The 107,844-nt window shown below is 36.5% G+C and overlaps 3 protein-coding genes and 2 long non-coding RNA genes across 6 annotated transcripts in view; 2 read left to right on the forward strand and 3 right to left on the reverse strand.

The window, feature by feature from the left end:
• Positions 1-517: 517 nt before the first annotated feature.
• On the forward strand, positions 518-25,512 carry LOC130010536 (uncharacterized). The gene is made up of 8 exons (XM_056100887.1): positions 518-571; positions 20,602-20,808; positions 21,125-21,289; positions 21,457-21,543; positions 23,135-23,341; positions 23,625-23,789; positions 25,002-25,106; positions 25,382-25,512. The coding sequence occupies exons 1-8, from the start codon at positions 544-546 to the stop codon at positions 25,510-25,512; spliced, it is 1,095 nt and encodes a 364-aa protein (XP_055956862.1). The 5' UTR covers positions 518-543.
• An 8,950-nt stretch (positions 25,513-34,462) lies between these two features.
• LOC130012959 (von Willebrand factor D and EGF domain-containing protein-like) lies at positions 34,463-72,979 on the forward strand. Of its 2 annotated transcripts, XM_056101217.1 has the most exons (16): positions 34,463-34,555; positions 36,018-36,147; positions 43,134-43,254; positions 43,531-43,617; positions 45,145-45,486; positions 46,510-46,595; positions 53,485-53,548; positions 55,049-55,231; positions 56,200-56,417; positions 59,404-59,674; positions 60,937-61,086; positions 61,639-61,822; positions 63,664-63,854; positions 65,905-66,153; positions 66,970-67,069; positions 69,785-72,979. In XM_056101217.1, exons 1-16 carry the CDS (start codon positions 34,468-34,470, stop codon positions 69,910-69,912), a joined length of 2,592 nt encoding a protein of 863 aa, XP_055957192.1. In that variant the 5' UTR covers positions 34,463-34,467; the 3' UTR covers positions 69,913-72,979. The 2 variants fall into 2 exon arrangements, with proteins under 2 accessions (XP_055957192.1, XP_055957193.1); XM_056101218.1 differs by lacking the exons at positions 59,404-59,674; positions 60,937-61,086; positions 61,639-61,822; ... (2 more) ...; positions 66,970-67,069; positions 69,785-72,979 and adding an exon at positions 59,274-59,310.
• A 5,773-nt stretch (positions 72,980-78,752) lies between these two features.
• On the reverse strand, positions 78,753-88,813 carry LOC130010480 (von Willebrand factor D and EGF domain-containing protein-like). The gene is made up of 8 exons (XM_056101220.1): positions 88,549-88,813; positions 87,742-87,891; positions 85,902-86,085; positions 84,769-84,959; positions 82,438-82,686; positions 81,395-81,494; positions 79,856-79,961; positions 78,753-79,331 (listed from the first exon to the last, which is right to left on the reverse strand). The coding sequence occupies exons 1-8, from the start codon at positions 88,798-88,800 to the stop codon at positions 79,175-79,177; spliced, it is 1,389 nt and encodes a 462-aa protein (XP_055957195.1). The 5' UTR covers positions 88,801-88,813; the 3' UTR covers positions 78,753-79,174.
• A 10,008-nt stretch (positions 88,814-98,821) lies between these two features.
• Positions 98,822-101,041, reverse strand: LOC126822616 (uncharacterized). The gene is made up of 3 exons (XR_007680905.2): positions 100,758-101,041; positions 99,532-99,617; positions 98,822-98,888 (listed from the first exon to the last, which is right to left on the reverse strand). It is a non-coding gene; the product is annotated as an uncharacterized LOC126822616 (long non-coding RNA).
• A 6,739-nt stretch (positions 101,042-107,780) lies between these two features.
• The window catches only part of LOC126822614 (uncharacterized), a 3,390-nt gene continuing 3,326 nt past the window's right edge, over positions 107,781-107,844 (reverse strand). The window contains exon 5 of the long non-coding RNA XR_007680903.2: positions 107,781-107,844. This exon is cut by the window's right edge and continues 26 nt beyond it. This is a non-coding gene — a long non-coding RNA (uncharacterized LOC126822614).

A 107,844-nucleotide genomic window follows, 5' to 3' on the forward strand; every position in this document is an offset into this window, starting at 1 on the left:
ATTTAGGTATAGTGCAAGTATATGTTTATTGACATAGTATAAAAATAATGACATCGCATCAGATAACATTATAGGGCTACGATAAGCTAACATTATATGAGATGTAATATCGCATGATTTCAGCTGTATAGCGAATACAGTGTACATTTTCTTTCCACACCAGCAAATCTCAAGCTTATTTTATAGCGGCATATGACAAAAAAAACACCCAATACGTTCGTCTTCTCTAGTCCTATTTTAAAGAAAAGTAAGACGTTTAACCCCATTTCATTTACGGTCCATTTTTAGATATAGAAGCAAGCTGTCAAATAGCATTTATTACTGTGATTAAAAGGTTCTAAATTATTTTCCACACTTCCGTACCAGTGTTATTATTTTAATATTTTAACAAATCATGGCAATTTATCAGAAAGCAGACAAGCATAACGCATTAGTAAACAGGGTTTAAGATTGGCTGCGTTGTGTGCATAGCTATAAATACCTGTAACAAAGAGAATTATGTTACATATATTAAAAATGGCGACTGCCGAATGGTTTATCATTATGACGGTTGCTGTAATAACCGTATCGGGTAAGTTTAAATATGTTTATATAGAAGATGGTGCGCTAAGGGTTTCACAAAAATAAATGTATTACCTTTGTTTGAATTGTATCCCATTTATCAGGCAGAAGTTGTCCTTCCTGGTATAATTATTATACGAGATCACATTCGAAAAATAACAAGATCGGGCTAATATTTTGACATTGTTGCAATAATTAAATAGCTCTTGGGGGTAAATACGTATGTCTATAAACTGGTCGCAGTCCAAAACAATCTATGTGGATCAAATATGTAACTCATCCCTGTACCGATTTAGTTTTTTATAAGGAGACAAAGGGCGAATCTCAACAGGTAATACCGTCATGTAATAGACTTCCCCTCTCGCTGATAATCGTGTCCAACATAGTAGACTCGAATGGGAGTGTAGGGGGTAAGGAGGTAGGTGGCATTTGGTCCTATTTTGTTCAGTTTTCATGGTTATGTGTCGAATCATGTTACGATAACATGTCAGAAAACACTGACTACCATTGTTTCATATTGATTTTGAATTAATAATTCAGAGAAACTAATCCAGATGATTGATCTTGTCTTGAATATATTTAAATATATAGGTCAATTTGTGCTCACATTTTACATGGTCTATTTTTTAATGCACTTGTTCCACCGTTTCTCCAGCATATTGAGCCCCACCAGGAAACCATTGTCAGGTGAACCTAAAAACTCTCCCACATCAGTGATCAACCCATCATTCACCGAACTCCGCGGCCACTAGATCTGCTGGTGAGGCGGGATTTAAAGCCACAGGCCTGTTGTGTAAGGCACCCTGCCACTTGGGTAGTGTGAACTATTGAAATTGACCTCGGGGATTTTTTTGATTTGATAACGCAACCTAGCTGTGCAATTCATCTGTGTGATTATGACCGCGGAGTCCCAGCAAACGGAAGTTTGGCCTTGCAACTGGAGGACGGCCTGTCGGGCGTTGGCAGCATCAGGTGGTAATACTGCATATTTTGACATTTTGTCTCGAGTGATGAACCCAAGATTATTCGTTCCACTGATGTGTTAAAGATACGTGCAGTAGCTAACTAACAATTACTCACATGTCGACATTATTGTGTAGAGTACAGCATTATCCTTATCTTGGATGGTCACTTCACAATACCTACTTTTAGGAAATTTCATCTGAGGACAACCCCCTGGCAACGTTAATTCTTTGCCCCCCCCCCCACAAGTTTTAAATTTGTTGCAAAACATTATCTCTACCGTCAATTCGGCGTATATCTGCGGAAACTCGACGGGGTCACTGCGTAGTCACTAGGGAGACTATGTTCCATACCTATATATTAATTCCTACCGATGACTGATACAAATGAAGAATAATAAGCGGACATGAAAGTAGAATCTCTAGCGTATATCCAAAAACAATACATTCCGTTGAATCAAGAAGAATTCGATTCCTACCGATGACTGATACAAATGAAGAATAATAAGCGGACATGAAAGTAGAATCTCTAGCGTATATCCAAAAACAATACATTCCGTTGAATCAAGAAGAATTCGAATTGTGGGAGACTGGGAAACCCAACGCGCCATATAGTGACAGCACAGCGAATAGTTTAAAAATATTTTATTGCAAATAATTTACAAAGGGATTAAGACAATTTATAAAAATTATGAACCTTCTCCCAGGGAATAGAGTAATATAATATTATATAATATATGATGGCAGAACAAACATTTAACATACAATAAATACAGCTATATACAATATGTACATATATTTATAACTATTTATCATCTATTTATTGTTTTGATATATAATAGAGTAAATTAGATCATTATCATTTTACTAAATTAAGCATCTGATATAAACTATATATAATCATAAATACCTGTTTATCTAAAGTGATAAATATGAGTGTGTGATTGAGCGGATGTACATTAATCAATAAAGAATTAAAACCAAGTTTATAATTAAAACGTTTTGTGCTGGAACTATAATGTTGAACGGCAAGAAATATTTTCCTGTTTAAAATGTTGGGTAAAACAGGGCTCCCATTTAGTAAGATATTTAATAATTCGTCAGAGGGAAGACTGAAAACGGTCATTATTAAGGCACTAGATGAATGACGGAGTCGGTTATGAATAATTATTAGTTTACGTATGCCAGTGTTTCTATAATGCGGTGTAGAAATAGACTTTTTGAAATTGAGATATGAATTTGCATTCTTTTTATCATTTAATAGTCTATTATATTCAGGAATAGTTTTAGGAAAAAGGGATTGTTTTTTAAGACTCAGTCTACAAAAAGGAATCGGTATGTCATCTTGCTTTCTTAGATTATATGGTATATTATTGATAGGAGGAACTAAATCCAATAAGTATGAGGGACAATGGCCATTTATTATTTTCCAGAGTAAACAAAGTCTGCGGATTTTTCTGCGATCTGATAGTTTGGGCCACCTAGTTTCGAAATATAAAGCTGACCTCGGTGTGTAAATTGTGCATCCTGTGACAATTCTTGCTGCCTTAAGTTGAAGTAATTCTAATTTATAAATATTGAAATTTGCACAGGAATCACAAACTTCAGATGCATATTCTAAAATAGGTCTAATAAAGCATTTATAAAACTTATTTAAGGAGGATTGTGATAAAATATATTTTACGTGTCTTAAATGAAATAATTTTAAAGAGGCTTGTTTTAGCAGGTTATCGATTTGAAAATTCGACTTTGCATCACTTTGAAAAAGTACCCCTAAATGATTATGATAATATGAATTAACTAGAAAGGTTTTATGAAATTTAATGGATAGCAGATGCTTTTGTTTGTAAATATAAGTAAGGATGTTTTTTCAGGATTAAAATTAATCAACCATTTCTTTGACCATGTATACAAGATATCTAGATCTGAATTTAATTTTTTTTCAATGTTCTTGATAGATATATCAGTTGAAATTAGAGATGTGTCGTCTGCAAATAATCTAGACGTGCTTATTAGACCTTTATATATGTCATTTATATAGATAAGAAAAAGTAGCGGACCAAGTACAGAACCTTGTGGGACCCCGATATTGGGAAATCTAACACACGATTGACAGTTTGCAAGTATGACTTGTTTTCTATTTGTTATGCAATTGGAAACTAGCTCCATAATTAGACATTTAATGAAGTAAACCGTTATGTGAGACTTTGTCAAAGGCTTTCGAAATATCACAAAATATTATTGCTGTAATTTGTTTGTTATCTATACATCTCAATAAGTTGGTGTGATGTGGAAAAGCCGGGTAGAAATCCTGATTGAAATTTATATATTAAATTATTATTTAATAGAAAGTCTAAAATATGTTGATAGATAATTCGTTCGAATAGTTTTGAAACACTGTTAAGCAGAGAAATGATTTTTTAAATTCTGTTCCTTTACCTTTTTTTTGCATAGGAAACGCACGCTTACTTACTATCAAATTAAATATCTTACTAAGAGTGAGACATATACTTTGGCAAGTTGATTTTAAAAATAGATTATTAATATTACCAGGTCCATTTGCTTTCGAAGTATTCAATTTTTTAATAAGTGATTTTATTATGTTAGTGGTTTTATTGATTGGCGGACATGTATTATTACATCGAGGCGGAAATTCTGGAAGTTGTACCATATCATTAATAGTAGAAATATAACTAAAATATGTATTAAATATATATCTGCTGTATCTTTAGAATCTGTCATATTAACATTTGATGGGGACTGAAGAGATTGTATATAACGTCGGTGAGATTGTTTGATAAAACTTTTGAGGGTATTCCATCTTCATCGTTTATAGGTGCTACATCATACTGACATTTATGCACCGCCCATGCGTCAAGTGTCTAATAAAAAAAAAAGTTATTCGTATCTTTTTGATCTGATAAGGTTTGAAAAATTTGACATGTTTTTGGAGTTTGATGATTTCTCTAGTATACTGGGGTTTAAATTATTCCAATCTCTAATCGTGTTTGGTATAAAGCTGTGCTTATAGGCATCTGTACGCGCCTAAGGTATGTAGAGTTGTTGGCTATGTTTGTTTCGATTTTTTCTGTTGTTTGATTTGATGTCAGATGTAGGTATGCTTGCCTGGCCATTTAACCCTTTGTGTAGTAAGATGAGCCTATTTTCTCTTCTTCGGTCTTTCAATTGCTTCCAGTTAAGGTCTACCAATATCTGGGTCATCGATCCATCTTCATAATTGTAATTGTTGGTAACAAATCTTGCAGCCCGTTTTGTACTATTTCTAGCTCATTTACTAGGTATGTGCAGTTTGGGTCCCATACCGTTCCGGCATATTCCAAGATGGGTCTTACAAAACTTAGATAAGCAGTTTCTTTTACTTCCCTATTGCAAAAGTATAAATTGCGCCCAAGCATTCATAGAATTTTATTTGCCTTTGATGATATTTCCATAATGTGTTTCTCCCATCTGAGGTCGGATGATATAGTTACTCCCAGGTATTTGATATGCTTAAGGAATACTAACTTTGAATCTTCCAAAATCAATATGATGTTTCCTTTTACGTGTACGTTTCATCATGTTACATTTTACCGGTTGGAATCTCATCCAATAGTCTCGCTGAGAGTTTGTCTTTAATTTTTTTATATTTTCATTAATTGAGTTTTAATATTCTTTTTTTGAATAGTGTTTCATGTTATTAACTTTATTTCTATGTTTTTTGTGGGCAGATAGATGGTCTGTTCGTTTAGATTTTAATGCTTTTTTCTGTCATGGACGCTATTATCTAGATGTGTTTCTGTGAGACATATTATATCGAAATCAGATAGAAAACTTTCTAAAAAATCTAATTTGTGCCGCACGCTTCTAATATTAAGTTGACAAATAGACAAATTATCATGATTGTGAAGATTAAATGGACCTGAATTAGGGTGAATACCTTGAGTCAAGAGAAGGTGGTATAATGATATTAAAGCACTAAGCGTAATAAAATATTCTAGAAACTTTAGAATATGAATTTTATAATAATATTTATCGATTTTTGAGTTGTCATGTAGCAAATACCTATATTTTGTTTAACATAATGTAGGATATTTAAATTAAACACAGTGTTTGAGTTTAAAATATAAAGTTAGCTAATATTTAATAGAAGACAACTATAAAAATATATCAAAACACTCATAGGAAAATAATACATGTAGATGATATGTAAAATAACTACAATTACTTCAAAATAGTAACATTTATAGATATATACATAAGTATGAACATAAGATAAATACATTTATATAGCGTGAACATTGGTGTAACGGTTAGGTTATAGCAAAGTTTAAATGTAAACTTTCTAGAATGAATATATAATCTAGATGATAACAAATAATTTAATCGATAACCTTCACAATTAACGCACGTGTCTTATATGGTTTTCATATTGTGTGGCGCGGTCTTCCTGAATTTACTAGTTGAACCATAGCCGGAAATAAGTTAGAAAACTCATCGTTATGAATTTTCAATAAGATACATCCTAACATTTAAAACATTACCAATACTAAAGCTGTGGGTTAAAACACAATTATGTTAAAAAGGATATTAATTTATTCGATAACCTATATTAACAAAGATAATCGTTGACTATGGACAAGAATTCTTCCTCTGCCAGCATATTTTAGGATGTATTAGTGGAAGTAAAGTTACTTTTGCTTGCGTAGTAAATTTATTTGTACATTTAATATGTTATATAAATGTACTAAGCAGTCAGTCTCAACATGCGCCTTTGTGTAATTTGATAGTTCGTTAAGAAAATAAGTAATGGTTCACATTTAAATAAAACCACAACAACTATAACAAATATGAAACAAATATTTACTTTTTGAATAAGTATGCGAACATTACTTTTCAAAGGGCGACTGTCCGGTCGGTAATTTGACTTTTCAATCCAGTAGTATAACTAAATAATTGGTTAAATGCCAATATTGAATTTGAAGGGACAATCGTTGACGGTGGCGACCCAAGCTGTTTAAAAAGATGACTTCAAAAGGGATCGAACAACATACGTGTCCTGTCCACATGATTGTCTATTGAATTTCGTGTTGATTATTGTGTGCGGTGCGGTCCTCCTGCACTTCCGTTATCGGATCTTAGCAATGTATAAGTTTGAATTACAAACATGTAGATAATAACAACATTATGGTAAACATGAAACAAGATTGACTTTTAATGTCACTTAATCACATGGTTGTAGGTAATTTGACTTTTCAATCCAGTAGTATAACTAATTAATTGGTTAAATGCCAATATTGGATTTTAAAGGGGCAATCTTTGACGGTGGAGACCCAAGCTTTTAAAAAGATGACCTCAAAAGGGATCAAACAACATACGTGTCCTGTCCACATGTTTGTCCTCTGAATTTCGTGTTGATTTTTGTGTGCGGTGCGGTCCTCCTGCACTTCCTTTATTGTATCTTAACAAGATATAAGTTTGAATTAAAACAAAGATGTAGATAATAACAACATTATGGTAAAATGAATCAAGATTGACTTTAAAGGCACTTTATACCTCATGGTGGCGACCTGGACTTTTTTAGGAAAATAACTCTAAAAGAGAATATAAGACAACATATTATCACAGAATGAAATACGATTCTTTATAAATCAATTTTAGCATATAGGTTTGAATTATTACTTTTTAGGTAAGTTGTAGTAGTGGTTGCAGCAATGGGACTGAAGTAACTGGTTAGATAAGTCGACTGTTGACCTGCTTGACGCACTCTCAAAAACAGAGTTTGATTTGTTCTTTGGCTCGATTTGGGACTGTGATGCAGTCGAGTCATGATAACAAGATTCGCCCATGCCTTTGTTTGAGTGAGATCCGCATTACCCTCAAACTGAAGTGATTTGGGTACAGGGTGTGATATATTCTTTAAACCGACATTGTTATCATCGGGGCTTTTTCAATATTCGTGTGATGATAAACTTTGATTATCTTTTTCATTGACCAATTTTACGTAAATAACACCTTCTATAGACCTGGGCCCTGTTTCACAAAAACTTAAATCTCCTTAGAATCTTCTTAAACTAAAATTCCATCCGTTCACAAAACGATTTTAAGCATTTTAGATAAAATCCACTTAAATAAAATAAAACCAAGTACGAACAATCCAAACCATTAGACAAAATTCGAAGTCCTAAAAAAACGGTATAGGCAAAATAGTGTAATCAGCATATGGACTGTTCACCGTGTACAAAATACACGACAAACAGTGGTAACAGGTGTCCGGAAGAGTAAGCTTACCCTGCCTGGCGCCACACCCGCCATAGCTGCATCCAAACTATTAGGCGAAATCTCGGTAAAATAGCGTGATTGGCCAATGGACTATCTGTATGCAAAATGCACGTGATAAAAAGTGTTAACGATGTAGTAGACAGACGTTAGCCAGTTTTGGACACTCGTTTATTAAAAGTACAATTTTAACTATTTATCTGAGTTTTCGTCGTTAGTGTTGGAATAAGCTACAACCCCCAGAAAACAGCACTTCGGCACTACTAATAAATGGAAAGTTAACAATCGGAAAGTCAAAGTCGTCACGTTTATCGTACAATTTAACACTAAGTTTATAGCAATTGTCAAAATCGAGACGCAGATCCAAGTAGGAAGCGTATTGTCACTGTCCAGTAGTGTTTTTAATTTCGAGCTCATCAGGATATATTAATTCTACATAATCACTAAATTTTGGATTATTCAGTGATAAAACATCATCGATATATTGATAAGTGAAATTAAAATGTCTGACTAATCGTTTATTTGATTTTACGAGTGCCTGTATGTAATCGGCTTCGTAGGAATAGAGAAACAAATCCTCTCCAAATTCAACAAAGATATTATCAATTAAAAAATCCAACATCTGAATTATCTTGTTGGCGGTGAATTTATTTTTGGAATCACTATTGTTCTTAACAAAATATGTAGAATTGTAATTTACAACTAAATATTGATATCTAACATTTCCCGATTTAGATGAAAAGACACTGTGAATAATATCTTTTATCCGAGCTTTTAATTTACTATGGGGAATTTTAGTGTACAAAGTAGAAAAGTCAAACGTTTGTATAGATGAGATTGAAGCAAGTGATCTAGATTGTAAACCATCAAGTAATTCTTTGGAATTTTTTAATATCCACATTTGATTAAAACCACTACGAGAGTATATTTTGTCACAGTATTTTTGAATACCCTCTTTCAAGTTAAAATCGTATCTTAACTTAAAATAGTGGCGTGTCACAAAACTATTTTAGGGACAATTTTAACTAAAATCAATTTTAACTTAGGACAGCCGTCACCCTCTCCTAACTTAAAATCACGACATTAACAAACATTGATGAGAGCTACGTTGTGAGATCTATTGCGACATATATAATTGGAATAATGATAATATTGCCAATGGCCCGGGTTATATAATTTAAACATACTATCATTCAGAAAAATAATTTGCATTCAATTTGTTTTCATTGCATGGACAATTAGCTGCAGACCACCCGTTTATTTTATTGTAAGGCAATATAAGCAATTAGATGACGCCCCAAATTAAAACCACATGAACAAAAAACCCCAGTAAACAAAACTCTTTGTTACTATTTTATATATTACCATATGATTCAAGTATAAATTATACTATTTTCAAATTATTAATAGACAACAAAAAAAACTACTAGATTAACGTCAACTAGACACAAACTAGGTCATTTCGGGACTAGCACATGGTTCAATTTTATTTGAATAATTCGCTTGCGCGTAGGGGTCTTCAGTAGTGGGAGGAAACGGGAGGACCTAGAGAAGACGCACGAGGAAACCCCATCATTCCTATAATACTAGATACGCCATATGCAAAGTATTTATTGTTTTGGGGTTATGATGATTTATATAGGAGCCAAGGTTATTTTATATTGGTAAAAATCATTTTAATTTAGGAAGATCGATAGGCATTATCCAATAAGGAGTGTAGCACTTTGGCATTTTCAAATTATTATTGAAAGGGTCCATGGGACTGACACTTCAAATCTAGGCACCGGAACATTGGTTATTTTGTGTATTAGTTTAAAAGTTATGAAATACTTTTAAAATTCGACAATACTTTAGTCTAGATTAATCGTTTGAGTCAGAAATATCACATGTTTGTGACAATTTCTCAATAGTTTCTGTTATCCAAAATACCATTAAACTACGAAATTCAAGCTATTTAGTTTATCGAGTAAATCAAAAAGCAAGGTCACGAAAGCGACACGCATGTTCAAGGCCAACCAACTGATACATTTCAAAACGAATAACACGCAATAAACTTATTTATTTCATCTCTCTACGACTGTCTGGCCATGTGTAGACATTGTTACAACGTATGAAACGTTCCTGATTGGTATTGTAACGGTTAGTTCAACCTTGCAACAGTTTTCAGTTCCGAAGCGTGTATGCTTACACCCTAAGTGCCCTCGCCGGAATTGTGCACTGCGCGAGCGCAAGCAATTTTAACTAAAATCTATTAAAATTGCATATTAAATTACAATCGATCTTCGTGAAACGCATAAAATTTAAAATTTCAGTTTGATTTTAGTTAAAAATCTATTTTAGTGATTTTAGTTTAAGTTTTTTTAAAACAGGGCCCAGGTTTGAGATACGAGGGGTGAGTTTAAAGCGAAAATTTCAAATTTTCTAAGAAAGTCAAAACATAACTATTTCTATGTCTTTTGCTTATCAAATCACTATTATACGATCATGGGCATTATTTCCCACCCTTAAAAATCTATGACACAGGAAATAACACAATTACCTCCCCTGTTGTGCTATTGACAACATGGACAGCCATTTTCCCACGTTGGAATTTGAAGTAGGACTGTTTATGGATACCATCTATTTAAGGCTTTATTTTAATACATTTTAAAAATATAACGTGAAAATTTGCAATTGCAACTTTAAGTTTTTGTGCAACAGCTGAGAGTTTATACGCGTAAGTCCTCCCGGATAGTAATGTTGGATCCCTTCAGGTTTCGTCTATGTTTTATAACGTTAAGTTTGTCCTTTCGAGACATGAATTAAACAATTATTCCTCGGCGTTTTCCGACTTTAAATGGACCAAGACGATGCGCAATATCAATGTGTTCGGAGGGCATTCGAGCACCAATTTTATCAAAAACATCTAATGATTTATTTAATGATTCAGTAAAACTTTCATGCTGATTGTCAGGTAATCCATATATCCGTACACTTAATCTTCTGGTCCATTGTTCTAGATCATTTACCCTTTGTAGTGATAATGCACACTGAAAAAACTCTTGTGTTGGATCTCAACACAAGGACCTTGTGTTAAAAATATTTACACAAGGTTTGTGTTGTTTTGCATTGTTTTAACACAAGTTTGTGTTGTTTTCAATATCTTAACACAAACTTGTTTAGATTTACAAAATCTTGTGTATTTTTTGTTTTTCATATAATTAATGACGTCAAATTTTAAGATAACATTTATTATGTTAATTTGTTATCTGTAATAATGTTATTTTTTTTTAAAACAATCAATATTGTTATTAAGAAAATCTGAATGGAATCTGGTAACTGGCTTATAGCCTATGTAAAACACCTTTTTTTCTGAATTTGAATGTTCAGGAATTCATTCCAAATTTAACTTGATTCCTAGAATATTTGTATTTGTCTAAAACCTTATATTGATTATCACACACGTTAAGTAGATATCGCAATGTTGGGGGTCCGCAATGTTAATTAGATTATTCTGTTATATCATTTGTTTATTTTCAAATCTTGTCCCAGACAAAACACAGACACAGTTGGGTTATTACAATGTCTGCACTTATTAGAGGTTGATTATATTGGCCCAATAAACTTGATACATCAAAGACAATTCTCGGAATATGTGACAACTAAAACAATAGTCTGATATTTTGGTTTTAGAAAATGTCGGAATGGACGTGGAAAAAACTGAGTTAATCTTTTTATTTAATTCTATTGGTTTATTAATCGAACTTGCAAATTTATTGCTTACCTGTAAAAGAACCAATCAAAATAAATTACTCTATAAAAGAAAGTTAGAAATATTTATGACAGGATTTGGCGATTTCACCGTGGAATCGAGCTGATAAGTCAACCGTGTTTTTAAGCGTTGTGATGTATTAATTAAATACATATAGTCCAGCGGCATTGTTAGAACCAACCCCCACAGAGATATTTTTTTCAACAAAGTATGCAGAGAAAACAAGAATATGAGGTTTGTTATATTTTTTTTATCCAATGTTGCCAATTTGTATTGCAAATTTAGAATTAATATTTTTCGGTTCGGTTAAAACCCCTTAACAACTATACACTATTTTTTTATTTGTCGAAGGACGTATATGTTTTGGCGGGCAAACTGGAGATCAAACAATAAATTTCGAGTTATTTGAGATAGGCTAATTCAATATTCTATCATATCCTTCTGTTCATAATTGATTTTCTATGTCCTGAATTGCAATGATTGTTTTGCGCCCTGTTGTTCTCGGGACACCATTTCGAAAATTTTTCAGATTGCAGTATATTTTAGCAATATAATGCAGCGATAGTGCAGTCTAATTGCTTTAAAAGGAAAACTGAATTCAGACAAAGACCAACAATAAAACCAAGGTGATTATTATTCATGTATTTTCTTTATGAAGAGTTCGTTAGCTATTTATAAATGCCCAGTCGTCTATTGTCAAAGTACGAGAAATACTAATTTAAACTTCAAATCAGTTATACTCATGATATAATTTATTCAAATCATACCACCGAAAATTGTATTTATCCAATTGAATAATAAAAACATGACTTTTATTATCTTATTCCTCACGTCAAGAACATGGATAATTGGTAATGGCCCTGTATCACTGCATACGAGATAGTTATATCCAATAATAGAGTGAGAAATCGGGTTTAAAGTTCACCTGAGACAAACTATGCCATATTGGTCGAATCAAGCATCTTCAATAGAAGGCTTGATCTCGCCTTAACTTCACCTGACACAAACTATGCCATACATGTATTAAATTGATCGAATCAAGCATCTTCAATAGAAGGCGTGATCTCGCCTTAACTACGTACATCTTATCAAGCCCTTCACGTAATACGCCGCATATTTTAGCACTAATTTTGGTTGGGTATAAGCCCAGCTTGTGATCCTATCAGATACCTTCGTTAAAAACACCGTTATGATTATCATGTCTCGGGCTTCTAGCTAAAATGTCTACATGTGACAATCGATTTTCAAAGTTCAAGGTTTGATCAATGTCAAGGTTGCTGGAAATCGTGGTTGATAGGCTGCCCCTCCATAAATAAATATCTCGACAATTACACCACAATACTTATATATATATACTAAGCTTTAAATTAGTTTCGCACAATTAGAGTCACTAAATAAACGGTTATGTTGTACTTAATAAGATACGTGCCCTTGTTTTGAAATTAGTCCCACTTAACCAGTCTACCGACCATTCTCCGTCTGATTGACAGGCCGGGATAATCAAGACTACTTTTTTACGAAACATGACAGAAAGCTAGAACAAGAAATTGAATTTACAAATAACGCCCGGTGGGCGACACAGAAATTGTTTTAAGAACTCTGTTAAAGTAAAATGAAACTACTGCTAGTATCATTTTCCTGCCCAACCCGCGTTATTCAGAGATATTATTTGTACTAAACCAAAAGATGCCACTCCTTATGGTCTAGTTAATGATAAAACAATTTAAAAAATAAAACGAGCGTAATTTATAAAGCTGCAGTAATAACCAAAAAGCTAAATATTACTGCTATTCAGAATCGTCAACAATAGATTTTTTTTACGTCTGTTATAGTTATTACAAGTGTTGATAATTTCACGCGCTGTAGCTATTTATAGACACAAAGAGAGTCCGAGACTCGTCTGAAATCAATTAGAGTTACGCCACTGAAGCGTGCACATTCAACGTGTCGAGTACAACTTTTAGTAGGGAAAAGTTTCGGCCACGGGGCACCCTACCTTTGACAAAGGCTGTAAACTTGTCCATTTCTTTTTCTATGGAGGCCGCCATATTTGTTTACAATGTGTTATGTGCCACGACTTCTGATTGTTTACTTCTGTAAACACAACGAGCGCAAAAATTTGGGAATAGTTGAGTATTAAAACAACGGCTAGATGTTGTAAAACTCGCGGTCGTTGCTTCAGGAACATGCGAATCAAGTAGGTCTATGCTAATTTTAATATGTCCTACTCCTAGAATCAAGTCCGACGGTTCCGTTTCCGCCCTCTTTCCGATGATTCTCCTTCTATTATTACCATCTTTGTGTGTTGTGTTATATTAATTCTGCATAAACCTGGATTTGTTGTTGGTGTTTGTTGGATAGGTAATTTCGGGACTAACATTTAAGGTTCAATTTCATTTGAATGAAAATCCACGAGACTTGATAGGCGACCCTTTTCTAAGTCAAATATGTATTTGCATATAAAAAAGGTACAGATTTAAATGTCATTATGGTATTTTAGAATCTCATCATTGGCATAATATATCCCGGTTGAGCTGATGTGACATAAAACTCAATTCCATTTTAGTTTAGTATAGTAAAACTCTGCACGTGCATGCACATGTATGTGCACGATGATGGTGGGTTTGCTTCCGATCTTGGCCGAGAAACTTCACTGGAATTTTGCACATGGTATCTCCCTGTCAGTGGTGCAGGACGACATATATCCAGTTGTTTGAATTCAACAAAAAACTAAGGTTCCATGTACACATTGCTGTGCACGTAAAAGACCCCCTGGCAGTTGGGATTCGATATAAGAGTAGGCCTTAGCGCCACGGTACCGGGCAAAAGTTCCCTTAAAGCACACTATTTGACATATACCCATCTTCATTAGCCAATTCGTAGCAGAGATGCAGGACGTTAAACCCACATTTCATTTTATTTTTTCATCTCATCTTTGACAAAGCAAACCAACACATCACACATAGGCCTATAGTGTAATTAAATTAACACTTTCATTTTTTAACAGTCTAGTCAATTTAAGTCACCTAATACATGGTATGTTTTTTTTTCAGTTAACCACATCGGAAAGATCCAGACAGTTGGAAATAGATATTCTTGTAGAAACTTTTTCTCGCAGACCTTGATAATCAGACAAAGTGTAAGTACCATACAGGAACTGGCTCTATACACTTGGTAATCTAGTTGCCCCCCGCCTTTCGAAGAAAGCAGGGGACTATTAAAATGGGTTTGTCTGTCCGTCTGTCTAATTGAGCTAGAATGTTCAAACTCGGTGAAGGTGTTTTTTAGGTCAATACCTTGATGAGGTTCAAAGATGAGCATTTTCTGCTGAGGGTGAGCAGAGATAAGCAATTTGATTGGTTGATGCTTTGGGACATGATAACTTTAGTTCTAATTTAAGTGAGATTGATGAAACTCAGAATATAGATTCATTATACCATTACCTTGACCAAATTTCATGGTGAGAATTTTCTCCTTAAGCTAAGGAGGGATAAGCAATTTGATTGGCCAAGACTGTGGAACATAACAACTCTGCTTTTAATTGAGGTAGAATGTTTAAACTTGATGCAGATGTTCATTAGGTGAATGTCTTGTCCGAGTTCAATGATTAATATTAGTTCTAATTAAGTGAGAGTGATGAAACTTGGTGTATAGTTTCATTACATCAATACCTTGACTAAGTTCGATAATGAACACTTTCTGCTTAGGGTAAGCAGAGTGATAAGCAATTTGATTGGCTGGGATTTTGGAACAGAATTACTCTCCTTCTAATTGAGGTAAAATGTTCAAACTTAGTGTAGGTGTTGATTAGGTCAATGCCTTGACGGAGGTCGAAGATGGGCATTTTCTGCTTATGTCAAGCAGAGATAAGTAATTTGATTGGTTGATGCTTTGGGACATGATAACTTTAGTTCTAATTTAAGTGAGATTGATGAAACTCAGAATATAGATTCATTATACCATTACCTTGACCAAATTTCATGGTGAGAATTTTCTCCTTAAGCTAAGGAGGGATAAGCAATTTGATTGGCCAAGACTGTGGAACATAACAACTCTGCTTTTAATTGAGGTAGAATGTTTAAACTTGATGCAGATGTTCATTAGGTGAATGTCTTGTCCGAGTTCAATGATTAATATTTCGAGCTAAAGCTAAGCAGGGCTAATCAATTTCATTCGTCTATGCTTTGGGACAAGATAATCGTGATTCTACCTGAATTTTAAGTGATGAAACTGATTGTATAGATTGATTGCTCGATACTTTTGAAAAAAAAAATGTGTCATGTATTTATTTTGGGTTCTCGACGGGGGACATAGCCTCCCTTATGGCTTGTTTTTCTTCTTATGGCGATGCCTAGTATTCTGCTATTTCAAGTGTAGGGAATCTAGATTTGGAGACACAATACATGTTTGGTCTGGGTAATAGCTGCCCTCTATTATTTGACTTTAATCCCAAATTTCAAGACATTTGTTCTAACTTCTGACGCATTTGAGCATAATAATGCACCTGGGTCTGTAACTGGACAAAACATTGAATGTTTTATGCAAAGCTGTAACAAAATAGAGACTCAGTCTCAATGTGGCAAAATAAATTGTTTATTTATACATTGTGACGTTTGGAATGCTGACAGAAAAAGTTAATTCCAATACTAATAAAATTGTGTTATATATTGACAACCCCTGCATAAGTTATAAAATGATGGAATTCATTCCTTATTTTTCAGAATCTTGAAAGGGTATATGATGTATGATAACAACGAGAGAACCCAACCACACCTTTTGAATATTACACCATCAATTTAATTCTGGAAAAGAATGCATTTGACCCATTTTTTTTTTCATTTTTTTGTGTTTAATGTTAAATATATCCGAACACAATTATATTTTAATTCTCTCCAGGAATTTGTGTATAATATAGAAGGTAGAATTTGGTCGGAAATCTAATAGACATTTCTAAAAACAAAATGTAGATCAAATATTACAGAATTACAAAAAAACCTTTACATTGCTTATGAGATCAAATAGGTTTTAATATCTTAGTTTTCTGTGGTATTAATTCTGCCCTACAACCTACTCTTATATCAAATATCAAATATTTCAACTGTCAAGGGTTCTTTTAATGGAACCCAGTGGGGGAGGCGAATGGTTAACACGCGCACATTGGATCAGAACGTCTGTCATTGAGTCAAATAATTTAATTGTCACAGGTTCTTTAAAGTGAACGCAGTGGGGGTGGTTTTGATCCGGGCTTGTACCCAATTGACCCAGCTTGTGTCGAGTGAACGCTTAACCTCATTTCTCGCTCCCTCTTTAAAATGCATGGCAATGTGTATATGAGACCTAGGTTTATTGTCCTATCCGAACGACTATATATTGTCCCTATTCCATGTCCTACACTACTTACATGGGGGAACTATACTGGGAAATCCAGTTGAAATTTCTCGGCCAAAGCCTTATACTCACTGTGCCCCCCCCCCCCCCCGCTTATGACTTGTAATTGTATATAAATATTTTGTACATATTATTTAATATTTGCCATTTCCTCTGATATTTTTATATTTTAATCCTGTAATCTTGATGCTTTGCTTCTTTTACGTACAAAATATTCATTTTTTTTTGTATTTCTTTTTAATGAGGAAAGGGTTCTACATCATTTTATTACTCCTGCAAAATAGTGCATTTTTCTTTTGTTAGTTTTCTGTGTAAGCTACTTATTTCTAGATGCCCCACAAATCACTTGTAACATGACTTTGTAGTACATTTCAATTTTTAAAAATTCAATTTAGTGCATAAATTATCTTATTAGAGCTTGGTTTGGATGTTATTAAATTTAGATATATTTGAATTATATATTTTCGGGTGTGGGGTAGGGATACTGTGTACATGTCTTTATATTTTCAGTACTTGTTTTAGGGTAAAGAAAAATTTAAATACCTATTTTATATTTTGTGATGGGGGGGGGGGGATTTTGTCATTATATAACACAATTTTATTAATATTATTTCTATTTTTCTGTTAACATTCCAAATATCTATTTAGTTTTGATTTGGTGGTATTAATTTATTTTTTCCTGTAATTTTATGAATAAATAATAATTTAACAAAAATAATTATTGATACCTCATTTATCAAACTTTACAGGTTAAACATAGCAAAAGGAGGGGTGCTGAATGGGAAAGGTTGCTATACTTGATAAAAATTGGGGGGAAATACAATACAAGTTTTTGTTGATGGTTATACACAAGTTTCAGAAATTTCAACACAAGTTTCAGAAATTTCAACACATGTTTCGTAAATTTCAACACAAGTTATAGAAATTTCAACACAAGTATTGTGTAGATTTTCACACAAGTTTCAACAATTTTAACAAAAGTTTTGTGTTGTTTCGAATTGTGGGAGACTGGGAAACCCAACGTGCCATATAGTGACAGCACAGCGAATCATAACTCGGATTCAAATTTTTCAAAAATATGGATTTGGTACAATGATAGGCCTCTCTTCAATGACAAACTTTTTGAGAGCACGACTTTTTAGCATGAACATGTTCCAAGGTTACTTAAAATAGCTCTGACCCCATCCCTTGAAGATTCAGCCCAACGCTGTTGGACTGTATTATATGACGCGGCATTGTAGTCACCTCCCGTGTATTTCGCGTCATTTTAAAATCGCTTTGTTGTCAGAAATGTCAAATGCGGATACATGTACTTTACCATGATACTGCGTTCGGTTTTCTCAAATTTAAGAGTAAATGAGAGGATCATGCTTTTTGACAGCTATATATAGGAATTATATCACATTGATTTCATGTTTTGCATGTCAAACACACGCCAAGATACGTTTCTAGCAACATAAGCAGATTAGCTGAGTTTGGGACACCACTCGTATTACACAGATATTGAGACGGTCATTAGGGTTTTGGGATTCACGACTTCTAGATGAATTGTATATGAACTGGATAAAGAGCTAACAGCTCGCGCTATACTAGTAAAAAAAATAGACGATGAAAAGGGAATATATTAGAAATTTCAGTCAAATTGCTTTATTCTGAACGAAGTCATGAATGGGTGTAGTTTTGATAAGAATATAGCGTAGTCTCGATTTTCGTTGCTAACATTGTCACGAAAATAAACAAAATTTCGATTATCCATTGAACTTATTAAATAGCGTCAGTGTCCGATAAAAATCACCACCATCCGAGTATCTAGATAGTTAATTGTTACTTAGCAAATGAATAAATGTCTCATTAACATTTTAGTCGAAACGAAAGACCCGCAATAGGCAGATTTAGCTCTTCCGAGATGTTTTGCATTTATGAGAAAAAAATAACAACAGTATAACACAGTTTCCTTCAACTTTAGGTAATTTACACCCAAATACACCGTATAGATGAGTAATTTTATATAAAATATTTTGGTTCCATACAACGGGAACTGTCAATTGGCCCAAAATACTAATCAGAATTTCTTTAATATAGGATTATTCTTGATCTGATGTTGTGGGACAATCCACGACTACTTCGATGAAATGTTATTTTCTTTGTAAATTTAGGTCTGATTTGCCATACTTTAGATATCGAATCGAAAATAAGGCATTACCAATTGTCATTGCGCTAACTGAATTTTACAGAGATATTACATTGTTTAAAACTATGAGATATTACAGTTCTATTTTTACATATATAATTACAGACATATTAAGTATATTTATATTTAATAACAAGTATATTTATATTTAATAACAAGTATATTTATATTTAATAACAAGTATTTCTGTATAAAAGTCTTACTAACAGACTTAGTACACGGATCTAATAAAAGATGAGTAATATAAAAATAAATCTATCAGTAGGGAAAAGGTGTGGAGGAGGTTCTAAAGATCTGTTAATTCTTAAACAAAAATTGCCATATATTTCTATATAGTTCCGGAGATATTTCTATCTCCAGTTTAGAATGTTCTGTTAAGAAGCTTTCATGTTTATTTATATTTAGTGTTCCTTTTCATAAGCTAGCCCGATGTATATAGACCTTTTTAAAAATAACTACATGATTAATGAAGACACTTATATTTATCTTTGTATCTAAAAACAGTATTAAAACGATTCCGTATTATTAGTGAGAATGAACATGAATATATCAAAAAGAGGTGTCCCACAGTTTCTATATTAGAATCGCCGGAGGTACATAGTGTATTATTTACTTTTTTAGTTTTGAATAATTTATCATTTGCGAATATAATCCTATGGAAATATGTGTATATAAAGCATCTCAGTTTTTTTACTAAGACAAAGTATTTATTATTTTTTAATGTATTTTCTACGTTTAGATCGCTTAACTCAATATCTACAAAGTGTTCCCACTTCTCAGTGATTTTTGGTCTGCTAAACTTCGCATTTATCCGACTGTCATTATTTTGAATTAAAGTTTTAACTAGTCTTTATAAATACTATTTATATCTTCAAAGGGAGTTTTGTTACAATTAAACTTTTCATGTACTCTGAGCTTTCAACTTCACAGAAGTCCTTAACATACCTGAAGATACATTTATTATTCCATTTAAGATAATTTTGTGCATCTTCATAATATGTATTATCTATCTTCTATATTTTGTCAACGTTATTCACATCAGTATCGAATATCTTGCTTGGTATCTTTTGACTGCAACATAATTCCAAATGCAGGTTTGCTGCTTGTGTCGGGTGTGTTTCATTAAATAGTTAAATCCTAATTTCAAAGAAGGAATGTGGTCGCTGTTTCAGAAATGGAATGGGTTTTAACTAACCGGGATAATGAGCGAGACAAAATGGGTATAACGACCACAAATTGGGTCATTTTGGGACTAACACAGTGCACCTATTTCAGTAATTTGCTAGGAGTCTTTCCTACTTGAAAGAAAACGGAGAACACTAAAGGTTTGGAGGGCGACCTACCTCTTGTTAGGTGCAAGCATGGGATCGAAACTACCCATCATGAAACCGTCAACCAAAATAAACCACCATTGGATACGCCGGCAGTTTATCATGCGAAACAGAATTAATTACCCCGTTTCGTATTTTCAGGTGAACCAGATCCATGTTTAACATCATCTATATGGACTGATGGAGATGGTAGAAGTATTAATTGTCATGTAAATTATGATAAATGTGACAGATATATGGAACCAGGATGGCATCGTGTTCAATCAGAATCTGGTCAAAATCTCACCATGCCCACTTTTCCTGTACCAGTATATAGTTGTGGTACCAAGTATCCTATATGGTTAAAAGGTAAGATTATTATAAATGTACAAAGGGCGATAATTACAGATTTTTAAAATCATCATGCCAAAATCATGTATTGTAGATAATACCGTTTTCTTTACACTGAAATGCTGTACTAACGAAAGAATTAGATTGACATACAGTGCATTTCTGTACTATTGAAAGATTTCAATTGGACATAGAACCGAGAAAACAATTATTGGTTATATTTATTCAATTTTGATTTAGAATACCGAGTTTGTATTGTAATATTTGTCACTGTGCAAAGCAAACCATCCATGTCTGCCAGATTGTTTTGTATTATATATCTATATATTTATAGGAGATCATCCAAGTTTATCAGATGATATTGTTGACCGTGTTGCTTGTGTAACATCTTTATCCTCGACCTGTCACGTCTCCTACCAAATAAGGATCAAGAATTGTCAAGATTTTATGGCTTATTACCTGGTAAAAGCTAAAGGATGCAACGAACGATATTGTTTTGGTACGGTGATGGTTATTATATATTTTCTGCGATTTGTTTAGGAAACAGTGCTGTATATGGTTAATAGATTAATTAAATCACTAGGGACAGCTACTTCACTAGTTTCAATTCAACCTACGTGGTAGCAATCCATAACAAGTGTCTAAAATGTGTAATTATTTTACAAGGTAATGCTGAAAGCTGTCCACAGCCAACAACCCAGGTACCAACTTCACTTTCTACAGAAGTCCAAGTTACAGACACGGGAGTTACAGGTAAATGGAGTTCATTGTATTATTTGCTTCTTTAGTTATCCAAATGCCAACATTCTTCTAGAATTTATGGGTGAAAGGGGTGCAACATAACACTGAAGAGTTGGTCCCCTCCTAGAAGCAGTCGGATACATCGATTAATCGTGATGGGTCTCTTAATTCAGAATATAACGGAACTAGGTTGATCGTTAAGAAATGGGCAACAGATCCTAACAGATGTTTGTCTAGAATGAAATGCTGCCCATGCGCCACATTTTAACGTAATTGGGAGTCACGATGTCTCAGTGAGTACATAGCTTACTAACACGGAAGTCCGAGGTTCGATCCCTTTTTTATCAAGAATTTCCCATCGGTATTGCTCAGCGTGGCGGGACCTAGTTATGATTCATGTGCAACAATTTCCTCGATTGGTAATTCAACCTGTTTATAAAATTATATAATTTCGATTTCAAATTCTCACCAAGTGGTGAATGTCTTGATTAGGATTGAAACTATGAAACCTGAATTATGCTTTTACTGAATTATGCCATTGTTGGAATTGTTTTATCAATACAGGAATCACTAAAAATTAAATGAACTATTGTGGGAAAATGTATCGACCATCTTTGTAACGTTACAAAATGTTTGAGATGTAGCGAAAATGTCACCAACCAACCACGTTAAACCGGGAGTTGGGTGGCCGAATCGTTAACGCGTGCATGTTTGACAATAAAGTCTGTCATTGAGTCAAGCGGCGTGGTTTCGATTCCCTCTTGTGCGTGACACGGACTTGGATCGCCTTCTAATCTCGTCGGTTTTTTCCGGGTCCTCTGGTTTCCCCCACTTCTAAAGACGGTACGGGCTAGCGAATGTTAACTATATGTTAATACCGAAATGACCTAGTATGTGTCGAATGGACGTTAAATGTAGGGGGGGGGGGCAAAACCCATTTACAAACATATGTCAAATAGGGATTCAATGTGGAAATGTCATCCCTGGTACCAAATGTGGTTCTAATCAGCCATTAAGTAGCTATAAATCTGGTTCATGATAGGTGTACCGGAACCATAGTCGGTCTATCTGCGATGCTTCAATCTACGATTTCTTGCCAATGGGTCCCTTTTCATTTATAACCTTATCTCAAAGCCCGTGATGGTCCAGAGGAATCGTGATGGTAGAGTATCGCCTGTGCCCAGAGAAAAATTAGATGTGTTTTTATCGCCTAATCTACACGATTCTTAGACTTCACCGCAGGTTTTAAGAAGTGAAAATCTTTTAGTGTTTATTCATCGTGCACACTTTTAATATTCCCGATCATAATGATATTGGGAATAGGTAATTGGATCAATGTTGACATGTCTGTGAAAGGTCCAACCCCGTCATTGTTGCGTTTAATATTTTATATCTCGAAAGATTCGATAGCATAAGAATATTTTAAATAGTCAATTTCCTTATACATCTCCACACAGAGACAAAGGTATCGCAACACCCCTGTCTGCCAGGAGTTGGTTAGATATGCTAGCTAGTGTACGTTCTGGGATGAATGAGCTGAACTGTAGGATTTCCTACTTACCTGTCTCAGCCATTGCTGTGTTGACCTGTTTCGTATTTCCAGGTGAACCAGACCCGTGTTTAACATCATCAGTATGGAATGACGGAGATGGTAGAAGTATTAATTGTCATGTGAATTATGATAAATGTGACAGATATATGGAACCAGGATGGTATCGTGTTCAATCAGAATCTGGTGAAAATCTCACCATGCCCACTTCTCCTGTACCAGTATATAGTTGTGGTACCAAGTATCCTATATGGTTAAATGGTAAGATTATTATAAATATATAAAGGGCGATCGTGATATAGATTTCTAAAATCATCTTGCCAAAATTATTTATTGGAGATAAACCGTTTTCTTTACAGTGAATTACTGTGCTATAGAAAGAATTCACTTCAAATGGACATATAACCAAGAAAACAAATTATTGGTTATATTTATTCAATTTTGATTTAGAATACCGAGTTTCTATTGTAATATTTGTTAATGTGCAAAGCAAACCATCCATGTCTGTCAGATTCTAGTGTATTTTACATCTATATATTTATAGGAGATCATCCAAGTTTATCAGATGATATTGTTGACCGTGTTGCATGTGTAACTTATTACAACTCGACCTGTCATGCCTCCTACCAAATAAGGATCAAGAATTGTCAAGATTTTATGGCTTATTACCTGGTAAAAGCTAAAGGATGCAACGAACGATATTGTTTTGGTACGGTGATGATTATTATATATTCTCTGAGATTTGTTTAGAAAACAGTGCTGTATATGGTTAATAGATTAATTAAACCAATAGAGACATGTAATTCACCATCTAATTAAAAGGCGATGGGGATTATAATATCACAGATAATTAGACTCGGTTACGAAGCCACAGAATATTCGCCGTCGTATGCTTTAGATTCATATTTCAAACGTATTTAAACTTTTACCATTCTCAAATACTTATTCGTTCGGTTGTAATATGTTAGTTATTGCTGAAATTCCTTCAATACTATAGAAAGAACAATACAATATGTGTTTGAAATAGGAAATAGAGTTATTTGTGGGTGGGACGATTTACTCAATATTACCCCAATACTAATGTATTACTTTAATTAATTCGCGGAAAATATACTTCAAATGCCGTTACAGAGTTCTCACTACTACAGTTGGCTTTCTCTGTTACATAAAACAATTAAATAATAACACAATACTACCAAATACTAATAAAATACTACCAAATATTGTCAAATAACAAAATAATATCGTCAATCAATATCATTTCTGCAACCAATTATCGACAATTTGCAGAAAATTATTAACGCCATGTCATGCCGTTGTATTCATTCAGATCAATAAGTTTATAAAATTACATAAATGAAAGTCCAAAGATTTTAATTTGAATAAACAATAGCGAATGAATTTGTGAAGGATTTTTTTAAATTAAGGGAATGAGATGATTAAATCAACCACAGCAGTTTCATATTTGCGAATAACGAACACCGAGCCAGTTTATTGAATACCGAACAATAAACTAGCTCGTTATTCACGAATACCGAACAACGAGCTACAAGCTAACTTCACGTCGCTAATAACGTTACAGACCCAGATATGACATGAGTAAATATGGTTATCTATGTACGATATATAAAATATAAGGAAATTGTTAGAGCTGGAGTGGACTGCAAATGCGCCTGTGAGTATGGTTGGCTCATGGATGCTTAAAGAAGTTAATGTTTTCAAGTAGTTTGGGGTCCACTTTACGTTGTTGTTGATCGTTGTTGATGGATGGGTAAGCCGGTTTTGTACTTCGGATATATTGTAGAAAGCACCATCGCATTCAGTTTTTCAAATATTTTTCAAGAAACCAAGATCGGAGGCATCCGTCCCTGTCTTAAGGGCATGCTTTGACATTTACATCACCAGTGCATTTCTTTTGTAGGAGACACCTATGAATGTAAGACAACGCCAAAATCAACAACATGGCCTATAACAACAAATACTGGTCCATTCGATGAATCAGCTACCTTTCGGGGTTCATACAAAGGTAAATATTTGCCGTCTAGCATTGACACTGTATCATCGATAGATGATTTGGATAGGATACAAGATAGTTTAACACCCACACTTGACACAGACTATCATTTCGAGACCAATAGGGTGTAATCTAATTTTAATATGTCGCTTGCGCTTTGGGGTCTTTAGATGTGAGGAAAAACCGATGGACCAAACTTCTTATCACGAACGATCAGGAGGATATCGAAACCATACCGCTTGACGGACCTTATGATCGTTAACCCAACAATATGTTTACTATTTCAGTTAGACCAGACCCTGTGCTGTATATTGCAATGGCTGTTGTGGTGATATTCCTAATCGGTTTTGCTGTGGCCATTTTGCTATACATCAAAAAGTGCAGGTACGTACTATGTATTTTTTATTCATATTCATGAAATCTTCGCTCTGGTCACAGTGTGTCGAGGGATCAAAGAATATTTATAAATATTAAACTTGTTTGTAAAACGGAGGTATTCGTCAGCGAAGCCGATAAACATTCAAGATTGTAATATATATATATATCACTAAACTAATGCTAAACACAGGCCCAGATATTGTTACGTGTAAGTAGCTGGGATTTCTAAGACGCTTAGACTTAGAGAAAAAAACATTTCCCCTCTATTTGAGACCCATCTGTAGAACAGTAATCTTTTTAGTCTATAGCCCAATACATTATGGCCGGGTAACAATAAATGTTTGTAATTCATTGGTTTTCTCGAAAAAAAACCAGTGCTACATGTACCCTCTCCGCCCCTGGAAAAAGGTAGAAAAACAATAAATACAAGAATATTTTTTTCTATTGCATATTATATTACAGCCAATGTTACAATTAAAAATTACAAATTAAAAAAGAAACTCTGTTTATATTTTTTCTACTTACAGGTCAAAAAATAAGGTGCATGTTCAAAAACAACTGTATAAAATATAATTCCTTTAAATGGCCTCTCTATTTACTTGAATATGTGATATCGAAGTTTTGCTGTTATATATAGACGTTGCTGCTATATATAGTGTGCTTTTGATGTTTATGCTTTTATGCTTAAAATATATTTATGAAATTATTGGAAGCTTTGATCTAGCTGTGGTTTCGAAAAACCTATATATTGCCATAGACTAGACCTTACTGATAGTTTTTATCCCACGTTTGGCGTGCAAAAGTTACATTTCCACCTCGCCTTCGAAACGAAATTGCATATTCAACTAACCTTAACCCTAACCCTGCACGTAACAGAAGAAGTTACCTCGCATTACACTCATACTAATACCTATAAAAGTAAATTTACCATATGACCACGGTATTTTGTACTCGGTTGTGTAGAATTTTATTTACAGGTTCAGCCTTTACAGTAAAGGATAGTTTATGTTTTTTATTTTCGAGAAATATTTGTGTAACGTTTGGAGTTGGCCCTTTTACAAAATCATAAAAAAATGGGATACATGTTCGCTTTTGTCCTCCACCTTTCGAAGAAAGCAGGGGACTATTAAAATGGGTCTGTCTTTCTGTAGGTCCGTCACACTTTTTGGGACACAATAACTCTCTTTCTAATTGAGCTAGAATGTTCAAACTTGGTGTAGGTGTTTATTAGGTCAGTGCCTTGACGGAGTTCTAAATACTAAATCAAAATGGGGTTTAACGTCCACTCGACACAAACTATGTCATTTCGGGACTAACATATGGTTTAATTTTATTTCAATAACTCGCTTGCGCGTAGGGGTCTTTTGCATTGGGAGGAAACCGGAGGACCCGAAGAAAACCCAAGAGGTTGGACAGGCGACCTTACACCTGGTCACGTACAACAGGGGATTCGAAACCACGCCAGTTGACTAAATGACAGGCCTTATGATGGAGCACGCACGTGCTAACCATTCGGCTATCCAACCCCCCCATTGGTCTGTGGTATTTTTCGCCACAAAAATTCCAAATGTTTTTCAAATCCTATCATCTTAAATTTGGAGTGCCCCAAGGAACAGTACTGGGACCGATACATTTCAATCTATATACATCTCCATTATCCCACTTGGATAATAGCGCCTAACAGACAGCGGTGTGTAATGGTGCTCACAAGATTTTGACCTTTTCTGTGTGTTTCATGTATAGGTTTGTGACAAATATTTGCGTGTAAATGCAACAAATTGTAAGGAATCATTTAGTTAAATAATTTTGAGAAAATTTTTGGGGAATTTTAAAAGTTATTGTTGAAATATTGTTTCAAATGAAAATAGTATTTTGATCAACTGGTGTAATGGAATTGCTGTTAAATCGTATTGTTCTCTTGCACTCATCAAAACACACATTGTTGTAAACAGAGAGGTGTGAAGGGAAACAAACAAAAGATCTTGGTCAAATCACTTTATATCTCTAAAGGTTAAGGATACATTATGTAAGATGTAGATAAAGAGCTAGCCATTCTTGCTATAATAGTTCAAAAATAGATAATGTAAAATGAATAATTTGAAAATTTCATTCAAATTACTCTATTGTGTGCGAAGATATTAGCCTGTGAAGGTTTGACAAGACGTGTGCAATAATTTCAACCACCGTACTTGTTGTGCGAAGCAAAGTCTAGCTCATCCATTTTTAGCTAGACTGTTCTAATCTATTTAATATTGAGAAATCCGATACCATAAAGGGTTGATTATGGCCTGGATAAGTTAATTAATGTCTAATCAATAATTTAGAAAACATTTCTGGCCCAAAGAAAGACCTACAATAGGCAGATTTAGCTCTTACATAATGTATGTTTAATCCATATGATTAAATACTAAATATTTACATAGTGAGCTTTCACAACTTAAATCAGTTCATTCATCATTTGATTTTGACAGTGTAAAGCGATTACATAATATATTTAAAAAGTTTATATCTGTCATAATTGGCAACAGACCTTATTACCCGTATGACATTCCTGCAATTCCTGTCAACTCTAATAATCGTATATCTGTTAAACCTAACCAAGCTAAGAAATCAAACAATCTTAAATTTGTCGGGACCAATGCCCGATCTGTCAGAAATAAGACACAACTCTTGTCTGAGTTTTTTTGTTTTATAGAACACCGTATTGACATTCTTGTCATCACAGAAACTTGGTTAACAGAAATTTAATCTACTATTATAAACGAACTGTGTGTAGATGGGTATATATTCATTAATAAACCGCGAATATCCTCTAGAGGTGGTGGTATATGCTTGTTGTACAATAGTACAATTAAGCTGAATGTGGAATATAATAATTTAACCAAAATACAGTCTTTTGAATATTGTTTGACACATTCTACGGATTTAACAGTTTTTATGTATTTTTAAAACAGGCTCCGAAGCGTTTTGGTTTTGTTATGCAAGATCATTTTCGACGTTCCAAAGTAAAAGTTCGGTGCTAAGACCACCTAAAGATAAATTTTAAATGTTCCTATTATTAATTAGAACAGGTTTCGCTTTAGTTTTTGTATTTTACGCTGACATTTGTTACTTTAAATCTTCTTCGTGCTAAAACGGAAAATGTGACTTTTTGACCTCTGGGGTCACAAAGAACAAAAGTGAATTTAGCAAGTTTACATTTTTATTGAATGTGTGATTACTTTCGATCATTTTCAGCTTATTTTCACGGTACAGGAATGACCGCGCATTCACTTTCTGTGCAAATGAACCCATTTGACTTTTGACCCCGAATATCTCGAAAACGCCCAAACGGCGGACTGATTACCACACGGCATCGTATTCTACGCAAAATTTTACTCTAGAAAAGTTGGGTCTGGTTTTGTGCCCATTTGATGGACCCCCCCCCCCCCCCCTCCGCGCTGGGCCTCCAGACTACATGGATAAACTGATACTTATCGTGTGATAGTTAGTGCCTGAGAGGTGGTGCTACTTATCGTTCTCTGCTATAGCTTTAATTACCATCAAATATTTGACAATTTATATTGTACCCAGATAGTTTTGCCTGCTGTCGTTTGATTGGTGACACATATCGTGTCCAGCTGTGTCTGGTGTTACTGTTAGTATATTGTCCCATGTTAGTTTCTACACTTTTTGGTTTTCAATCCGCAACTCAGGGTTTGCATACCCTTCTGTGCTATAAACACCAGTTAATCATCTTACTAATCACACTACATTCTGTATATTAACTTATTTGTACTATATCCAATATAAAATTTCAACTTATTACTTTTTTTATATTTTCTACCAGTATATAATCTATTATTACAATTTTCATCAATGTATTTATATTTTCGGTAAATAATTTCGTACGGGAGATGAATTTATATAAGCCCTGGCTTGTTTATAAATCCCATAATTATATATTGTATCTTTATAATATGTAAATATTTAATGAATAAAATGGTGTTAGAAAAAATATTCAGGTGTAGTGTAGGTATAATTGACATAATATAACAACAATAACATCGCATCAATTACCATTTTAGGGTCACGATAAGTTAACATTATATCGCCTGATTTCAGATGTGATGTTACTTAGTGAATACTTTCCACTCCAGTAAATCTCAAGGTTATTATATGGTATGAAGAAGCTTTTTTTTTTACAGCTGGTCGTCTCGTATCCTATTTTAAAGAAACCCAATACGCTCGTTTTCTCTAGTCCTATTTTAAAGAAACGTAAGGCGTTAAACCCCATTTCATTTACGGCCCATTTTTATACGCCCACATTTTTTGCCCGCATTTATACACCCACCTTGTTTGCCCGTCCAGGATTTATTTGTGAAAACTCTACAGGTTACAATTTTTATCCTATTTTGACGAAACTTGAAACATAGGTTTATCTCCAATTGATCTCGGTTCATGTCGCTATTGGCATGTATCGAACCGTAACTTCATGGATTATGGCCCCTGATTGAACGTAAAATCACATATTTAGCTTGTGGACGCTCTAGAGCTCACAATTTTTATCTGATTTTAAAAACCTGTGTTCCCACTATCTGACGTGGTGTCTCAGATTCCTGTGTGAAGGGATTCCGCACGTGCTGTCGCTCAACATGCCGGTCATGTCGAGACTTCCCAAGCGCCTATTTCCTCTGGGCTGTCGTGGCATGCTGCTGACGTTGTAGTATGAATGATTCAACCAGGTATGAGGGTGCAATTTATAGGGCTGGTCCCGGTGAACACCACTTGCAACATGAGTTACATGAAAATCATGGGGAACTCATTACCATCACAGAAGTGAGGTTGCGTTTTTGAGAACATTTCCTGGGTTCAATTCTGTGTTTGGGAAGGGGCCATATTGCTCAGGTAAAGTTGGAGATATGGTCACAAATATACAATAACAAGCCAACAGTGCGGGTGACGTCCCCCGCCCATATCCCCAAATAAATAGATGACACATATTAATTAATCGCACATCTATTTTGTCAAAAGTATCGAGCAATCAAACTGATTATCAACTATACACTAAGTTTCGTCACTCTTTATCAGATAGAATCAAAGTTATCTTGTCCCAAAGAATCGACCAAGGAAATTGCTTATCTCTGCTTAGCTTTATCTCGATATGTTAATCATTGAACTCAGTCAAGACGAACATCTACATCAAGTTTAAACATTCTACCTCAATTAGAAGCAGAGTTGTTATGTTCCAAAGTCTTGACCAATCAAAATGTTTATTGCTCCTTAGCCTAAGTAGACAATTCTCATCATCGAACTTAGTCAAGGTATTGATGCAATGAAACTATACACTAAGTTTCATCACCCTCACTTAATAAGAACTAAGAATTCGTGTCCCAAAGCATCAACCAATCAAATTTCTTTTTTCTACTTACGATAAGCAGAAAATGCTCATCTTCGCACTCTACCAAGGCATTGACCTAATAAACATCTACACCAAGTTTGAACATTTTAGCTCAATTAGAAAGAGAGTTATTGTGTTCCAAAGTCTCGGCCAATCAAATTGCTTATCGCTCTGCTTACCTTGAGCAAAAAATGCTCATTCTCGAACTTAGTTAAGGTATTGGTGTAATGAAACTATACACCAAGTTTCATCACTCTCACTTAATTAGAACTAAAGTTATCGTGTCCCAAAGCATCAACCAATCAAATTGCTTATCTATGCTTACCCTAAGCAGAAAATGCTCATCTTCGAACACCATCAAGGCATTGACCTAATAAACACCTACACCAAGCTTGAACATTCTAGGTCAATTTTGCTGCTAAGAATAGTTGGACAACGACCAGTGTTTAGTTGTTATAGTTGGACAAATGAAATGAAATGAAATGGGGTTTAATGTTCTGCACCTAACTAGGCTAATGAAGACGGGCATACGCCATACAGTGTGCTATGAAGGAAATAATGCCCGGACAGCGGCACTACGGCCTACTCTTATATCCAATGGATCTTTTACGTGCACGCCAATCTGTACACGGGACCTCGGTTTTTCTTCCCATCCGAACGACTGAACAGCTGTCCTTGTCAGGCCCTCCGTCCTGTATCACTGACAAGGGGGGACCACGCCGGAAAATCTGGATGAAGTTTCTCGGCCAATGCAAGGATCGAACACCCGACCTCGAGGCTAGCGAGCCAGCGTCTTACCCACTTAGCCACCGTGGCTCCCTATAGTTGGACAAGTAGCAGTGTCTAGTTGTTATAGCTGCAGTTATCTGGCAATATCTAATTATTCCCGGCTTAATCCAAGTAAGGAACAAACTAAGATTGGGTATATTATTTAGCATCTGATTACGAAAATCAAATCAATATCAACGATGGATAATTGGTTTAAAAGAGATCCATATTCACATTTTAATGTTATATATATTTTAATTGTAAAGAGCGCCCAGGAACACACTGCGCTAAACAATTATTATTTACCCCTTGAATTCGGAATTATCGACACGACACCCAGCACAATTTGTTTTTACAAAAACTGGTTAGACATTAATAACTCAAGGTGTGTGCAAGCTAGTAGAGCAATTGAAAAGGTGGGTAAAAAAATTCGTAGGGAGCTGCTCAACACAAACTATTTTCTACAAGTCCAATTTGTGATCATTGTTTAAATGAAAATATACTGTCATTAATCTAGACCATTAATCTAGAAACGGTAAAGAGAAGGGAGCTCAACATCATTTTAACTATTCCTGAACATTTCATAAAAATCAATCAAGAGTTGGAACTCTGTAGAGTAATGTACGTTTATCAGCTACTTTTGCTAAACCAATCGGGACCACCTTAATAATATCAAGAGGGGACCACGTGGCTAAGTGGGTAAGGCACTGGCTCGCTAGCCTGGAGGTCGGGTGTTCGATCCCTGCATTGGCCGAGAAAGTTCATCCAGATTTTCCGGCTTGGTTCCCCCATGTCAGTGATGCAGGATGGAGGGCCTGACAAGGACAGCTGTCTAGTCCTTCGGATGATACGAAAAACCGAGGTCCCGTGTATACATTGGAATGCACGTAAAAGATCCCTTGGCAGTTGGAATTCGATATAAGAGTAGGCGATAGTGCCGCTGCCCGGGCAAAATTTCCCTCATAGCACACTGTATGGCGTATGCCCGTCTTCATTAGCCCAGGTTAGGAGCAGAACAGTAGGACGTTAAACCCCATTTCATTTCATTTCATTTCTGTAAAATGAACACAAGAAAGTGTGAACGAATGGATAGACAGTGGCGAAGTAAGGCAACGTGTTATGTTACAGTACCTACCCCTCCCTCAAAATATATAGACAGGAATTTCTGGGCCATTCCTTATTTAAAAAAGACCTGTGATTGTAGAATATTAGGTTTCTTCACATTGTAGCTTTGAAAATAAAGTAGTATATAGTATGGGACAATTTGATCAGCCAAGACTTTGGTAGAATGTTTAAACTCGATGTAGATGTTAAACTCGGTGTAGCTGTTGATTAAGTGATTGTCGGGACTGAGCTCAATGAATAAAAATTTCCGACAAAGCTAAAGCAATTTCATTGGTCGATGTTTTGGGACAAGGTAACTTTGATTTTAACTGATGCAGTTTAGTGTAGAATTTCATTAACAGGTACTTTAAAAGCTTGACTGAGTTCGATCGTGAAAATTTTCTGCTTAGACTACGTATAAATAATCAGTTTATTTGTTCCACACTTTTCGAAAAGGTTATATTTACAATTAATTAATATGTGTCATTTATTTATTTTGTGATTGGAACTACTTATCATTAAACTAAGTCAAGCTATTGATATAATGAATCTATACTCCCGGTTGCATCGTTCTCACCCAATTATAACCACCAAAGTTCTCATGTTCCAAAGTCTCAACCAATCAAATTGCTTATCCCTGCTTCGCCTTTGTGGAAGATGCTCATGATCGAACACTGTCAAGGCATTCACCTAGTAGACACCTACACGGAGATTGAACATTCTACCGCAGTAAGGAGAGTTATTGTGTTCCAGAGTCTCGATCAATCAGACTGAATTATAGTCTCTACTTATCCTAAGCGGAAAATGCTGATCATGGCGCCTAGTCACGATAATGATATAATGAAACTATACCCGAAGTTTCACCACCCTTACGCAATCAAAGTTATCGAGCTCCAAAGTCTCGAACATTCACATGGTCAGAAAAGCAGAAAATGCTCATAATCGAACTTAATCTCAGTATTGATTCAATGAAACTATACACCACGTTTTATCACTCTCACTTAATTAAAACCAAAGTTATCATGTCCCAAAGCATCAATCAAATTGCTTAGCTTAGGCCGACAATGCCCATCTTCGAACTTTATCACGGCATTCACCTAATAAATACCTACACCAATATTCTAGCTCAATTAGATGGAAAGTTATTGTGTGACAGACAGACGGACGGACATGCTCATTTGAATAATCCCATGCTTTATTCGAAAGGTCGGGGGCAAATCAAATCATTATAGATTATGAACCTTTGATTAAGGAAGATCTCAATTTAGCCTTGTGGGAATTCTGTTAGTATGCCTTTACCTTATGTCAGGGAAAGCCCCCAGTGACGTATGTAAATCATCACTGGTGTTATATATATTAGATTGTTGGGTGCTATTACAGCTTAAAGGGGTGTCGCTAACCAACTCCACTTTTCTGCTTCGTATTGTCAAAATAACTTGCCGCAAATGGCAGTTTTTGGGCGTTTGTCCAAATTGATTTTTAAAGGTATTTCGTTCATAGAAGCACTTTATATTAATGTTTTGGAATTATGTATTAACTTTCACAATGCAGGGGAGGCGAAATATACCTTTAATGCCCTTAAACTGTCTATCGTCGATCTTCACTGAATCACGTGACATTAGCTCTTTATTGTTATCGTGAATCGCATATTGAATTGCATATGCGGGGCGTAAACTGAACTGTTTCCATGAATAGTAACAGTCCATGCTCGTATTTCATTTAGTCAACACGACAGACAGCGACATGGATACGTCTTGTAAGATATTTATATATTTTATAGGTTTAACAACATTATGGACAACGACAAACTGTTCTACTACAAAGGATGCAGGTAAGGTAGTACATTGTATCTACGGAAAATGGGAAACGTTTCTTGGGTGACGAACTCACAACAATGATAGACCAGTTATTAACGCACAGAAATCAGTTCCTAGATTTCTGAATTATCCAATATCTGCATCAGAAAACCAATTTGCCTGTAAGACTGAACAACATCAGAGGACCATTGCAAGTATTTTGTAATTATCCATTTCATTTATGAAAAGGAAAATCAATACCGTTACTGTTAATTTAGTTAAGTTCGGGGACGTGGTGGCACAGTGAGTAAGGCGCTTGCTAGCTAAACAGGGGGTCTCGGGTTCGCCGATAACGTTGCTCGGGATTTTCCGGTGCGGTTTCCCCCATGTCAGTGGGCAGACACTGGAGGAACCGTTGTATTTCGGAGAATATACAAAAATGATAAATCGTTGTATTTTAGAGTATATACAAATGATAAATCAGACTAACTAGAAAGCGGTGGTAAGTTTTCTGAGTAAACAATAGTAAAAACATATGAAATATGGTAAACAGTTCTAAATTAGATCGTTACTTGATCGAGTTCTGTATCTGTCATCCGTCGGTCCATCGAGAGTTTCTTGTGAACATTCTACAGATTAGTCTAGCCCATTTTGTTTTTGTTTGATTGTTGAACTTGTTGATGTTCGATACAATTATTTAATGATGCGGTTTTTTTATTTGGGGGGGGGGGGGGTTGTCCCCCGCTTTTCGAAGAAAGCAGGGGACTATTAAAATGGGTTCGCCCGTCTGTCTGTCTGTCCGTCCGTCTGTCCGTCACACTTTTTGGGACACAATAACTCTCTTTCTAATTGACCTAGAATGTTCAAACTTGGTGCAGGTGTTTATTAGGTCAATGCATTTTCTGCTTAGGGTAAGCAGAGATAAGCAATTTGATTGGTTGATGCTTTGGGACACGATAACTTTAGTTCTAATTAAGTGAGAGTGATGAAACTTGGTGTATAGTTTCATTACATATGTACCTTGACTGAGTTCGATAATGAACATTTTCTGCTCAGGGTAAGCAGAGCGATAAGCAATTTGATTGATTGAGACCTTGGAACACAATAACTCTCCTTCTAATTGAGGTAGAATGTTCAAACTTGGCGTAGGTGTCTATTAGGTGAATGTTTAAACTTGATGTAGATGTTCATTAGGTGAATGTTTAAACTTGATGTAGATGTTCATTAGGTGAATGTCTTGACTGAGTTCAATGATTAACATTTTGAGCTGACACTAAGCAGAGCTAATCGATTTCATTTGTCGATGGTTTGGGACAAGATTATCTTGATTTTATCTGATAGAGAGTGATGAAACTTAGTGTATGGTTTAATTGCTTGATAATTTTGAAAAAAATAAATGTGCGATTGATTAATATGTGTCATCTTTTTATTTTTGTATTTCGGCGGGGGACATCAGCCTCACTGTTGGCTTGTTTTTTTTTGTTTTTCTTTTTTAAGATATTCCGGATTTTATAACCGTACCCACTGTCACTTATGATCAAGTCACGTTGGCATATGTCACACAATTCCGATTCTTCTGCAACTTCATTGAATCAACAGACGAAGTATTATTTTATGAAGCACACTGGTACGTACCTATTGATACAATCATGTATAATACTAATGTGTATCCTACCATACATACGGTTTACAGTTCTCAAATATCTGTGCTTATAAAACTAAAAAATGTATTAGCCTGTTTCATCTGTAATAAACACGACGTTAATGGGCAAAGTTCTGTCGCACAACAGGCGCCTGTAACGTGGAAAATCTTTAAAAAATAACATTAAGCTATAACTATCTGTTACGTCCATGTTCACAAGCGAGATTATCAAATAACTGGTCTGATTCCGATTTGTAACTCCGCGGTAAATAACTCGTCTGAAACCGATTCTCTTTCAGTAGATAATACCAAGGTGAGAACGGACTGGATTAAAATATTTGGGATCAAAGTTCACTATTCTAGATTCCATCAACCAGTGACAATACTCACTAATTTTCGGTAGGTAGACAATCGAGTCTACGATGACGTTTAAAAAGTTACGTGGATAATTTTAAACTTTTGGCTAAATGTTGGCGATTTTATTTCTTATTTAGTTGATTTTAACCAATGACGTATATATTGTACCGGTTCTCAGTTCAGAGTCAATTAGTGTAGTTTCGTCATTTTATATGCCCACATTTTCATGTGGACGTATATTGTTTTCGTCCATATTCGCCCGTCCGTCCGTCCACAATTTTGTCCAACCTCGTGGGTTTTCTCCGGGTCCTCCGGTTTCCTCCCACTGCTAAAGACCCCTACGCGCAAGCGAATTATGTAAATAAAAAATTAAACCATATGTTAGTCCCGAAATTACCTAGTTTGTGTCGAGTGGACGTTAAACCCCATTTCTCTCTCTCTTCCCGTCCACAATTTGTTTGTGGACACTCCACAGGTCACAATTTTTATTCGATTTTGACGAATCAGCTTGAACTATAGGTTTATATCCCAAAAATCTCGGTTCCTTTCAAAATTGGCAAGTATCGGACAGTAACATCATGGATAATGGCCCCTGTTAGTACGAAAAATCATGTTTCGGGCATATGGACACTCTAAGAGGTCACAATTTTTATCCAATTTTGATGAAACTTAAAAAATGTATTTTTATAATCCCGAGATCTTGGTTCCTTTCGATATTCGCACATATCAGACCGTAACTTCCTGGATTATGGCCTCTGATTGTGTGAAAAATCGCGTTTTTAGCTTGTGGTCACTCTAGAAGTCATAATTTGTATTCGATCAAAACAACCGTTCGAATATATCACAGTTACTCCATAATGATGGTAGAATTCAAATTTTGTGAAAATCGGACCGAAACTACCTGACAAAATGGACGCTGCATGAACGCAAATAGTGTCCCATTTTGATGAAACTTAAAAATATATGTTTATATCCCAAAGATCTCGATTCCTTGGGATATTCGTGCATGTCAGACCATAACTTCTTGGATTGTGACTCCTGACTGCTCGAAATGAAATGAAATGAAATGAAATGGAGTTTAAAGTCCTACTGTTCTGCTCCGAACTGGGCTAATGACGACGGGCATACGTCATACAGAGTCCTATGAATTTTTACTCTGACATCGAATATGGAATTCCAACTGTCCGATTTCGATGAAACTTAAAATATATGTTTATATCCCAAAGATCTTAGTTCTTTTCGATATTCGCGCATATCAGACCATAACCTCCTGGATTATGGCCCCTGATTGTACGGAAAACAAAATTCAGCTTGTTCTCTATCCATCTCTTGCAAAATGTGGGCGTACCGTGCATGGCAACCGCTGGTTCTCTCTTTTAAACGCATTCTCGCGGCATGAGTTTATATGGTAAACCACCAATTTCTCCATTTTTCGAAAGCTAGTGCATTTATAAAAAATCAGCCGAAAATGGAACTGATAAATGTAACTGATATATTTGGAATTGTTTAGTTTCATTTCTCTCTGTCTGTCTCTTGTGAAAAAAATTAAAGGCTGTGCATGCGTACAAACGTTAAATTCAATCGTTATTTGTACGTACGGTAAAAAAAACGAAGAGCAAAATGATCAATTGTAATGTAAGCAAGAACCATAGCTCGTGTCACCAAGAGTTAACTCCCTTGATAATGGGCGCCGATGATATTGTGTCAGCAATTTAAAAGAACATGTTCAAATGGTTATATCCTCAAAAATCAAACTTCCATTGTTGATGTGCGAAGCTTTTATGGCAAGCCTTATCATATAATGTGAAAAAAGCCCCAAATATTATCTGTCTGTTGGATTTTCTTTGAGCCCTGAACCACTCTACATAAAAGCTTCAAACACTTTACAGGTCATATGTCTAGTTGTTGGTTGAAGGTTGAGTTATTGTGAGTTGTGTATGTATTGGGGGGGGGGGGCAATGCCATGAAAATAATGTAGCGCGTGAATCACATCTTTGGTTTAATTTTTGATACGGATTACAGCCTTTGCCTACCTTCTCCAGCTTTTGAAATGACAATATATTTGGTGTAAGGAGTGTTCGTTTGTCAGCCATACTACAAGGACAATATTCACCCATGTTGTTTAAAGGCAATTTGTAGCCGTGATAATTCTTATCCACCTCTACAATTGATACACTATTCGAGACTTTGAGCATGTAAAACTAGGTTCAACTGCAAAATTGTCAACACATATCATCACAGTTTGCATGGAAATAAGTAATTATGTTACAAATAGTTAAGAGTGGAACACTTAAATCATAATCTTATCATACCGAACAGTTTTTCTGTATTTTCGAGCGACATGAAACCACGTGATTCTGGTTCAGTGGCCATTTTAAAATGAACAAAAATACCGCATAGCAGTTGGGTTTAATCAAATCATAAAATTATACGGCAAGGTTTCACCTTTTATTTCAATGGGAATTGGTTTATTATCTGTTAAACTATGCACAGTCCTGTTTAGGGTCAGTGTAATTGGAAATTAAGGAAGTTTTAGGCCAGTAACGATTTTTGTACTCAAATGACTACAAACCTTGCTCAAAGGCAGGCCTTAGGACCGTCCACTACTGTGACTTGAGCATCAGTATTGGAACCATATCTACCATGTGTAGCACTATCGTCGTTGCGACATTGTTTTTAAATTTATAGACAAGGAATAGAGAAATAAGATGGGTTAAACAACATTTTTATCTTTACAAATTATTCTCTATTGTCAGTATATTAGCTATAGTATGAGTTTATTTAAAACGCAAATTAATTGTTTATGTCATAGCAGGGTGAGAATAACAGGAAAGAGGGTCTGAGTTCAAGGATAGATTGTGTCGAAAAACATGTGACGGAAAATTACGATTGCATCATTTGGCTTGTTAAACCAACCTCTATACTTATTTACATGATATTTGACCAATTAGATATACTATTCAAAAAAAGTAGGGGATATTTGATTTTGGGGGCATAATACTAAAATATGCAAATGACTACGAAAAAAGTCACTATAGAACCTAACAGAAGAAACATTTCCAGTTACATGTGACACCCAAACGCACCAATAGCTACCGCATGGAATGCAGGTGATGCTTGGGATCATCATGGGGGTCCAACCCAAGATTTGCACGACTCTGACTTTGAATGTTACAGTCATTGTGGCATTGAATTCCAGGGTGGAAACATCAGTTTAATTGTTTTAGTGACCAGAAAACAAATTTTGATATGCGTCGGCTTACCCAAAATGAAAGGTTACGTGCCCTTGGCATGCTACAGATCGGCACAACACAGACGGTTGTGGCGCGGACGATGAATGTTTCTCAGTCTGTCATAAGCAGGCTATGGTCCAGATACCGTGATACACAATCTGAACAGGACAGACCACGCTCAGGTCGACCAAGGGCGACAACTCAAGCTCAGGATCGATTTATCCGTACCTTGGCCTTGAGAAATCGTGTCATCACAGCAAATCAGATCAAACAGACACTGGTGTGAGAGTGAGTGGCCAGACGATTCGGAATCGACTGCATAGGGGTCACCTTCGCGCCCGACGTCCTCGCGTGATCCCTTGTTTGAGAGATCATCACATTCAGGCAAGACCTCGTTGGTGTAGGGATCGTCAACACTGGGATAATCGACGCTGGAGCAATGTGATGTTTTCATATGAGTCAAGGTTCACTGTTGATTTTTTGGACAGACGTAGGAGGGTGTGGCGTCGTCGAAACGAGCGCTACCAAGACGTTAACGGCATCAGACATGATCGATTTGGGGGTGGTTCTGTTATGGTGTGGGGAGGCATCACTGTTGCTGGAAGAACGGCTTTACATGTTGTTGCAGGGCGTGTTACAGGCCAGTACTACCGGGACAACATCTTGGCAGTCCATGTTGTGCCGTTCGCACGACATCATGGCCGCCGTTTCATCTTCCAGGATGACAACGCAAGATGTCACAGGGCCTGGATCGTTACAGGTTACCTCCAACAACAGAACATCACCACATTACCTTGGCCAGCACTGAGTCCCGACCTCTCTCCCATCGAGCATGTCTGGGACATGCTTGGACAGAGGTTACGTCAACGTCAACAACGTCCTGCCAATGTCCAAGAACCTGCTGCTGCGTTGCAACAGGAATGGGACAATCTGGACCAAAATGACCTTAGACGTCTCATTAGGAGTATGACACGTCGGATCAATGCTTGTTTGGCAAACAGAGGAGGATTTACCCGTTACTGACTTGGTTGTGATGCTGTGGTAACTTTGCTGTTTGACCCCGGGTATCATTTTACCCTTATAATGGTCAGTCTGTGCCTTACTTAGTCTAACGATCATTTGGAATAAATCGATGAATGTGAACTTCATTTCATTTTGTCATTTGTTTCTTCGTCAGTTTCATTAGGTGACTTTAATAACACTTAAAAATCAAATATCCCCTACTTTTTTTGAATAGTATATTTGAACGTCCAAAACCCACAGCTACAAAACTATCATACTTGTAAGAATTCGTCAGACTACCATTAGATTCCAGAGAGGTTCCATCTGAGTTCCTAGACAGCCGCGGTTTTAGCTAGTATTGTTATCTATTGTGCTTCTAGCCATATGTATTCGGCTATGCTATATAAAATGTAGAAGCGAACTGCTGCATTGTTATTCCTGGTAAGACAAACGTCTTAAGAAAACCAGTAAGAAGTAAATACACAACGTGAAGCAGAAGTAAAGACAGCTAGAGACAAATTCTAGACGAAAAATATTTGAATTTGCAAAATAAAAACATGGCAAGTCAGACGACATACAATCGTAGAGACAGGCTAGTCATAGACACATAGAATGACTCAAACTAAATAAAGAAAAATACAGCTATGAACTTATCAGTAGATACCAGTGAATACTCAATTGTTATCATGAAGTTTTTCGCATTTTCTTAGAGTGCCGATCAACATTCCGCGGCACACACATGAAGATCTCGCGGTACACATGTGTGCCGGGGCACACTGTTTGAGAATCACTGGACAAGCAGAATATTGCAGAAAAACAAATTGTGTGAGAAACGGGAATATCCAGTAGCGAAAACTTGATTCAGGGGGTCGGATTCCATAAAAAACCGTCCAGAAAATAAGTTATCTCAACAAATTGGTCACCAAGCTTCGGTCGCCGGGCTAATCAGGCCATTGATTCAGCATTAATATTTAATGGTTGTGCCCCAACTATGGATAGGGAGATGGGTGACTAGGTTGATCCTCGGGGTAAGTTGACCCACCCCCTCTCCAGCCTGTATGAGTAAAGATGCACGAATGAATGTGTCATCTATTAAATAGTCTAAACAATGACAGTTATTTGTGTAAGGAACAAGTCAATTTCATCACGATCCGAAAAAATAGCTACATACAAAAAAATATAAAATTTTAACCCAAAAGTTGATTTCTTGAAATCGGGTTTCTTGTTTTCTATTTCATTAATCGTGTAGATTTCCTTGAGAGACAAATTGGCATTTGATAACCACTATATATGGTTGTAAATCTAGCATGCTGGTTTGGTTTTGATGTGTAAAGATGCTGAGGCCTACATAATTTTAAAGTTCACCTCGGGGAAAGTTGTGCAATGTCTTACCCCGCTGATTTATCTGATGTTATTATGTGGTATCTTATTTTCAGTATTGATATATTTAAATCATATATTAGGCCTATGACGATGCGTTCATTTTCAATATTAGCTACAATTCAGTGCTGTTGGATCTATAGGGTAGTCATTATCCATGTTTTGTGGGTGCATGTGAATCTTATCATATATACATCATTGTAATGTCACATGACAAATTAAAACATCAGCACTATTTACATTGACTCGACCCAATTTAACCCACCCTCGGGGTAAGTTGTGCCATTTGACCAACCCCCCCCCCCCCCAACCCCCACGATTTTATTCCGGCATAGTAATTTGGCTGGATAATGGTTGTTAATTTTGAACAACTTCTTAGTAGTGAAACCAATTTTGACAGCAAATTATGGATATTTTGGACTCCAGAACTGTTTTTGAAGCAAGTGGCACAACTTACTCTCCTCCTATATTAAAATTATAACTGGAATGCGTTTCTTCAATTCTATAACATAATTTTGAAAGTTTGATAGGATTGGTTAAATACATTCCAATGTGTTGGTGTACAACCGCAAGGTCTGTGATAATTTTTCGGGGAACATGGTTTCTGATAGAAGAGGCCCTAGTAAAGATATTTGAAGTTTGTTACTTCGGAATACTAGAGTCCGAAATCTAAGATGGCGGCCAAAAATGGTCTGAAATAGAGTTTAACAAACATTATTGATGAAATAAATGGTGTGTGTAATCATCATTTTATACTTTTAGCGCCAATTTGTCACCATTTTGTATTTTGGCCTCCATTTTGGATCCACTGTTTGTGAGATTAATCGGAAACTGTCCAAATAATACCACTAAAAGCTATAAAATGATATATTACACCATTTCGCTGGTTTGGCGATGGTTTCTGATAGAAGGGAAGAAGCCTTGTTCCCAGAATGATCTTTTAACAAACTGGTAATCGTTCCAGCTAATTTTAACCGCAATTCCTGTGTTTTTATGCAGGTACGTGAACAACCGGTTTATATACAGTTCAACTTTAGTTGCTTATAATGACCCGGCCAATGAACGAGTATTAACAGAAGCTAAACTACGGGAACAGGGTGTGATGACGGTTGGCTTTGATGTAAGTTTGTATTATAATATATTTACAGCTACGAAATATGTAAAATACAACATAATTATAATTACAGTAATTCGCCAAAAAATCATTCTTTAAATTTGCTCTTAAATAAAACCATTATCTGGTCATATTAAATTCACAGATAACCCATCAACGGTAAAATCAATTTTATTTGATTTGCCATTGTTGACTCTTATAGTGTTTCTTTAAAGCACCGATTCCCATAAGATTTTTTGTTTCTTGTACCTTTGTATTACAATATATTATTTTTCCCCCAAGATTTATTGTGAAATTAGAGCAGGTAGACGCGTCAACGGAGCAGCAGGATTTCCATCTACCAGTAAACCAATATTTATTGGTATAGAGGTAAGTTCGAGTTGTGGTATATTACAGTAGGGAAAACATGTCCTGAATGTTATTGTTTGTTAAATACGGTCAGTTGTACAATATTTTATACCCGATGAAATATTAACTCAAGTGACGATTTCATTGAAATGCACGCGAAGGATAGCGTCTATATTTTAATAAATGAAATGAAATGGGGTTTAACGTCCTACTGTTCTGCTCCGACTGGGCTAATGAAGACATTTGCATATGAAAGTTGATGCTGTGCGAAAGTTGCTATGTAGAAAGCGTGAAGGACAAATGCGATGTGGCAGAGCGCAAATGTAAAATGTAATGAGAGAAATGTAAAATGTAGACACGTCAAAAAAAGCATTTTCCCACAAAACATTTGTCATTTAACATTTGACGTTTTACATTTAACTCTTGCCTTAGAGGTATTTTGAATTGATCATTATCGGTATTAGGACTTTGTACATTGTACCTTTTGCATATAATCAATGGAAACGACATTGTCGCAGAGCATTTAATATTGGCAGCGATACCCTTCCCTAATCCATAGGAATTTGATCCGAAGGTGATATCCTAATGGCGGTTTGTAAACGGTACCTTGCCTCGACCCATTCGCTATGCAAATGACGCATTGTTACTTTAATGAAATTAAATTGATACACCTTAAAGCTGAACTCCAATTACAAAACTACAAAAATAATTAAATGTTAACGCCCTAAACAATCGCCATACTTGTTTTCAAATTGTTGAAGAAACTGAGGCAGGCCACGTCCACATTCAGTATGTGCCTTGTCAACCACAGTGTCCACATCCGGCTAGCAATATTTCAACTACTTATTACCTCCTGACTGATTGACGTTTGACTAGTTGAAATATTGCTAGCCGGATGTGGACACTGTGGTTGACAAGGCATATACTGGGCGTGGCCTGCCTCTGTTTTTAAACTCCGTATAATCGCCATATTTGTTCTACAAAAACAGGTATGGCGAGTGTGTAGGGCGTTAACTTGTTTTTGTTTAATTATTTCTATAGTTTTGTAATCGGATTACACCGACTTGTGGCCTTGAGTAACCATGATTACATGAAAATTAAGTAGGTAAAGTTTTCATTCTACAAATATGGTCCCCTTCCTTAGTCTGTTGGGGGGATGGATGGCCGAATGGATAGCGCGTGCGCGATGCATCATAAGGTCTGTCTTTGAGTTAACTGGCGTGGTTTCGATTCCCCGGTTGTACGTTAAGGAGTAGAATCGCCTGTCCAACCTCATGGGTTTACTCCAGTTTCCTCCCACTGATAAAAAAAAAAACCTACGCGCGAACGAATTATTGAAATTAAATTGAACCGTAAGTAAGTCACGAAATGACCTAGTTTGTGTAGAGTGGACGTTAAACCCCATCTCTCTCTCTCTTTCTCTTTCTCTCTCTCTCTCTCTCTCTCTCTCTCTCTCTGGCTTCGGGTGGATATTCTGCAGCTTCCGAGGCTTATTTATATATTTCTGAACCACTAATATGACAAACTTGTACAAAATATACTTTACAGGTTTTGACGCCCACGGTTACCGTTAAAGAGGGTCAATCTGGCGAGATCCAGATTAGAGCTACAGCAAAGATTGGGTGTCCCGATGCACCATGTCGATATTATGTCACGGCCAATTTACCAACAGTCTCTAATACTTGCTCTCCAACAGTTCGTGCAGATACGGCTTGTGGGGTGGAAATTGATCCTAACAATTGGGCGCAGATTTACAAGATTAAAGTTACTGGTACAATCACTGAAGGTGAATATCGAGAACAGACCAATGTTATGAAAATCACACTTCGAACGGAAGACCATTACTTTGAACACCCAATATGGGGAAATTATATTTTACCCCCGGTTACGGTAAGTCCGTGCATGTTACATTTCAAGTGGGATATGGGATTTAACGTCCTACTTTTCGGCACCCACTGGGCTAATAAGGATGGGCACACACCGTGAAATGTGTTATGAGGGACATTTTGCCCTTTCCGGTCCTTCGTCCTACACCAATGACAAGGGGTGAACCACGCTGGAAAATCCCGATGACCTTTCTCTGCCAAAACAGAGATCAAGACGGGACCTCCAGGTTTTCTGAGCCAACGTCTTATTCATTACATCACCGCGGCTCCTGTAGATCTAGATAAGTCAGTCAAACAGAAACATGTTTATTTGAAGAGTCGTGATATTTAGAAATTTCTAGTTAACTTCTTGCATCTGAACACTTTTATTCCGTAAAAGTAAATTTTCCGTTCTTCAAGTATGCCCCTAACATGGAAACATATTTTAGACATATTTAAAAAGTGTTAATTTCATCTCTTTGTTAATGGGGTCTTTTAAAATTGGTATGGGTTGCTAATTTATCGCGGAGTTATCACCACTGACATCAATCCGTTATCTCAGTAAGAGTTTTAGATTTGTTATTATAACTTGCTGTAGATCTACTGACCAGATCATTAAATTATTGGGGGTTGGGGGGGGGGGGTGGATGGCCGAATGGTTAGCACGTGCGCGCTGTATCACTAGGACTGTCATTGAGTCAACTGGTGTGGTTTCAATTCCCCGGTTGTACGTAACAAGGAGTAGGGTTGCCTGTCCAACCTCGTGGGTTTTCTTCGGGTCCCCCGGTTTCCTCCCACTGCTGAAGGCCCCTACGCGCAAGCTAATTATTGAAATAAAATTAAACCATATGTTAGTCCCGTAATGACCTACTTTGTGTCGAGTGGACGTTAAGCCCATCTCTCTCTCTAACCCTCTCTCATTAAATTATTGAAAAAAGTAATTGGATGTATCTAAGATGTATTTAACACCATGTCAACAATGTACTTTTCGGCATCCATCTGCTGTTTCATACCAACTAGGGATTAATTTTTGTTGCCTTTTTTTTAGGTGAATGTAATAAAAGATACTAAGGCTATAGAATCACGACATTGCACTGTATTTAACGGAGGATATGTTATGACTTTCGGTCGCAGGTAACGTTTTATAATAATGATTAGGTACCTAGATGTATTGTCGTCACCTCACTTTACCATTTCTTGTCCGCCGATCTGTTCACATCCCCGTCTTTCGGTGTTAATGAGCGCATAATAAGTTGATGAAAACGCGCACGCAGCAATTAATCATTAAAACTTAAACATACACTAACTATGCAAGAGCTAAATCAATCTGCCTATTGCAGGTCTTTCTTTAGGCCTGAAATGTTATATAAACTCTTAATTAGACATTTATTAACAAAACAAGACCATAATCGACTCTCGACAGCATCGGATACTTGAGATTTTAACTAGATTAAAACGGTTCGCCATTTAAAAATTTAATTTAAAAATGGGAAAGCTAGGCTAAATCCTGATTATACCAGTGCCCTGGTTACCACTGTGCACACATCTTGTCAAAACTACAAACTTCAAATGAAGTAATTTGAATGAAATTTTCAATATGTTCTTTTTTCACCATCTATTTCTGCAAGAATGACCAACTCTTTATTAAACTCTTAACTAATGTATCTGTAATACCAGTGGCACATTCAAGATGACGAGTTGACGATGGTTATCCTATTATGAGTTTTATTCACTTCGATCGCCTTAATAACAGAAAAACAATGTAACCGTAAAAATCAAAGTCACTATTTTGTACAGTTTGTTTAACAGATAATACAAAATATCATTTCAACATTACAAAATCAAATAATACTTATACTAGGTTCCCAGTATCGTGGTTTTAATCGTGGGGTAATCACGGTGATCCTATCAAGTCTTATCATCTGATCATATGTTGAGGCCAGTCGTAGCATTCGTATTGATCGGATCGAATCGTATCCGAACGCATCTGCACGTAACAGACTGTGGACTTAATAGGGACAATCTAAATTATTAATTTAAAAATACTTGTGGCCCCGAAATATACATCAATACCAGTGTGAATATACAACGATTCTTGGGACACTCACGGGTAACTGCCTTAAATTAGTAAGATATTGTCATATTTGATAGTATATACAGGGAATTCTTTATTTGCTCGGTGGGATTTATTTAACGATGTGTTCATAGTCCGCGTTTGTATACGCCCGTATTTAATGTGTCTGTCGCCCGTGTTTGTCGGTCAGACATTTCTTGTGAACCTTATACACTCTTCCAGCTCTTGTGTGATTTGTTAAAACTTAAAGATACATTATGGGAGATTAGATAAAGAGCTGACAGTTCTCGCTAATAGTTAAAAATTAGATAATGTAAAGGTAATTTGTTGAAAATTTCAGTCAAATTGGTCCACTATGAACCGAGATATCAGCCTTGTAAATTTCCGCCTAGCCTCGTTCATCATTACTAAAGTTAGTACGTTAAAAAGCATAGTCTTGATTATCCATTGTTTTGATTTAAATATCAATGAGCGTTTGCAGCATATAAAATTCTAATCCAATCACAGACAGCTTTATGGATGACATTCACTAGGTTTATTAACTGCAAGGTTTCAATGAGGTCACTCTCACCGTTATCAAGCAATGATACAATCAACATGTTACAGAAGGTTATATACAAACAGATAACAATGAACTAATTAACAAAATAAGGCCGAAGCCATTCAAAGTCTTACCTAAGTAAACTATTATAATCAATGAGAAACCCTTAAAGGGGGGGATGTAATGTACAAATCCATGCTAAAACAACAACTGATCATAATTAAACCCTTAATTTCCATATTGCAAATAAAGATTACAAAATTTTAAAAATAAAGATTAAATTATTTAAAAACAACCTATGAATGAGAAACCATGTTATTGTTGATACCTTTAATCACCCTCTCCATTAGACAACAAGATGTTACCAATCACAAATATTATAACAAAATATATCTAGTGGTCTAACTTATGCAGAGTTAAAACCATAATAAAGGGAAATAAACATATATGACTCTATTAAATGATTATCCAAAAGTTAAAACATTAAAACACAAATAAAACACAAACTGCAACAGTACCGGTAAGGATGTTCCATATGAATGACAGCTCATGGGTGGCGTTTGGCACTTGAACACGTAACCAACACAAACCAATAATATAAAACCAAAAAAATTTCTTTCCTCGAGAGTTGTTATGTTCACAAGGAATAGTGAAGAGACATAAAGTTTACACATTCCACTCTTATGATCACAGTAAGTCTCTCACATTACACTTTTACACGGAGCACGATTTAGTTAACGTTTCCTGAGATTAATGAGTCATATGCGTGTGGTAGATATACTCCAGTGCCCCGGTTGAGTTCAGGCTGGTTTTATCTGATGTGAATGGCTTCAAGAATTTTTCTGTTTTTTTTCTGGTGTTGGTTTACTGCTAGCGTTCGCGTCAAGTCCCAATTCACCATATGTCGTCTGTTATCACTAAGATGTTCGGCCACTGCTGATTGGTTATATGCTGCCAAGGATTGGTGTTCTTTGATTCTTTTATCCAACGGGCGTTTCGTCTCACCTATGCATTTTTTGTTGCATGAGCAGGTTATTTCGTAAATGTAACCCTTGGGTGGTGGTTGGTTCGTCTGTTCTTTTTTACCATTTGCTGACAGTATGTTCTGGATTGTTTTGCCACTAGAGAAGCAGACCTCTATTCCTGCCTGTTGAAGTAGTCTTCTAATCTGGTATGATCTAGCCCCGAGTTCACAAAGCATTCTCAGACTTAAGTTAAGAATTTACTCAAAATTGTTCGCCTTATTTTAACTAAAATATAACCCTTTATAAAACTATTGTTGTTTTAATGTATCAAATACATCAATAAGAAACTATGTGCAAAGTTTTGTGTTTCTGGATCAACGATATTTCTCATAAACAGTGATTCAAAGTTGAGTAAATTCTTAACTTAAGTCTGAGAATGCTTTGTGAACTTGAAGCCTGGAGTCAATAAAGGGGATGGATACCCTTATACCAGTCGTAGCTGGTTTGGCCGGTTTTGGATTTTTAGCATTGTCGTTTGGTTTACAAAATGTGCAGGGTAATTATTAAGTTCGATGAAGATTTTCCGTAAATGAGTTAATTCTATGGATAATGAATCTGCTTGACAGATAGTGGTGGCGCGCTTGGTGAGAGTTGAAACAATAGCCTTCTTAATGTTTAATGGGTGATTTAAGTTGAAATGTATATATTGGTCTGTGTGAGTGGGTTTTCGGTATACTGACGTTTTAAGGCTGTCTTCATCTTTAGTGATTAATACGTCCAAGAATTGAATTTTACCTTCTTCTTCAGCTTCCATAGTGAAGTTGATTCTGGTCTGGTCGTTGAGATGTTGGAGGAGTTTGTTGGGGTCATCATCTTTGTTGAGCACGATAAAAGTGTCATCCACTTTCCGATACCAGACGATAGGTTTGATGACAGATGTCTTTACGGATTCTTGTTCAAGTGACGTCATAAATAGTTCAGAGGCCAACGGTGAGAGGGGGCTGCCCATGGGTAAACCATGAATCTGCTCATAGAAGTCGTCCCCCCATCTAAAATAGGTAGAAGAAATGCATACTTTTATCAGTTCTATGATACCATCGGTGCTGAGAGTTGTATTTAGTGGCGTATCAAGGTTGTTTATCCTATCTCTAAAAAGTTGTAATGTGTGATCGCGGGGTACATTTGTGAAGAGGTCCACTACATCATAGGAGATGATCGTGCAGCCAAAATTAACCTGTTTTATTTTCTCGCAGAATTCGCCTGAGTCTTTTATAAATGAATCTGCTGTTTTTCATAGAGGTGACAGAAGCTTGGATAGGTATTGGGAGGTATTGTAAAAAAACGGAGTCCCTGGAGCAAAGAAGAAGTCGGGCTCTGACTGGGTCTTTGTGGATCTTGATGGCCGCTCTCGCATAAGGTGGCACTGGGTGTGAAGGTTTGAGTTTGTAATATAAACTATTATCCAGTTGGTTGTCGTCTTTCAGTTTGGTCAATACCTTGCGTAGGTTAGCTTCATGCCTTGTGGTTGGGTCCTTCCGAATCCTACGGTAGGTGGTATTGTCATTTAGTAAGTTCTATACGGTCGACATATAGTCAGACTGGTCCATTATGACTGTAGCTTTACCCTTATCCGCTGGGACAATGGATATTGTCTTATCTGACTTCAATTGTTGAAGGGCTTGCTGTTCTGTTGCTATCATATTTCCTGTTGGTTTGTGTGGTGATTTCTTAAGCAAATTTGTAATTTGGTGTCGAAGGTAGTCTGTTTTCCAACACGGTGCCAGTTGACGAATTCCCTTTTCAATGTTGGTGATGTAATTATCATAGTTCTTGGGTTTGGTGGTTGGTATGAACTCGAGTCCTTCAGACAAAAGGGTGATTTGAGCGTCAGTTAGGATCTTGGAACTTAGGTTGACCACAGTTTTGGTAAGGTAATCATTCTTTGCCTCTTTGGTTGGGTGATTCTTCCCAGATTTGGTTTGTAAAAGGTTGTGGAATTTCTGGATTTGTCGCCGTTTCACTTTCTGGTCAATACTGTTGTTGTTCTTTACCTGCATGTCATTGAGGGTGGTGTAATGATTTGCAGTTAGTTGAGATTTCAGTTGTTCGTGAAGGTCTTTATTCACTCTAGTGATTCTTTGCTTCACATTCCTATAATGTTGTATCCTTTCACGGACAAGACACTTACTAGCTGTTTTTAAGATTTTAACCGCAGCTAGAGAGCACACTGGGGCATTAAGTGTTAGTCCTTTGCATATCAGGTCACTGTCCCTGCAGCGTAATGAAAACGTTAGATTATTGCAAACCCTTGTATACTTCTCTGCTGATTTAACAAGTTGATTGATCTGTTTAACTGCCACATCTCCATAAAAGAATCAAAGAACACCAATCCTTGGCATCATATAACCAATTAGCTTAGTGATAACAGACGACATCGGGTGAATTGGGACTTGACGTGAACGCTAGCAGTAAACCAACACCAGAAAAAAAACCCAGAAAAATTCTTGAAGCTATTCACATCAGAAGAAACCAGCCTGAACTTAACCGGGACACTGGAGTATATCTACCACACGCATATGACTCATTAATCTCAGGAAACGTTAACTAAATCGTGCTCCGTGTAAAAGTGTAATGTGAGAGACTTACTGTGATCATAAGAGTGGAATGTGTAAACTTTATGTCTCTTCACTATTCCTTGTGAACATAACAACTCTCGAGGAAAGAAATTTTTTTGGTTTTATAATATTGGTTTGTGTTGGTTACGTGTTCAAGTGCCAAACGCCACCCATGAGCTGTCATTCATATGGAACATCCTTACCGGTACTGTTGCAGTTTGTGTTTTATTTGCGTTTTAATGTTTCAACTTTTGGATAATCATTTAACAGAGTCATATATGTTTATTTCCCTTTATTATGGTTTTAACTCTGCATAAGTTAGACCACTAGATATATTTTGTTATAATATTTGTTGTCTAATGGAGAGGGTAATTAAAGGTATCAACAATAACATGGTTTCTTATCATAGGTTGTTTTTAAATAATTTAATCTTTATTTTTAAAATTTTGTAATCTTTATTTGCAATATGGAAATTAAGGGTTTAATTATGATCAGTTGTTGTTTTAGCATGGATTTGTACATTACACCCCCCCCCCTCTTTAAGGGTTTCTCATTGATTATAATAGTTTACTTAGGTATGACTTTGAATGGCTTCGGCCTTATTTTGTTAATTAGTTCATTGTTATCTGTTTGTATATATCCTGTAACATGTTGATTGTATCATTGCTTGATAACGGTGAGAGTGACCTCATTGAAACCTTGCAGTTAATAAACCTAGTGAATGTCATCCATAAAGCTGTCTGTTATTATATATCACTTTCACTAAATGCCTTTCAAAGATACGATTCTAATCCAGTCGATATCGAAGGCTAGCCTTGACATCGAGAGTTGATTATGGTCTGGATAAGTTATTTAATGTCTAATTAATAATTAAGATAAGATTTCAGGACTAAAGAAAGACCTGCGATAGGCAGATTTAGCTCTTACATAATGCATGTTTAATGGGATTATTTTTCTTCATTCTCAAAGGGAAATTTTGTGAATGTGATAAGAAAACAATTCTTTATATAAAATATTTTAAACTCGGCGAGATGGTTCTTTGGGATATGATAGGGAACACTAATTAATTTTACCTATTTACATTGCAAGACATTTTAAAGCTTCTGAACGCGATACAGAACAAGTTAATATATGGAATCCCCATAGATTCGGATTTATTTAAATCTTATATTTTGGACAACTCAGTCGGATTTTTAGACAGGCCCGCGTCTATTTTGAGATATTTTTTAAAATTACCGAACTCGCCCAACTACTCATATCATGAACTCTAATGTAACGTAGAGTGATTCATCAAAGTCATGTAATCGCTCTACAGGCCAGAGTTAGCTATATACTAATATTTGTGACTGTCGTCTGTCCGTCTGCCTGACCAGTGTTGGCGGCTACACTAGTGCTGTCCTAGGGCTGAAATTTGGTGTATACGGGTTTCTCGGACTGGGAAGTAACATAGGCCTAATGGCGATGGACTACCGCTTGCGGTTTTTGAGTTATACTACTTTCAGCCTGGGCAGCGCCGGGTCATCCGCTAACACAGATTACTGACTCGTAATGAACGTATCGAAATTAAAGGTCGCACATCAATTATTAGAAAGTTATTGCCGTTTTTTTATCAAAACCGGTAATCGCTCTATAGGCTTTCATTTTCGTACATCCATGTGTATGTGCCATATGTCAGTCTGGTGCACATGGTGGAAACATGGTAATATGCACATTGAGATATCTCATGTATCGAAGTTTAAGGGGTGGGTAGTACATCAGTAGAAAACGCAGGTGATATCCCGCCATGATCTCTTAATATCGTTCCATATTTTATCTTTATACATTTCAGACGTGTGGAACTCCAAATTTCTGGAACATTTACCATGTATCAGAGTAATGACTATAATATAGAGGTAAAAATATATTTATTGTTAAATCCTCATGACGGGTTAAAGTGTGACACTACAGGTAGGATTACGTCATGACTATCATTTGTCACGGCACTAAATAAAACATACATGTGACACTACGGGGAAAAGATGTGGCTATCTAATCAGGAACTTCCAGAAAACGGCCCATGACACTAGAGTGACACTTATTTAGTCAGGACTTTCACGCTGTATATAAAATGAATTAACTCCGGAATACTGTGTTTTTATAGCTATATAAATCAAATACAGGTAACTACAACATCCATGATGGTGCATTAGGAGTTATTGTAATATCTACAGTTTGGGATTAACAAGCCTAGAACACAGACTGACACGTGGCAAGTGCCACACCTTTCTTGATATTTCTACATCATGTTCTCGCTCAGCCTGTACGACAGCTAAGGAGGCTGTGGAGACGTCCTTCTGGGAATACTAAATGATCTCTGAAGGGAAATGTATCCACGCTCGTTCTTATATAGAAAGTATAGATATGCCAGCTATTAGGGCGGGACAATTACCATTTTGGGTAAGTGTTGTGTATAGGCATCGTTTTAGGTCAACATTATTCTAATTAATTGGACTAATCTGTGCACGAGATGACTAGACGATGGTACCCTACTTTCAGTAATTGATGGTCGCAGAAAATGTCTGTGAGTTAGTGTATGAGAGTTGAATCTTGCAAAATACTTAGCCCATTTCTCGTTGACACCCATTTGTTTAACCACTTCAACACATTAAACAGCGCACCCCTTACAGAACCAAAACAATCCCAGTGGTATTACACAAGCCATACGTTTTTATAGAATATTAGTTTATTTTGAAAACGTTGCGGTCTGATGAGTATACTGTAAATGTGTGAACTTGACCCCAAACAGTTCCTTGTATCTTTAGCTTTCTCACATTATTAATAAATTAATGATACCGATTTGGTTCGGCCCTTGGAACATTCATTAAGCTGACCAAATGTAATTGCGTGACGAGGCAACTGGCGGCAATAGGTGCAAACAGTGGGAAAGACTACCAGCAATTGTTGGCGTGCTTTTCAAACACAAAATTTGTTGAAAGACCGATGGTCGTTGGCGGAAAGCTATGGAAGGGTATCGCTACCAATATTAAATGTTCTGCTAAAATGTCTTTCCTATTGATTATATGTAAGAAGTACAATGTACAAAGTTCTTATACCCGTAATGATACTGTCAAAATACCTCTAAGGCCAAAGTTAAATGTAATGTGTGTAAGACACTGGTTTGTTAACATTTTCGGATGGTACGAAAATCCGCGGTCTCGCGTACACGTTGGCATGCACGTAAAAGAACCTTTGACAGTTGGAATTCGAAATAAGAGTAGGCCGTATCGCCGCTGTTCGGGCATATTTCCCTCATAGCACACTATGTGTCGTATGCCCGTCTTCTTTAGCTCAGTCGGTACAGACAAGTGGGGTGTTAATCATTTCAGGTCTTCTGTATTATTTTGCTTTTTCAGGTTCAAGTAAAACGCGAGGAGTGTTCTACAAATGCCTACTGTGTTTGTGGTGTAGTCGTTCGAGTTGGACAGACAGTTTTTATGATAAATCATTGCTCGATTGATTATTGGTTTATTGATTATATCCTGTGTAATGATGGTGGTGATATTCTCGACGTCAAACTATCAAATGGTATTTACAAGGTAATAATATATATTATTTATATGCAGGGGCGGATCTAAGAGTTTTGAAAGGGGGGCGCCTCAAAATGAGGGCACTGACCGCGGTTTTTTTTGTTTTTATCTGTCATTTCCTTGCATCTGTAGCCATTCCAAGAGCTATTTGGTTGATATTTTCGTCTAAGTAAACTTTCGGAAATCGTTGAAAAAGAACCTTAAAATCGAGCAAAAAAGCCAGTTGAACATGCGACTCGAAAATTGTTATTGTTAAAATGGAATACTTCACTCCTTAAATACGGAATATATAAAGTTGGTACTTAAGATTTAATGAATCAAATCGAAGAAACGCTCATAAGATTTACGAACAACATTCGTCTCGGAAATTTCGAGGCATAACTGTCGATTATTTTTTTGTAATCGAGTTTTATATCCCGATGTACATAAAGAAGTACGAGGGCATTGAATCGCTCCTCGGACATCGGGGTGCAGAATTCGACCTTTTCACAGTAGCACTTTTGGCGCGTGTAGTCAACATGATGCTTAGAACTCGCGTTACGTTTGGGCTGCAACGGGTTCGGAACGGACATATTTGGGTCTGAAAAAGGCACTTTCAGCAGTAAAAAAAGGACACTGTCGAAATTTAGGGGGGGGGGGGATGGTGATTACAAGATGATAGTATATATTATTTATAAAATGATAGTGGTGATATTTTCGACGTTAAAATACTAAATGGTATTTACAAGTCAATAGTATATATCATTTATATGGTTTTGAAGTGTCCCACTGTGTAGTGTCCTTGCAAAAATCGATATTCGAATCCAAGGCTGAAATTACAGACATTTTTCCGCTTTGATCGACGAGACGTCGTATACCAATCCGGACAACGCTTTCAAGTAACCAACGGTTGATTGGCATCGTTTTATTTTATACCTCGAGCCACCCTGTTTCTATATTTTCTTCATAAATGATGACCGAATTTGATGGATTTTCAGATTATGTTACCAACAGGAGCACATCTTGAACTAAATGTTCTGGGTACAAATACTGATCCATACCTAAATATATATATGTATCCGTCCGTGATAGATGTCGGTGTGAGTAGAGGGCTGTGTGGTAATTTATCTGGGTTGGATTACTACCAACAAAATGAATTAGTTTTAAGGAATGGAAGTACAACCACTGACAACGAATCTTTCTTGAATTCCTGGAAGTAAGTAAAATATTATCATCCAATTGCGTTGTTTTTACCCATAAGCCTTCCATGTTTTCTTCTATATAACCGGGAAACGTGTGTAGTATGTGACTCGATGATGGTAACCAATAGACAACATTAATACCATGTAATAAATAATAAATAAAGATATGTTTAATTCAGACAACTTGGGTATGCTCAGTGCTTGGTCCCGTAATTATACCACATGTAAATGCGAGAAGGCACGTTTTGACAAAATTGTAACGGAAATATAGGCTTCAAAATAGTTCACAAGAAACGCTACATTTCATCCGTTCGCAAAAAGATATCGATACCCACAATTATAAATGATAATAACATAATAATCTATATCGGACGGGAACATTTACATTTTTGATGCGATTCGCAATATTGAGCATTATTTGCATAACTATACCCAAAATTCAATATTATATCATGTGATGTCAGTAAATAAAAATAAAATTTCACAAACTATGGGTAATATAAAACAATAATATTAACAACAAAAGAATATTACATGCACATAGACCAGGAGCCCAGATGGTCGAACCTAAACGAACGAGGTACCAATATCTGACCATATCGGTATATACATCCTAACCTGGGATGTACAGAAATAGGCGTCTGTCGGGGTCCAGTCCCTTGGTGTGGCCCTGGTGTCCCCCACAAAGACCCCCAAAATGAGTTAAACTCATACATTCGAGGTACCGTTCGAAACCAATTTTAAATGAAAGAACACATCTTACTGAGTACGAAATTGTCCATAAAAGATGATTTGGCTGAAACTGACAACCTAAATATGGACCCCAGAGGGTTTGAACAAAGGTTGTATTCATACATTCAAGGTACCAGTTGAAACTAATTTTAAAGGAAAGAGTATATTCCGCTGACTACGAAATTGTCCATAACAGACGATTTGGCCCCTGGAATGGCCCAAAACGGACACCCTGAAGCCGATATGGTTGGGGGGGGGGCAAAATGGGTAATACTCATATATTCGAAGTACCGTTCAAAGCCAATTTTAAACGAAAGAGTACATTTCACCGAGTACGAAACTTTTCCCACCTTGATTCGCCTTGAATATGGATGTAGGTGCAATGTGCGAGGGCTGACAGAAAAGTTCTAAGCCTTTCTTTGAAAGACCTGTACAAAGTCGATGGTTTCCATATTGCAAGGCCTGGATGCCGGTCAGAAAGAAATTTTCTTAAGCCACCCTTAAAAATGTCGTTCACAGCGAAAATGGCGTCATCTTTACTAGGAAAATGATGACTGGCTAGTTCCATTTTCATTTTTGGAAACGGGTCGCATCCATGGTTACAAATCTGGCCAAAAAATTATCAGAATCTGCTTCCAAAACAACACAGATTGTCATGGGGCCTCAGGAATCTGACCATTTTCCGATCCACGGTCAAGAGCTATCGCACCCATCTTGCAGAAAATTTTGGCATTCCTAATTCATTGTCGATAATGTGCTCAACCCTCTCATGAGAGGTGCTCACAACACTGGCAATTTATCGAGAGGTCAATCGTCGATCAACCATCACCCTGTCATGCACCCGGGTAATATCTTGAATGGTTGCTGTTGATGGCCTTCGAGGACGCGGGTCATCGTCAAGGCTCTTTCTGCCACGCTTACATTCCGCAGCCCACTTATTTACTGTGGCAAAAGAAGGGGCATCAACCCCAAATTGGAGACCATGTCGGCCTGTATACTGTACCTGTGTCAGGATTAGTTCTTTCAGTTGCAGGTACTTGATGATTGCCCTATAGCCAGCTTTATCCTCTTTGGTATTCATCTCTGAATATATATATATATATTGTTGATAAAACGGCATAACACTAGATACGAAATAAGAAAGACAAAAAATCCAGCACACGAGATTTTTCTTTAAATTTTCGGATGACACAGCATCCTTCGTCAGAATCACGTAACAAATTATAGTGAAGAGTAGAATTCAACAGGTTTAAATACAGACGAGAGGGTGTGAGGGAGCCGTCGGCGCACTGAATCGGTACTGATGGATCTTCCCTGTGTTCCTACTGTCTGACGTGCTGTCTCAGATGCCTATGTGAAGGGATTCTGCACGTTCTGGCGCACAACATAGCGGTCTTGTCGCCTTGTGGTAACCCTTGGTCTACCAGTTCGGGGGCGACCATCCGTGGTCTGTCTGCACGTTCTGTCGCACAACATAGCGGTCTTGTCGCCTTGTGGTAACCCTTGGCCTACCAGTTCGGGGGGACCATCCGTGGTGTTGGTGGCCCAAAAGCATTGCTGAAGCCTGTAGATGGTCTGAACATTGACCTGGAAGTGATTGGCAACGGATTGGGCAGTGTGGCCAGCGTCGAGTCTTCCGAGTGCCTGGTTCCTGTTGTTAGTCTTGTATTGTGAATGATTCAAGCGGGTATGGGGTGCATTTTATAGGGCTGGTCCCAGGGAACAGCACGTGCAGCATGAGTAACATGAAAATCACGGAGAACACATTACCATCTCAGAAGTCAGGTGCGTTTTTGAGAACATTTCCTGGGTTCAATTCTGTGTTTGGGAATGAGCCTTATGGCTCCGTTAAAGTTGGAGATGTGGTAACAAATATACAATAAAAACATTTGGCATGTTTTATGCAATGCGTCTATTCAGAGCAACATACCAACCCGAAGTTTCTTTTGCTGCTTAGTGTCTGGGATTTCTCCTTCAAAGCCGTAGATGTATTACTATTTATTTTTATTTTTATTCATTTAACTAATTGTCTAGGATTGCTCCTTTAACGTTGTACAGGTATTACTAGTTTTTATTATTTTTATTCATTTAACTAATTGTCTCATTTTAAAGTGCTACTTGCTGTTCTTTCTATACAGGAGTCACGGTGGCTAGGTGAGTAAGACGCTGGCTCGCTAGTCTGGGGGTCGCGGGTTCGCTCCCGGTGTTGGCTGACAAAGTTCATCGGGATTTTCTGGCATGGTTATTTATGAGGCAGTTTATTTCTAGGACTCCTCCTGGTGAAGATATGTTTGATCCAGACAACTTGGGTATGCTCAGTGCTTGGTCTCGTAGTTATACCACATGTAAATGCAAACCGGTACTTTATTGGGCCCTCACAAATGAAATCGATTGTTCACCTTACAACGAACCAGTTATTTGTAATGAGGATGTAGAATTCAGAACAGTTCACAAGAAACGCTGCATTTCACCAGCCCGTAAGAAGAGATCGATACCCACAATAAGAAACCGGCCCGAGAATTATAGACGAATTAAAAGGGTAATGTATACATACATTATTTTGTTAGAAGATAAGCAATAACTCACTTAAAAACGACACCTTGAAATTTCCGTGTGGCTAACGTGATGTCATTTGTTTTTACAGATTGATAACATTTCTATTAAACATGCATTATGCAAGAGCAAAATCTGCTTATTATAAGTCTTTCTTTAGGCCTGAAATGTTATCTAAATTATCAATTAGACATTAATTAACTTATCCAGACCATAATAAACTCTCAATGTCAAGGCTAGCCTTGGATGTTGGCTGGATTAGTTCCTATATGCCGCTAACGGCCAGTGATAATTAAATCAATAAAAGTGGATAATCGAGACTATGCTGTTTATATTAATGATTTTAGTAATGATGACCGAGACTATGCAAAAATTTCAACCGCTTCTTTCTCGGCTCATAGTGGATAAATTTGACTAAAATTTTCAGCAAATTACCTTTACACTATAACAGAACACAATTTTTATGGGAAACAATCACTAGTTTTATTCTAATAGCACGACGTTTCGACAAGTATCCTCTTATCGTTATCAAGCACAATGACATTTAGTAAACTTGGATTTAATATATAAGAGTTCATGTTGAAGCCAAATTATTACACACTCTTATATATTTGTCTTCAAGTTTACTAATCTGACGAACACACTTGTGTACCCCAATCACTAAATGCCACTTAAAGATTACCTTTACACTATCTAGTTTTTAACTATTATAGCGAGAACTGCCATCTCTTTATCTTACCTCCCGTAATGTATCTTTAATGTAAGAACAAATTCAACTTTTAGTAGCATGGATGTCGTGTACTAGTGCCATCAGGCAGGATGTTTACTCGCTCTAAAACACCTTATGACATAACGTCAACGTCAACCCTGCAAAAATTGACCCTGGCATTGCAAGAGGAGTGGGTCAGAGTGCCCCAAATCGTGATTGGACGGTTGATTAAGAGCATGCCACGACGAATTGCTGAATATCTGAGGATTGGTGGAGCAATTACTCACTATTAAGACAAAACGGTGTATCTCTTTGCGAGTGAAATAGGGCCATCAGATAAGCCGCCCATATCAACTGTTTATGTTCATGTGTAGGCAATTGGCAGTTTTGTATTGTTTCTCAATATCCCCTACTTTTTTGAAGATTATATATTCATTACATCGGATAAAACCACAGTATTACAGTTATTAGGTGGATTTATCACTGTACAAGACATTGAGGTGTCATCGATGTCTTATAACGATTTCGTATCATTACAGAATGTAAATTGGAAGAATGGATGGACCCATGAGTCTGCTACGGATTATTGTGACAATCTCTTTAAGTCTTCAAATATGATTAATCTGTGTAAAGAGGTACCTGGCGTCGATGTTTCATTTCCCATGGCAAATTGTGTTCTTGATATTCAGGTGAATAAAAGTCACGTGATCGGATCTATAGTCTGCTCTACTATTAAATACATAGTATAATGTACTTTGGCTGTGCAGCTTAATAATATTTTTTTTTTTTTTAAAAAAAACAAAACAATTTAACCCCATGTAAGGTAATTTAAGATTGGTTTTTCGTTCAAATTAGCTATACTCCATAGTGTATACACATTTGGAGGTGTTATTACTTTAATTAGACTATGACTTAACACAGCATTACAAATAAGTAACTGTGTGTTGAAAGGTATTAATCTATTTAGTTTTAATTATCCATTTATGTGTATACCTGAACTTAAATAGGAATATGCCTGAAACTTAGTAGTACGGTAACACTTTATTTCTATTAGCATAGATAAAAAGTTCGGTAACTTAATAACTTAATACCACATTACCAAAACAAAGTATTTCAGTTAGAATGGTCGAAACAAGCTAACATGATTTCACGGTCTGTCGTTTATTCCATTCAATGTTTTTTCTTCTATTCTATCTTTTCAAATTTCGTATTCATATTCTTGTTTTTATTTTGAATTTAAGCTAAGTGGAACAACAGATTTTTCATTGGCTGCCATCAACTCTATAAGAAGTCAGTGTTTACGTGAGGCTAGTATGAATGTTACTCTTCGGCAGGAAACTAGTCCAGATAAACCTTCAGTGTTAAAACTAGTTAAAGCTGTAGCTTGTCCTGCAGAGTGTTCAGATAGAGGTGTCTGTGTTAATGGTAAGAACGTGTAATGGTAAGCTTCTGTAGCTAGGTATGATTTGAACTTTGAGGAATTGAATGCCTGACTCTATCAGTAATTATATCAAATGTGATAGGAAACCCCAACCCATCCCTATCTTTTCATTAAAGGCTACGGAATTTAATCGTTATTTAAAGAATTATTTTGTAAAATTATGACTGGAGTGAGAAGATGACAAGTCAGATTATTTACAAAATATCTACACAAACCATTGATTTGTTTCTAGAGGAATCGTGGCAGAATTGCTGTTACTTTATTTTTTTTATACTCATAACTATACTAAACAGCAAAAAAAACGTCAGTACGATTTCAAAATCAGAGAGGCACTTTAATCAATCATTCTAGAAAACGACTTACTAAATGGATCAAAGGAATATTTTGTGAATAGTATGTTGACACATTAGTGATTAATTCATAACAATTCCAAGACATTACGAGAAGGTTTAGAGTCTGTACATAGTCTGTACAGTGTATACATCTGGTGTGTCCACCGCGAGTGTCAATAACAGCAGCGCAGCGTCTGTACATGGACTGAACCAGCCGATTGACGAACGCCATTGGCACATGGAACTGAGAAAAGACTCCTCTGAATTTTATCCCAAGATGTTCAATCCGGTTGAAGTCCGGACTAACGGCTTGTCAGTGCATAACGTTGACGCCGTTCTGCTGTAGAAAGTCCCGAGTAACTTTGGCGGTGTGGGCACGGGCGTTGTCATGCTGGAAAACGTTGTTTCGATGACGTGCGGAATGTGGTATGACGTGGGGTCTGAGAGTTTGATCGATGTACCGCACTGCTGTTATGTCGTCTCCTCTTCCTGGACCAAGAGTTTGGAACACCACAGGACCCACTCTCTGGTTCAGGCCGATTCGATCCAATTATGCGTGGACAGAATAACGCTGGCCACGTCGACGGCATATTCTGGTCCTGCCATCTGAAGTTGATAGACAATACCGACTCGCATCTTTGAACAGAGCAGTTCTCAATTGCCTGTGTCGCCAGTTCTGGTGTTGTTGGTCAAACTGTAGACGTTCACGTCGATGCCGAGGGGTGGTGAGACGTCGGCGCACTGTATCGGTACTGATGGGTCTTCCCACTGTGTGACGTACTGTCTCAGATTCCTGTATGAAAGGATTCTGCACGTGCTATCGCATAACATGGCGGTCTTGTCGCCTTGGGGTAACCCTTGGTCTACCAGTTCGGGGGCAATCATCCGTGGTGTTGGTGGCCTGAAAGCGTTGCTGGAGCCTGTAGATTGTCTGAACATTGACCTGGAAGTAATTGGCAACGGATTGGGCAGTGCGCCTGGTTCCTCTGGACTGTCGTTAGTCGTGTCATGCTGACGTTTTAGTGTGAATGATTCAACCAGGTATGGGGGTGCATTTTATAGGGCTGGTCCCGGTGAACAGCACTTGCAGTACGAGTTACATAAAAATCATGGAGAACACATTACCATCTCAGAAGTCAGGTTGTGTTTTTGAGAACATTTCCTGGGTTCAATTCTGTGTTTGGGAAGGAGCCGTATTGCTCAGGTAAAGTGTGAGCTGTGGTCACAAATATACAATAAAACATTTGGCAAGTTTTAATGCAATGCGTCTATTAAGAATAACATACTAACCTGACGTTTCTTTTTCTGCTTCGTATACTTTTGCATGACTAAAATGAACCCAAGTTCAAACTGATTGATTTGAATAATTTCTGAACATATATATTTTTGATTTGATATGATCTTATATTCTATATTTAACTCTTATTCTGGCACATTATCTCTTACACATGGTTTTATCATTATTCTGCATGAACAATTTATGTAATCAACAGGTACCTGTGATTGTAATGATGGTTTTTCGGGACCAGATTGTTCTGTTGATCTAAATCAACCACCTCTGGTCGATAGTCTGGAAGCCAACGGGTATTGTGATCACAAAGATGGTGGTTGTGAAGAGATTGCAGTATTTGGTGGACCTTTTGTAGAATCTGACAAATTCAAATGCCGACTGCTGCTGCTCGAGGTTCGGAAATCTATGGCATTTATACAAGAATGTATCTAATTCGAAAGTGAATTGTCTTAATCCATTTCCATCTGTCCACAATTCATGAACAAGATCTACAGGTCACATCTTTGAGATTGTGCTTGGCTAGTTATAGGGAAGTTCGTAGTTGGAGATTTAATGCCCCTATTACTGAAACTTTGGAAACACTTACGTGTTTTGCTGGATATGTCCAGATAGCCATAAACCATCGATCGCCCACTTCAGTCAGTTATATAGAGGAATAACTCGTGTTTTCCTTTTGCGTTCGTCACTTCCGATCGCTGAAACCTTGTTTACGCATTTATCGTAGCAATGATCTCTGTGTTAAAATTATATTTGGAATGTGTTCAACCAGTTCTATCACATATGTGATAATGACTGACACTAATGTTGTCCTTTAATCGATATTTTATTTAATAACGTCACAGAATTAATATGCTGAATATAGGATATGATAACACACTTTATAAGCTTAAGTAAACCCGCCTCTTTGTGATGAATCAATAACAGTGCAGCTTCTAACTGCATAAAAACAAGGAAATCGTTCAATAGTCCAAGGTCGACAATCAGGCAACGATATATCAGTTTTTGCGATAAAGTCACAGAAAATTGACCTACTTTATTGATACTTAACAAGTGTAAACCGGACACAAATGTCGACTCTAGATCCACAAACATTTACAATTCTCATTTTGCGTAACTCCATAACGGAAAGTACGATGCGCCGCACCAAAATGTGAAAGAAGTTTCATCTAATCGGCACAATAATTGTGGGCTCTAGAGGGTCCATTATCGTTGACAATAGGAATAAGAACAGTAATTGTGGCCCCAGGAGGGCTGCCCATCGTACACATTTCAAAATTATACGTAAAAGTTACGGGGTCATAACTCAATCAGTTGCGGCCCGATTCGCACCTATCCGTTTGTCCACAAACGAATGTAAACGGACGTCTGGACGTCCGGAAATGCGTGACAAATAACACGTCAACGGTAAAATCGGTCCAGTTGGTAAAATTCTGCGACTTAAAAGCCGAAAATGGCACGTGGCTACCGAGATTTTCTTACAAATTACCCACATGCAGATTTTAGTGCTTGTATTCAAATTGAAATATCTTTACTTTCAGCCGCCCGAACTGTAAGAGTTTTGCAACTGGCAATCATAATATGAGCACATTAAATTTAGATATAGATGGTATCTACATTTTAGATTATAATTTAGGATTTCTTAAAAGGACACTCCCCAAATTTCATCAATGGAATATAGAAATTTATGGGTTTTTTTTTAACGAATATATCTTTATTTATTATGTTAACATCTGGTTTAATTTTTGGTCCTCTTTGCCTTTGCTCAGTAATATTATTTTTAGATCGAGCACAAAGGACAAGTAACTAACAGTGGGTATGCGTTACAATTGAAAAGAAATGAAATGGGGTTTAACGTCCCACTGTTCTGCTTTGACTGGGCTAATGACGACGGGGTATGCGTTATAAAAGCTGTAAAAGAATAAGTATGATTAATAAAATAAAACCAAGTACGAACAATCCAAACCATTAGACAAAATTCGAAGTCCTAAAAAAACGGTATAGGCAAAATAGTGTAATAAGGCAAAATAGTGTAATCAGCATATGGACTGTTCACCGTGTACAAAATACACGACAAACAGTGGTACATGAGTTTTAAATCATGGTGTTTTATGAATGTCAGGAACCATAAGCATAATACTAATGTATTAAAATTTTCTTAAACTTAAAGTATTAAGTTCTAGTCAAATCAAAACTAAACACACCGCCTTTTGTAGCAACGATGGGTCAAGTAACAGCTCTAAAAAAGCCGTCACATGACCATTTATTATCCATAATTACAACTTAAACTAGTAACCTCACCATGAATGTAAACACAATCATTGCTAACACTATCGAGTTGTAAACGACCGGTTCTGACCACCCCTGCTGACATTTAGTGTATTCACCAGCAACTAAATGGTTGGTTACTAGACGCAGATATTTATAACTGTTTTGTATTTAATAGTCAAACGCAGAAGTAGATTTAACGAATTCTCCAGTTGTTGAAAGTATTGGTGAAGTGACGTGTCCACTACCTATTAATAGACAAAAACGATCAACAACTGTTCCCGTTGTAGACACAACAGTACCAAGCTACAGGGTAGCTGTGTCCAATGATGGACAAATCTTCAGTCGACAGTTAACGGTGGTTATCATGAATTCTGATTGCATGGACTGTACGATTGATGGCGAGACCGTGAAATGTAGGATGTTTGTAAGTTGTCATGTCTTCATTCTCCCCACCCACACTCTGATATCATTAGCCTGTATACAATGCACGTATCTAAATGTTTCTAGATATCTTAATATAAAATACCTTATTTGAATGAACACAAAGGGAAGTAAAAAGTGAATGAACATAAAAAGGGAGTAAAAACGAATTTACATTTGTGATTTTACTCCCCGGTGATTTCGATCAAATGGATTAAATGTTTAAAATGTGTTATTTTGTAACCGAAACATGGTTTAACTGCTCACAGTTTAAATAATTAGCGAAAGACGAAAGAGGGGCCCACTCCGCGGTCACTTAACATATTTAACAAGGTTATGGATTTGTAAAATTATAACAATTAAATAGATCCAGGAGCAGCCAAGAACAGTATTTATCCAGTTTTATATAATTTACACTGGTTTACCTGTTAAATATCGAATTGATTTTAAGATTTTATTACTTACTTTTAAATGTTTAAATAATTTAGCTCCTGTTTACCTCTCAGATCTTTTAGAACTTTATACACATTACGTACATCAGATAAACTACATCAGAAATAACCTTTTACTTGATTCGTTGATGACACAACACAGCAATTGGTTTTATTGCCTGCGCCATCCTACATCTAAGTTGTCTGAAATTGTGGCGAGTTTGGACGCGGACAATCAATCTATTAAAACAATACAGACAGCCATTGGTAATAAATATTTCTCAGTGGACTTTTAAGAATAATTTTAAACCGGATATGAATAGTCTATTAAGATTAGGGAAAACCTCAATTTAAATCTTGACATCTATTAATTTCGACTTCTATTATAGGAAGATTATTGTTATACGGAGGAACGCTGTTATAAAACTGGTGAATGGTATATATATAATGATGACTATCAATGTACCAACGGACAGTGGCAACTCACCAGTATGTAGAATTTTATGATTATTTATAATGTGCTCTTTTATGTGATATTACTTTTAAAGAGATTGATATTCGGGTCGGAAAATCGAAGTTACATAAATACAACATGAGTTATGTCAACTTATGTCCTGATCAACAGATTTTATGGTATTATTATCTTTACTTTAACTCCAACCCACAAGTGCTTAGTCTTGCAGGTCAAGATACATTTCGACCAGGGCCCTGTTTCACGAAAACTTAAATCTTCTTAAACTAACATTCCATCCTAACTTAAGATAGATCCGTTTCACAAAACGATTTTAAGCATTTTAGATAAAAAAACACTAAAATAATATTTGAAGTTAAAATTTTTATCTTAACTTAAATTAGTGGCGTTTCACAAAACTATTTTATGGACAATTTTAACCGTCACCCTCTCCTAATTTAAAATCATTGACTAGAGCTACGTTTTTAGATCTAGTGCGACATATAGATATATTTGGAATAATGATAATATTGCCAAAGACCCGGGCCCAACCGTTTATGTTATTTTAAGGCAATTTAAGTAATTAAATGGTGCCCCAATTAAAACCCCAATAACAAAAACAAAAAACACCCAAAACCCCAATAAACAAAACTCTTTGTTACTATTGTATCTAATACCATATGATTCAAGTGTAAATTATACAATTTTCAAATAATTAATAGATAAAAAAAACCCAAAAAAACTAAAAAATGTGAACCCACTTCATATCTAATCTCATGGAAAGAACAGTACTCTTATCTACAAAAAAAAATCTTCGTGTAGTCTTACAATGGTTCAAAATTGCCAATTTCTTGGTATTAGAAGGCCTACGGACCTATAATACTAGACATGCCATATGCAAAGTATTTACTCATACGGTTTTGGGGTTATGATGATTTATAAAAAGGTAAATCAATAATCTCAAATGTTTTTTATTGAAAACTTGTATAGGCCTATTTGAAATTAAATTTTAATATCATAAATTTATTATTATTTCTTAATAAATGCTTTCGTTAATTACACAGCGTAAATTAGAGAAGTTTTATATAGAAGCCAAGAGTATTTTATATTGAGGAAAAATCATTTTAATTTAGATAGGATAAATAAGCATTATTCGGTAAGGAGTGTGGCACTTTGGCATTTCAAAGTATTATTGAAAGGGTCCATGGGACTGACATTTCAAATTTAGGCATCGGAACATTGACTATTGGGTGTATTAGTTAAAAGTTGTTAAATACTTTTACAATTCGACAATATTTTACAGTCTAGATTAGTGGTTTGGGTCAGAAATATCACATGTTTGTGTCAATTCTCAATAGTTTCTGTAACCAAAATACCATAAAACTACGAAATTCAAGCGATTTAGTTTATCGATACGCATTATTTCCATTGAAGCCTGCGAGTAAATCAAATGCCAAGGTCACGAAAGCGACATGCAAGTCCGAGGTCAATCCACCGATACATTTCAAACGAATAATACGCAATAAACGCATTTATTTCATCTCTCTACGACAGTCTGACCTTGTGCAAACATAACCACAACGTATGAAACTCTCCCCATTGGTATTGTAACCGTTAGTTCAACCTGGCAACAGTTTTCAGTTTCGAAGCGTTCATGCTTACACCCTAAGTGCCCTCGCCGGAGGTGTGCACTGCGATGGCGCAAGCAATTTTAACTAAAATCTATTAAAATTGCATTTTAGGTTATAATCGATCTTGGTGAAACGCTTAAAATTTAAAATTTCATTTTGATTTTAGTTAAAATCTATTTTAGTGATTTTTGTTTAAGTTTGTGTGAAACAGGGCCCAGGAACCCACATATACATTAGTGGATATTTTGCACCCGAGTTTGCTGACCAACTGTTATGCGTTTCTGGTCAAGAAGCAAATACCTCTCGCTAGTACAAGATATGTACCAATCGCCTGTCATTATTTGAAAGCTATTCGGTAGTATAAAATCGTGTGGGTGTCTTTGGATGACCTATTAACATTTTGAAAAAGAAATGGGGGTTTAACGTCCTGCTCCGACTGGACTAATGAGTGTGGCATTCACCATGTGGTGTGCTATGATAAAAATTGTGCCCGTCCTCGTATATCGAATTCCAACTGCCAAGGGATTTTTTTTACGTGCGCGCCAATGTGTACACGGGACCTCGGTTTTTCGTACACTCGAAGAACTATCCTTGTCAGGATTTACAAATGTCAAAAGGATCTGTTGACATGAAGCTGTGTTTAGTTAGAAAGTGTTGTAAAAGGTGGACGTATCATGCATTGGCCCACGTCCTTCAGTCTATTGACATTTGTATGTGGTTAGAATTATCAGATGTTAATGAAACTTAGAATTATGTTTATATCCCAAAGATCTCTGAGGGTTTGGCACATATCGGGCTGTAACTTTATGAATAATTGTCCCTATTAGTAAAAAAAAATCGCATTGGTAGCTTGTGAACCGACCCACCCGTCTTCATTAGCCCAGTAGGAGCAGAACAGTAGGATTTTAAAACACTTATCATTTCATATCATTTTGTGGAACGACCCTCTGGAGATCACAATATTTTTATACGATTTTGATGAAAATCGGGTCGAAACTTGCTTTGGGTCCACAATGTTTAATGTATAGTATGCACATGGGTAAAATAATAAAATATTCTAAATTGTAATATAACGTATTAACCCTTATGTACATAACTGCAAACATACAATATTTTTTTTAGGTTCTAATGGTGGCAACACGGGCTCCAAAAGTGGCACAACTCCTAAGAGTGGCGCGGATTCTTGTTCCGCTATACAACAACTCAATTTAATAATGATACTTCTTTGTTCAGCAGCCTACATGCTTTAATATTTAATCACTGGTCAAACGACGTTATGAGTGGGGGGATATTGAAATTGCCCTCACCCAAGAAAGAAAATTCCCGATTTTAATAATTAGGGTTTCACACTGCGTAGCTTGTGTGAACACTATTGTTTTTGTTCGGATTATTATTCTTATTATTATTTTTTTTTTCCATTTTGATCATATCTCAGAAATTACTTGTCGGATTGATCCAATTTCTTCGGTTTCACTGGGAAAGTGGGTGTGACTTAGAGATTAAAGCTATTTTGAATGTTCTGTGACAATGCGAAATGTCCGAAATCAGCGAAGTGGTTAATTTTTGAAATTTTCTTGTAACATTTACAATAATTGCCGGATTTTAACATTTGATACATTTTGACATAGGCAGAGACAAGGCACGTAGTACGGTTCTTTAGATTGTTGATTTTCGATGAATCCTCGGAGATATTAGGCGCCAAATTTTGAAAATTTAAATTTTTACAAAAAACTTTTTTATTAATGAATATTTTTTGATGATATTTTATCCAGGGCTAAAGGGTCGTCTGATTTGAGCGAAAATGTCAACAATTTTTGTCTAAATAATTTTCCTTGGCCGCTATTGGCTGAGGAGGTTTTACGCTGCTAGATTCGTTAATGATCGTTCGATTTGTTTGAAACAAAGTTCATATGCTCCATTTTCCAAAATGTCATTTTTTTTGTTACCGATAAAGTTTCCTGTCGACACCGGAAGTGGCATAATTTCAACAAAAACTATAATGTTGACAGTTCGGTACCACTTTTTGAAAGCAAATATTATTTTTTCAAAATTTGTTATTATCAAATCGATGCGCAATGCAAAGGCGCACAAAACATCGGACTCTATTTTTTTAATTTCGATTTCGTTTTCGAGCTATTTCGATTAAAAGGTGAAAAAAGGTGTAAAATTTAGCTATTTACAACCCATTCAGCGTCTTAATATTTGAGAATGTATGTGAAAATTAGTTTGTAATATGAGCAGTTGCCGAGAAATGTGCAATTTTGCATGAGTGACTTTTTACGCTAGTTTGCCTGTAAAAGAGTCAATTATTATTGGATTTCCATAAAAGTGACACCATTTGATGCGTAATGTCAATATTAACTAGGTCAAGCCCATTTAACATTTTCAATGTCACCGGAAATGACGTAATTCGGGCAAAAACTGTATTTAAAGCCATTAAAACCAATAATTTATTCAAATGAGTCGTATTTGTTATTTGTTTAAAATTTTGATATTTGATTCCAATCAACTAATAGAATGAACCCATTCGATCATATAGATATCACAAAATGGTTTTAACTTTTTCAGTTGCGGAGAAACAGACGATTTTCAACAGGTAACTTTTCAAGGTTTTTGGTCCATAAAAGTGTCAATTATTATTCGATTTTCATAAAACTTTCAGTATGTGATACCTAATGCCATTTACGATTTCGTTCAAGTAATTTAACATTTTTACTGTCAGCGGAAGTAACGTCATTTTGGCAAAAACTGTATTTTTAGCCTTCAAAACAGATATTTTATTCAAATGTGTCTGATTTGTATTGTTTTTAAAATTATGATATTTGATTCCAATCACCAAATAGATTGAACCCACACGATTATACAGATACCAAAAAATGGTTTCTAACTTTTACGGTTGCAGAGATATAGACGATTTTCTTTAGGTAACTTTTCATGGTTTTTGTTCTATAAAAGTGGCAATTATTATTCGATTTACATAAAAATTTTCACCATGTGATGCCTTATGCCATTTCTCATTTCATAAAACTAATTGAACATTTTCATTCTCACCCGAAGTAATGTAATTTTGTCAGGATCACTTACATGTAACAAATGTATACAATGAATTGATATTGCCGGATTTGGTTGATTCGGAGTACATTTTATTTGATGTGTGCAATGCTTATATGGAAACCTGTTTAATTGTTTCATCGGTACCGGAAGTGACATATGTTAAAGGGTAACGGGTCACCGGTGAAACCCGTCTTTACTGCGTCCTTTATAATTTTCTTATGTATTTTACTTTCCAAATATTTTATAAGTTTCCTGTGTATTTTACCTTTTAAATATACCTTTCCGTGCACAAACTGGGTGATGTGATCATATATTTGGTCTAAAACATATTCAAACTAATTAATCTATCAAAATTGTGCTTCAACTCCTTCTCAAAACATTGTATTAGCGAGGAAATACCCCAAGCTATCCAAATCTACTAAAAGAAGTCATATTTTACTTTCCAAATATTTTATAAGTTTCCTGTGTATTTTACCTTTTAAATATACCTTTCCGCGCACAAACTGGGTGATGTGATCATATATTTGGACTAAAACATATTCAAACTAATTAATCTATCAAAATTGCGCTTCAAATCCTTCTCAAAACATTGTATTAGCGAGGAAATACCCCAAGCTATCCAAATCTATTAAAAGAAGTCATGTTTGTGTCACGTGACTTGACTGTCGCGATACAAAGCAACGGTTGCGAAGACAGCGGAAATTTCATAGTATAAAAGACGATGTTGTCTTTTATGGCTGTCCATTTATCATAAATATCGAAGCCTAATTAAATTCTCGGATTATCCACTTCCCACGCCGTGGCTTTAATCTCAGAAACTGTTGTACGTTTAAGTCTCTCATTTTTTCCTAGTCTGATCACCATTAAGTTTATCAACATATACATCAAGCGGTCCTTAGCGCTGAGAGATCAGACATTCTTCGCGTGCAACCTTTGACGTCACTTGAGCAGACAGCTCTTAATCGTCAGACTGTCAATTAGTGACACCTCTAATTTTTGTCCTGTGCCTGCTCCATGGATGTTTTTCAAGGAATCGAGTATATTTTCCATATATACCAAAATTGGTATACTTTTATTGGAAATAACCACCCGATAAATACTTTTGTGGGAAAGTATCTTTAAATATTTGATATTTTCTTGTGTATTTGACCTTCTCTGTGTATAAATAACAAATATTTTATAGCTTTCCTATGTAGAAATAACAAATATTTTATAGCTTTTCTGTGTTTATTACCTTCTAAATAAATTATATTTTATAACGTTCTTATGTTTTTCACCTGCTTAATGTTACATATATATTTTCCTAAAGCATTTGTCGTCTGAATACTCAAAGCATTGTTGGTAATATGAACTAAATTTGACACAAACAAATATATTTTTTAAATTATTCTTGTAATTTCGAATCGGTTATGTTTGACGAAAAACTTCAGCAGTTCAAATAGAATGGATTTGTGCCTAATTAGTCCAGTCCACATTGGTATACGGTTGCCTCGTTTATCAAGGCGCAATATTACAAAAGGCCATCGAGAAAACGACTTGGCACACTGATGTTAAATTGTTCATTTTCACCGTAAGATAACAACATCAATAATGGAGTAAATATATCAATTTTAATTCGGGTTTGAAATTCACAATACATTTACGTTAAAGAAGTCCAAGAAGCGATCTAATGCTCATAAGTATTTAGCCGATAGTGTTAAACGTGTTAAAAGAATCTCATAACACCGTGATTTTATTATCCCCCCCCCCCCCCCCGCCCCAATACGTGATGTCACACAAACCGGGATCTTACACAGGGGAGATAGCGCTTGGATGGCGATAGGGGCTTCTTGAACTTTGCGGAATTGAGTGAAACAGAACGAGAAGATGATAGTACAGGAGAAAAAAAAACAGATGCGTATGTTGTGTTTGGCGATGATAATGATTAAATTCTGAAATTGCGTGAAGGTATGCCTAAGAAATGGATCTAACCCTCACTTTAATTTACGTAGGTGTTCAGGCGAGAAGACGAACCCTATCTATATAGTTCCAGCGTTCTGCGATCTTTTTGGAGTTATCTCCCCTTTTTCGAAAAGCTTTTAAGGCAAATAAAGCTACAGCTGTCAGCGCAAAATTTCTCGTATAGCTCATTTCATTAATCAGGCGGGAGGAGAAAGTAGGAAGCAGGCCCGTAACTAGAGGGGGCGCAGGGGGGGGGGGGTCTTTGCCCCCCCTGCAAAAAGTTTCGCCCCCCCCCCCCCCCGTGAACAAATTTTCAACCATAAAAAAATAGATATACATTGTCCGTCAATATTACAGCACCCCCGATAACACTTCCCCCCTTCCCCCCCGTGAACAAATTTTCAACCATAAAAAAATAGATATACATTGTCCGTCAATATTACATCACCCCCGATAACACTTCCCGCCCCCCTCGTTGCTCTGAGCTAGTTACGGCCCTGGTAGGAAGATAACCCCGATGATATTGACATCTTGATTGTACTATAAGCATCTGACTCACATTTTAACAAGAATATGGGAAGCTTATTCAAACCATACATTTATTTGGCACGCCTTTCCTGATTTATACGCATATTCTGTGCAGAAACCGTAGTTTCGATAAAGATGAAGGACGTTAATTGAGGAGTGGTTCTGCATTTGTTATTCACCCACTCCAAAAGAACCTAGTGTGTTTTCTCCGGATCCTCCGGTTTCCTCCCACTGCTAAAGGCCCCTACTCGCACGCGAATTATTGAAATACAATTGAACCATATGTTAGTCCCGAAATGACCTAGTTTTGAGTCGATTGGACGTTAAACTCTCTCTCTCTCCCTCTCTCTCTCCCCTCGCTCTCTCTCTCTCTCTAAATTGTCTGGAAGAAATTACTTAAAGCAAATGTTTGAATATTATGTTGAATATTACTTGTAGCTCTGAACCTTAATCTGGATGTGATAGTGGAACGCACTGAAATGGAATTAAACGAGAGCATCGCAATATACGTCCACATTCCCGCTTTGATTGATATGGTACTTTTTAAAATGAAGAGAATGAAATATGAAATGGCTGTAATATGATAAGAGGCAAAGAAGGCTAGGCGTTGGGTTTGTTTTGCCAAATTTAAAGACAAAATACTAACAAAAAAGTGGGTGTGACACTGCCCCAGGAGGTCGGGGCAAGCATCAAAATAAATAGTTGCTGTCTTTACAGTATAAGAAATAAATATGCAAAGATGATTCATTCAGAATTGCGACCTGTAGACGATAAATAAAAAAAATGGGCGTGGCTCTGTCCGTGGGGGCTGGATATGGAAACAATATAAATAGGTACCACCCTGTTATTGAAATGACAACATCAATAGTTGCTGTCCTTAGAGTATAAGGAATAAGTATACCAAGTTCAAAGATAATTCATTCAGAATTGTGGCCTTTGGATTGGGCGTGGCTCTGCCCCTTGGGGTCGAGGCATTCACCAAAATCAATAGTTGATGCCCTTAGGCTATAAGGAATATAAATGCCAAGTACCAAGTTGATCCATTCAGAATTCCGGCCTGTAAACGATAAACACAAAAATTGGGCGTGGCTCTGCCCCTGGGGGTCGGGATATGCAGTTATCGTCCTTGGGCTATAAGGAATACATAGTTCAAAGACAAACCATTAAGAATCGTGGCCCGAAGGCAACTCACAGAGACACAAAGAAACAATGGATGTGGTTCTGCCCCTGGGGGTTGGGCAATCACCAAAATAGGGGGCATCCTTAGGGTATCAGGAATAGGTATGCAAAGTTTCAAAAGGATCTGTTAAGAATTGCGGCCTGTAGGCGACACAAAAGGCACACAAACACTGGGCGTGACTCTGTCCCAGTGGGTCGGGCATGCACCAAAAATAATAGAGGTCAGCCTTAGGGTATAAGGAATATGTATAAAAAAGTTTTCAAGATAATCGATTAAGCATTGCAGACTGTAAGTGACATACAGACACACAAAAAGAAAATGGGCGTGGCTCTGTAAATGGGGGCTGCGCATTCTCCACAAACACTAGGGATGTTCCTTAGGATAGAAGGGGTAAATATGCAAAGTTTCAAGGTGATACGTCAAGAAATGCGGTCTGTAGATGACAAACAATGAATACAATAATGGGCGTGGCTCTGCCACTGGGGGTCGGGCATACACCAAAAATAATAGGGATCATCCTTAGGGTATCAGGAATTGATATGAAATTTTTCAAGACGATCGATTAAGAATTGTTGCGTGTAGGCGACACACAGACACACAACAAAATGGGCGTGGCTCTGCCCCTGGGGGATGGGCATGCACCCCAAATAATAGAGATGTTCCTTAGGGTACAAAGAATAAGTATGCAGTTTCGAGATGATACGTTTAGAAATCCGGCCTGTAGACGACAAACAAACAAATACAAGAAATGGGCGTGGCTCTGCCCCTGAGGATCGGGCATGCACCAAAAACAATAGAGGTCATCCTTAGGGTATAAGCAATAAGTATGTAAAGATTCAAGATGATCACTTAAGAATTGTGGGCTGTAGGCGACACACAGACACACAAAAAGGAAATAGGCGTGGCTCTGCCCCTGGGGGTTGGGTATGCACCCCAAACGATAGGGATGTTCCTTAGAGTACAAAGAATAAGTATAAGTTTCAAAATGATTAGTTAAGAAATGCGGTCTGTAGACGACGAACAAACAAATACAAAAAAATGGGCGTGGCTCTGCCCCTGGGGGTTGGGCATGCATCAAAAACAATAGGGATCATCCTTAGGGTATAAGGAATAAGTATACAAAGTTTGAAGAAAATCGAGTAAGAATTGCGCCCTGTAGGCGAACCACAGACACACACAGGGGTGACGGCATAATACGTCCACATTATGAATGTGGACGTATAAAAAAGGAGTTTAACGTTCTACTATTCTGATCCGACTGGTCATACGCCATACAGTGTGCTTTGATAGAAATTATACCAAAACAGCGGCACTACGAAATCTCTTGTATGGAATTCCAACCGACAACGGTTCTTTTACACGTGCACGCCAATGTGTACACGGGGCCTCAGTATTTCGTCTCATCTGAACGATTGACTGTAAGTTGTCCCTTGCCAGGCTCTCTGTCCGGCCCTCCATCCTGCACCAATGACAAGAGGGAACCACACCGGAAAATCCGGATAAACTTTCTCAACCAACAGCGGGATAGAACAGGAAACCTCCTGTTTAGCGAGCTAATGTCTTACCAACCAAGCCACCGCAGCTCCCTAGTGGAACGCAGGTGATTCACGATTCGCACTGGAGCTGAAAAAGAATGCTACCACATGAAAAATAGTAAGTGCACAAAACAAACTACTATAAAACAAACCCGTCGTAAGTAATTCCTAATACAAGATATGCATGCATTGATACCATATAGGAGACAATTGATCCACTTATTAGCCAGATTGGCCCCCAGGGCTCCCTCAATGATTGCTCTCTAATTATTAAATTGGCCAAACTTTTAATTATGTGATTGGTTACTTATGTCACATGACTTCGAGAAACTCCTTATATGGACATTCCTAGAACGTATTTTAAACAGTAACAATTTAATATCAGTTTAAATTACCCTCATACAGAACATGTTTATTAAACTATAGATCAGTAACTTATCAAAACAACCTGCATACGTGATATATACCTTGTCGATATATGGGGAACCAATAATCGGCCATAGTGACAATATTGTTACCTTGAAACAATCATATTCATATAAATAGCATAAATCACCTATCTATAGTGTTTATATGTAGTAATGATCGAGAAAGTGGCGTGCAGCAAAATTTATTCTTAAAATAATAATTATATTTTTCTCTCAGAAACGTTTGCTCCAAGTCTTTTTTTAATCTTACATAAAATGGGTCAAATTCTGTCAAGAACAATTTCGGGAATATGGGCCCCGGGCGAACCATGCTTCGTCGCCGTGCTCCACCCCCCCCCCCTTATGTGGTATCAAATTAACCGGATGTCCTACTAGTTGATTCGCTTTACCATAAAGTCTGTCATTGAGTCAACTGGCGTGGTTTCGATTCCCCGGTTGTACGTGACAAGGAGTAGGGTCGCCTGTCCAACCTCGTTGGTTTTCTCCGGGTCCTCCGGTTTCCTCCCACTGCTAAAGACCCCTACGCGCAAGCGAATTATTAAAATAAAATTAAACCATATGTTAGTCCCGAAATGACCTAGTTTGTGTCGAGTGGACGTTAAACTCCTTTTCTCTCTCTCTCTCTACTAGTTGATTCACATAACAAGACTGACTTATGGGAAAAAATGTCAAAGGTACATATTGTTTTTGGCTTCTTTTGCAATTTGTTTTGGGTAAAACTATATCCATTCCCGCCTAAATGAGGTTACCATGTTCATTACATGAGCGAAAAAAAGAGAATCCAACGTTAAAAACAAGGATAATCCTTTATTATAAACTGCATCTATACAGTCTAGTTATAAACTTGTAATTATTAGGAGCATTCAAATTGAAAGTAATTTAATAAGTAAAATACAAGATGACAAACTGGTATTAATGTAATGACAATAGCTGTCTAATAATCAGGCTCTATACTACACGGGGCTGGAACAACTGGTAAGGCTATAATAAGTTTATATCATTCAATATAAGCAAAACAATTTAGAAATGTAAGAAATATAAAATATATATATATATCAAAAAGCTAGAAACTGCAACTTGTCATGAAATACTACATATAAAACATCATATACAGTATAATATACACATACCTAAAAGTAGGAACACCCGATAAGGCTCTAATAAGTTCGTGGCTAGTAGTTGTGTTGTTGTCGTTAGTGTTTAACGTCCGCTTCCACCGAAGGTGATATCGCAGACAAGTCTTATTTTTTGTATTATTATCTTAGCGCAAGCGCCTTTTCCTGTGGGAGGAAACCGGAGTACCCAGAGTAAACCCACGGGGTTGAGAAGGCGCCCCTATCTCCAATCCACATACGCTCACACCAGGTATCGAAACCACAGCCGCGGCACTCTAGACCCCTAGGCCACACCCACCCCATCCCCAGCTAGTAGATAAGTTTCTTGGATTTATATATCCCACGTTGCCAAGTTAAAACTATACATCCTTGTTACCAACTCATTAACAACCTTCCCGGGTTGCTACCTACTACAGGTATACTCTATACTTGAAACTGGTTAATCCTATTAATAAAACAATTGTAATTAACTCCATTGTTTAAAGGATTAACACATCGTTTTGGTTGAATAATTTGTATTTATAAAAGGTGAACAATATAACAGTATAATATTATTTATAGAACACGGACATCACCAGGTAAAGTTATGTCGCCATGGCTACCCACAACTACTACATAATATAATAACATATTTGTAAAACATTTTGTTTATGCTCCTAATACTTAAATTGCCAGTACAACCCTCAAGCTACCTCGAATCCACTTTCTTTTTTAAAAAAAAGAACAGGCATTCAGCTATCTTGTTTTCGTGTACCAGTGGTGTTGGTGTTACCCATATTATAATAACCAGTTTGGTCTCTTGTGTTTAATGTGTCATTAATAGTTGAATCATATATATGTTCATAATCTTGGTCGTTCTGTACAGCGGGAGCCGTGGATCGTTTGCAACTACAAATACATCAGTTATACAATAAAACGGTTATCTAACAAATACTGGATGTATCACGAAGAGAGAGTTTGGTGGGGGATTAGCTGCAATATTTGTAGCGGCGATAATTGTCTTATTCACCGCTACAATTGATACACACTACGAGCCTTTGCGCAACTTTCAATTGCAACATTTTCAACACATATCATCTCAGTTTCCATGGAACTAAGGAATTATGTTACAAATACCGAAGTGAGGAACACTGCTGTTCTAATTCTGGTTCCGCGGATATTTTCAAAACGACAGAAATATCGCGTAGCCGTTGAATGGTTTTAAATTTATGAATTGATGCGGTAAGGTTTCGCCTTTTTTTCAATGGGAATTGATATATTAGAACGACCCACTACTGAGGAAGCATCAGTAGTTGAACCATTTCTAGGGGAGGAATTGTTATTATAGCTCTCAAGAGCTTTACCAACAAAAACTACAGAAACATATTTTAGTTATTTATTGTAGATAATAAATACAGTAGAATATCATTTACCTGTTCCTGTATATCACTATTAGAATGATAATTACAATACTGATCATTACAGCTGTACCCAAAACTCCACCAACAATAGCTGCCACGTTATCATCTGGTGTTGATTCTGTCCAAATATAATATCAATAGTCATTGAACATTCGTATAGTCAATTAAAAACTCAGTAAATTATCTGTTATGAGTTACTGCCTGTCAATCGCTCGATTCCATTATGTCATCATTATTCCTTTTCACCCCACCCCCCTTAACAAGAATTTTATGCCAGCAATGAATTTAATTGCCAGGAAACGCAGGAAGACTTTGGCATCCCATCCCAAGAAAGTGTTGTTTCTATCGTAACTCTAATGTTTAAGACCGAATTGGAAAAAGAACTGTTGAAAATTGTAGCCCCTATAGCGCTAACAAGTTTTCAGAAAAAAGGGGTTAACTGCGGATATCGCCAGGGTTACTCCTCGCACGGAGATACCGTATTAAACAAAGTCTAAATTAACTGTAAAATGGACAATACACTCTGCGAATGTAGAAATACGCCCACTTGTCAGCTATATCCCCCAGAGACAGCAGCTTATCCGAAATGAAATGAAATGAAATGGGGTTTAACGTCCTACTTTTTACATATAATCAATGGAAACGACATTGTCGCAGAGCATTTAATATTGACAGCGATACCCTTCCATATAAACAAGCTTTCAGAAAAATTTGGGTAACTGGGAAACGGAGGGTCGTGGAACACTGGACATTTGTAGGGTTCCTCCTCTTATGATCCTAAAGCTTCGCGAAACATTTAGGAAAATCCCGGAACAGATAGTCATGGAATGCAGAAAATGAAATTGACATTCGACGTCGTCTCACTGCGTCCCCAACGTCTCACACCGCACATTTGATATAAATTCTTTCAATCTTTAACAAGGCTTACGGTAAAGGGGTGCAAATCTGGAACAGAACGTTGCGGAGTATAGAAAATCGGTAAGGTTTGCACTCCTGTGATGCCAATAGTTTACACCAGTTATTGCCCAGGTCCCATTGGGCAAAAATCATCGGCGATGTGAAAATAAACAAATTCCCCCCCGATGGCTCCCGATATTTGTGTCCCCCAAAACGGAAATTATCGCCGATTAAGACCTACTGTGAAAATATTGAAGACACAATGAACAATTTAAATTACGTGTGCGAAGTCGTTTTCTCGAGCGCCTTTTGTAATCGTTGTTAAATCGGTCAGCGTTGAAAGGAAATGTCAAACCGTATACCGATGTAAAATCTCTTGACCAGGACAGAAGTTGACATAACCCATGTTGTATTTATGTAACTTCGATTTTTCTGACCCGAAAATAAATCTCTTTAACAGCAGTATTACAAAACTACATCTTGTTAAACCTGATATTACGCAATACAACGTATTACAAATAATCATAAATTTCTACTTCGATTTTTCTGACCCGAAAATAAATCTCTTTAACAGCAGTATTACAAAACTACATCTTGTTAAACCTGATATTACGCAATACAACGTATTACAAATAATCATAAATTTCTACATACTTGTGAGTTGCCACTGTCCTTTGGTACATTGATAGTCATCATTATTTATATACCTTTCACCCGTTCTATAACAGCGTTCCTCTGTATAACAATAATCGTCCTATAATAGAAGTCGAAATTAATAGATGTGGTCAAGGTTTAAATTGGGGTTTTCCCTAATCTTAATAGATTATTTATGTCCGACCTCTGGTTTAAAATTATTGAGAACAATTTAACACCAATGGCTGTCCGTATTGTTTAAAAGATTGAATGTCAGCGTTCAAACTGGCTACACTTTCAGACAAATCTTGGGCCCGCACAACCAGAGAAGAGACGACCACCGCCTTCTACTGACCTTGACCTTCTTGATTGATCGCGTATTTCACTAAAGGGACAATAGACTCTCTTGTTGGCTTGACAGCTCCAGTAAATAAATATTAACCTTATTCTAAGTATTAGATGTTTAAGTGTCCTACCTGTTGTGTAAATTATCCATTACATCCTATTTTACTTGTCCAGAGGGTTCGAAAATATTTTTAAATCCAAGTCACATTTGAAAAGGTTTACGTTAGGAGTTTCAAATCATTTAGTTGAATTTTTCCAATTTTTTAAATTAGGTGTGTTAAGATGAAATTTGAATACTGTAAAATAGTACAATTTGTTGACCAGAATAAAGATTGGGACATATTATTCTGTTACAACAAGAGTGGTATTGAGCCTTTAATTCCCGGCCTAGTCCGCACTTTTTTTCGTATGCAAATTAGATTCTGGCAGTTTCCATATATGTTCTATTATGCAAACATCCTAAATATATTTGTATGTAATGCAAAATGTAGAGTGTAATGGCAAAATAACTAACACATGGCTCTCTTGTACTGTATTTTGTATTATTGAAAAATGTATTCTGTATTTTTAACACTGTGACATTGGTATTGTGGAGCAATGGAAATTGCAAATGGTAAACATCAACGAAGTACTTTGAACTGCTGATATATGCATTTTGGACCGTAAATATTGAAATAATAATGGCAACGTGACCGGACAGAATAGAGACATATACTTACAAACATCCTACATGTCGCAGTCTCGCCATCAATTGTGCAGTTCATGCAATCAGAATGCATGACAACCACTGTTAAATGTCGACTGAAGATTTCTCCATCATTGGACACAGCTACCCTGTAGCTTTGTACTGTTGCATCTACAACGGGAACAGTTGTTGATCGTTTTTGGCTATTAACAGGTAGTGGACACGTCACTTCTCCAATACTTTCAACAACTGGAGCATTTGTTATCTCTGCTTCTGCGTTTGACTATATTAAATACAAATCAGTTATAAATAGATGTGTCTAGAAATCAACCATTTATTTACTTGTGAACACATTAAATATAAGGGGTGGTCACAACCGGATGTTTACAACTCGATATTGTTAGCAGTGCCCCCCACCCCCACCCCCTGAAAAACTATTTGCCGACCATAGCTCTAAAATACCTACTGTAGACTGTGTCCCCCACCCCCCGTTAGCGATGATTGTGTTTACTTTTTATGGGCGTTGTCAGGTTAAATACACATTACTGGTTTAAGTTTTGATTATAGATAATAAATATAAGATGTGGTCACAACCGGAAGTTTACAATATCATTGTTAGTGATGACTGTGCTTACGTTTATTGGCGTTCTCATGTTAAATCAAGGCTATTATTGGGTCTCGTGCTAAATCAACGCTATTGGTTACGTTTTAATTACAGATAATAAATCGTTAATACATTATTTTTTTTTATTTAATAACATAAATTTTATCTTTATATTAAAATAAAATTAAATTAAACAAAAAGACTTAAGCTAGCAAATCCAAAATTATACCTCTCTAGGCCGAAAATTCGCTGAGATATGGCCATTTGAAATTAGGGTACTGAAACGGATCACAAATTCAGGAATTTTTTTCAGGTTTTCGGGTGCTTTAAACTCACATTTCTAATAGAAGTAAAACTCTCCAACTTTTTAATCGAAGACAATTTTTGGTGTAGAATTTAGCATCAAAAGCAATGTGCGATTCACTCCTGCTTTGATTGATAAGGTACTTTTTAAAATGAAGAGCATGAAATATGAACTGGCTGTAAAGTCTGTAATATGACATTTGGCGTTGCTTTTCCCCAGGAGGTCGGACATGGGCCAATATAAATAGGTAAATAAATAAGTACAACCCTATAATGGATCATACTGAATTGGATCCAAACCTGTTAATAAATGCACCCTGTATATCATTTACATACAAAATATTAACATAGGCATATCACCACCAAGGGGGCGGGGTGTGTGTGTGTGTGTGTGTGTGGGGGGGGGGGGGGGGGGTTCATGCACTAAAATCAATAGTTGCCGTCCATAGGGTATAATGAATAAGTATACCAATTTCCAAAATAATTCATCCAGAATTGTGGCTTTTAGACGCTAAACACAAAAACTGGGCGTAGCCCTGGCCCTGGGGTTGAGACATGCACCAAAATCAATAGTTGCCGCACTCAGGCTATAAGGAATACGGGGGATCACGTGGCTAAGTAGGTAAGACGCTGGCTCGCTAGCCTGGAGGTCGGGTGTTCGATCCCTGCATTGGATGCAGGACGGAGGGCCTGACAAGGACAGCTGTCTAGTCGTTCGGATGGTACGAAAACCCGAGGTCCCGTGTATACATTGGCGTGCACGTTAAAGATCCCTTGGCAGTTGGAATTCGATATAAGAGTGGGCGATAGTGCCGCTGCCCGGGCAAAATTTCCCTCATAGCCCACTGTATGGCATATGCCCGTCTTCATTAGCCCAGTTTAGGAGCAGAACAGTAGGACGTTAAACCCCATTTCATTTCATTTCATTTCTATAAGGAATACATGTGCCAAGTTTCAAGATGATCCATTCAGTATACGATAAACATAAAAATGGACGTGGTCCTGCTCTGGGAGTTGGGGCATGCACCAATTAAAAATGCACAATTGAAAAACAACTTGACGTCATAATTTTACTGCATATACAACATGACGTCAGAAATTGCTAAAACTTTATGGGCTTCTTCTTTATCTTATGACAATTATAACAAATTGTTGACGGCAAACGCACCGTCTGGGCGACAGACGCCCTGACCTGCAATATGTCGGTAATATGATCAATGACTTATGGCTAGTTGAACAAATCCTGGAAAACGCATAGTGTTTCTTAAGATTCGGTAATACGGACAATAAGTCCGTGAAACGAATTTCGCTATAACTAGCCCAGCCATTCGAAAAGAACTATCTGAAAGATAACCTGTAACCGCGTTAATGAACTGTAGATAGACGGACATGGATGACGACAACATAATTCCGAATTATATAAATTCTTATATTAATGCGATAAATAGATCTCCGAACCTCGAGCGGCATCAGTCGGCATTTAAATTTGTCAGATTCTACAAAAGGTCCACCAAATACTGCAATCTCTTCACAACTGTCATCTTTGCGATCACAATACCCGTTCGCTTCCAGACTATCGGCCAGAGGTGGTTGAGTTAGATCAACAGAACAATCTGGTCCTGAATAACCATCATTACAATCACAGATACCTGTTGATTACACAAATTGTTCATGTAGACTAATTTTTTAAAAAACATATGCTTAAGAGACAATCTGCCAGAATAAGAGTTACATATGAAAAGTCCAGGGGAAGAACGATTTAAGTCACATTTTTATCTTTTCGCATAAAACACAAAACATACTTTTGGACGAGAATGCTTGACGCGAAAAGAACAACGAGTGAGTTTAATAACAACAAAATGATGTTTAACATGAACCATAATTACCAGTACTGACTTCAACTTTTCAGCCAAATTAAGGTCAAATAAAGGGCCCGATGGATTTGTATTTGTCCAGGAGGACATTTAAGAAGGGCCTTGGTTCGATGTGACTCCAATCGTGTTTACCTGAAATTGATTGTTCCACAGAAAGCGTATACAATTTGCTACCAGATTTCGCTATTAACTGGGGTTCGTTGAAAACGTGACTTAGATCGTTTTTCCCCTGGACTCTTCATATGGAATTTAAGAGCATTGTGTTCAAAAATTATTCAAATTTATTGACAGAAAGGGAGATAACTCATTTTTTAAAATTGGTGATGGATTTCCCAAATTCCGTATGTTCCCTTGTCCATTATATTTTCTGCATGGTGTAAGTCAAAATTTAACCAATACTCTATTTTTTGCCGAGGATGAATGCATCGCATGATTGACACTCTCGGGATTTCTGTTCCGGGTGTTTAATGTATAGTTTATTTAGCAGACTTGTCTGTGTAAATTCAAGATTTTATATCACTAGTAAGCACTGGATATCTATTGAATGTTTCAATTCCCATAGCCTTTGGTGAAAATATAGAGTTTGGTTGGGGTTGCATTCTGTCACATTTGATATCCTTACAGATATAATCGGAGATTCAATTTCTGAAAGTTCAAACCATACACAGCTACAACAGCCCTGTACGATAATTTAATCAACTGAATACACGTTCTTACCATTAACACAGACACCTCTATCTGAACACTCTGCAGGACAAGCTACAGCTTTGACCATTTCTAACACTGAAGGTTTGTCTGGACTAGTTTCCTGCCGAAGAGTAACATTCATTCTAGCCTCACGTAAACACTGACTTCTTATAGAGTTGATAGCAGCCAAAGAAAAATTTGAAGTTCCACTTAGCTTAAATTCAAAATAAAACCAAGAATATGAATAAGAAAAGCAGTGATAAACGGAATAAACGGCAGACCGTGAAATCAAGTTAGCCTGTTTCGTCCATTCCAAATGTAGAGCTTTGTTTTGATAATGTGGTATTGCCAACGAATAATTAATGCCCCTTTTTTACGTGGGCTACGAATGCCACGACTAGCCCCGAATAAAAACTTTTTCCGATTCGTAGGTAAAGCGTAGACGACTCGTGAAGTTCGTAAGCGATTTTTCAAACAAAACCTTTCGTGGCTAGATTTCATATGGGCTACGAATACAACGAATCGACTCCAAACATTTTCTTATTCGTAGATAAATCGTAGACAGTTGCTGAAGTTCATGGGTGGTTCTTATTTAGTTCTTACACATTCGTATGGTTCGTAGCAGTTCGTAGTTCGACCACAAAAGTTTTTGTTTATCAAAACATTTCGTGGACGGTCTATGAATTTCGGAATTCGTAGATGTATCGTAAACCCGTCGCAGCCCTTTCTTATCGTCCGTAACAGATTCATATTCGATTCATTTTTGTCCAAACGTGGCAAAAACGTGCTAATAAAATTTTTGCCATAATTTTGCCAAGTTGTAACGTGGTAAAAACAAAATGCCACGTTTGTCTGGAGTTCCAAAACGTATTTTTTTTTTAAATTGCCATGTTTTTGGAACGAGGTATTTTGTCCAGAACGAGGCTGATCACAAGGTTGGATACACGATTTTTGAAAAGGGTTGGGGGTGCGGTTCAGCCAATGCACATAGCAGCAGTAGGAATTTGAACAAATTGTAGTATGGTTGAAATTTGAGCTGGTGAAATTAAATGAAATGAAATGGGGTTTAACGTCCTACTGTTTTGCTCCTTGAGCTGGTGAAATTATTTAGATATCAGATAATGAAAAACAGGAGAATGGCATCACGCTATTCCTACCTACGTTCAAGTATACACATAAATGCATAGTTAAAACTAAATAATGTATAGATCCTTTCAATACCCAGTTACACATTTGTAATACGGGGTTAAGTCATAGAATAATTATATAAAATACGTCCAAAAGTGTATAACCTATTGAATATAACAAAACTGAACGAAAAACGAATCTTAAATTATCCTAGATACTTTGTTTGGGTTATGTAAACAATTATGAATCTGCACAACAAAAGGGCACTATACTATGCATTAAATGATGGATTAGACTATGGATCTGGAATCATGAATTTTAATTAATAAAAGATAGATTATGGAAGATTAGATAAAGAGCTGACAGTTCTCACAATAAAAGTTAAATAAAAGATGATGTAACGGGAATATTCTGAAAATTTCAGTAAAATTACTTTACTCTAAGCCGAGAAATATTTATTTTAAAAACCCTGTGGCCTCGATTGTCATTATTGTCGTTGTGACGAAAAAAAAAAAAATCTCCATTATCCATTTTTGCGTATAATCATCAATGGCTGTTGAACGGTAGATCGGATTCAAATCTAATGAAAATAGGAAGCATCAGATGGCATCGAGTGTTGATTATGGTCCTGTCATGTTAACTAATGTCTAATTAATAGTTTATATAACATTTCAGGCCTAAAGAACGACCTGCAATAGGCTGATTTAGCTCTTGCATAATGTATGTTTAAGTTCCTGCTTACCCGAATATCACTAACACAACTTGCCATTGGGGATGAAGCATCGACACCAGGAACCTCTTTACACAGATTAACCAAATTTGAAGAGTTAAAGAGCTTATCACAATAGTCCATAGCAGACTCATTGGTCCATCCATTCTTCCAACTTACATCCTGTATAAAATGAAATGAAATGGGGTTTAACGTCCTTCTTCTACTGGGTTAATGGAGACTGGTATACGCCATGCAGTGTCCTATAGGGGAAGATTTTGCCAGGACAGCTGCGGTACGACCTACTCGTATTTCGAATTCCAACGGTAAAGGGTTCTTTTATGTGCACACCAATGTGTACACGGGACCTCGGTTTTTCATCTCATTCGAATGACTATACGTTGCTCTTTGCTAGGCCCTCCGTCCTTCATCGCTAACATGAACATGAGGGGACCAGGCCGGGAGAGCCCGATGAACTTTCTCCATCAACGATGGGAACGAACACGGTACCTCCAGGTTAGGGGGCTAAAGTCTTATTCACTGAGCCACCTTGAGCGATTAAGAGATATACATGATTTTACACTTGGATCTACTTCAATGTTCTTAAATCAATTAAAGAATAACACACGAAATTTGAAACTTCACACGGTGATTCAGAATTAATGTTTACAAATTGTATGAAGTCGGATACACTCACCGGGTGCAGTAGGAATTTATTGTTTTTTCAGATATGACGTATCTGCTATATCAGACTCTGTGGAAGCGGACGTTAAACAATAATAGAAGAAGAATACAAAAAAAAACATACTTTATAAAAAAAACAATTTATGTGTACTTTACCCTTTTAATTCGTCTATGATTCTCGGGGTGGTATATTATTGTGGGTATCGATCTCTTCTTACGGACTGGTGAAATACAGCGTTTCTTGTGAACTTTTCTAAAACCTTCATCCTCATTACATGTAACTGGTTCGTTATATGGTGAACAGTCGATTTCATTTGTGACGCCGCCAGTACCCACCTGATTGCATTTACATGTGGTATACTTATGAGACCAAGCATTGAGCATACCCAAGTTGTCTGTATTAAACATATCTTCATCAACAGGAGTCCTAAAAATATTCAAATGAATATTAACACAGAGATCATTGCTACGATAGATGCGTAATGCAGGTTTCAATAATCGGAAGTGACGAACGCAAAAAGAAAACACGAGTTATCTCTCCACATAACTGACTGAAGTGACGAGTGATAACAGATACATGGGCGAATTTCTACTCACTAATAATTCCTTTGAATACCAATAGTTGTTGTGTGAGACTGTGCGGGGATATCTGACAATTCATAAAAAGAATTGACTGTCACTAGATAGAGAACACGAAAGAAAAATAGAAAAGTCCTTGCATTACCATGTTTTTTATTAAATATAGAATGAACAAAAACAAGGGAATGTAATGCAGGTTTCAATAATCGGAAGTGACGAACGCAAAAAGAAAACACGAGTTATCTCTCCTTATACCCATACTTTTTCTCGACTCTTTGATGAAAATGGGAGGGTATACACCGATACACGGCCACTAGTTGAAAAGTGGCCGCGTATCAGTTGAAAAGTGACAAAAATAACAAAATCATGATTTACATATTTATTTGAACATCTACAACCCGTTTTGAACATGTTATGGTAAAAGAGTCATCATTTTCAACTGTCTCGGCACTTTTCGAATGTGCGTCACTCTCAGTCAGATTCTTACATTTTGTCTCACATTTCTTTACATTTTGATATCTAGTCGCACTTTCACATTATTATATTACCCATAGTTTGTGAAATTTTATTTTGTATTTACAGATATCATATGGTATATTATGCAAATAACGTTTAATATTTAGCATCGCATAGAATATTTATACGTTCTCTTCCTCGGGGCTTTGATTATTATGTTATTATCATTTATCACTCAATACATATGGTATTAATATTGTCTATTGCTTATCATCAACTCACTTACTACAAACGTTTCCCGGTTATATAGAAGAAATCATTGAAGGCATACTGGTAAAAACAACTCAATTTGATGATAATATTTTACTTACTTCCAAGAATTCATGAAAAATTCTTCGTCAGTGGTTGTACTTCCACTCCTTAATACTAATTCATTTTGTTGTGTGTAATCCAAGCCTGTTAACTCACCACACAGCCCTCTACTCACACCGACATCTATCACGGACGGATACATATATATATTCAGGTATGGGTCAGTGTTTGCAACCTCAGTACGTATTTCAAGATGTGCACCTGTTGGTAACATAATCTGAAAATCCATATACAATCGCTAATAATTTATGCACAAAATATAGAAACAAATTGTTTAAAGGTTCTTACTTCAGATATCATTATCTCGTTCGCTTAAATCTATATAAATAAAATGGTATCAATAAACCGTCTGTCATTTTAATGAACTGTATCAGATTGGTATGCGATTAATACGGAATTATGTCTGTAATTTCAGCCTTGGATTCGACTGTCGAATTTTACCAGGACAGACGTTGCAATCGTGGGACAGTACATAAACATTATAAATATATACCTTTACCTTGTAACCAAAATTTAATACACCGAAAAAAACTCTTGTGTTGGATTTCAACACAGGGACTTTTGTTAAAAATATTCTACACAAGCTTGTCGTGTAGTTTTACATTGCATTAACACAAGTTTGTGTTCTTTTCAAATACTTAACACAAACTTGTGTAGATTTACAAAATCTTGTGGGGTTTTTTCCTACAATTAATTACGTCGAATTTTAAGATAGATTTATTAAGTCACTTTATTATCTGTAATAATCTGATTCGTTTTTACAAAAAATAACCAATCAATATTGTTATTGAGAAAATCTGAATGGGATTTGGAAACTGGCTTAATCTATGTAAAACACCTCTTTCTCAATTTAATTGATTTCCATTTTAACTTGATTTTTAGAGTATTTGTATTTCTCTAAAACCTTATATTAATTATCACACACTTTAAGTAGAGCTCGCAGTGTTTTTTTAATTAGATTATTCTGATTATATACTCTGTTTATTTTCACATCTTGGCTTAGACAATACACAGGCACAGTTAGGTTATTACAATGTCTGCACTTATTAGAGGTTGATTATATTGGCTCAATAAACTTGATACATCAAAGAAAATTCTCGGAGGATGAGAAAATTAGAACAATAATGTGATATTTAGGTTTTAGAAAATGTCTGAATGGGCGTGGAAAAAACTGAGTTAATCGTTTTATTCATTTCTATTGTTTTATTAATCGAAATCGGAAATTTATTGCTTAACTGTAAAAGAACCAATCAAAAGAAATTACTCTATAAAAAAGTAAGAAATGTTAATGACAGTTTGTCTGCGATATAACCTTGGTGAAAGCGGACGTAAAATACAACTGACACAGTATTTGGCGATTTCACCGTGGAATCGTGTTCTTAAGCGTTGTGGTAATTTCTTCCTGGATAAGTATCGATTAATTACATAGTTGAGCGGCATTGTTAGAACCAACCCCAACAGAGATATTTTTTTCAACAAAGTATGCAGAGAAAACAAGAATATGAGGTTTGCTATATGTTTTAATCAAATGTAGCCTATTTGTAATGCAAATTTAGAATTAATATTTTTCGTTTCGGTTAAAACCCTAAACAACTATATACACTATTTTTATTTGCCGAAGGACGTATGGTTTTGGCGGGCAAACTGGTGATCAAACAATAAATTTCGAGGTATTTCATAATTGTGTTTCTATGTGATTAATTATTCAAATAATCATTCTTGGGATGCTCCAGCCAGTCCTGAAATGCAATGTTTGTTTTGCGTTCTGTTGTTCTCTGGACGCCATTTTGAAAAACAGACATGACCTACATACAACTGATTGTGTTCCATTTTTCAGATTGCAGTAGATTTTAGCAATATAATGCAGCGATAGTGCAATCTAATTGCTTTAAAAGAAAATCTGAATTCGGGCAAAGACCAACAATAAAATCCAGGTGATTAGTGAATATTATTCATGTATTTTCTTTATGAAGGGTAGCTATTTGTAAATGCCCAGTCGTCTTGTCTTAGAGAAATAATAATTCAAACTTCAAATCAGTATTCTATTTATCCAATTGCATAATAATAAAAACTTGAACATGGAGCATTGGTAATTGCCTTGTATCACTGCATATATGAGGTAGTTATATCCAAAAGAGAGAGAAATCGGGTTTAAAGTCTACTTGACACAAACTATGCCAAACATGTAGGCCTACTTGTATTAAATTGGTCGAATCAAATACCGTAGTTCCATGCTAATTTTTATATGTCTTAGAATCAAGTTCGACGGTTCCGTTTCCGCCCTCTTTCCCTACACTGCCTCATTATGTTACCATCTTTGTATGTTGTGTTATATTAATTATACATAAAACTGGATTTGTTGTTGGTGTTTGTTGGATAGGTAATTTATCTATTACTGGCGCTAGGTAATTTATCTATTACTGGCGCTAGGTAATTTCGGGACTAACATAAGGTTCAATTCCGTTTGATTGAAAACCCAGGAGGCTGGAATCGAATAAAAGTATGGGCTATTTCAAATATATTTGCATGTAAAGAACGTATAGACGTAAATATTACTAGCCAAAAAACTGGATTCCCTTAAACCAACAATGGGGCATGCACAGAACAAAAATGTAAGAGTTTCACAAATTGGCCGTCGAACCGTGACAGGCGTGCTACAGCCTACGAATTTCAACTACCAAGGTATCGATTACATTTATGTGGAAGCAAATGTGTACACGGGATCTCGCTTTTTTGCCACTGAAACAACTAGACAGCCGTCCTTGTCAGGCCCTCCGTACTGCACCTCTGACAAGGGGAAACCACGCCAGAAAATCTAGATGCGCTTTCTCGGTGGAAACTGGGAGTGAACCTGCGACCTCCAGGCTAGCGACCGTGACAGCCCAGTCACTGACAAACAATGGTTGATGAAATGGAAGTTTACGGCTTAGGTAGTTACTCAGGATTCTACAGGTCGCAATTTTTATCCGATTTTGACGAAACATGAAACAAGGTCTATCTCCCAAAGATCTCGGTTCCTCTCGATATTGGCATGTATCGGACCGTAACTGCATGGATTATGGCCCCTGATTGTACGACAAATCACATTTTTAGCTTGTGGCCCTATAGAGGTCACAATTTTTATCCGATTTCAAAAACCGTTTTAGTATATCACCGTTACACCCTAATGATGGATGCGTTCGAATTTCGTGAAAATCGGATTAAAACTGCCGGACAAAATGGCCACCCCTTGTACGCAAATGGTGTAAAAATATGGTATATCAAGGTTGTGGGCCCTCTAGAGGTCACAATTTTCATTCGATTTTGATGAAACTTGGAATGCATGTTTATTTCCCAACGATCTTGGTTCCTTTCGATATTTGCGCATATCGAATTGTACCTTCCTGAGTTACGGCCCCTGATTGTACGAAAAATCGCGCGTTTAGCTTGTGGTCCCTCTAGAGGTCACAATTTTTATCTGATTTACCAAAACGTTTTGGTATATCACCGTTACACCCTAAAAATAGTTGAGTTCGAATTTCGTGAAAATCGGACCAAAATGTCGGACAAAATGGCCACCCCTTGTACGCAAATAGTGTAAATATCTGGTATATCAAGGTTTTGGACCTTCTAGAGGTCACAATTTTGATCCGATTTTGATGAAACTTGAAATGCTTTTTATAACCCATAGATCTTGGTTCCTTTCAATATTCGGGCATATCGAATTGTAACTTCCTGAATTATGGCCCTTGATTGTACGAAAAATCGCGTTTTGAGCCTATGGTCCCTATAGAGGTCACAATTTGTATCCGATTTAAAACAAAACCTGTGAATACATCACAGTTATAGACTAATGATGGTTGAGTTCGAATTCGTGAAAATCAGACTAAAACTGACGGACATAATGGCCGCCCCTTGTACGCAAATAGTGTAAAAATATGGTATATCAAGGTTGTTGACCCTTTAGAGGCCACAGTTTTTATCCGATTTGGGTGAAACTTTAAATATATGATTTTATCATAAAGATCTTGGTTCGTTTTGATAATCACACATATCCGAACGTAACTTCCTGGATAATGGCCTCTGATTGTTCGAAAAATCGCAATCTTTAGCTTGTGGATTCTTTTGAGGTCGCAAATTTTATATCACTATTCCACCATAATGAAGATTGAATTCAAATTTCGGTTAAATCGAAATGAAACTTTCCGACAAAATGGCCGCTCTTTGTACGCAGATTGTGTATAAGTATTTAATACAAAGGTTATGGACCCTCTAGAGGTCACAATTTTTATTTGATTTTGATGAAACTTGAAAATTAAAACAAATCTTAATACTCTAAAACTTTCAGTCCCTTTTGATATTTGCGGATTTCAGACCATAACTTTCTGGATTATGACCACTGATTGTACGAAAAATCGTTTTTGTTTTTAGCTTGTTCTCTATCCATCTCTTGCAGAATGTGGGCGTATCCTGCATGGCAGCCGCTGGTAATTCTCTCCAGAACTGTGTGTATAATATAGAAGGTAAAAAGTGACATATAAATCCCTTAGAATTTGGTCGGAAATCATTAAGTATTATCTAGAATTATCTAGAAACCAAATGTAGATCAAATATATAATTCCAAAAATTCCTTTACCTTGCTTATGAAATGAAATAGGGTTTAATATCCTAGTTATCAGTGTTATTAGGGTAATTCTGCCCTATAACCTATTCTTATATCAAATATTTCAACTGGCAAGGGGTCTTTAAAGGGAACCCAGGGTGACCGAATGGTTGACACGTGCACACTGGGTCAGAAGGTCTGTCATTGAGTCAAATAATTCAATTTTCAAGGGTTCTTTAAATTGAACGCAGTGGGGTGGTTTCGATTCCAGGCTTGTTCCCAATTGACCCAGTTTGTGTTGAGTGGACGCTAAACCTCATTTCTATCTCTTTCTTTAAAATGCACGCAATGTGTATATGAGACCTAGGTTTATTGTCCTATCCGAACGACTATATATTGTTCTTTGCCATGTCCTACACTACTGACATGAGCGAACTATGTCAGAAAATCCATTTGAAATTTCTCGACCAACGCCTTATACTCACTGAACCACTATGCACCCCCCCCCCCCTGCTTGTGACTTGTAATTGTATATACATATTTTGTACATATTATTTAATATTTGCCATTTTCTCTGACTTTTCAATCCTGCTATCTTGATGCTTTGCTCCAATTATGTACAGAATATTTATTTTGTTTGTTTTTTTTAATGAGGAATGGATTCTACATCATTTTATTACTCCTGCAAAATAGTGCATATTTCTTTTGTTAGTTTTCTATGTATGCTAGTTATTTCAAGAAGCCTTACAAATCACTTGTAATATGACTTTGTAGCACTTTTCAGTTTTTGAAAATAATTCAATTTAGTGCATAATTTATTTTTATCTTTTAGTGCTTGGTTTGGGTGTTATTAAATTTAGATATATTTGAATTATATATATATTTGGGGTAGGGGTAATGTGTACATACCTTTATATTCTCAGTTCTTGTTTTAGGGTAAAGAAAAATTTAAATAGTTGTTTAATATTTTGTGATGGGAGCGGTGGGGGGAGGCTTTTCATTATATACTGAGCGCCATGGAAAACGCATCACTTAGTTTTTCGTATAACAAAATGATCATGTAAACATATTATTTATTTTGCTTCTTATTGTGAACAATATTCAAATGGGAACACATCAATAACAACACATTTGTACACTTATGGATGTTTAATCTGTAATCAAGGGTACAAAGTTAGAGGGGTCAAAACCAAAAGTACGACACAGATGTCAGTAGCGCGTGTGTCCTCCGCGGGCTCTTACGCACGCTGTGCAGCGACGTCACATGGAATTTACCAATGTTTGAAAGAAGGCCTGGGGCAAATTGTTCCATTCTTGGACAAGAGCAGCTTCTAAAGCAGCAATGGTGTGCATCTGTGGTATCCGATACAGACGGCGTCCAATCTCATCCCAGACATATTCTATCGGTGCCATGTCCGGAGACATGTCTGGCCAGTCCAAGACATTGATGTTGTTAGCAGCCAGGTAGTCCATACTAAAACGGGCGGTATGCGGACGTGCATTATCCTGTTGGAAGTGCTGAAGTTGTGGGTGCGCTCGAAACATCGGAACAACAATTGGTTGCAAGACATCATCACGGTAGGCTACAGCATTAACGCGACCCCTGCAAATGTGTAGGGCGGTCCGGTGATAAAATGTGAAGCCTCCCCACACCATTACACTTCCCCCACCCCATCGATTCGTTTCGAAGACGCAGCAGTCTGCAAGACGTTCCCCAAGACGTCTCCACACACGTTGACGGCCATCAGCGTGATAAAGATGAAAGGGACTCTTATCACTGAAGAGCATACTTTTCTAGTCTACTCTTCTTCTTGTCTGGTGTCCTTGAGCCCATATTAAACGCCGCTGACGGTGATGATCCCTGAGGATAGCTCCAACATAAGGTCGTCGTGCACGGAGTCCTACTTCTCTTAAACGACGTCTAACGGTGTTGGCACTTACTGGTTCTTGTCTTCCGACGACTGCTGCACCTGTTCGAGTCGCTGGGCGGAATCTGTCGAGCAGATGAGTGACCCGGATGTAGCGGTCTTGAGCTTGGGTTTGGGAAAAAAAGTGATGCGTTTTCCATGGCGCTCAGTATATAACACAATTTTATAAGTATTAGAATTATTTCTCTGTTTTTCTGTTAACACTTCAAATGTCTATTTAGTTTTTCTTTGGCGGTATTAATTTACAACAGAGCTAAAGGAGAGGTGCTGCATGGGAAAGGTTGCTATACTGGATATAAATTGGGGGGAAAATACAACACAAGTTTTTGTTGGTGGTTATACACAAGTTTGTATGAAACCACACAAGTTTGTATGAAACCACACAAGTTTCAGAAATTTCTACACTAGTTTCAGAAATTTCAACACTAGTATTGTGTAGATTTTTACACAAGTTTCAACACAAGTTTGTGTTGTTTGATACATTTTAACACAAGTTTTGTGTTGTTTCAACATTTAACATAATTTTGTGTTTTTCAACACACGTTTGTGTTGTTTCAACACAAGTTTTTTTTCAGTGATATTTTAACGTCGAGAATATCACCACCATCATTACATAAATATATCACTAATATATATTATTACCTTGTAATCACCATGTAATATTTTAACATCGAGAATATCACCACCATCATTACACAGGATATAATCAATAAACCAATAGTCGATGGAGCAATGATTCATCATAAAAACTGTCTGTCCAACTCGAACGACTATACCACAAACACAGTAGGCATGCCACTGGTTAGAACACGTGTAGCTTTTTACTTGAACCTGAAAAGGTAAAATAATACCGAAACGGATATGAAACGGTATTAACGTCCCACTTTTCTGGGGTAAAGAATGCGGGTACACTCCATAAGGCTATGAGGGAAATATGCCCGGACAGCGGCGATGCCACGAACTCTTATTTTGAATCCCAATAGTCAATGATTATTATACGTGCATGCTAACCTCGGTTTTTCGTACCACTCAACAATGTTATCGAGCTAGTGTCCTGCAACACATGCACTTGCAAGAAGTGTTAATTATTTAATAAAATATGGGAGTCGCCTATGACGAATATTTTCGGAAATTTGCACGCTACCTCTGACCATAGAGGGATGTTTGTTTTGTTGGCGTGCACGATGTAGTCCTCTCGCAATCACCTGAGTTGCCGAATCCAGAATAACGTGCTGGCTCGTTATTCGGCAGTGTGAAGTTCGATCGTTTTTCGTTAATCACCAATAACAAAAAACGAGGTGGACCACATCTAGCCATGACTAGTATAAAACGCAGCAAAACGACCTCTAGACGAAAAACAGACCACATTGTTATTAAAGCAGCGAATAACGAGCTGTTCTTCGTTTTTCACTTCGTTATTAGGGATTCACATATGAAGGTGTTCATGTATCTTTAATGAGGATATTTCAGAATTTAATTCAAAACGATCACAATAGAATAATGGATTGTAAAGTATCCCCTAGCAGTAGAAAACTCATTAAATGCCGTATAGTCGGTGAATAAACCAGATTGTTATTCAAGCAGTGAATAACGAATAAAGGATAACCATGACTCGAATGATGGATGTAAAGTATCCCCCAGTATTATAAAAAAAAACAGCAAAACGACGAAAAATATCCCACATTGTTATTCAAGCAGCGAATAACGAGCAGTATAAAACACAGCAAAACGACTTCCAGACGAAAAACAGTCCACATTGTTATGCAAGCAGTATAAAACACAGCAAAACGTTTTCCAGACGAAAAACAGCCACATTGTTATGCAAGCAGTGAATAACGAGCTTGAATAACAATCTGGTTTATTTACCGAATATGCGTCATTTGATAAGTTTTCTACTGCTAGGGGGTACTTTGAAATCTATTATTTTATTGTTATCTGGTGATCGTTTTGAATTAAATTCTAAAACATCCTAATTAAAGATACATGAACACCTGATATGTGCATGCCGAATAACGAGGTGAAAAACGAATAACAAACAGCTCGATATTCGCTGCTTGAATAACGATGTGGACTGTTTTTCATCTAGAAGTCGTTTTTGCTGTGTTTTATACTGTTGGAGGATACTTGACATCTATCATTCTAGGCATGGTTAGCTGCATATTTGAATCCCGAACAAAAAGTTGAATAACGAATAACGAGGTCGCGTATCCCTCTTTATTCGCGAATAACGACGAGGGTCCACCTCGTTATTCGTTATTCACCGCTTAAATAACAATCGGGTTTAAAACCAAAAACGACCCAATTTCACACTGCCCCATAGGGTCGAATCAAATTAATAGAAATTAAGATAAAACAAAACCTGGGTGTGGTTAAACTCATAACTTTACAGATAACCCAAGTTATGAACTACAGTATAGGGATCAGACCACTACAAGATTTTACAAAAAACAACAAATATTCTATACAACGCTATGGCTTGGACCCGTCATGAGATTTAACAATAAATATAGTTTACCTCTATATTATAGTCATTATTCTGATACATGGTAAATGTTCCAAGAATCTGGAGACTCATCTGTCTGAAATGTAAAAAGATAAAAGAATGAAAAGATATCAGGAGAGCATGGAAGGATATCGCCAGCGTTTTCTACTGATATACTATCCATCGCTTCAAACATCTATACATGAGATATCCTAATGTGCACATTAGCCTAGGATCGCCGACAATCTTTGGAAACTTGGTTTTACCATGCACTGTAGTACCGTAACAGGGTTTCTATAACAACGGTGATAACTTTCTAATAATTGACTATTAATTTCGATACGTTTCATCCTTATTACGCGATGGGTGTTCGATGACCGAATGGTTAATGTCCGCGCGTTTGATCACAAAGTCTGTGGCGTTGTTTTGACTCTCCGCTGGTACATGACAAGGTGTTGAATTATTTATAAAATATCGCGGTCTAGTCCTTCCATAATAAGCCCACCTACAGCAAAGTCATATTGTTGTCAATATATCCATCACTCAAGGTAAGTCCTAAAAAGTCATACGATGAAGAAAACTGTGCTGTGCTTTATAGGTAATAATGTGAACGAAAAAGCCAACGAGGTTGGTACCACGCCACCCAACCACGCGTTAACCATTCGCCCCCCCCCCCCCCCCCCAACAACGAAAGACGAGATGAACAGATAAATGTATCGAATCATTATATAAAAAATTACCTTTCCGCAAAAGTTTTAACATATGGATCGGAATGTACTTTACAACTTCGTGATTCTATAGCTCCAGTATCTTTTACTACATACACCTAAAAATGCCAACAAAAATTAATCCATAGTTGGTATCAAATAAACATTTTGACAACGGGAGATGAATGTCGACCAGTACATTGTTGACACGACGTTTGTATATGATATTAAATACATCATAGATACAAGATCCAATCACGCTCTGATCGATAATTTAATGTTCTGGTCAGCAGATCGAGGGCTAGTAACCTGTGAAAATCCATTGAAGCACTCCTAGCATCTCCCCAAGTACAGTACGGTTTATACAAAAAATCATCTAAAACTCGTACAGGGTTCCCGCGGCTTCGTCAAACATTTTTTCATGGATATTCAAGGATAAATATACGTCAAATTCAAGGATTTTCAAGGACATTTTTTAGCCTAAAGTTACAAATTTTCATCTTAAAAATAACCAAAACATTACCAACTATCGTTATAATCTCATATTTAAAAGGAATTGAAACATTTGAAACAAAATTAAGGATCTCAACTGAAATTCAAGGATATTTTCCTATTTCCGCGAAATTCAAGGATATTCAAGACCTTGAAAATGAAATTTTAAATTTAAGGATATTCAAGGATTTTCAAGGACCGCGGGAACCCTGTCGTACTGAGAGAACGGGCTGGTATCAGGGGTAGTAACGCCGCGATAAATTATCAACGATGCCAATTTCAACAGACTCAAAAAAATCAGAGATTGTTTTTTTAAAAAAAGAGAAGAAATAAATACTTTTCAAAATGTTTCGATGTTGGGGACAATATGGTTATAACTTATCAATCGCAAGACTTAACACGTTGGTGTTTGGTTGAAGAGAAGCAAAATGTACGTTTAAGGAAAAAAAACTGTCAAGAGGACGAGAAATTTGTAAATATCACGAACCTTCAAATAAACACGTTTCCTTGCCTAAATCTGCCTGGGTCGTGGTGGCTCAGTAAGTAGGCCGTTTGAGATCCGTCTCCGACCTAGGTATTGGTCGATTAAGTTATTCGAGATTTTCCAGCGTGGTTTCCCTTTGTCCGTCGTAGGGCAAAACCTACTCATAGCATACTTCATGGTGCATGTCCGCCTTAATTACATTCCCTATATTTGACTGACTGATTTAGCACTAGACTTGGACTACATTCCAGTTCCACTTCAATTGAAACATACAAGGACTTACCTTAACGGGAGCTAAAGTATAATTTTCCCATATAGGGTGTCCAGGGTAACTATCTGGAGAACGAAGTGTGATTTTCATAACATTGGTCTGTTGCCCATATTCATCTTCAGTGAGTGTACCAGTAACGTTGATCTTGTAAACCTGTGTCCATATGTTAGGATCAATGTTCACCCCACAATTCGTATCTAAACGAACTGTTGGGGAGCAGACATCAGCGTTTTCTGGTATATTAGCCGTGACACCATATTGGCATGGTGGATCAGGGCATCCAATCCTTGCTGTAGCTCTAATCTGGATCTGACCAGATTGACCCTCTTTAACGGTAACCGTAGGTGTCAAAACCTGTAAAGCATATATTGTATACATCAATGGTTCAGATGAAATTATATAACTATTTTAGGTCCCGTATTTATCGGACAGACAAGAGAAGGGGACTATATTTGTTGAATGAAAAGTTAACATTACTTAATTTTCATAAAGATACGAGTACTCAATAAGAGCACGAGTCGGTGTAAACGCCCACCCGCGTTTAAGTTATAATTCAATTTCATTAAAGTAACGATGTGTGAGAGATTTATTGACCTCGACCCAATTATCTCCCTTGTTTGACTCTTTAAAAATTGATTTTTGTTTTGTAATAAATAACTGATCAGCTCTAAATATTAAGGCCACCGCCAGATTTCGTCAAGGTCACGAAATGTAAACAGGGCTACGCTAACCCTAGACCTATCCCTAACCTTATCCCACAATCCTGGGAAACAATCACGTGTCCTAGACTTGTTTACATCTCGTAACCAACATAAATAGAAAATGGTCTGTCGCATGGTCGTCAAGTTGTTTTTTGGTGCGGCTTTCCAAGTTTCGGAGATTGGATATCTCTGACAGTAGGGTGACCCGTGCAGTGAAAAGTTTTTCTACAGAAAGTTGGACTCGACACGGCGAATGTGCACGCTTCAGGGGCTTGTCTCGAAGTGATTTCACGCTAACTACCCAGTATGATCATACTCAGCGCTAGAGTCTATGAGACTATAAATAGCCATCGCACGTGCAATTCTCTACACAGCTATGAACTATTACAGCCGTAAAAAATCTACCGTTGACGATTCTGAAGAGGAGTAATATTTAGCTTTTTGGGGGGTCACGTGGCTAAGTGGGTAAGACGCTAGCTCGCTAGTCTGGAGGTCGGGTATTCGATCCCTGCATTGGCCGAGAAAGTTCATCCAGATTTCCTCGCGTGGTTCTCCCTTGTCAGTGATGCAGGACGGAGGGGCTGACAAGGAAAGCTGTCTAGTCGTTCGGATGGGACGAAAAACCGAGGTCCCGTGTACACATTGGCGTGCACGTAAAAGATCCCTTGGCAGTTGGAATTCGATATAAAAGTAGGCCGTAGTGCCGCTGTCCGGGCAAAATTTCCCTCATAGCACACTGTATGGCGTATGCCCGTCTTCATTAGCCCAGGTTAGGAGCAGAAAAGTAGGACGTTAAACTCCATTTCATCATTTTTGGTTATTACAGCAGCTTTAGAAATTACGTTTGTTTTATTTTTTAAATTGCTTTATCATTAACTGTACCGTTAGGAGCGGCATCGTTTAGTTTAAACAATATTTTATTCAATAACAGGCAAAGGCCTTTATAAGTTCTCTCCAGACATATAAAATAGTTATATCTTATGTTTATAATACAATAGTGGGCATATGTATAGGGACTGGGTTACAAACATATATACATTTCTTGGAGTGTAATTTTAAGTTTTAAATGTTAAAGTGTTAAAATCTCTTGCTGTCTTTTATGTATTTTTGCACTATTTCAAATATATTAGAATTGGTATTGTCTGAAAGGGCAGGGTTGCCATATAGGATCAAGTCTATTGTAACATTTTGTTTAAGGTGGTGTAGATTATTTTTGAGAATTGTTCTTGGGACAGAGTATGCTGGACATATGAAAAAATAATGGTTATTATCTTCGTTTGCAGAATTACACCCAGGGCACACTTTTGTTTCACTAATAAAATGGTAGAATAAGTGATTATTTAAATTACTAGCTTTATTTCTTAATTGGCAATGGATAATATTCTCTTTCCTATCTCCAGGATTATAATATAGTAGTGGGCTAATTACAGGATACACGCGTGAAAGACCAAATTTAAATGTACTTAACGTTTGTGGGGTTTTAATATTTTCAGGTAAGTTGTTCCAAAGTTTAATTGTGCAGGGAAAGAAACTATTAGAATATAAACTGGTTTTACAAAATGGTAGATTGAGGTTCAGATTTTCATTACGAAGGTTATAATTTGATACTGACGGTTCAAATGGTTTAAAGCCTTCAGAGAGATAAGTGGGACTTAGGTTATTCTTTATTTTATATAAATAAATTAATTTGTTTTATTCTGCGATTAGACAAATATTCCCAACCAAGCTCTTTGTATAAATTGTTTTAGATGAATTTCTACTAAGGCCAGCTATTATTCTACCTGCTTCAGTTTGAACACTTTCTAATAGATCAGAATCCTTCTTTGAACAGGTATCCCATACAATATCGGCATATTCTAAAATCGGGAGAATAAAAGCAAGATATACCTTATTAAGTGAAATTCTATCAATTTTATATTTCAGTATACGCAAAATATTTAGTCGACCACAAGCTTTCTGGTATATGTTTGAATTGTGGTTTGACCATTCAATATCGGCATATTGTAAAATCGGTATGCAAACAGTTTGATTTGAAACCTTCTAAAACTACACATTGTTTTCTATTACTTAAATAGTGTTCAATCCATTTACCTAATATTTTATTAATTCCATATTGTTTCAATTTAGACAATACACCTATGTGCCAAACTTTATCAAACGCTTTTGATACATCACAAAATATAAATTGAATGTGCTTTCCTGTATCAAGATTACTTATTATAACATCTTAAGTTTCTAAAAGTTGATTTACTGTAGAATCGTTAGGTGAAAACCAGACTGATACTTATATAACACGTTATTTTCTTTTATAAAATTATAAAGATTTTTGAATATGATTTTCCCTAGTATTTTACATAATGAGCATGTTAATGAAATTGGTCTATAGTTGTCAGGGAACTGCGGATCATCCTTTCCTTTATACGCCGCAATGATATGTGAAGTCTTCCAAATATCAGGTAATAATTGGAGTTCTAAAATCTTAAAAAGTTTAGTGAAAGTGCTTGTGATTGATGAAGTTATCTTTTTCAATACAGCTGGACAAATATTATCCGGACCAGAAGGCTTTGAACAGTTAAGAATTAGTAACTGGTCTTTCACTTCTTGCTCGCTTACAATAAAAAAAAATGTAGTTCGTTGTTACTGGGGGATCACGGTGGCTAAGTGGGTAAGGCGCTGGCTCGCTAGCCTGGAGGTCGGGTGTTCAATCCCAGCATTGGCCGAGAAAGTTCATCCAGATTGGTTTCCCCTTGTCAGTGATGCCGGACGGAGGGCCTGACAAGGGCAGCTGTCTAGTCGTTAAACCCCATTTCATTTCATTACATTTTTCGTTGTTACTGCGATAATTAAAGTATGGAAGGTCAGGTACATCATTTAATTTTGATATCGAGGCAAAATAAGAATTTAGGATATTTGCCTTATCAAATGGGTGTGTGTAAACGCAGTTTTCAAATAATAATGTGGAGGTGGGTACTTTTTCATTATCAAAATTTGTAATAGATTTATCTGTTTTCCACCATTTATTTGTTGTTCTAATTTGTCTTTAAAATTATTTTTAGCTTCATTATTTTTAAAGTTATTACTTCATTTCTTATTTTTCTAAGTAATATCCAATGATTAGGACTATTTGATTTTTTGGCGCGTTTGAGTGCTCTATTTCGTTTTCGAATTTTTATACGTATGGCGTTATTCATAAAATTCATAAATGGCTTATCATTAGGTCTTATAGTTACTACTTTTAATGGGATATACTGTATTAATGCTTTATTTAAAACATCTAAACAAATTTTCATAAATTTTGTTAATATCATCATTTTTAAAAACATTTATTGAAATCCCTGTTAGGATAAAAAAAAAAGGGAACCACTATATAATGCATTAGATAATGTATCGTAAAATATATCCCAAAAGGCAACCCTTGTATTTGGGGGTCTATATATTACCCCGAGTAAGAATTTGGTGTAATCAGTAAATAAGTCTATAAAAATTAATTCAATATCAGGGTTTATAAGATCATGCCTAATCTGAAAGTGTAGATTATTTTTTTATATAAACAACAACCCCACCCCCATGCCTGTTTCTATCTAATCTAACAGGACTCCCATAACCTTTTGGTTTAGTACAAAAAATATCTCTAAAACACTTGCGTTAGGCAAGAACATGATACTAGCCTAGCAGTAGTTTCATTTTACTTTTACAAGGTTCTTAAAACAATTGTTACGTTGCCTAACGTGCGTGTTTCTAAATTCATATATCACAACTGGTTTACAAATGTATAGAAATATCAGAATTGAACTTATGGAAGACCAAACAGTTCTTTATTCAGTATACTCTATTCTTAGTTTTCAATTCATAGTCTTTAATTCTTGTAGCGCCATTTGTTATCGTATTTCTAAAATTAATATTTTTATCTTAAAATCAATAGTTGTTATTTTACCGACTTTTCGCCTAATAGTTTGGATGCAGCTATGGCGGGTGTGGCGGCAGGCAGGGTAAGCTTACTCTTCCTGACACCTGTTAACACTGTTTGTCGTGTATTTTGTACACGGTGAGCAGTCCATTTGCTGATTACACTATTTTGCCTGATTACACTATTTTGCCTATACCGTTTGTTTTGGGAACACAACCGGTGTAGGCTGTCATTGATAGTCCATTGGCCAATCACGCTATTTTACCGAGATTTCGCCTAATAGTTTGGATGCAGCTATGGCGGGTGTGGCGCCAGGCAGGGTAAGCTTACTCTTCCGGACACCTGTTACCACTGTTTGTCGTGTATTTTGTACACCAGGAGCAGTCCATTTGCTGATTACACTATTTTGCTTGAATACACTATTTTGCCTAAAACGGTTTTTAGGACTTCGAATTCTGTCTTATGGTTTGGATTGTTCGTACTTGGTTTTATTGTATTTGTATATCAGACATTTGGCCTACAAGATTTGTAAACTGTATATTTGTTTAATTTAATTGTCGTTTAGAATATCAAACCAGGCAAGAAACGCCCACATTTTGCAAGAGATGGATAGAGAACAAGCTAAAAACAAGTTATAGTCTGAAGTGTGCAAATATGGAAAGGGACCGAGATCTTTGGGACATAAAATTGTAAGTTTCATCAAAATCCGATAAGAATTGTGAGCTCTAAAGGGTCCACAACATTTGTATAACATACTTTTACACAATTTGCGTACAAAGAGCGGCCATTTAGTTTCGATTTTCCCGACGTTCGAATTCAACTTTCATTATGTAGAAAGGTGATATATATAAACGGTTTTTAAAATGAGATAAACAATTGTGACCTCTAGAGAATCCACAAGCTAAACCAGCGGCTGCCAGGCAGAATACGCCCACATTTTAGAGATGGATACATAACAAGCTAAAACGAAAGTGATTTTTCCTACAATCAAGGGCCATAATTCAGGAAATTACAATTCGATATTCGCGAATATCGAAAGGAACCGAGATCTTTGGGTTATAAGCATACGTTTCAAGTTTAAACCAAATCGGATAAAAATTGTGACCTCTACAGTGTTCACAAGCTAAAAACGTGATTTTTCGTACAATCAGGGGTCATAATCCATGAAGTTACAGTCCGATACAAGCCAATATCGAAAGGAACCGAGATATTAGGCTGATAAACCTATATTTCAAGTTTCATTGAAATCGGATAAAAATTGTGACCTGTAGACTGTTCACAAACAATTGTGGATTGACGGACGGACAGGGGCGACGACAATATAAGTCCATATAAAAATGTGGGCGTATAAAAAAAACACAATTCTGCGTACAATCAGTGGCCATAATCCAGGAAGTTACAGCCTGATATGCGCAAATAGCGACATGAACCGAGATCTTCGAGACATAAACATATATTTTAAGTTTCATCAAAATCTGATAACAATTGTGACTTCTAGGGGGTCCACAACCTTGGAATGACATACTTGTACACTATTTGCGTATGATTAGGGTGTAACGCTGATAAATTTAAACATTTTTGAAAATTGGATAAAAATTGCGACCTCTAGAGGATCCACATGCAAAAAAATGTGATTTTTCGTACAAACAGTGGCTATAATCCAAGAACTTACGGTCCGATATGCGCAAATATCAAAAGGAACCACGATCTTTGGGTTATAAACATGTATTTCAAGTTCCATCAAATTCGAATCAAAATTGTGACCTCGAGAGGGTCCATAACCTTGATTTACCACATGTTTACACTATTTGCGTACGGTGATATATTCGAACGAGTTTTTAAATCGGATAATAATTGTGACCTATAAAGGGACTACAAGCTAAACACGTCATTTTGCGTACAGTCAAGGGCCATAATTCAGGAAGTGACTATCCGGTATGCGCAAATATCAAAAGGAACCAAGATCCTTGGGTTATGAATATGCATTTCAAGTCATAAAAGTCAGATAAAAGTTGCGACCTCTAGAGTTTCCACAAGCTAAACACGTGATTTTTCGTACAATTATGAGCCATAATTCATGAAGTTAGGCCCGATACATGCCCATATCGACAGGAACCGAGATCTGTGAGAGATAAACTTTCAAGTTTCGTCAAAATTGGATAAAAATTGTGACCGGTAGATTGTCAACAAAAAAATGTGAACGGACAACGGACCCACGGACGGACGGACATTTTAATAGTCCCCTGTTTGAAAGGCGTTGGGGGGGGGGGGCAATTAAATTAAACAAAGATACAATTTAGAAATCTGATATGAAAAATGTCTGATATATTAAACAACAAATGGAAAAAATATGAATCAAGGCATATGACTTAAGAACTAAGAATAGAGAACACCGAATAAATGGCTGTTTGGTCGTCAAAAGAAACTAACCTCTACACCAATAAATATTGGTTTACTCGTAGATGGAAATCCTGCTGCTCCGTTGACGCGT

Source organism: Patella vulgata, chromosome 5, assembly GCF_932274485.2.
Source record: "Patella vulgata chromosome 5, xgPatVulg1.2, whole genome shotgun sequence".
NCBI lineage: Eukaryota > Metazoa > Mollusca > Gastropoda > Patellidae > Patella > Patella vulgata.

Bases quoted from the DNA above. Each gene is read 5' to 3' on its own strand.
- LOC130012959 (XM_056101217.1), top strand. From the start codon at position 34,468: ATGGATACGTCTTGTAAGATATTTATATATTTTATAGGTTTAACAACA. The intron at 53,549-55,048 runs GTAAAAATATAT...TTGCTTTTTCAG, and splicing joins GTAATGACTATAATATAGAG to GTTCAAGTAAAACGCGAGGA. The intron at 63,855-65,904 runs GTTCGGAAATCT...TGTATTTAATAG, and splicing joins GCCGACTGCTGCTGCTCGAG to TCAAACGCAGAAGTAGATTT.
- LOC130010480 (XM_056101220.1), bottom strand. From the start codon at position 88,800: ATGTTTAATACAGACAACTTGGGTATGCTCAATGCTTGGTCTCATAAG. The intron at 86,086-87,741 runs GTAAGCAGGAAC...TTTGAATTTAAG, and splicing joins GTTGTGTTAGTGATATTCGG to CTAAGTGGAACTTCAAATTT. The intron at 84,960-85,901 runs GTAAGAACGTGT...TGTAATCAACAG, and splicing joins TAGAGGTGTCTGTGTTAATG to GTATCTGTGATTGTAATGAT.
- LOC130010536 (XM_056100887.1), top strand. From the start codon at position 544: ATGACGGTTGCTGTAATAACCGTATCGG. The intron at 572-20,601 runs GTAAGTTTAAAT...TCGTATTTTCAG, and splicing joins TGCTGTAATAACCGTATCGG to GTGAACCAGATCCATGTTTA. The intron at 23,342-23,624 runs GTAAGATTATTA...ATATATTTATAG, and splicing joins GTATCCTATATGGTTAAATG to GAGATCATCCAAGTTTATCA.